Source organism: Kryptolebias marmoratus, linkage group LG11 (genome assembly GCF_001649575.2).
Source record: "Kryptolebias marmoratus isolate JLee-2015 linkage group LG11, ASM164957v2, whole genome shotgun sequence".
NCBI lineage: Eukaryota > Metazoa > Chordata > Actinopteri > Cyprinodontiformes > Rivulidae > Kryptolebias > Kryptolebias marmoratus.
Genome location: NC_051440.1, coordinates 11,564,396 through 11,686,878, shown reverse-complemented (window position 1 = coordinate 11,686,878; position 122,483 = coordinate 11,564,396). Strand labels below are relative to the sequence as shown.

The following is a 122,483-nucleotide window of genomic DNA, read 5'->3' as shown; positions in this document are numbered from 1 at the left end:
GGGGGGAGAGGAGGGCGTTCCGATCAAAGAGGCCTAAACCTCAAATAAAACCAACAGCTGAACACACATCAGCTTGTATATTTTTTACTGTTTGTGCCTCTGTCGTTTTTATTTGTTATTGTTGTAATTATTTTGAAATTGTATCCTCTTCCTGAGCGAGTCGGGCTGAGTATGTGGCCAACGCTGCGGAAACGAGGCACGAGACACGCCTCGTGTCGTAATTAATGCGCTAATTGATGAAAGAAAGAAAGAAAGAAAGAAAGAAAGAAAGAAAGAAAGAAAGAAAGAAAGAAAGAAAGAAAGAAAGAAATTCAAACACCAAAGAACTGCGTAAAATAACTTCCATGCATGGCAATAACAAAACATTCGTAACAATACCAGTTATTCTTCTTACTGGTCACATTTAGGTAGATTTCAGTGACTTCTTTTCTCATTTATTTGTTCAAACTGTTACCTTTAAACTGTTTCCTTCAGATTTAACTAAAAACAGATGATTTAATTTGACACCGGCCGCCTTTAAGGCCTGTCTTGTTGCAGTTCAGTCCAGGTTATTTCTGCCAAGCTGGAGCCATTAGAAGTACTTAGACTTTTTTTTTTTAAGTTGCACAAGAAGCCAGTCCCCCCCTCGCCAGGCGTCAACGACCCGTCATTGATTCTGCATCGAGAAGTTCCCATTTTTTCTCATCAAGTTGTTGGAGGTGATGCTGCTCATTTGGTTCTCAAATCAACATTTGGTTAATATTTGGTTTATTATAGTTTAATAAAAAAAATCTAAACAAACAAACAAAAATGTCTGTATAATATCGGGGCTGATTCTCGGCTCTCCGGATTCTTGGACTGACCGTCATGAGAAGTTCTCCATCTGCACCTCGGCCTACATGGATCAGCGATGTGATTCTCCACAAATACCTTTAATAAGCGAGTGTTGGCAGGGAACAGAGCAGCGCTTTTAAGGCTCCAGATGACGAACTGCGTTTTTTTTTCTACCTGAAAAGGAGTCAGAGGTTATAGGGTCTTAATCCGCCCAGCAGCAGGAATCAAAGCTGTTATATTCATCCTCTAATTGCATTAATGTCATGTGTTGCGTCTCCCGCATGTTTACCAAAAAGCGCCCCCCTTTCCCTCCTCTCCTCTCGCTCTCTCTCTTTCTCTTTCTCACCCTCCCTCCCTCTCCCTCTCTCTCTCTGAGCTTGATCTCCCATTTTCTACCGGCTCCATAATAGCGCAGACTGAAGCTCGGCGCGGGCCTAAAACTTTCAGGACGTGCGTAAAGCCTGAAGGTCCTGAGCGCAGCGTGCGTCAGATCCACGGCGGGCTGGCATTTCTCCTCTTTACCCCGACAAACCTTCAGGGAGCTTTTAGCATTTGTTCGGTCTGAGGTCTCTGGAAAACATCTGATTCGTTTTTTTTTCTTTCTTTTTTATAACCAGTCCCAGATGTGTGTGCGTGTGTGTGCATGTGTGTGTGTGAGAGAGAGAGGGATTGTGTGTGTGTGTGTGTGTGTGCAGTCAGTATGAGTTTTGTCAGTGCATGAGAATTAAGAGAGGATATCTGCTGTAAAAGGGGAGGGGAAAAAAAGAAGCAACTGGAGTTGTTGGTTTTTTTTTCTATTATTAGTACCTTTTTAATTTTTTAAATTTTTTTTAGGTATGAACGCAGATACGTGCGTCTCATACTGCGACATGACATCCATGGATTCTTATTATAGTGCGTCCGCTGCGCAGGGCAGAGAGGCGAACCCGTTCAGGACTTTCCAAACCGCTGAAACCAAATACAGCCCCACGTTCATTCCGGGCAAAGGGCAGGCTTTCGGGGAGAGGTCCCGGAGTCCGTTCCAGCCGGAGTGCCAGTCACTGGATGGAGCCGAGGAGAGCACCTTCAGCAAACCCTACCAGCTCTTCATGCAGCGGCCGACCTGCAAAACTCCCCCCGAAGGCGGCAAGCTGCACCCGGACAGCGCGCACAACGGGACGCTCCTTCCCTGCTACGGTGAGTGGGGGCCACGCTGACCAGGGGGCTTCCAGGCACTTAGGTGGAAATGTGTCATTTCGGCTGCCAACCTGTCAGGCAGGGAGGGAGGGACGGGGGGACAGAAACCTGCCAGGAACTCTACAGGCATTAGTTTGGGATTTAAAAATCTAACCATATGGGAGAAATGCGTAATTTATGATAAGATCCTCACTTTTTCAACCCTCCGAGGCTGCTCTGGGCCAAGATGCAGGAACATGTTTTCAAATTAGAGCCTCTAAATTTGCAGATGCAAATGTCAGAAGTCATTTTTTAAAAAAGTGAATATAAAGGGAAAATGAGTTCCTAATTCCGATCTTGTTTCTTCGCAAAGTTGACTGCGCGCTTTATTCGTGCTTTTGTGTTTCGATCTGAGCTCGTTTGAGCTTTGGGAGATAGCTGACCACTTATACTGAAAGGCTAGCAACTATAGGTTATTATTATTATTATTATTTTTCATTTTGTTTCGGTTCCAGCCACATTTACAGATTTATCTCTGGTGGAGCCGCAGCATCGCTGGTGTTATTGGCCTTCAGCAGCAGACAGTTAGTCCTCATAAATTAAAAACAAATATAATAAAAACAATTTCAAAAACAAAACAGAACAAAAATTTCAGTCACTGATTTACAGCTCAGTATCAACAATTATTTAATTTCACTAACATCGCAAATCTTTGCGGCACATTTTCTTGCGCCACAGTCAGGCAAAAAAATAAATAAATAAATAAACAGTGTAATAAAAATTAAATCCATCTTTAATTTAGACATAACGGCACTTGCTTTTTATTTTAACATCAGCACAAGTGGTTTTGTAGGGAAATTAAGAAGAAGTGGCGCAGCTGGTTTTGAAATGAAGAATTAGGAAAAAACGCGGAACTAAAACAAAAACAAAATGGGCCGCAAAAAGCTTTACTGAGGGTCTAATGTAAAATATTAGATATATACTCCTATAATAATCCAGATCAAACTGAAGGTGAAAGCTGAATCTTTACAACTTCCGTGGACGTTTGAGTCATTTACAGAGCATCTTAATTTCGGCTTTTACTTAAGAAAAGCAACACTTTATCAAAATTATTACACAGAAGAAACAGATTAAACTGAGTATTGTTTTGACAAAAGGTAGAAAGGCCAAAAAGGCAACAATCTACAGCAACAGATGCATCAAAAGTTCGTCTTTTTCTTCAGCATCCAGACTTAGACTCCTTGGCGCCTTGCGTCCTTAATTAAACTCCAGATGTTGTTAGGCAGAAGAAGAAAGCGACTGCAATCATAAATATTAAATTCAACTCATTTTAATCCCAACTTTTAATTATTATTTTAATTTTTTTTAAAAAGTTGGAGTTTTTTTATTTTTTAAATAAAAAACATAGAGATAAAACATAAACAGATTGAAATAAAATTACATTAAATGGAAGCAGAGACGTTTGAACAGAAATGTAACAATTTACAACTAAAAATAGAGTCACATAAGGCCTGCAGGGTGAAGCCAACAAGTGACCCCCCCCCACCCCCAAAAAAAGACACAACTGGACTCAATCTTTTGTTTTCAGTCTGATCTGTCACTTCTTCTGCCTCCAACATTTTCCCGAGCCCCACTGCACTGAAAGTGAGTCGATTTGGCAAGTGCATTGACAGAATCATTTAAAACACCATCATTAAATCCAACATGCCTCCCTTGAGGAAGAGCTGTGCAATGGTTCTTGCTGAAAATGTTGCAGCCAGATGAAGGCATCGTGGCTCTGGGGAGGATGCTTTGGGCTCCTGCCAAAGCCTCAGGCGTCAACAGGGTTGTGCTGTTATGTGTGGTCCTCAACGGGAGATATATTGCTCAATACTGATGCTTCATCTCCGTCATGATGACTAAAGTCTTCTCGTGCCCAGAGGGAATTTTCTGTGGCAACTCCGGCTACAACTGTAATGCTGTTCACATGCTAATGCAACCTTTATTACTGGTGTTTTATTACATGGGAAACGGTTTGAAAAGAAAAAAGAAAATGCATATATATATGCTATATATTGATGGCGCCATACATGAACGAGTTATATACATTAATATATTAACACAACACTGAAGATGTAAATGTGCCGCAGATAGTGATTTAAAATTGTAATGTAGATCATATTTGTATCACGTTAACAATTAATTTTCAGATTTTTTTAATGCAGTGCACAAGCTGTAGAACAATGCCATTGAGGTGCAGCTGGGCACAAATTATTGGGCATAAATTTATTGTTTAACTAAAATTGGCAGTTTAGGAGTTTTTTTCCCCGTTATTGTTATATTTATGTTTTTGTGAAATGGAATAAATCCACAAACAATGGTTTTAAAGAACAAAACATCACCTCAAAGGAAGTTAAATCAACATATTTTTGCCGAGTTATGGTTCAGTGAGCAAGTCTATTTTTAAAAATATGTAAAAGAAATATTTTCGATATTTCAGAAAAGTAACAATAATTATTATTTCACCCGTTACAGGTAGCTCTTTGAATTATCTGATTTTGGAAATAGAGTTTATATTTGACCCAAATGGTAAAGAAACTGCTAGTCTGAAAGACTGAGGTCAAAGTGAATTGCTACTGTCTTAAAACAACTTAATCTCAAAAGGTTCACAGTGGTTCTTGCAAACACCGTTTCATAAACTTCTACACTGTGGTCAGTTTTGAATTATTACGTTATTTACATAGGATTTAGCACAGCAAAATCACCAGTGTTAATATAACCCTTGAGAGTTTATTCTCACTCTTTTAGGTGTTACATTTTATTTATTTATTATCCTTTATTTAACCACTGAGGTCACAGATCTCTTTTTCAAGAGAAGCCTAAAGGCAGCCTAACAACACGGACAAAATGTCAATTTTAAACCTTTCACATTTAAGGTTTTAGTTTTGATTGAATAATTGTTGGAGTAACTTTATGTCGATTTTTTTTTCTCACACTGGTTCATTATTTCATGCAGATCTGCTGTGCTTAGCCATCTAGTTCACAAATTTGCCAGACTTTTTTTTGTGTGAAAACACTGAAAGTGTTCCTTTAACACTCAAAAGAGTGAAGACATATCGGCACTCTGTCATGTTATTTTAACAATGGCAATTATTGCAAGTGCAAATAGCAGCAGAAGCGGCCAGCAGTAGCATTTCTGGCAGTAATGTCATAATTCTTCTGCTATAATAACCGTGTAATGTAAATATAATGACTGTGTAAAGAGTCGAAAAGTAATGTTTGCATGAATTCATATCAAATTATGAAGACTGGAGTTGTTCTAAGATGACAAAATCTGCTTTGGAAGTGGCTCCACTTGAATTGTATCGATTAGCTTATATTGGCTGGTCTGAGCAGACTCGCTTTCAGAGCAAATTCAGAAAACAATTTAACTGCAGTTTATGTAAATGTGAATATTTAAACCATTAGACTGCTGTCACGTTTGCATTACATGGTTAGTTTGTCAGAAATATTATAATATTCTTGCTTAATGTGCCACAGGGTGTATTGGAAGTGCAACATCTCACTATTGCTGCTCTAATTTGATCTTGCAAATACTCATAAATTTCTACGCAGCTACTGCAAAAGTGCCATTGGTGTAAAGATCTATAAAACAGTGTTTGCATGAACCGCTATACAATTTTAGAAACCAGAGTCAAGACAGCAATCCACCTTGATATTGGGGCAGCTCAGACTAGCCTTTAGCTCGTCCATCCTGTCAGACTTAAGCTCTATTCCTCCAAACGGAAGTCATTCAAAGAAGATATCTACAAAACCCCGTCACTTCAAAAAGTCTGAAACATCTCTTTAATCCATCCAGTCCGATGGGCTCTTTCAGTGCGGACACAGACAGGGCTGTCTACCTGCTCCCACAGCTCTGAATGAAATAATTGCCCCCGGAGCTGATGGAGAGCTCAGGAATGCAGGTCGGCGCTGCAGGAGAGCTCTGCATTAATGTAAGGCAGATGTACATGACGGCCTCCTATATGGTTATTATTCATACTCCCCGAACATCGGAGCTCCAGAGCTGCAGAGTCCACGAGATGACAAAGTGGGACTGGTTTACATAACCTCGTCTCAACAATACCTTGTACAAATAAGCACTGAGTCAGAAATGGACATGAAGATTGGGTAATGATTTGAGAGGCTCTGGAGACACGAGAGTGTTTCTGGGAAAACTTCATGTGTGCTGGAGCGACTGTTTACATGCAAAAACCTTCCTCAAGTGACTCTGAGTCTCATTTGGTTTTCAGCTTTAAACCTCGATCAGTAATGTTTAATGCACTTTGGAAACTGTAAAGTTTTATAAACGGAGAGGAAAAACATGCCCACACTACTTAAATTTAAGTGGAAAATGACTGAAAAGAAGAAACCAGAGCACACACACTACATGGCTGAACGCTGGCTACAACGTAACCTTTTTTGTCCTCTCACAAAACATCCACGGCAGATTATATATTCAAAAAAATACACCAATCGAGCATCAATCGCTTGACTATTAAACATGCTCTTCTCTCTCAGCAGGGACACTGAGCATCTTGTGATGTGTAAAACATTTTCTCAACACACGAAAACCAAAACACAACCTCAGAAAGTCCTGGCAGGCCTTTAAAAGGCATCCTGTCAAAATACAGTGCTGTGAGGGGACGTTAAAAGGCTTGTGGAAATGATGTCACGAGACATGCATGTGCTGATGACTAACACATTGTATGGATGTTAACAAAAGCAACGAGGACGGCACCTGTGATCGTGCCAGTGTGTGTGTGTGTGTGCGTGAACCGGAATAAATTAGAATATGTAATGAGCGAGCACTTGAAAGGGTAAATTCCTGACTGGTTAGAAAGGATTACGGGCTGTAAAGCAGCAGTTTGTTTTCTGCATTTAAAAGTTAAAAAAAAAAAACCTTCATTGGAAATAAAAGTCTTGTTTTAATCTTGTGATGTTTTTCCTCTGATCAGAAAGTAGTTTCTGTGCTCACACTTATTTTCTCTCTAGCTGTTTTCACATGCAGCAGGCTTTGGTTTCTATTTGTCCTTGCAGTTTAGGGTAAATGATCTCTACCTACGCAACATCTGCACACAAAGTAACACAAAGCAAAGTTGCTTTTTAAAAAAAAAAAAGATTTTGAACCAGCTGGATTAAATACTGACCAGTCCTTTTGATCTAGTGGCTGGCATTTTAGATTTACCTTCATATAGCTGCAGACAATCAACTGATTCTAACCTGAGCTTTTTTGGTCTTATTCATGTATTTTACATTTTTAAGGATGTACTGTATGTTTTTAAATAATTACAGCATTTTTGTCAGTAACATTTATTCTGAATGCTACCTTCCTAAATTGTTATTTTCCTTCTGACATGTACAGTATATTCACCTATAGATAGATAGATAGATAGATAGATAGATAGATAGATAGATAGATAGATAGATAGATAGATAGATAGATAGATAGATAGATAGATAGATAGATTCTCTGACAGAAAAAAAACATGTGTTTCCCATGTTTTCCACATTTGAAACACCATGTGATGACCCGTGATCTCATCAACATGCTGAAAATGGTCAAAATTCAATGTTTTATATGTGCCAGATGTTAAAATGACATGTTTTCACATGTAAAAATGTAACTTCCACATGTGAGGATTATGTGTTTTTCTGTATAAACAGATAGGGATTACTAAATAAAATACTATTTCTAAATGTCTCAAGCTCTTGTGATACAGAAAAACAAAACTTTAAAGACTGCAGCTCACTTCAGCTTCATAAAGACTTATTATCAACATTTGAACTTTCCCAAGGTCAGATGCTGATCTTGAGAAAAAAATGTGCGGCACTTCTTTTTTTTTTTTTTTGATTTCTCTTTCAGTGGTAGTCACCTTTAAGAGGTCATTGGTTTGTTGCAATCCCTTACTACAATAACACTAATTCTGTGGAATAGAATATTACTCCAAACAGGGCTTTCTGTGTGGAGTTTGCATGTTCTCCCCGTGCATGTGTGGATTTTGTGCCGGGTCTGAAAACACGAATGTTATGTTAATTGGCTGCACTAAACTCTCACAAAGTGTGGGTGAGAGCATGAATGGCTGCCTGTGTCGTTCATCTCTGTGTGGCCCTGTGATGGACTGGTGTCCTGCCCGGGGTGTGCCCTGTCTCCTGTCCAATCACTGCTGGAGACAGGCACCAGCTCCTCTAGTCTCTGAACAGGAACGTAAAGAAAGTAGAGGACAAAAACAAAGCTTGTGTTATGAATTGGTTCATTGGTGTAGATACATTACTAAAGTACAGTAAATGCAATCACAGCATTAAGATTACTCCTTTTATGTTGACTATCAAAAGCTATAGAGTGTTTGTCTGCAAGGATATGCTGTAGAACTGCATCAATATTTTCTTTTCCTCAGTTAAAGCTCTTCCTTTTTACAAAACCCCTTCATTCTGAAAGTCCTCACAGCCCAACCAGAGACATTTCTGTGCTCTCGGATATGAGACAGTGGCCTCAGGTAATACGACAGTAGTGAGGTCACGATCGTGTCAATTTCTCATGAGTTGAGGCTGAGCAGAAAGAGGGTTTTTTTTCTGTTTCTCAGGGAATCTGCATTCTTGCATGAGCCACTGGCATAGATCTTTCCTCAGGAACATCTGGGAGCCTCCCTCTGACCGAGGAAACAACATCAGGTCTTATAGACTGAGCTGTGGTGGAAAGAAATCATCTGTCTGGGAGCAAGAAGTGAATCTAAATTCATCCTCACCTGTTGACAACCAAACCTAATGGGATGCTTGCCTTAACTTACTCCATGTAAAGGGTGATACGTAGAGATCTATTGTGTCAGTTTTAAGTGTTTTTAAGAGAGCACTCTGTTTAAAAGCATTCCCTTCCCTATTTAGTGTTTAGTCGTTAGCCCTTCCCAGGTTACTAATTTATAGTGTTTTATTTTATTTGGCTTCACTTGACCCTTTCTGTCCCATTCCATAAAATCTAAGAGGGTGCCCTGTCGGTTTACAACCAGTTAAATTACACTTTGATGTTTTCTCTCTGTTTTCAGCAGTGATTAAATTGATGACCCCAGTAAACATCTGACCTCGGCTAACCGAAGCGGTCTGCAGCTTGTCACAGAGACGCTGGCAGATTACAGGATAAATCGTCGATGTTAGCTGCATTGATGAATGCTGAAAAACAAGAACCACTGTCAAAAACACATTCCTCTGAATGCCAGAAGAAAAAAAAAAATTGAGAGCCAGTGCAGAGGAATTTTGGCTCCCAAACGAAAGCAGTGTGTGATGGTTGTGTTTTCCAAAACAGCGCGCAGAAGAGACAGCTCAGCATGCGGGAAAACTCGAAAAATGTTTGTGGCAAATGAAGCCGTGTGGTTAGACAGAGACAAGATGAGTTTGGAGTAGCAGACAAAGAAAAGAGGATGATTAGTGCAGATTCCAGTCTTAAATGTGGTGATAAATGCCAGTGTGTAGATAGAGGGGGACCTTAAAGACAAAAAAAAAGTTCATCATTTGTTTTGCCAATTCTTGCATATTTAAGCTACATCAAGCAAGGTGATGAAAGCAGCAGCAAAGCTCATCATTTTAAAACCCCAACACTCACACATCTGTATTTATTGCATGTTTAAAATACCTTTTTGTCAGATTATTGTTTAGCTTTAATTCATGTAAATGTGTATAAGTTGCAAATCTTGAGGTCCACACTAAAGGGAGTTTTCCTCTGTCAGTTTTCTGCATCCCTATGAAACACAACACCTGATGAATCTGGCACATCTCAAAGTATAGCGCCAGTCAAATAATCTTTTTGCTCGAGAAGGTTTCTAACTGAATGGACAGGCCTGAAATGAAGGAAATAACCTTTAATACTTTCTATATTTCCTTCTTTAGAATAATAAGACACGCTCAACCACCCTTTATTAAAAAAATATGATGATTTCTTATCACATTTTGGTTGAAATTGTTGTAGCAACAACATTCAAGGCAATTATTATCTGGGGTTCATGTGAACAAATGTGAAGTCAAAATTGCGAACAGCCTGTGACATTTCACTTTCATTACTTTACTTTTTGCTTTACAAGGCTTGATATTGAGCAAATATTTATTTTGAATATATTTTGTAGTCATACATTTTTCCATTTGAAACAGCGTTTATAAGCCAGAGCTGAAGTGCTTTTTGTTGTCAGGTATCTTTTGAAATCCTGTAGTTTCACTGCTGCAGATTTTCACTGAGCATATTTCTTTTTCAAATTCTTTCTTAATCTTTTCTGTCATTATTCTTTAAGCCAAGATAAAGCTAGAAGAAAAAATGAATAAATGATGCAGAACATCAGAGCTTTATCAACAGATAAAAGCTAATATTTCACAGTTTTGGACAATTTCGCCCTTTACAGCGTGTTCATTGCCTTATTTATTATACTTACCATGATGTTTAATGACTTTATTTGTTCCCATACAACTTCTTTATTAGTCTTAAAGCCTGATTGCAATTAATTATTTATTATTAATGACTAGTGTCCTGTATATAAGTCATCTCACTGATAACAAGACATTAAGATAACATCCAGATGTGAAGTTTTACCTTAATAAAGTCATGTTGACACTTAACTTTTAACTATTCATAAAATTAACAGAACTCAATAAATTTCAACTTGCTGCTGTAACAACAGTAATTAGACTAATTTAGCAAAAAGCTGCAATTTACCACTGCTCTGTGTGAACCCTATGACATATTTCTGTCCTACAGATAACTGTCTGTTCTCTTAGCTTAGCTCAAAACAATTAGGTGGCAGCAAAAATTTCTAACTCTTTTCACTCTAAGCCACATTAAACTACTGAGCTGCTCAATAGTTCACATTTTTTGTACAAGTCTGACAAGATTTGATCTAATTAAAACAAATATGTTCATATCCTAAAATGTAGATGCCAGAATAAAGAATGAAAGCTAATATTAAGATGAAGAATCCTAAATATTTCCGTGCACCCTCTCGCCGTCTTCACATCCCCCCATCTGTGCGCCCATCGATGTTCTCACAGGATGTGTGCTTTGCTCAGGGGCAGAACTGTATTTTCTCTCACAGACACAAATGCCAGGCAGGAACTTGGACTTGACCCGTCTTCCTTCGCTAACATTGTAGCAATGCTCCTGCCCAGGGCTGGAATTAAAAAAAGTATTGCATGGTGCATGAGGACAGGAGGCTGGTGATGTCAGAACATCTGCTTGCATGGAGACCGTAAAAAGGTCTGACAGGTAGGCCACGATGATGTGGGGTCATGAACTCTAGCCGGGAGAGTTGTGTTGTTCCATTAGCCTCTCAGTTGGGACGAGTCTGAGCCAGAGAGCAGGGGAGGGCTGCTGCAGCTCTGAGGCAACGACTATTGACATTTCACTGAGGAACACTCCAGCCAAAGACGTCCTAGTCTATGAAAACAAACACGCATGTTGCTGACAGTCACCGCCTAGATTCATCACTCTGAAAGTATTCAGCCATCAACTTCTAAAAAACTTGTCTAGAAGATTTACAAGCGCTAGAACGTATAAAATCTATTTTCTTGGATGCTTTCAGCGAATTAAAGAGGGTTTAATCGATAGTAAGTGACAAAGTCAAATACATGCACGTGAGCAAATAATTAGTCATTCCTGAACATTTAAACTACAAGACAAATGTTGAACTAAAGTAATGCCAGTGTTGCACAAGACTCAGATCCTGTTAATGTATAGGAGGCTATCATGAGCTGGTTTCAGTCCAATTCATTTATGACGGCAGGCTCTTCGTGCCCAAAGCAGGAAAGGCAAACAGAGGCTGACCGAGCTCGCTGTTCTCCCCGGCCTGCAACCAGAGCCCCTCCGCTTATTTATTCACACGTCTGTTTGTTTATTAAAGGAGAAGGGACAGCTTTCTTCGTCTTCTCAAGGAGAAACAAACCAAAAAAAAAAAAAAAAAAATCCAGCGTGTTCTGACAGAAACAGAGTAAGTTCAGTCACTAAATTGAAGGCGACAAACACAATGCTGTTTACATCTTGGAGCAAAACTGTGAGGGCGGAGTGGCCGCCCCCATCTGCGACGCATGGCTCGAGATCGAGCAGATTTGACGTGGCTCCGGTTTCAGATTAAAAGATGTAAGGGAGAGGGCTTTGTGTGGTCGTGTCATGGGTCACACCGACTTGTAGTGACAAACCTTTCAAACAAAAAAGATATTTCCTCTCATCAGTGTATAACTTTGTCAGTCACACGCACGACCTTTGAGCCCTAAAATAAAACATTTGATGTGATGATGTATGCTTAATGTAAGTGTCGTTTTATTAAACACGCTCTCTTTAGTGAATGTGAGGAATGAGTATCTGCTGAACATTGCTTAACTAAGAGCCTTATTAGACTAGTATTACAAGTAATGCAGCTTAGAAATGGTTTAATAGTTAAATGTGATGCTTGTTTCAACAATAAAATGAACGCAGTAAGAATATGGTTTTTATCAATCACACCACAGCTTCTTCTGTTCTTTGATTAAAACAAATAACCCACTTCAACTGTATTTTGTTATAACCATAGCATTATGTCTGCAATAATGTAAAATAAAAATAACATTACATGTGATCTTATACAACAGAGAGTTGCCACCACATCAAACTTTAGTTTAATATCTGTAAAACTGACTGAGTTACAACCATTTTGAATTGGCTTGGCTCCAAAAGTTAATTGGTAGTAGATGCACATCCAATGATTTTTTTTCTGAATGTTTTAATAAACTCTGTCCAGTGGTTTATGAGATATTTTGCTAACAGACAACATTGACTCCAATTAGCTAGCATTTAGAATATGTGTTCAGTCTCAGTTACTTCCACACTAAATTTCAGCTTGATATCTGTAAAACTGACTGAGTTGTCATTTCTTTTCTTCTTTTTTTTAAAGGTTGGTTGATGATGGCATTAGTCTTGAATTGGGTCGATTCTAAAAGTTACTCAGCTGAATATTTATATCCAATGATGTATTTCTACAAGTTTCAAATAAAATTTGTCCAGTGATTCACAAGAAGCTGCATTTAACCAACAGACAGATACACACACACACAGAAATGGGCAAAATCATTATCACCTGCTGTTTGTCCTTTAGAAGCAGGCAATAGAGAGTACAATAAAAAAAACAACAACCTCACAGTGATCTATCTCCAAAAGAACTCTGTTTACTGATACCCCTTGCGCCCCTCTCCCCTTCTTTATCCCTTCCTTACAGGAAAAGACAACAGCGGTCTGACAGAGTCTGAATTGCCTCCAAGCGTCGACCCTGCTGGGATGGAAGGCAGCTACCTGAACCTAAAGGAACCCGGCGTGAAGGGGCCGAGCGAGCGCCCTGGGTCCGACCTGTCCAGCCCGCTGGACAAAAGCGAGGCTGAGAGCAACAAAGGCAAGAAGAGACGCAATCGCACAACATTCACCAGCTACCAGCTGGAGGAGCTGGAGAAAGTTTTCCAGAAGACACATTACCCAGATGTTTATGCCCGGGAGCAGCTGGCTCTGAGGACAGACTTGACAGAGGCTCGAGTTCAGGTGAGGATAAAAAAAAACAGGTTCCACCTTGGACTCTTCGTGTTCCTTTTAGCTCAGTCTCGTTGGTGAAAATATTATCTATTTATGGTTTTTGAAACATCAGAATTGGGACACACAGGAACTCTTCTATTGAAATGTTTTACTTAATTCACAAAAAAAAAAAAAAATCATGTTTTTTTATTTAAAACAATCAAATAGTTTTGTTGTTGAAACAAAACTAGCTGCACAAAAAACACACTAAATAAGCAATGACAGAAAAAAAACAAAAAAAAACAACACAAAACAATGATAAGACACAGGACTTTGGTGTCCTTGATGGTGATCCAAAAACCAAATCCACCACAGAACCTCCAAACTTCAGACGCATGTCTGTTTGCTAATTGAAAAGGATTTGTGTTTGTGCACGTTGCCAGGTTGGTTTCAAGTGACAAAAAACAGCAATGTGACTGTTTAAATGTCTCTGTTGTACTCTGTTCATTATAGTTTTTTTTCCTCTCCTCAGTGAAAGGTATTTGTATTAGCCTGAAGCGTTTAGTTTGTACAACAGTAAACATTTGTCCCTTAAGTCCTCTGCAACTCAAATGAGTAAATTGTAATGTATCACAAACTTTAGCAGCTGCTTAGATTTAGCACAGGGCTGTCAAACTCAGTTACACAGGGGGTCTAAATTTAAAAACTCGGTCCTAGCTGAGGCCAGTCTCGGCCCTCAGCTAGGACCTTAACTGAACTTAGCTTTCAAATGTAATATGATTGTCATATTGATTAAAGAAAAAAAATCTAATTCAAAAAGTCACATTATTAGACTTTATTTCATAACTGATAAACTAATAAAAATCAGTTTTCTTTTTTATGGAAATGCTGAAAACAGTAATGTTTTCAGTCTAGATTAAAAAAAAAACAAACAAATTGTGCACACATCAAAATCAAAGATGACTGAAGTATCAAAACTTCATTTTCTTTTGCTTCAAAGTTGCCTAACAGTCATGTGAAGTTTGCACTAAAGCTAGTATCTCAAGGAGCTTTGACTTTTGTTGCAAGTGTCTCGAAAAGCACCATTTTATTTTGACCCCTATTTGAGACAAATGTCCAGCTCCAAAAACCACACCAATGATCAGTAATGATTATTTAAAAACTGGTCCAAATCTGCCTAACCTCATTTCTAAAGGGAACTCCAGTAGATTAAATTATAAACGCAATTTTCTTACGATTTTGAGTCGCCAGCTGGTTTCCAACGGTCGCAGCCCAGTGAGATACTACCTTAAGTCTGCTCTGTGTTTTCAGCAAAATGAGGAACAATAGAGTCTCGATCTGTCACAAAACTGTAGCAAGAGCCGTTTCTGGCCTGAGGGCCTTTACATATGTGGCTTAGACTAAAAAATGCAGGGATAAGTAAGGGATCAGTAAATTTCATATCGTGGATTAAAATTGGTATTTTGTTACATCAAGTGTGACGATGACAATATAAACAATAAATTGCTTTTTTGTTTGATCAGACAAATGTTTAAGGTTTAGAAGCCATTACAGTCGTGTTAAAATCAGTGTAGGCTTGAAAGTGAGGAATAGTCGATGCTGTTGCTTCAGTTCACTACAGATCTTTGTCACACAGTTTATCTTTGTGACACACTTGCTGAAAGCACTGATGCTTTCATGAACGGAGTTGTTTTTAATGTCTGCACACTGATAATCACTCTGGGACCTGACAGAAAACGCTGGAAGACTTTAACACTTGGCATGTTGACAGTGATTGTTTTTGAGCAGCAGAACAACAAGACCTATTGTTCTAAAGCTCTCTTTCTTCCTGCCAGTTTTAGATGAGTGCTGGGTGGGTAAAGACTCAAGGAATACGCTGCTTTTTTGCTCTCACACGGTGCAGACTTTTGCAAGAGGTCAGAGGCCAAGGGTTTCTCTGCAGCATGACCACGTTCAAACTGCTTTACCGCATGAGTCTGGAGGCATGGAAGGAAAACACATGGAAATTCATCAAAGCTATATTTGGCATGGATATAAAAGACACTCTGAGATGCCACTTTCAATTTCCACGCGCAGTCTGAGACATAGTCAGGGACAGAGAACCTGGCCTAGTCCTTGGGGTGGTACAGTCAAATAAGTACATTCATGTAGCGTTCACGCAGACCCATCCACTCCCCAGATGAATATAATTAACTTTTTTTTTTCATCTGACAAGCACACAGCAGAGTCACTGGGAGGTTTAACCCAAACTTCTAAAATCAGGCCCCAAATATGCACGCAATCAAGACTAAACCCCACAATTTCAGCTGAAGGTCCATCGAGACAAAGTCCAGGGATGTTCAATTGTTGAACACAGAGGGGTACATGAAGCCTGGCAAGCAGTTGCAGAATCTTTTTCATCTCCAACATAACAGCAGCAGAAATGCAGACTGCAAATGTTTCCTGCCAAAGTAAAGATCCTTCAGTTTCATCCTCAGTCTGAAGTCTTTGTGAACGACGAACTGCAGCTCCCTATAATCGCATGACTTTTTCTGCCACTATTTAGTACAATTAGCTTTCACCCTTAGACTTGAACTTCACCATGCTGCTCACTTTTCCTCTTTATGGAGGAGGGGGTTGTGCGTGTGTGAGTGAAGCAGTCTATCAATTGTAGTGGACCTGGATGACAGAGATGAGGTGAGACGGCTGGACTTCAAAGCTGCTTTTGTAGCTGTAGACCCTGCCCTCCCCTCTCTCCCTCTTCCTCTTTCCCTGCCTGCTGGCTCCAGAGCATAAATAAAGCTCTATAATGGCTCTGTAAGCTGCATTTTGCTGTCAGCGTCTTTAGCAATTACTGTATCGCCGCCAAGCACTTTGAGCTCCAAGAGCACTGAGCCACCTTCTCCGCAGATGTCTGCTAAACAATATAAACAAGAGTAGTTAGTGTTTGCAGTCAATACATGTCTTTCTCCTGGGTATTTGTACAGGATGTACCACTGCAGTTCATAAGGCTAAGTGTAAAAATTAGAAATCTGCATTTGCAAAATCTCCAGTGGCCTTCATTTTTCAAAAAATCCAACAATGGAAAAGTTAAATGTTAGGAAATAGAAGACACTAAGCAAAGAAGAGGACACATCTGACGTCATAATGTTTCTGAATTATCTGTCTTCCTAAGTATTTGGCTCGGGTCACAGTCCGACTGCTGTTCAAAGGAAAAGCTACAAGAGCAAACCCTCAGTGAAACACGACACACTCTGGAGTCACAAATCAATGTGGTGGGAATACATGTTGTCAGACTTTGGGTGCTTAAACCAATGCCAGTATTCAACGGTCCAGGTTAAAAAGCTGCATTTGTTACTGGGTTGCTTTTGAAATGGCTATGTAATGTGGTGTGTCTGTGTTTTCTGCGTGTGTGTGTGTGTACGCCTGGTCTGCGGCTCTCGTCTGCACGCTTCCAAAAGGTCACAGAGGTTAGCCACGGAAAGCCGAGGGCTTAGGCGTCAGGAAATTAAACATGAAATGAAAACAAGCCCCAGTTTGAACATTCTCCCATCTCACTTTCCAATATCCCCACTTCCCTTTGCTGACTTAAAAGGGAGGTGGGAGGAGAGTGACATGGAGAAAGAGGTCGGCGTATGAGGGGGTGGGGGTGGAGAGGGACAGAAGATGATGAGCTTCAGGAGAGAAGTGGGAGTAGGGGAATAAGATCTAGATAAGGAAAGACCCATTTGTCACGACTGAGATGACCACTCAGTAACTAATAAAGTTTAGTTTTAAAATACCAACACCTGAGACATTCAAATGGCTGCCGAGGGCAACATTTATGATGTAGTGTATTCTTTTTATCAAAGTAGACGAAGGCAATATTAACAGTTGACTTAAAGACTTGTTAAGTAACATAACTTAAGCAGGAAATTGACATTTCTAGCTACAATTTGTCATTGTCTAATGAAAATGAGGCATAGATTTGAACTACTACTTAAGGTAGTTATATAAAATGTGTTTTTCAAGGATCCTCAAAAGCACTTGTTATTGAAATCAGTGGTGTTAGTTAAACTGTCTTACATGCAAAGAACAAGCGGATATGCTGACCTCTGACAAATAAAACAATGTTCTAACCTACTCCTCACTAAATATGAATTTATAGACAGATTGTGTTCTTAAAGGGATAGTTTAGATCGTCTGAAGTGAGGTTTTGTAAGAAAGTTATGAACAATTAATATCATATCTATTGTAGAAGCTGTTTGAACGGTCTCAGTTTGAATCAAAAGGTTTAATTTTGACCGGACTGTGGAGCTAAGGGCTAGTCCCAGGAAAGCCTGTAGCAAAACCAATTACTGACATCTTTAAACTACTCCAATTTCAAACATTTCAAAGTGGTACATGCAAATTTTATTATTCAACCTATTACACAGCCCTCAGTCCTACATTATGTTGTTATTTACACTGAATTCTGTGGTTCAGTGTAAATGCCAATAGTGCCAGCAGCAGCTAGCTTTAGCACATTGGATATAGTTTAGAGCACTTCCAGCAGGATTATCGTAATATTTCTGCCAGAATAAAGTCAAAAATACACAGGAAATGCTGTGATGTAGTGCATCATCTGAAGCATGTCAATTAACCCCACTGAAACATACAGGATGTGTCAAACTGAAGTAACAACACAAATCAACTTGAAAATAGTAGCTTAACATTTTTTATTTCCTACTACAAAAGCCAACTTTTTAAGCTGTGGATCTTCAGGCAATATCTTTTCCCATTGTCTTTTAAATGCAAGATTTTAGGTCGTATATCTCTGGATATTTCTGGATATAACCTCAAAACCTAACAGTTTCTAATCCATTTTTAAACTTTTGATATAAAACAGCTCTACAACTAAACAAACAACAACAAAAAAAACTGCTGATAAAAGCATAAAAGAAGAGCCTGGAAGTCCAAGCAGTGAGCGAGTACATAGAAATGTCTTTTTTCAAGACTCCATAGGGCCTTTTGAAAAAAATCAAAATTCATTTAAATACTTTTTTAATTTGCATGACGCCGGTATGGGCGTCATAATTGAAAATAATGGATGGATAACTTGATGCACGTCATACACTTCCTGTGTGTTTGGTCCTTATATTTTATTGCAAAACTGACAGCATTGTAAAGGTTCATAAAGTATCACGATTAGAGTTAATCAGCTTTGGAACAGGCTTTGCTTAAACTCACAGTCAGGTCAGAAATAAACCCTATCTTTCCAAACTCCATTCAAAAGTTATTTGTACCATCTAAGATATTGTTCAGAACAATTTTACCGAATCTCCCTTCAGAAAATTTAAACTGTCCTTTTAATGGTTACAGCTGGGTGTGTTACCGCTCAGAAGGTTGATTTATTGATTTAGATAAAAGTATGTGGTCAGTGCTTAAATTTAAATACAACTGAGCATCCTCCATATGTCCAGTCAGGGCCTTTTTGCGTGTGGTTTATGCTTAGAAACCTGAAAAGTAATGAGCTCATGTAACATAAGTTCCACCAAAAGAAAAATATGAAAACCTTAAGCAATAATAGACCCCCTAAATCCTCTGAGGGAGCAGAATGTGGACTCAGAGCCCTGCTTCAAACATATGACATAATTCAAAGAGCAGCAACCCTTCACCTTGACATTGGGGTTTAGTAATAACCTCAGATATCAGCTTACACTTTTGCAAGGAGAAGCTGTTCTTTAATCTCACCAGCTGACCGAGAAATGTTCGAGTCAGACATCTCTTTACGTCAGCTTCTCATAAAGAAGAAGTTACATGTTAAAGAAAGTTATAGGACAAGGAAATGTCTCAAATCTTTAGTGTTGAGATAATAAAAACTGGCCTTTTGTATTCCAGTCTTTCTCCATCAGAAAAACTAACATTTTGAATACCAGCATTGAGGTTTTTTTTTTTTTTACATGTTTTTGCAACACAGTTGGATTCTAAATCTTGTCTAAGAGAAATGATGACAGTGAGAGAAACCAGGGTGGCAAATCAAGAGAGTGACTGAAGGGAAACTGCATGTCAGGGATTGTGAAAACCACAAGCTGATTGGGCTGGGAATCAACCCACAGTCTGAGTTCAAGCCCCCTTGTTGAAGGGGGATCACGCTCTCTAGTCTCTTTGAAGAAGTTTCTCTCTCGGGAAGAGAGGATTCAGACAACCAACAAATAGATACAGAAGAGACAAATAAACATGTAGCGACTCCCATCACCCCCCTTATTCTTTTCTACTTTTCCAATGAGAAGTGAAAAAGTTCTCTGGAAAAAAAAAATCAAGAAATACTTTGTTGTGTTTTTTTTCAAAGTCATATAAAACTGTGATGTTTAGTAGGTAATAGTGCATTCTTTTTTAATGCTTTTCATTTACTTTGCATTTTGATTCTGTTAACAACTAAGCTGTTCTAGTTATACTTCACTGCACATCCAAATATTATTGCATGGGTATCAGACTAAAAGAAATAAACAAACATTAATTCAGTCATTTAGCACCTTTTTATTGCCCGCCACTGAAAGACAGAAGGCAGGTGATAATGTTTTTTCTTGAGTCTGCATGCGTGTGTGTTTGTTTGTTGTGTAAGCAAAATTTCTCATAAAAAAACATTGGATGCATTTTAATGAAATTCCCAGTAAGTAATCACTGGGTGCCTGTCTACAACTCATTAACTTTTGCAATCAGCTTGATTTAAGATGGCTGCTGCAGCTAACACAAAAAAGGCAACAACTCAGTCAGTTTCACAGATATTGAGCTACAATTTGATGGGGTAGTAGCTGAGAGTCATTGCCAACACATAATGTTAACAGATCTTGCAATATTGCATAATGCAGCTCATAACAATATTTTAAAGGTTTAACCAGAAAGACTACAACTCAGTTAATTCTCAGCACTGATCTTAGTCCAAAACTCTGGCATAAAAAGTGGTGGGTGATATGGATCCTTCAAATAATGCTTTTAATTAAATATGAAAATTAAATTATTAAATATTAATTATTACTGAGTCTACAGCCTTCACAGAATCTGTTCAAACATAAAATGTGCAACTTTGAAATGCTGCTCTACAGTATTATTTGTAGATGGCAAAGAGGACCCGACACTGAGAAGGAGAATTAAGCAGCGAAAGATGATGAATCAATTTTATTCAAAACAAAATGCTGCAATTTGAGTAGCCTACCAAACAGCAATTCAAACTACTTTAAACCCAGGCAGAGAAACTTATGAAGAGGTTCTGACAAGTAGCAACTGACACCCTGGGACCATAGATACCAAGAAGCTAAATGACAGATACAGATACAGATACATATCAGGTGTGATAAATATAAAACTGGACCAGGAATGCAGGAAGTGAAAAGCACAAGAACGTGTGAAGGGGTAACAAATTAACTTCACAGTTAAGACTTGCAAAATATAAAGCATGGAAATAAAAGTTAACATCAAAACCAGACTAAGATTTTAGAAAACCCCCATCATCATGAAAAACCCCCCATAAAGACTTCACAGACCACGATATATGCTGTGGAGGCAAATCATCATTATTATAAAGTTCAGATTTAGGTGTAAAGAGCCATTGAGAAAATCTCATGCTATATATATATATATATGTGTGTGTGTGTGTATGTGTGTGTTTTATGTTGGGAAAAACCTTAATGTTATGTAAGTCATGTCTCATGCAGCCATCTTTACCTGAACCCCCAGTGAGAAGAGAACACATCTAAATGGGACTTTTCCTGGTCGAATTGAAAACATAAAAAACCCACAAAAAAGCAAAACTTATTGTTATCTGGTAATGTCAGGCTGTCTAAGCTATGATCTTTTTTCAAACTAAATTAGTTTCTTCCCACCACAGAACCTTACCAAGCAGTTTCTAAACTAAAATGACCCAACAGAGACTAAAAACAGATATGACAAGAACCGAAAAAAAACTTTAAGAATAGGGCAAGAAAATACTGTCTCCATTGGACTCAAAGGTCTCTGTTTTTATGGTCTTTTGGTACTGCTGCTCTGCCGGTTTTTCTTCTACCCCATCTGTCAACCGCTGGTTTGTGGTCTACCGTTTGGAAGTCTTAAACACTGATAATTTAGGTTTTGGAGGCAGAAGTGATGTGCAAAGGAACTGATTTACAACAACAACAACAAAAAGTGCATCTCTTGGGTTGCAGACAATGCAATCCCCTATCACTAAATTTAACATTAAAAGATATTTAACATAGTATAATTTAAAATTCAGCCTTTATACAGTTAAAAAGAGAAATTAGCTGATAAGACCAGAATCATACTATGTAAGGGACAGTAAAATTAATCTTTTTTTTAGTTTAAGTTGGGTATTTAAATACAAAGGTGTATGGATTTACTGTAGAAATCCTCTATTCATCGAAGAATTTCAGGGGTAGCATTTTTTTCTTAGCACTATGTGCAGATTTGGTTGTCTTTTTAAATTCAAAGAGCAACCATGGCCCAAATTTTTATCAAGTGGGAAGAAGAACTATGGCTTCTAAGGAATAAAAAGCAGTTGTAGCTTTCAGCTGTTTAATCTACCAAGTCTATGAATTCATTTACAGTAAAGAGTAAAAATGTCAAATTATTATTTACACACACTCTGAACATAAACATAAATAATAATTAAAATAAATATATGTCAGAATTTAGAAACTGTATAAAATACAGTAGACAGAAATAACAACATGTGGAGAATCTTGGGTTTATTTATAGCACGTTGCCTCCATTTCAGGAATTCTCTGAGTCTGTGTAATTTTCTGCTCAGACCACACTTTTATTCATCGCCCCCGCCCCCCCCTTCAGCCACGCTTTCTTTGATTTAAGGAGAAGTGAGCAGAGGAGTCTGCACTTGGTCAGTCAGCAGGTTACTGAAAGCACAGACTCTTAAAAGCTGCCTGGTTTCTGCTTCGTCGATGACTGACAACAAACCTGCAACCGGTGCTTAAAAAAACAACCCAGGGATAAAAACACGTTTGTTAATCCTCACGTGCCATCTTGGTTAAAGGTTCAGCACTTGTTTCATGGCTTCAACCCGAAGGATTCCCCGCAGTATCCCGCTGTGCTGACATGTGGGAGAGAGCACACCTCTCTGAGAGTGATTTATGAACAGCTGTGGGCCCAGATGTGGATCTGTCGACGCTGGCAGGGTGAAGGGAGGCAGATGCCCGAGTATCAAAGGAAGGAGCTGAAACGTTCTGGACCAGGGGAGTCGCATCAATAGCTCAGTGTGGGCGGCACTTTAAAGACACGTCAAGTCTTACAACTATCGGGCCTGGACTTTCATGTGTGGCAGAATTTATTCCCTTCACTCATTCTATGTGCTTCAGTTTCTTACTTTGACTTACTGAGCAAACGATGACACCATTTTTTTTATTCTTTTCTTAATTTCCTTTGTCTTACTTTGTGTTGCTCTTGATGTGAGAGTTTGGCAGAGTTATGACATCTCCTCCTGATGGGCTGTTTTCCTCTCAGGTGTGGTTCCAGAATCGCAGAGCCAAGTGGAGGAAGAGAGAGCGCTTCGGTCAGATGCAACAGGTCCGCACACACTTCTCGACTGCTTACGAGTTGCCCCTACTCACTCGGCCTGAAAATTATGCACAGGTAACGAAAATCAGTGGCCTTTCAGTCATTGTGCATTGGAGGTGCTTGTCATATGAGGCATATATGATTTTAATGACAAAATCAAGATAAAGATGATTAAACCTGCAAAAACCTATGCATCAAAAACAATTTGTCATCTTTAATAAACCGGCTGACAAAAGGTGCTAATTTGTGCATCTAGCAGTTACAAACCTAACATATCATTTATTTAGTGTCATGTTTTGAAGTCAGATGAAGATTTTAAATTTAAACTCTGTTTTCAAATGTTTTTTACCATAATTAAGGAAAATACTAACTAACAAGACTTGAATTGATTTGAATTCATATTTTAGGTCTTTTCATCTGAATAAAAAAAGGAAAAAAGAAAATTGTGACTACATTATTACGATAATATTAGCAAGCTCTATGGAGTAACTCTAACAGTTACCGATATTGCTCCTAACTCATGAAGGAGTTCAGGACTCGACTTTATGTGAATAACGACCACTGTAAAGTTAAAGTGAAAGATCTGAGTGGCAATTTTCTGTGGGGTTATTTGCCCTTTTTGTTCAAATCTTTTCATATTGTCATTTTTAAAAAAACTTATGTTAAATAAAACCAGTTATAGTCAATAATATCTTACCTGTTGTAAAAAGACCTTTGAGCAATCTCAGTTTAGAAAAAAAGTTTAAGTTTGACCAAATTCACGAGCTAACGGCTAGTCGGAGTGAGGCCAAGACCAAATTGCTGCTGTGTTAAAAATAATTTCTGACTCACAAAGGTCATAGTGGTTTATGCAAACACTATTTTATAAACCTTTATATTTTGTAGGCTCCATTTTTGAGATTGGAGCCTATTTGTTACCTCTTCAATCTGGTCAGAATAACTCGATTTTTACAAACTGTTGTAATTCAAAGCGCTATCTACAATAGGCAAGATACTAATTGTTTATAACCTTTCCACAGAACCCCCACTTCATAAGATCTGAACTATCTGATGTTCTTCTTCAGATCCAGAACCCTTCATGGATTGGGAGCAGCAGCGGAGCGTCTCCGGTGCCAGGCTGCGTTGTGCCATGTGATTCAGTTCCCTCCTGCATGCCCCCTCACCCTCACGGCCCTGGCGGTGTCTCTGACTTCCTGGGTGTGCCCAGTCCAGGGAGCAGCCACATGGGACAGACACACATGGGTAGCCTGTTTGGGGGTGCTGGGATTGGTGGGGGAATCAATGGCTACGACCTCAATGTGGATCCAGACCGCAAGTCTTCCAGCATAGCCGCGCTGCGCATGAAGGCCAAGGAACACAGCGCAGCCATCTCCTGGGCTACATGATGTCCCATCGCAGGCTCCATCCTGCCTCCATATAGGGCCAGCAGCCATCAGCAAGCACTGAGGGGGGTGGAGGATAGGAAGGGGAGGAGGGGAATCTGAAAGCACTAATAATAATAATAATGCAGGTCACATGAATAGACTGTGGAGATGAGAGAGCCTGTAACAGCAGCCAACACGAAAAGACAAATGTGACAATCAGAATCAGCAGATGCTGAAAGTAAGAAAAATGCAGAGATGTTGCTTCCATCCTCTATTCCTTGATCTCTCAGGTCTCACTGAAATATGGAGTTTACGTCCCAAACAAATCAAGTTGCCTTCATACTGGTAAGAAGTTCAGAAAAACAAAAAATGGTTTTAACATCAGTTCATCATAACAGAATATATAGGTTCTGTGGCAAAACCCAACATGTCACAATGTATCTAAGATTCACATTACTTTTCTCCTTTTTCATATTTTTATTATATCTATTCTGCCATATTCATGTAATGTATGCGCCTGCCACTTTCACCCCTTCTCTCATACTGTATAAATTAGTTTAGGTGCATTTTTAAACAAGCTTTGCATTTTGTAAGCTGTCTAACAACACATCCACTCACTGTGAGCAATCCCAGATGCCTACAAAGAGCTTAGAGTTTATTTTCTGTCACTTTCTATTGCAAACTACATCTGTGACAGAAAGCAATAATTTTGTCCCAGCCTGTTCAGGGTAGTTTACGTCTCTGCAAAAAAAAAAAAAAAAAAAAAACGTCATGAAGCTAATCAAGCACAAACAGATATGGTGTGTCGGTTCAGTCAGGGTAGCAGGCAGGCAGTAATTTTAAAGCATCTTGTCATTTCCCCCTCCCATGTCTGCGCCTGCAGGTTCCCCCTGCTCGGCTCAGGGTTCAGGTTACAGGAAACAGGGTCTCCACTGGCAGACGTGATGCTGCAAAACACAGCAGCAACCTTCAACACCAGCTTACCGTGCCAGCTTCAATCAGCAAGCAGCAGGAAGAGACAAACTTAATTAGCATCAATGTGAGCTGTCCTTCATCACGCTAAATCACAGCTTGCATAGTGAGAACCGACTGCACACACGCTGACATGCTTGTTTCACTGCTGATTGGTCAAAAACGTGCATGGAATATTTGTCTTGTTCTTAAAATCTGCCACAGACTGCAGGCTGAATCAGTGGCCCTTCTGTAATAGTCGGCAAATGTGATGATGATTTTAGAGCCAAACTGCAGGAGTTCAGTGAGCAGTGACTGCAGGAGTATCTGTGTTTTTTAGCACGGCTGCAGAGCTGGATGGTCACCAGTTTGGGGCCAAAGACACGTTTAGTGTTTTGGCTGATATAACTGAATCCCTTTATCCCTTATCTATACACCTACACCTTGGCCCTTAAATCAAAGTTGCAAATCTAACTATATAAACTATTCTGTTGCAACACAAGACTCTCCTTCAAGAAGCTCATATTTCCTTTTCCTTTTAAATAAACAAATCCAAACAAATCTATGTCTGTAAGGTGGCAAATAAATCTACTATGGATGTCAAGTCTGCAACAGACTTCCAGTTGCAATTTTTCTATTTGTTAGGAAAGAACAACAATAATACCAGGCAATGATATACGTCAAACTGGACATTGCAGTGGTTGGTGTGATAATAAAACTAACTTTAATAGAGAAGTGTAACACCGTTTTCTCTATTTTATATGCTTCTTAATGATAACTGACAACTATCTCAAACATAATGCCTCCAAACACGTCACAGTAATCATTACAGTGGTTTTTAAGCCAGTAAAAACTATTTTAACATACTAAAATAGATAGATTTGTAAGGTAGTTTTTGTTTTTGTTTTTGCAAATGCAGCTCAATTCCTTTTGTTTTGAAGTGTTCCCCCAAAAATCTAACTTTTAACAGGTTAACACCTTTGCCTTAATTTTACATCCCAAAAATAATGTGATGTTGTTTCCTCCTATAGAGTGAACATACAAAATGTAGGAGAAAGGATAGGAGCCTATGCCAACTATTTTTTATTTAACATTGTTGTCTGATAGAAAAAAAACACACGCTTTGCATCTATAATTGACACATTTCTCGAAATCCAAAGATATCCAGCTTCTTGCAATGGAAAGAATTACATAAAGAGGATTTTGTTTTTCCTGGAAAGTTTAATTAAAGTGAATAGCTGTTCCTAAATATAGCGGTTGACTGGTTTTCTGTTTAGCCATTCTGGCAGGTTTTTAGCTTCAAGAGTTCCCACAGTCAGACAGCCAGACACAGTCAGAGTGTTCACAGTCGAAGCTCTCAGTGAATTAAGCAACAGGATGATTGACACTCGTAGTGTTTATGTATTCTACACACAGACTTCACTGGCTGCACACAAACAAATGTCAGCAAACGAAAGGAACAGGAAAAAAAAACCCATCTTGAAGGCTTCATATCCAAATCATTACCATAAAAATTGAAGATAAAAACAGAATACGGACTTTACTTGTGACTAACTTTCTACTTTGTCACACTGACTGAGTTTTATCCTTCCTCAGTGCTCTTCTCCTCTGCAGCTCCATCTATGTTGATACTACTGAAATTAATCAATTCAAGTTTATATTGTCATTGTGTCAATATAAATATTGATGATATTGTTATTTTGCTTGTATATATGGTTTGCTTCTCTGTCAAATAATGGACTTCCAGAGATAAACCGATGAAGTATTACATTAGGTAATAATGCCAAAAATGTATAGTGTTGTTTGTTATTCTAAAAGGACTCTTACCAAGAAAATAATAGATTCTTTTTATGGCTTTAAGCAGCTTTTCTGTATATTAACCAAGTATTTTTTACTTCTGATGGTGCCAAATAATACAAGACGTTATTGCACTGGCAGAGCTTTTTGACATTTCCTGGGACAATCGTCTCTTTTATTTTTTAGCTCCAGTTGTCAGGATCTGTTTCCTGAACCCGTCCACATTTAGTCTCATGAATTGCATCACAGAGGTGTCCTCAGGTGCTGGACTTTGTGCGGAACGAACGATTTGCTGGTGGTCATGAGTTGAGTTTTGAAATAAATGGATCTCAAAATGGGTCTGGATCGTGTCTTTATTTAAAAAGGTCAAACGTTTTTCAATCTCATTTGGACAAATCGAACTTTAGCAAAAAACCTTGAATCTGTGCGACTGATGGGTTAATTGAATCAGATAAATCAGCATGTGTTTTATTAAATTCAAAAATGTTTAATATTATTTTTACATCAAACTGACTTTCTTCACAAGTAGTCCCTGTTTACAGTGAAAGCATTCAATCAAAAAAGTTTTGTTTTTTTTTTGTTTTAGCTTTAAACGTTTGTTTGCAAGGTTTGTGTCTAAAAGGGAACTTAATAAATTAAAAAGGGGATACTACAGGAATTGGTAAACACATTTTCCAAGGAAGGAAAATGGCAAAATAGAGGTCCAATTTTTTGATACAACAAGCAAGAAATCTTCTTTTGATTTAAAATTAAACTGCGTCATCAAAGCTTTGGTATTTCAGTAATCTTTTTTTCTTTTCTTGCTTTCTTTTTCTTATCAGTTTCTTTTTCTTCTTCTTGATCCTCATCAGATCTGATGGTTCTCTCAACCTTAAATATCTGAATCCAGCTTTGATGTCGTTTTATATTTTATTTAGGACTAATTTAACTATATCAGTGATAAAATTTACAGCTCTGAATGAAAATGACACCTCTTGAGAAAACCTAGGAACCAAAACTTGTACACCTCAAAACACTGAGTGATGTAATACTCATTCCTGTAAGTGCATTTTCTATCCTTATATTTAGTTTTTTAAACCTTTTTTTGTTGTTGACGTTGTAGCTATTATCAGATAAAAGCCTAAAATACCTACCTAACTTTGTTTCTATTTAAGTCTTAAACAGTGTTTAGTTTAGTAACTGAATAAAAAAAAAATAGAATAACATTGAATAGAATGAGGGCTGGAAGAAAAGGGAAACAATTTTCAATTATGAAACAAGTACAAAACTGAAGATTATGTTAATGTGTAAATTACGATACATCTTGTTGTTCTGACTTGTCTGACGCACAACTCCAAGCTTTTTGGGTCTGCAATAAATATAAGCTTTCACCTGAATTAATGTAAAAAAATTATTTAAATGGTGTAAGTTACAACTCTAAAATGTTATCAATGTGTGTTTTTGACAATAAAAATCTGTCTCAAAGAAATAGTGTTCATAAATATTTAACAAATAATCAATCTGTAAAGTCAAATTTCATGTTAGATTTTGATTAGTAAGAAAATGTTTTAATAATTTGTTATCACTAACTGCTGAGGCACAGTAATAATACAATAATCCTATGTTTGTGTTGGTTTGTTTGTAAGGCTGTTGGCAAAATATCTCATGACACAGTTGACAACTTTAAATAAAAGTTCAAGAAAGTTATGAATGTATATTAACGACTGATTCACTTTTGGAGTCAGCCTGATTCAACACTGGTGCCACAACTAATCAACCTTAGCAAACACAAAAATCTAAAATTGGCTGTAAAATCAGCCAGTTTTACAGATATTAAGCTCAAGTTTGGTGTGTTAATAACTGACCTCCGTCCCACACACTTGCTCATACATCAAGCAGATAGAATAAAAGCTTCATTGAAAACTTTGGCAGTAGCTGTTCATGTCAACCCTGTCTGTCTGTTAACAAAATAACTCTTGAACCACACGACAAGTTTTAATGAAAATCTCAGCAAGTAATCAATGGACATACATTTACAACTGGTTGACTTTTGGAGTCAACCTGATTCAAGATGGCTGCGAAAGAAAAGCCACAAATAAGTGCATATTAAGTAATAAATTTTACAGATATGTTCTAAAACTTGGTGTGTTAGTAGCTGAGAGTCATTCCCAACACTTAGTCTGAATGCTAACAGATCATGTGAGATCTCACGTGAGATTTATTTTCGAAATCTGGCATAAAAAGCAACATGCATTATAGCACTCCTTCAAGGAATGGAAAAATAAAGCACAGTAAAGGTCAAAAAGGACTCCTACTTGAAAAGACATCCCTGCCCCTGCCCTTCAGTGCTCTTAATTATGTCAAAAACCCAGCTAGATGATAAACAAACACAACCAGAGAGGAAGAAGAGCAGCCCTCTGCGCCCTGGGCAGCTCTCATTAAACCTAATGGGTCACGCTGCTCCAGCCAGGCTCCACTGACACCCCTAATGGATGCCTGCATGGTTAAAGGACCATGAAGACCATTAGGGCACTTCAAAGTTCACCCCTCTAGATTAAGGCCCTGTTGATATGGCAAAGAGGGGACAGATCCAATTCCTCATTCACTCCCTTATTTTTCCATCACTTGACCTGTCAGTGAGTCTGCTCTTTAAACAAGTAGATGCCTGAGCTGCTTGTTAAGGGCCATCGTTAGCAAGACCAAGGCTGTAAATTTGCTCTTATATCAGATTTCAGCAAAAATGCCGTATCGGTCATGTTTTAGAGCAGGCGTTTTTAGCTTACAGTGTCAAGCGATCCCTGTAAAATAAAAGCTGCTGCTGCTTAACCAGTAAATCAAATGTTTCCACACACTTTGGACCAATAAAAAGACTGTAAAAGGACTGGAGCCAAACGCAAAATGAGACACATCCTGACAAGGATTAAAAAAATCTCGATGTGCTTTTTTTTGGCCAATGAGACATCCAAAGAGGAGCAGTCTCCTGTTTTGATCTTCAGCACAGAAGAAGAAAGGAGCACATCATAGATCACTTTGCCCAGAGAACGTCCTTCATCGCAAGCCCAGATTACCAGTAGACAATTCAGACTTAGCTTTAGCTTTTGACACACATAAGAAACCAATTACCCAGGGCATGAATAATGAATGATCCTAAAGTGGGGATGCGTGTTTCTGCAAAAGGATCTGCGAAACGATGAGGATCTAAAAGAGTGAGCAAAGCACAGAAGGTTGATGTCTGGAATTTAAAAACATATAAATAATTGTACTGGATGTTTAATTTAAAAAATAAGGACAAAACTAAAGACTAAACAAACAGAAGTAAACAAAAATTAAAGTGTAACATGTTCTTATTTGAAAGTTTTCATTTTTGTGTTTCCAGTAAGAAACAAGTGTATAAAAGGAACATGACTGAGAGGGAAGATTGGCTCAGTCAGTCTTTGCATTTATATTGATTTATTTTATTCTCTTTTCAGTGGAAATCACATTTATTTATTTTAAATCAGAGTGATACCAAATGAAAAAAATATAAATTAAAATTAAGTGTTTAAGACTTTCTCTTCCTAACTCAGTGCTCAGATTTGTTTTATGTCAATAAATATTAGAAACAAAGGTTTCCAACTTCTGGGTAACAGTACAATTTGTGAACTATCACTGCCAAACAACCAGCAATTTACAGTATATGCAGTGTATGGCATAAAAAGATGGCCATGATCATATAATTCAATGACAAATGATGGGTTGATGTTTTAGCATATTTGGCAGCATTCTGCTCTTTTCCATCAGCAGCACACTGATTTTGAGGCATGCAGGTATGCATGACATCCCTTCACTCATAACTAACATAAGATTTATGTACAACCTTAAGCAGACTGTTGCCATTAAGCTTTATTTGTACACAAGAGCAATCCTCCAATCATCACCCACTGTGCAAAGCTAGAATCAAACCTAAATGTTTCTATCTCCTTTTTCTCAAAGTACTACAATTTTTGTGAGTTGTTTGAATTTCACTTAATCAAAATGTCATAGTGATAAAGCACAATAATTTCCTTTCTAACCATGAATGACTTCTCTTTATTGCAGTCAGTTTCAGTGGATTAAAAGAGAGTGTATAGTATGCAGCACTTAGTACACACCAAATCGTTAAAAAAAGCAGTTCAGATAGTTGGCTCCCTTATTCAGACACTCACTGAATGGGAATAACCAAACCCTGCATGACAAAAAGTAAAAACTTAAAGTATCAGAACAACCAGCCTGATATTGTGTCATAGTGTTGTGTTGTACATTTCTGCTCCAATCACCCCAGGCTTCTCTGTCAGTGATTTTCTCTGCGTTTTGCTTCATTTAATAAAGATTACTATAAAGAACTGCTGTTTAAGTTGATGGCTTTTTACACGGTCTGTTGGTGTATTCAATGACGAATGAGAAATCAGACTTTACAGCTTCCACTCTGTGGAAAGTTTGTTTCTTAACAAAGCTCTACAAATCTGAGCAGCTCAGTGCTACTTTCAAACCAAGGAGTTGTATTTTTTTTGTTTGTTTTTTGGAGGTTTTGACTTCATGGGCAAAATCGAGCTATTCTTTTACAAAACATCCTCTGTAAATCAAACCCACGACGAGTCAGTTAGAGCAAGCATCCTCAAAGTCGCAGATAGCTTTTGTTGTTCATGTGCTGCCAGTCTAAGTTTTCTTTTCTCATCAGCTGACAGCGGTCACCCTACAGCTAAAGGCCTGCCAGCTGTCTGACAAGCATCTCTGTGGTGTGTTACCATGGAAACAACCTCAGGAACTAATAAAAGTTTAGCCTCGCCAATAAAACTTTAGTTTATTACCGTGTGGAAATGTCTGGTGTGGCTTCTTGACATGCTAGCATAAACAGACATAAAGAGGAACACGCACAGGAGGAGTAAAATGGTCTATGTAACCAAAGACTTACTGGGTCAAATAGGTCCCCTTTGATTATCATAAAGTCTCTGTAATGTTTCATATTTACTGAGTATATGTGCTGTTAGGACTGATGTGCAGGCCAGGAGTTAACATGAGGCAAGTCTGACTGCTGCTTCCATCTTAACCCTCTTCCAAGTTAGTCCAGCCTGTGTTTTTAACCTCTCAAACTTATTTTACTCAAGAGAGGCCTTTTTTCCACCCCTCAACAATATGCTTCCAATCATGAATCTTGTGAATATGGGGATGGTGTCGTACCCCTCTGATTTATAGCAAGCCCAGCCCTGTTTGGTGCATTCACACATGAAGGCCTCCTGCAGCAGAGCTCAGAGGTCAGACATGCGGAACAGCTGACCTCTTGTGGACACTTGTGCTCCGCGTCACTTTAAAAATGACTGACAGGCGGAGACGTCGGCGAAGGTCGCAGCGGGAGAAAAGCGGCAATAAGCACTGCGTTAGCCTCCAGCTGCGAGGAAACTTTGAAACACAGCCACACAGGGTGCACAGATATAAAATGACTCAGAAAACAGCCCCTATCTCTTGGCCTATGATTGGTCACTTTACATAACTTTTTGTCAGTGTTTGCAGTTTGTGGTCTTTTCACACGAGATTGCTTGTATTATCTAGTTATATTTATCAGCTAGATTCGAGTCCTGCGGACTGAAAACAAATGCTCCACAAGTGAGTCACAAGGCACAAGAGATTTCAGCGGGGTTGTTATGCCTGAGAAACAGCTCATCCCTGCAGACTATAGTTTCTGGCCTTCCCAGCTCACTTCCTGGATCAGTTTGGGTCACCACACTGTGCGTCACAAAAGCCACTGGATCTGTGGGACAATTCATGTGTCCTATACCACAAAAAGATGCCAGTTAATGTGAGCTGCAGCTTTATTTGGCTCCTTGTTTTCCCTACACGTATATTAAACTGGGCTATTAAATGTGACTTTTAGAGGTTCACATTTTCATATTTGGGTTTTGTGGTTTTGTTGCAGCAGATGTGAATCATCTGCTCCCCCCCTCCATTAAGGTTTTTGCTGAACGGCCCTGAGAGGCCTTCTCCTCACCGGACCTGACACCTTTCACACTGAATAAACACAACACGGAGAAGAAACCTAAGTTTTCTGTCGGAAAGTAGGTTATTACAAGCAGGAAAAAAGGACTCTAATTCCCTTAAGAGGATAACCACTCATAAATCATTAAGCAATGAAAGTTTCTTCTCCAAACAGAGAGCTTAAACAAACCGAACCCCCTGCACCTCTCATCTCCGCCATCCATCACTGCTTCTTTCGTTTTCCTAGAGGGACTTTTTATGAGATGCCTTTAGGACAAAATGGCACAAGGGCAAAGAAGTAAAAACTAAAACTTTATTCCTTTGTATTGTCTTTGTGCCAAAAAGGAAAATTATATGTACACTATCTCCTCAAGGAGGAGTGGGAAGACTACAGATCCAAGCCAGTTAACTCATAGCATATTGAGAACAAAAGAGTATTTTCAAATGCACATCTTTTGGGGTTTCTTCTTCTTCTGTTTGGATGTGTTAGCCGAGAGAGAATCCAAAAAGGCAAATGTGCTGAAGGGAGTTTTACCACAAACTGTCAACATACATCAAATGCTCTAGGAAAAAAATAAATGGATTTCTGTATCCTTTATCTGCTGAATAAAAGCAGTCTGTAACGGGCTGAGTGTTTTTGTCAGGTTGCCGTACAATTTCAGCTGTTTTCTGTTTAATGAAATGGACCAAAATATAAATTTATGCTTTGTCATAGAGAGAGAATACCATCATTGTTACCAAATAACTGTCACAGCAAAATGTTTAATGCTGACAGAAAGACTGGCCTTCACAAGCTGTGTTAACACGTAATGATGGTATTATTACCTGAGTGTGCCGCAGACGGTAAACCTTCAGGATCAGGAGCTGCTCGTATTCAACACCTGCACCAACTTCAAGTTAAAGGGAAGAAAGAAAGAACATAAACATAGATCGTTAAGGTTGTTTATGTTAAAATCAGCAGGTCGATCATAAAATGTATTAAGTTTGCGTTTTAGGCCTCATGGTTATTATCAGTTTTTATAGACAGTTTAGAATTACTGAAAGGTTTTAGAAATTTAAGCAAAATCAAATTTACTTAGCAAGTTTTCACTTTTAGGTGAGAAATCCTTATGAACTTTTGTCACAGCTTCTACAGAAAAATCCCTTCTTGAGTAAATTTAAAAACCTTAACAGGCTAACTTTTGTTGGAGCGCTGCTGCCCTCGTGTGGAGGTTTTACACACTGACTGTGCTGAACTTACCATCTGACATGTAAAAGGAAAAACACAAAAGATTTCGTGATTGTTTAGCAAATTTTGAACACTTAAAAATCAAATGACAAAATGCATAAAGGGAGAACATCAAGTAACACACAGGTAATAAATGTATGAATTTGCTGTATTTTATGTCATCATTTTTGACGCATTGTATAAAATTACATGTTTTGTTTTGTTCAAAGTGACTGCAATGAGCTTCACTAAATACAAACAGCAGGGAAACTAAAAAAGTTGGCTTTTTTGTTTACCTTACTTTCAGTTTCAAACTGGATTTATAGAATAGCAAGCTTATTTTAAAGAATAATAACCACATGTTTAACAGTTTCAACAGTTTCAGCCTCGGTTGGAGATCTGATTAGAACAAACAAGCAGATACGTTCATAAAATACCTGACAAAGGGGATAAAATGAAGGTGCAGCTTATGAAACTTGTACAGTTTATTAAAGAAAACAACTTTGTTTTTGCTTTAAACACTGAAAAAACCTAAATATACAACTGTTGTTTTTCTTTCTTGACCAAAAAAAAACTAAATTAAATTAAATTAAAGGAAGGAGAAAAAAAATATTTCCCTGTCAATAGTTTGGGAAAGTATTGGCAAAGAGAATAAAGTGTTGAACAGCTCGGTTTATTGATGTATTCGTACCTTTTAGCTTCTGTCCAGTGAGGTGAGTAGGATCTTCATCAGTTTCTGGAGAGGAACTCATTAGGGACATGTTGCGCTCTCAGATGGCGTCTTCATTCTTGATAAGACTTTATTGAACTCTCAAGCATTCGTGAGTTCATGACAAGAAATCATTACCTACATTTGATACATAAATAAAGTAGATACAAAAGCAGTATTTCAATTTTGAAAAGCACGAGTAACTTTTTGCTTTCTAGTGTCCAAATCCCTGTGTGTAAAATCTTCATCTACAAAGCTGTTATACTGAACCACAATTAAATACACAAAAATGAAGCCTGATTAATCAAAAGCACCTCATAGCTATTTAAGAACACTGGTGGTCACTTGCTGGCACATGTAAAAAAAAGTAATGTTTTACTGCTGAAACATTAATAATAGATGACACCTGTTGGTTTTTGCCTTGGTGTTTCTTGGGGTCAGAAAAATTTCATAAACAGGCTGCTTCAACTCTTTATGAGATGTTTTAAACCCATGTTCAGTATAGTTTATATGAACGATGCCCCTGAATATGGATGATGAAGAATAGCTGGTAACATTGTAAACATAAAGACACTTTAAAGTAGTGGTTCCCAAACATGGTCCTCCAGAAACACTATCCTCCATGTTTTAGTTGTTTTCCTGCAAGATTTGAATGAATGAGTGATTAACAGCTTCTGCAGGGATGAAGACCTGCTGAAAGGCAGGGAAACAATGAAAACATGCAGGATAGTGTTCCTCAAGGACCAGGGTTGGGAATCCCTGCTCTAAGGTTGCTGAAAATTGAGATCACATCCCAAAAACTAGTGTGTTGTCGCACACCTGTTCCTTCCATAGGCCACCTGTCCTTTGCATCACAGCTGGAGAGTCTAAGCACAGATGGGGGGCTTTCCTCATACATATGGAAAAGCACCTTAGAGAACCAGGATTACAATGTAATCCACAATTGATTCTGTAGACATGTAGACACAAAAGAAAATGTGTCCCATTAGGCCTATAAACATCAATAAACTATGTTTTTTAATGAACTGCTTTGAGATTCGTGTGTGTGTTCAGCATCAAAACTGGATGAAAACAAAAGAACATAAAAGAGCAACTGATGCGTAGGGGCGCACTTTTTTTTTGGTCAGATAAAAATCACGATGAATGTAAAAAAGATGAATGTTGGGTTTAGTCCCTACAGGAAAGCAGAGACATGAAAGATTGATCATCTGTGAGGACAGGAGTGTAAATGGTGTTCGGGGGGGATGACATTTACACACAAAGACACACGCCTCCTTCAGGAAAGAGCAGCTGACAAAAAAAATAAAGTCTCTGGAGAACAGTGGGATAATTATGATACATGCAAAAAAAGATATACATAAATGTATTGAGACAAAAAACATTTGGAGCATTAGTATGAACACTCAGTTCTGCTTTGGCTCCTTTACATGAATTGTTGTGCAGATCAAAAATATGAGGCTATATTTTCGTCTGGATCACTCTTGCAGGATCTAGTCTTATGGTGTTCAACTAAACAAAAATTGGCTTAAATGTCCAATATTATCATCTTGTATTAATTAAAAAACTTATACGGCCATTTAAATGTAAAAACTAACAATATAATTACATTATTGAAGTTCTTGTTCCTTTTTTTTAATCTGCCAAAGCACTTTTTTTCAGCGCTCTCTGCCATAGATCAATTTCCACAGGCTTTTTAAAGTCATACATTTCTTTGTTCTCATTACGTTCACACTTTCCATCTTTTCTCACAAGAAGAAAGAAAAATCGATCCACAAAGGCAATCAAGGGGGAATTGATTTTGTTGCGATGTCAGTATGAGCCGAATGTGGACACTATTGGCATTTATTATTCTCTGGCTCATCAACAAATGCCACCACCCATCTTTTGTGTTTCAATGCTTCAAATGTCAAGAGGGTGTAGCAGAGAGGGGAATGATTTGATAAAGAAAAGCACTTGTCTTTCACGTCACTTCTGATAAATGGCTTTGTTTTGCAAGGTGATTTTGACCTCGAAAAAGACATTTTCTTGGCTTTTTGTGTTAAACTTTAAATGTAAATAATGTAAATAAATATTAAGCAGATCAAATCTCGGAAGATATTTTGCTTAAATCATGCTATAAGGTGTCATCAGTCCTTATAAGGATCAATAAAGACAAAAACAAAAGAACAACAGTCATTTAAAATGTCATTTATGTCACAATCTTTTCAAAAATCTAATACAAATGCTTACATGTCACCACCTAAAACCACTTTTTTTAAACCACAGATGCAATAAACAATCACCATACAAAGAGAAAAGGAATTGCTGCTTTCGAGCTTGCAGGGGGGGGGGATCATGGAGGTCGCTCACACGCTCTCAAATACACATTTATAAAGAGTGTACACACACACATACACACACACACACAGAAAGAGCTTACATATTACAGCATTTGAGAGGTGTGCCAGTAAAAAACAAATGGCTTGTGGAGGGAGTTACTTACAGTATACAGTAAGGGAACAGGTTACCTGCCAGAGTTTACATAAAACACACTTTTTCTTTTTCTTTTTTTTTTTTTTTTTTTTTACACAGTTAAGCCAACTTTATATAAATATTCTTCATCCAAAGGTCAGTGCAGTGCCTTCTGCTCAGCGGCTCACGTTATACCCAGTCTGTGATAGACCTGGTCCACTAAATTGTTGTTTCCACTTTGCACACAAATCGTTTTTTTTTTTACATCAGCTTCGTCTCAGATCTCAGACAGTATCAATGATTTGTGTGTATGTCTCTTTTTATTTATTTTTTATTTTTTTGCCACTCTGTAACCTCAAAAGTCCAGCTGTGAAGTACAAGAGTTAGCTTTTTTTTAAACCAATTACACAATAAAAAAAGGAGATCCACAAATCTACAAATGTCCATTTTTTTCCCTCCTGAATTCCCTTTTTTTAAGAAGAAGAAAAAAAAAAAGTTCCCAAATGGAGCACTCCTACTGGATTCCCCTGAAGAGACACATCGCAAAGACCATAGCAAAAAGCTGGAGGAAAGAACACAGACATGAAAGTTAGAAAATTAAATTACCGACTCCCAAAAAGACTGAAAAATCTAATATTTAATTAAATAAAACCAGAGTTACTACCTAGTTATTCTGTTATTTTATCTTCACTTTTTACTTCCAAACTATCTGTTTTTATTAGCATACCATGTCTCCTTCATACATGTGTACACGATATTTAAAAACAACATTAAAAAGTTGTTTGTGTGAATATGGACTTTAAAAGTTAATTTGTCTTGTGATAAAATGAAAGTCCAGCTCTTTTGAAATGGAGTTCTGTAGAAAGGTCACGAACAATTAACATCTTACCTGCTGCAGACAGCTCTTTGAATGACCTCAGTTTGGAGAAACAGAGTTAAATTCTGACCAGACTGAAGAGCTAAAGGCTAGTCCAAGTGGGACCAAAACCAAAGTGGATTGTTGCTGTCTTTAAAATCCGACTAGCTGTTAGCTAACAAATTTGGTCCGAAATAAACCTTAGAACTATCTACAACACGTAAGATAAGATCTGTTAATAACATTTCAAAAGAACCCCCAAAACAGACAATATTTAAGTACATTTGTAATAAAACACATACTTGTGCGCTTTTAAATTGCAACTGCAACCACATTTTAAGAGAAAGGTGAAATAAATAAGTAGAAGGTGCACTTGTAATTCTAAGCTTCACCAGCAGATGGCAATCTTGCCCTTCAAACAGAATCTGTATAGCACTAATATTTGCAGGTAGATATGCTCTTTGGCTTAAGCAAATTTGCACATTTCTGAAATTAATATTCAGATCCCTGGAGAGACAAGAAAGCAGGCAACATATTTTAAAGCTCCATCATACCTCGATTGTTAGCACCACAATAGCCAGGGCTCCAGCTACGTAGATGTACAGCTCAAAGTAGTCGACGACTGCAGAGTAACAGCCCTGTGGACACAAAGATGACACGCTCAGCCGAGAATCAATAGGCCATAAATTTGCACAATTACAGAGATAGTTAAAGTAACATAACAGCTTCAATTGAGCGAGGCTTGGAACAAAGGCCCGGCTGAGTGAGTGGGAAGCGGGGCCTGCAGCCTCACAGCCTTTTAATGAGAGCTCTTTGTGTGAATGAACAGAGAGAGAGAGAGGAGCACACTCTGGATATCTCCTCGTTGTTCTAATAACATGAAAAAAAAACAACAGGTGGCAAGAGAAGAGTGCTGTTACAAGAGTGCTATCAGTGTAATTACACTCCAGGCTTGCTTTGCACACACGGATTTGGATGTGCAGTTTCTGCGAAGCGCATCTAATTTTTCACCTATTTATGTCTGTAAAATGCTTTATTTTTGAGCACACGTGTGCTTCTTAAAAACCTCATTATAGCCATGTACGCACACACACACACACACACACACATGCAAAAGCTGCCATCTCCGAGCGGCGCCACGCGGCAAGATGATCTGCCATGACGCCCGAAACACAGAAGAAGCACTAACAAGCCGTGGCAGAGTCAGCCAGTCCAGGAACGCATTTATCTACTGTTTTCGGCTCTAATTAAGCCTGGAGGTGGTTTAGAAGGAGGGCAAATGGAAGAGGTTGACCTGGCAGATGTCAGGAGTTACCTTGTTATTTCGGAACATCATATTGCCTGATAAGCAGTGCTCCTGGCTGGTATAGACCAGCTCCCCGCTCTGACTGGCACGCTGGCAGCAGGCTTCTGGCACCACATGATTCTGGTTGATGAGCCTGAACAGGCTGTCCTTAAAATCCTCTGGGCTGTTCACTCCACAGCAGTCAAACTGAAAGGAGGACAGAACAGGAGAGAAAAAAAAGATGTTTTTGTTGCTGAGTGCGTATTTGTGCAGTGACCTGTGGTCATCTGAGTTGCATGCACTAAAACCAGCATGAGCACTGACCTAAATATCAAGAATTTGTTTATAAAAATAAACATCCTGACACTTAGCTCTAAGGCTTTGTGTTCCTGGAGACTGTCAGCGGACGATGAGTGGTAAAAGCTACCATGTTTAAGCCCTCTGCTTGTGTGCTTACTGTAGTCATGATGGCATTCCATGTGGTGGTGAAGACATCGCTGTTGTTGTAGCCCTGATAACGCCTCTTCAGCTCCTTGGTGAAGTACTCTCTGGTCAGCTAAACCAAGAAAGAGTAAAACCAGAGGTTAGTGTCACTTGAGACATGCCAGTGATTTCAAAAACATCACTAGACTCAGGGGAAGGGTGCTCTTTTCAAAGCCAAAATTAAAATCATAGACAACTGGCATTAAAGGAATTATTCAGACATACTTAAGTAGAGTTCTGTATGAACAGTTAATATTTTACCTGTTGTAGGTAAATCTCTGAATGATATCGGTTTAGAAAATTGAAATTTAATCCTGACCAGATTGACTAACCTTCAGCTTGTTAAAGTAGGACCATGGAAACTACAATCTCAAAGATTTCACAGCGGTTCATGCAAAGACTATTTTATAAACCTTTACACTGTCGTTAATTTCCCATAAGGATGTTATTCTGCAGAAATATTATAATATTCCTGTTCAAAGTGCCTCAGGCAACACCGCTGTTCTACAGCTTGCTGCTCCTGGTCCTATTTGCCCTTGTAAATAACCATAAAAGTCTATGTAAATAATCTTTGTAATGTGAAAAGGATGGGAGTGTGAAGGTTTATAAAACAGCATTTGCATGAACCGCTATGAAATCTTTGAGACAAGAGCTGCTTTAAGATGGCAGTGATCCACGTTGATCTTGGTCTCACTCAAACTAGCTGATATCTCATCAATCTGCTCGGAATTAATCTATTTTTGCAAAATGAGCTCATTCACAGAGCTAATCTAAAACAGGTAAAATGTTAATTGTTCATAACCTTTCCACAGAATCTCACTCCAAAACAATTGAACTAATCCTCTAGGCTTCAAAATATTTTGCTTTTAAATTTTTTGCCACTTTTTATACCAAAATAACATCAATTCTGGCAACATCTAGAATTTTTAGTGCATTTTTTTTATTTTTTGTGATAATAAACTATTTATTTTTATTTAATTGCTTTTAATTACAGCTTTCTAGTCTTTAAATAAAACCTTCACCCTGTACAGTTAGTTTGGGCTAATTAAACAATATCCAAATACTGTTATATAGATTTTTGAAGACTTTTTGTATAAATAGACAGTCTATTTTCATTTTGTACTCTTGTCGTACACAGACAAAGCGCAATAAAAAGCTACATCCTCTGGTAATATTTATTTAAACTATAGTGGATCATCATCTTTGTAGCAAAAGCGTTAAAAGCTTTCTAAAGAGAGCCGTGAGAAATCTCATAAACCGTTAAAAAATGATGTAACAGGAAGCAACACCACTTGGGACAAGAATAGAAGTTTAGGGATGAAAGTGAGTTCCTCCGCAGTTTACTACTTTGTGCTTGAAGTGATTTACGACTACATTTGTTGTTATTCTGAGGGTACGCTGTTGTTTGTCGAGGAGCGTCAAGGATGATAATACATTTTGAGGAATAAGAAGCATTCAGGTAATAAAAGAGATGACACCTCATTGTATTGTTTGTTTTTGCCCCATTTTTAAAAATAATCTATTCAGATACATTACAAGAATTCAGGTACAGTCATTAAAAAATGACTAAAGAAATATACAAGCATAAACTAGAAAAAAGCATTCTTTAAAGTAATAAACAGTTTGAAAGTAAGTTAAGTGTGAGGTTTAACCTCCAGCCCTGACACATCCATCAAACGTGGCGTGGATGCAGACGCAACTTACATGCTCCCTGAATATGAAGGCCAGGATGGCAGCAGCCAGCTCCGCTAAGAAGATGAGGAGGATGAGCATGAAGAACTGCAGTCAGACAAAAGAAGAAAAAGAAAAAGTTTGACAGAGTATGTCAAGGTGGGTGAGTCTCAGAAAAAGTGCATGTCAGGCTAAAAAAAATGAAAAAATAAAAAATAAAAAACAGAAAAAAAAAAAATCCCACACTGCCTGGACCCACTTCACTCAGTATTAAATATGCATGAGGTTCGAAGGCAACCTGAAAGGCATTTTGCTCTTCTTCTTTTTCTTCGTGGCAGTCCAAAACACTGACAGGGAAAATAATCAACACATGCACACAAACAAGTCCAGCAACATAAAATATTTGTCAATTTCGCCAGCGGACTCACAAAGAGGAGCAGACACTTGTTTTCGCGGATGGCTCCACAGCAGCCCAGGAAGCCCAGAAGGAAGAGCATCCCTCCCATTCCCAGGATGATGTACACGCCAGTGAAAAGTAACGGGTTGGCTGCTACGATTTCCCTGAACCCTGTGGGGTCCACCAGCACCCATACCCCCACTCCCAGGAGGAAGGAGCCCCCCAGCTGACGGAGAAAAGAAAAAAAGGTCACATCACAGACAGAAAAGAAACTCTAAAACACATTCAACTGGACATAATGCAACTGAAACATTCTTTTTCATTATTATCATCCGCTGCTGAAGGCAAAGGCAAAGTAATAATGGTTTTGCTTGTGCCTTGTGTGAATGAGTGTGTTTTTTGTCTCTGTTAGCAATATATCTCATGAATCACTGAATTAATTTTAATGAAACTTTCAGAAAGTAATCATTGGGTTGACATCTACAGTTAGAGTTATAACAATTCAAGATGGCCGCCACAGCTAATTGACTTTAGTGTACACAAGAATGGCTACAACTCGTTGAATTTTACACACATTGAGATCTGGTGTGGTCGTAGCTGACAGTCATTCAAAACACGTAATCTGAGCACTAAAAATATCACATGAGATTGAGCATAATGTTATTTTAGTTTTCCACCAAAATGGCTATAACTTTGTCATTTTCATGATAAAACGATCTTGGTTTAAATCTCTGGCATGAAAGGAAGGCCTTTAATAATAGTAATGAAAACATCTGACAGGTTGAATGGACAATTAAATGTGAAAGAAAAGACCAACAGAGCCATAACAATGCCTTTGTGGGGGTTTGGGTGGAGATATTCACCCTGCTTCAACCCCCCACCCACCAACCAACCAACCTGCCAACCAAAATCAGTCTTGCAGTTTCAATCTCTCTCCCATCCTCCCTTTTCACTCAAATCCTATCTGCCACCACCATGGAGGGACTCATGTGATTAAGAAAACTGGATATGAAGGTAGGGGGAAGATATCCAAGCCTCCAACACTTCCATCTCAATCCTCCTCTTCTTGTCACATGGGGGGGGGGGGGGGGGGGGGCGCCNGGGACTCAAATGAAAAGGAAATGGGACCAGAGGAGAACAGGTAGGCATTTTGACACCTTTCAGGTTTTAGAACCCGAGTGTGAAATGCTAACCACTAAGCTCATTCTTTGCTCTGCTGCTTGCATTATGAGCCCAGCCTTGAACAACCACATCTGAGTGGAGTCTCTAAATGGTTTGGTTGTGCCTAATAAAGCTGAAAAAAAGACAAACCTCCTTTACTCAGACCCCCGCCCCCCACACCTCCCTTCGAGGCTTCCGACTAACAGGATTACCCTTGATTGTCTTATCAGGACTGATAAACTCAGGTGCCAGTCACAAACTCCATATGCCCCAGAGTGCCTCAGATGTGTGTCAGCACGCTAAAATTTAATCAAAAGAAAATTTGATAGAATCAAGATTGCCTCATGTAATGAAATGCAAATGTGGGTCCATTAGTCAGCTGGGCTGGGCTTGGATGGGCTGGGAGAGGGAAGAAGCCCATTTTAACTCATTACACTAACTTCAGGGGTAGCCAGATTACGTGTCTGACAAAGAGCTGAAAAATACTCACAAAGATGAGAAAATTGAAGACAAACATGAGGTACTTGATGCAGCTGAGGCAGTCCCCCTCCATGGTTGTCCCTCGAGCTGAAGCCTCTCCCTGCCCCTGAAAGAAAAAAACAAACATAAACATGTCACATAAATCCTGCTACACGCTGACAGTATTCCCATTTTGCTGCATACTATTTATACATTAGGATAACAGTGCACAATATTACTGTGAAAGGACCTGCACACATTTTTAATGAGTTCTGCCTGGAAATCTTACACAGCACACAGACAGACATCTTAACTCAGTGGCTCCAAACAAGTTATAAGCTTTAACACAATTTACTACCACTTGTTTTGTTCCATATATAAATACCAACTAAGCAATTTGCTGCTCCAGACGAGTCGTGTCCCTGGGTTCAGTACGACCTGTCTATCTTTGAACATTTTAAGGACATAAGTCCTGACTGAGTTTCCTTATGCATTATCCGACAGGGGATGACCTTTAGACTGAAGCTTCTTCTTGTTAATGTAATGAAAGACGAGAGCCCCCCGCTCCCATCATCTGACCCTCTACCTGACAGAAACACATTTACTTGATGAAGGTCTATCCTCAAAGCACTCGAAGATAATGAGGAACACCTCTACCGCATTAGAACATGTCTCAGTATCCATGACCCTGTACAAATATGAAGTTGTAACTAAAATAGATAGGACATGCTCTGTGAAAATAAAATAAAACAAGATTGGAAGGATGTGAAATCATGTTTTCAAGTGAAAACCGTATGAAGGTAAGACGTAGCTGAGAAATAAAATGAGGTGGGGTTTTTTTGTGTGTGGTTTTGTTGCCAGTAAAACACTCTTTGACTGGTTTATCTCTGTGTTGAATCATCTACTCTTGAATCATCATTTTTTGGTGTAAGATTTCAGCTGTTCAGCAGTTTCAGGTAAACTTCACTTCTTTTATTTATTCTTAAAAGCAACTAATGTTTTTAGCCATTCACTGATTTGGACAGCAAGCAGATCAGTCTAGCACCCAGATTATTATTGCCTGCCGCCATAGAAGGTGGAAAATAATGACATCACCTCTGTCTGTGATTGTTTATTTGTCTGTTAGCAAAATATCTCAGGAACCCCTGAATAGATTTTAATGAAACTCTCAGAAAGTAATAACTAAGTGATTACCTTTTCGAGACAACCCATTTCAAGATGGCCACCACAACTTATCAACCATAACACACATAAATTTGACAACAACTCAGCCAATTTTATAGATATTAGGCTAAAAGTTTGCGTGGTAGTAGCTGAGAGTCATCCTCATTACCTACTCCTAGCAGTACCAGGTCTAGTGAGATCTTCGTTCAAAACGTTGGCATGTAAGACAGCAGGCGATATGCATTCCTTCCAGGAATGCTAGTTTAGTTTTACTACGGAATCATGTTCCTGTAATACATGCTGCATGTGATTTGTCCCGCTGAAATGAACAAGGTTCTGTTTGAAATAGTTGTTGCTTAACTGGCAGCACATGTTGCTCCAAACACCATATATGCCGTTCTGCATTAATAATGGACTCACAGATGTGCAAACATCCCCTGTGCACCCCCTACCATATCATCACAAATGCTGGCATTTGAACTGAGAACTACGTCCTTCTATTAAAGCCCAAAGGATACGTTAGCAATGAATTTCAATTTTCTGATTCAAACAGAAGGTTCAAAACACAATATTCCCACAAGCCCAGAGGAAGAGGCAGAGGTTTTGCATCTCGTTTATATATGTTTGTTTCTTTGCATTGCAGAGTGTTAATTTGCATTTATGGCAGCAACAACCAGCTGTGTTCACTGACAATGGGTTCAGAAGCCCTTGAGTTCTTAAAATTGTGTCTGATTTTAAAAAAGTGCAAACTCAGAGCCCAACCCTGTAGACTGGTTTCATTCAGAAACGTAATTTATAAACTGTTTAAGTATCTGCCTTCATGCAGTCAGTTTCAAAGAGTGCTACACATTTGTGAGCTACAACTCCTAACTAGCTTCTTTTTATAATCAGTCAGGTTAGAGACCGGCTGCTGTTTAATTTAATTTGGAGTAAAATGTACGTAAAGTGTTTTTTTTCTCCTCATGGTTTAACACGGTTTCTCCAGTCTTTTCATCCACTCATCCATCGTTTTTAAAAGTGAACATTTACCAACCACTGATACATGAATTCAAAAGCTACCTAATGGAAAAACCATTTTTTTGTTTTTGAAATCTACCATAAATTTGCATATTTTAAGAGTATCTGGCTGCAAAATGCTACCATGCAGTAGATTTACCGTTTATAAATCATTACAATTTGTGTTTTTGTCATTGCACTGTTTCAGTGTGCATTTTAGGCAAATTATACAACATACTATGCATCACAAAGCTTTTGTTGAAGCAAACTTAACCTTTCCAGCTGCAAACAATCCAGTTTTTTCCCCTCAGGGAGGCCAGAAACTGTCTAAGGATTTGTTTCTTTATATGCAGCAAACACAGAAGTGGAAACAATCTGTAGGGCAACTATAACTGCAGTGCCACTGAAGGAAAGAAATTAATTATTTGGCAAAAATGAACCAGCGCTCCCTGCTTTGTACCACTGATTATTAATTTGCTTCTTCATAGAGGTAGCGAGGACTAAGACTCGGTAGCACGCAGAATAAAAAGTGATTTCTCATCGGAAATGTAAACAGGTGGAACAACGACACACTGATCACCTCTAAACTGGGAAAAGAAAGCCTTCTTTTAATTTGTTGTGTGCCAGACATGCATACAATGTAATCTTATAATAACTGGGCAGTCGTGCCACTCCTTAATGGGCTCCTCGGGGTAATCTCTCTGCCTCTCCGGGGCAACGATGAACCCTGGGTTATGATCAATGCCAGGTCTGATTCCTGTTCATTTTCAAAACAGCTCTGCTGTCACTCAGATGTGACTCCACTTTGACCCTTTCATCCTTTTTTTCTGCACACAGCCGACTCAGGTGAACACAGGCTTTGCAGAACTGCTGCCTGACACAAACACTATTTAGGAGCTCCTTGGGTTATTCACTAAAGGAGAATAGAAACTGTTTGACTAATTAAATCAGAACAAAAGCTTTATCTTTGGCTCATCTCTTATTTTACCACTGAATGCTTGCATAGGTTTATTTTTTTAATTCTGCTTCTAATCATGATGTGTTGTGAGTTCCAGAGAAAGCGTTTTTTTTTGTCATGTGAGCTGTTTTAAGTTACTGTAAGAATGAAATTGAGTAATACTAAAGATACAAAGACTGTCTTTGTCTGCAGTGAGAATAGTTGAACAAATAATAAGAGCTATTACTTTTCTTTTCTCTTTTCATACCATGACCGAGGAGAGTGATTTAGAGCGATGGTAATTTCTGTAAATCATAATGATATGCTTAGGTATTGATTACCCTCAGAGAGGTTCTCTGAGAGCTAACAACCACCTCATTGCCTGGGATGGATTTTAATTAATGCCGCCTTTTCCGGGGCCTAACTGAAAGGCCTAATGAGGTCACAGTAGGTTTTAATTGAGATTTGCATAAATTAACGTCTTGCAGAAAGCAGCATAAATGGGCTGTTCTCATCCTGACAGCTCCCCACTGTCAATCCTGAGCCCCTAAGAGCATGCATCGTATTTCATGGAGCGTGTGCGCCGGCTGGAGAAGCCCTCAAAACGGAGTTCACTTCTTATAACCCCAAACGAAATGTCTGATCTCTTTTCCAGCCTTGCTTTTTTTCCTTTTCTTTTTTTTTGCTCAGCACTTTCATCTCAGGGTCAAACCAGCTGTCAGATGTGAAACCAATTTCCTTTTGTGCATTAAAATTCATTGCTTAAGAATCACATGGGTTGTACTGTACTTGCCTAGCTAGGCTCCAAATAACAAGGTGCAAACCGGCCCTGTATAAATCAAACTGCCACAGAAGAAAGTGCAGAGTAAACAAACTGGTCTTTCCCATGACTCCCATGGGACTGCGGGTCCTCATCGATCACAGCCCAGCCGTAGAGATCAGACCACTGAGACTGAGTATTCTGCAGAGTTTATCTCGACTACGGTAACATAGTTTACACCCCAGGTACCACAACCTTGCAGTAACTTACACACAGCACTGCTAGATTTAAAGCAGATCCTCCTCCTTGGGTGAGGTTGTGTTTGTATAGACTGACAAAAAAGCAGACATTAAAATCAAGCATCACATAAAGCAACACCACAGATGAGACTGCACAAGTGTTTTCTTAAAGGGAAACACTGTATGTCACTGATATGACAGTTTAACTGGCAGTCTTTGCCCTGGGGTATCCTGTAAAAGCTAACTCCATCTGCATCTGCTGCGTCTTCTACCAGCATCATTAAACACCACATGCCTCTGAGATCCCTTTGTTTATTCTTAGTGATCCCCAACCAGCTCAGGCTGCAGAGCTTAGTGCGGCAGAGTTTGATAGTGGATTAATGAGAGCCAAGAACCCAAATCAACTTTATTATACAGACAGAAGTCAGAGCTGTGTAATGAGGACAGACCCACCCGACCTACATTTTTCTCAGTGTGAGAACAAGGAATTCTGAAACATGGCTACAAGCCTTTTTCGAATGCTTAATGTAAACAAGAGGGCCCGGTTTGCTTTGCATCTACATGATCAGCCATTATGGTTGTGTCAACTCACTCCAATCGAAAGACTAACGGTCTAGCATGTCTTGAAGGAATGCATATCATCCTCTGCCTTTAATGCTAATGTTTCAGATTACGATAATTTTATGCTGACAAATGACAGTGGTGTAGTTATTTTGGTCAAACCTTGAAAATAAGAGTATGCGCAGTCTCATGTGATATTGCAATCTCTGGTGTGATCTGTAAGACTTTGGACTATGTGTTGTGAATGACTCTGAACTGCTAGATTTTAGCTCAACATCTGTAAAACTCATTGAATATAAGTGTTGTTTAGGATAAGGTTGATTATTTGTGGCGGCCATTTTAAATTGGGTTGACTCTAAAAGTTATTTAGTTGCAGATGTAAACCCAATACTGCCTCATTGAGTTTTAGTGAAATTGTAGTGCTGTAGTGTATGAAATATTTTGCTAACAGACAAACAGGGTTGGCAAAAGTTTTTAAGCAAAAATGTTACTCAGTGTGGAGTGCTCAAAGTATGTGCTATGGAACTATCCTCAACCACTACCACACTAAAACTGAGATTAATATATGTAAAATTGGCTGATTTGTAGTCATTTTTGTGTTTTTTAGGATCAATTAACTGTGAACTGGATTGACAAGAAAAGTTAACCAGTTTTAGATCTACAGTATATCCACTGATTACTTATGGAAAGTTTCATAAAAATCCATCCAGTGGTTTACAAGCCGTTTCACTAACAAACGGACGATTACAATAGTTAATTGTAAATTTTAATCACAGAGCTTGTGCTTGGGGGTCAGTCTCATCTACTACCACACCAAACCTTAGCTCAAAATATGTAAAAACTACTGAATTATATACATTTTATGTTTGCTAGGATCGCATTGCTGTCGCTTGAATCAGGATGACTTCAAAAGGTAATCATTTGTATACGTTATCCCAGTGATTACTTTCTGAAAGTTTTCATTAAAATCAAGACACCCACACAGGCATGGGAAAAAACATTATTGCGCCCTCCCCCCACTGCTTTTGGTGGTTAACGATAAAGAGAAAGTTAAAGATCTAAAGAAAAAGACCTTCATGTATAAATAGCACATCCTTGTAGGTTCCCCCTGAAACTGTCACTTTCTGTACGATTAATGAAGTGCATCCATATGCCCCTGTTCCACTAACCACCCCCTGGACTAATAGATCACAACAACAAGGACACTTTGTCTGTTCCTCGCCAAACCGTCGCCACCCTCCACCATCCACACAATCAGCCGGTTCACTTCATCATGAGCATGGGCCCGCATAACAAATAATCATTACCACCGAAAGCCTCTTGAAATTGTAAGAGGTGAATCTTGACCTGTTTAAATATCATCGACCCTCTAAACGATCACCTGTAATTGAACCCTGGGGGATGGTTCCTCAGGTCCCAGCCTTTCCCATGTAGCTGGAGCAGGTGTTTGCCTCTCCATAGCTCAGCACACTTTAATATCCTCTGACAATGACACTAAGGGACCACACGCACATGCCGCATCACCCTTTATCTCAATTAAAAACCCATTTTCATATTTCTCTTTGACTTCCTAAATCAGCCACAGTCAAGTAAACACCCTCCGAAATCCTCTAGTAACGAATTGGGTCCCCTTGGGGTGCACCATGTCCCTTAATGAACCTCCAATTAGAGGAGAATGAGCCCAGGGCTGTGCTGTCACACTGTGAAGCTTTGAACTGTAGTGAATGCAGAGCAGCTATAGGTTTGGATATTCGGAGAAGGCGTAGGGTTTCCAAACAAGGAACAACTGCAGAGAGAAAGTGTACTGAAGGAGCTCAAAGGCAACCTAGTAAAAGAACGTGTGGGTGGGAGTGGGCAGAGCTGATGCACTAATAGGTTATAAAGTTCAGGAAACTGCTAACATTTTGCAAAAGTCCTAACCTTGGTTAAATGCTTAGGTGGGCAACTATAAAAAGTTTATCCACAGGTAAGCACAGCCAAATGAGATTTTACAATTTGAATAACATAAACTAAAAGAAATCTAATGGCTCTAATAACAAAACTAAAACTTGCAAAACCACCACCAATTAACGATTGGACTCAACTCTGTGTGTCTCTAAAATATCTCAAGAACTACCAGATAGGTTTAATGAAATTCTCAGAAAGTCATCATTGGACATTAATCTACAACTGATTAACTATTAAAGTCAACCTAATTCAAGATGGCTGCAACAACTAACCAACATTAGCAGACACAAAAATGGCAATAACTCAATCAATATTACAGATATTGAACTGGTGTGGGTGTAGTTAAGAGTCACTCCCAACATGTACTCTGAGCACGAAGAAATTGCACAAGAACATTGTTTAAATGTTGACATTAACTGTTGGAGACAGCCCTGTCCGTTACCAAAATAATTCATGAAACACTGAACAGATTATAAAAACACCCTAAGAAAATAATCACTGGAGATACATCTACAACTGATTAACATTTCGATTCAACCCAATTCAAGATGGCCACCACAGCTAATCATTCTTTAAAAAGGAATAAAAGAGTTATAATGCAGCAATTTTTACAGATATTGAGCTGAAATTTGATGCGGTACAACTGCAGAGTCCTCCCTGAACAGATCTTGTGAGATCTCGCAATATTGAGTGCATTAACGCCTGATGTTATTTTCAAGGTTTGACCAAAAAAAGGTAAAACACCATTATTTATAAAAATAAGATGAACTTAGTTTAAAAATCTGGCATGACGAATGCTAGGCCTTTAATTATTTAATTCAATCACTCATATGATTGTGCTGTAAATCCAAAGGAGTCTCTGTCTGAGCCTAAGAGTTCCTGACCCATTCACTTCGGATAGTTATTGTATTCATCCCAGAGGGCAGAAATCGTCTGACCAGGCAGCTGATGCACTCCTGAACAACAGGGTGATTAATCAGGGAAAACTCCCACAACGAACAAATGCACAGTCAGAAACAGGCGGACCATGTGTTGTCGACATCGCTGCAGGCCACATTCCTGACATCCCAACTGGGCACACATCCAGCTGTTAGCTCAGTGCTGACTGTTGTTAGGACTCCCACAGCTAAATTGATTCCCCAGCTCCTGAGGTTAAAAAGATTGGGTAAGCAAAAGGAGCATTGATAACTTCTTGATATTTAACTTCAGTGGAAGAGATAAGCTGAATTTGGCCTCTATTGAACATTTGAACAGTCTTTATTTAATTGTTTCACCACCTTTATCTGGCTAAGTGAGAATACAAACTGGCTGCATGGGGAAGGATCAATACCCAGCCCAAGCATAGGGCCAATGATGCATTGATCCCCCGCAGTTCCAGCTCTTAGTCTGCTGGTTGTCTGGCAGCGAGAGCATGTGATAGCAGCACACAATGAACACATAAACACTTCTGCACGGCTGCTGGGACTTTTCCCACATGGTGCTCTGGAGGATGAGACATCCCCTTTGGGGATTTCCACAAAAATGAGGTATAACTCAATTCAAACTGATATGCTTCATAATTACACAGCAGGGGGAATTATTTGCCTGCACATCTTAGTCTGCCTTCTTGTATTTTTGTGCTTTTAGCAGGATATTCCACAAGATTTTGAAATATAGGTTTATTTTTTTTTTACTTTTTTTTAACAGTCACTAATTTAATCAACTCTACAATCAAGAATACGTCAAGAAATGAAGCAAAAATTATAATAATAAATAATACAAAAGATTTGATTTTTGATCTCTAAGAAAACTCAAAGATGCCGTAGTAAAACAAGCAAAAAGTGTTATAACAAGAAGATGAAAAATGTATACATAAAATAAAAAAAGCATTTTTTGAAGGAATGCATATCACCCACCACCTTGCACGTCTAAGTTTTAAACAAAAGTCTTGTGTTCTGTTAGCAATCAAAGTATGTGATGAAGATAAGTCTCAGCCAGTACCACACCAAATTCAAAGTTATAACCATTTCTTCTGGAAGCTAAGATTGATTAGCAGTGACAGCCAATAGAAAGTGGAATTGCATTGGATAAGCAAATCTGAAGAGATGAGCTTTAAGGGAAGTTAGAAAGCTGAGGAAAGATTTCCAGAGTTGGGTTGGTGACCTGGGGTGGGTTGTGTCTGGAAATGTTTAAGGTTTAAAAAGTGAGAATGGCTTAAAATGGATGATGTTAATTTAGTTACTGGTGTGTTAGTCCATACCAAAGAAATTAAAAAAAGAAGAATTTCATGAAATACAGTGTCAAAAGCAACACTCAGATTGAGAAGGATGGGTGTGATGAGAAAACCCCTGAGTGGGTTGCTGCATGCAAGTTGTGACCTTCAGTTATGTCAGCACTATAAAGAAAAAAAAAAGAAACTTGCTTATGAAGAAAATGATTAAAAATTATATTTTTTGTTATCGTAAAGCAGATTAAGTACTATTCTTATAACATTTTCAAACAAACTGCACATTGATATGCAGTTGATAAAATTACTATTTGACATGTTTTTAAAAACACTGTTGAGTTGTCCTATTTATAGTAGAGAGCGCCTCAGCAGAAGGAACAATAGTCTTTTACTTTTAGTGGATTAAACAAAGAAGGTTGTTTCAAAGCAAGAATGCACACAAGACTAAAATAAACATATTTATAAAAAAACAAATAGCCTTTATTTTCTTTTGGCTTAAATGCAGATTTTTGTCTAATCTAAAGGCTTGTCTTTTGATTCACGCTAAAACCCTTCTCAGCCTCCATAAACCCTGGTCTCTACGGTAACCTGGACAATGGTGACAGTGGCCTTTGTCTGCAGAGGAGTGTTTGGCATCTTCACTTTGCACCAGTTCCTGTTAGAAAACAAAGGGGAGCACAGACGGGCACTTTACGACAGGAGGGGAGACAGTGTTTGGCCAGCCATTTGTCTATTGAACAAACCCTTACACTCCGGTCAAACGACCATATGTTAGTTTGGATAAATCTGGCTCCCCTGTGTAGAAAGCCTGAAAGCTGTTTCATCACTTACTGAAGGCTTCATGTTGTGCACACATGCACAAACCTTCGTACACAAGCTGAAGGTTTGACACAAACAGTGTAACAGTTTAAAACACGATAGAAGAATCAGGACATAGCCTTGTCTGTTTAACGTTTTGTATAATTATGTGCTATACTGGTAATCTGTTGGGTCTAAACTCCTCTTTAACCTCTCAATTTATACATGTCTGATCCTCAGACATGTCCAGAATGCTAATGTTACAAATGTCAGCACAAATCAGTGACTAAGAAAGACCAGTATGAGCCTGCTGTGATGGTGAAAGGACAAAAACCTGTCTGTCTGTTTGTAGGACTGGCCCCGTCCACCCGCTCTCGCTCCAGCACTCTGCCTCCTGTCGACGGTAACAATGGCTTTGCGCCCGTGCTGTCAGCATCTTACTGAAAAGAGTCTGTCAACAAGCTCTTTATGCTGTGACTCTCACTGATTTAACATGCGTGTGCTGAGGTAGAAACCCCTCATGGCAGCCGCTGTACCTCACTGCAGGAAACCAAAGGGAGTAGGAGTGCTTTACGCACAACTATAAGTTGAAGATGAAAGTTGTATGTGCAATGTTTGAAGATGAAACACTCCCATACCATGCGTATCTCTTTGTTGCTCGTCTTTGCTCAGGTGAAGGTGATGACTCTTCTTGGTTTTCTCTCCTCTCCTGTGTTCATGAGCTGTTGGACAGAAGCACAGAAGAAGAAAACATGCGTCAGAATTAAGCCTAATGGGACAAATAAACAGAAAAAGCACCTGCAAACAGAAGGAAAGGTGGCACATTTGTCTTAGTAAGAGACATAAATATGAGTAGAATAAAAATGGGAGCATAAAAAAAACATGCATACGCAAAAATTAAATTCGAGGACACTTAAAACGACAGAGCTTGCATTTATTATTTATGAATCACTCACTCCCAGAAGCGCATTAATAAAAGACTGCTAAAGTGTTTTATCTGTGAATATTTCACTTCTCAGCTGTAAGCAAAATTAACAAAAACAAAACAAAAAAACATCCTATTTAATAGTACCAGACAAATGTTGCATCTGAGTAAAATTTTATTATCTGCTTCCAGGTATTAGAATATATGGAGCTTCTCCAAAGGTTAATTGTCCATTATTAGAAAACCCAACACACCACGTTTTCCTCACAGAGCTCCTGACTTGACCTTGAGGAGCGTCTGAACTCATACATTATTCACTGAAACTAGAAAACCTCACCTTTTTTTTTTTAAGCACACATTGCTGACTTTAACTGTCAATGGAAGAAATGTCTCCAACCAAGTGTGTCTAATGAGCATAAAGGCTTTAAACTTTTTTTTTTTCCTGTCACTAAATTGCTTCGCCACAACTGTCTCCCAGCTGAAAATAACGATATAGCAATGAGCGCCAATTAAACTGCAGCTACTCCAGCCTCTGTGTGGAAAAATAGTCAGCAGCACAATTTTGACTGACTGCACTTTGGAGCCAGTTTCAAAGCGCTGGCACTGACAAGCCTGCACCAAATACGGGAGGGAGCTGTCTCCCAAGACATGAGCAGCACGCAGTTCTCGCAGAAGGGGTATTCTCTGAGAAGGACTGAGGATGGAGAATATCCCCTGGAGTATTATGGCTGATAGAGCCAGCAACATCATCCCGTTGACACACCATATTGCCAGCAGACATCACATTCAGCAGGACACAAAACCCAAGTGACAGTGGCAGCGACACATCCTCCCACATACAGAATGTGGGACTCTGATTGCATCTGGAAAAAGGCAATCAAAGCCCAAGTGAGGAAAAGGGAGATATCTTTGAATTGGAGAGATGCACCTGGATGATACACCATGCTATCATGCAAGCTCGAAAATAGCCACAATAACAGCGGCACCGGGAGCCAAAAGATGAGCGCCTGCTGAAAGAGTCATTTACAAAATATTCACCATATGGCTTAGCTAACATACCCCCAGGCAGAACAAAGCAGTAATCCTTTTTCCCATTTTGTTTCAGAATATTACAAAAGCAGCAGATGAGTAAGTAATTGCCATTATGATGGTTTGTAACAGGACTGAGCAGCCGAGTGCTCTGGATTTTACCCTGGAGCCTGTTGCAGAGGTAGTCTCTGTTGAACCCCTGTTTAGAGAGCTATTAGCCGGTGGAGAGCAACAGTGTTGAGGGTCTGCATTATTTTTCCGGTTTCCATGGAAACGCTTTCATAGGAAAGTGGAGCACCAATGGGATGCGGGAACCTCATTGAATCGGTTATGGGGGTGCGGATAGAGATCGCCGCAGACGGCTGAGAAAGCACAACAATGGGATGAAGCCACAAGGGGGGAGCGAGAGCGACCAGAAAGGCCAGACCACTGAGGGCCCAACAAAGCAGGCGACGAAGGAACATGAGAGGAAAAGCTTCCTCCTTATGAAGAAAAAAAAAATCACTCAATTTATAATTGACATTTAGGTTCATGAGGATGTGGGCAATTTAAACATCAAGGCCGAGGGTAATTGAATAACCTCTGCTGATATTTCAGGTTCTGACGATAATCTTGCATCATCAGTATCTATCCTTTTTTTTTTTGTTAAGCAGCAGCAACTTCCATCAGAATATCTGCTTATTTCATTCCCCGTAATTCAATTCACAACTGAGAGAGCAGAGGAAACGAAAAAGACCACACTCCAATTATAGCGTTAATCTTTCCATTGTTGAACTTCTCCAGTTCTTGAGTTTGACAATGGCTACTTTTGTTAAAAAGTTACATTTTGGGGGTAGAAATCAAATTTAGTGGTTTTTTTAGTTATCAAGGCAGCACAAAGTCATAATGTGAGATATTATTTTGTCCCAAATACAAGCTTTGTGCTTGTGTCCAATCACTAACAGCTCAGCACAATTAGCTTCAAACACCAGGAGCTACAGGTTTCTGGTATGACATCAGGCAACAACTGCAGCTCCTCAAGAGCTTTGTTTTTGAGCTTGATGGAAATAAAAACATGTTTTATTCTTTTCAAAGAACCAAACAGTGTTAACAGAAAAATTCCCAGATGAGTTGGTCAGACTAATATAACCGTAACAAAAACAGCAAAACATATTTAAACAATAACACAGTATGTCATACTTAAGGTAAGATTCAGGAGACCTGGAAAGAGAATTTGTGTATTGAGTTAGCTGATACAATGGAAGACAGAAGTTTAATTGATGATCCAATCCTGTTCTGGTAATAGCAGACAGATTCAGCTCAAGGTGGTTTATTGTTGACATTATTCAAAAAGCAGGCTGTATAAGATTTATCTGTCTGTCGCACTAATGAGTCAGGTGTCTGTCATCGGGGGGCACATTGTCCCCGTTTTCTAGCCCTGTCATTCTCCTCCTGGATTTTGGTCAAGGATAATTCACTGGTATTCTAAAGATTATGAAAGAATTTTTCATCCAGAAGCTCAGCTGTATGTACTTGGTCCAAAATATTTGGCTGTTCACAGTCTGCAGCACACTTTCCAAAATCTGTCACCAGCTATGGGGATCATCCTCGCTAAGACTCCTATTACAAGAATGGAAATTTTCAGTTTCTCCATTATTTTTTTTTCTAAAGTGAATGTTGAACGCAATCGCAAGTATTCAGTTAGTTTATTTTTTCAGGGCGAGCAGCCAATTATTCTTATTTCAAAGATGTATTTTTGTGAATGTTGTTTCTACCCTTTCATTGACTGTGGCGATTCACCCAAATAGACACTGTTACCTTTAGATGTAATTGGAAAACGCACTGAATGAATGCGGTTGTTTGGAGTGCAGCCAAGCCTACAAAGCGTGCACCATTAGAGGTAGCCATTCATGTTTTCCTTTGGTCCCCTTTAATGCTGCTGATCAAGCGTTAAACTTTGACTGAAATGGCAAAGGTCAGAGAACAGCAGGTAATTTGGTCCGTGACGCTTCCTCTGGAGACAGGAAGTGGAGAAGCAAACAAGCAGGAAGTGACAGATCTTTCATCAACCTTTAACAGCTGTGCCCGACATCAGCTTCTCCACCGGTGTTCACAAAAACAAACCTCTTGACTTTCTGTGGACACATTAATAGAAATAACGACCTCTGAGTCCTTTTGCACCTTGAATCAACGCTTTTTAAACATGTTTCATAAAAATGTGGACCTAGGGATGTCATTTCTCCCTGCTGATCACTGACCAGCCTCAGGCTGTCCGTATACATCATGAAAAAAGAAAAAAAAAGGTGCTTGCCAGCAGTTATATATCTCCGGATGACCGCCTTAATGAGGCCAATGCTGAAGCAGAATTATCGTCTAACTCCATCTGGATTTATCGATCTAACAGCGTTAGTCAACCGTAAAAGATAAAGATAAACCACCATGATGGAGAAACAATCCCCAACCTGATCAAAGGCCAGCACACAGCTAATCGCTCATTCTTTCCTCTCTGGCGACTGCTTTCTTTGTTCTCAGGACTACAGTAGCTCCTTCAGGAGGTTACAAAACAGTCGGAAGAGTGTTCATGCAAGTGGGGTGCAGAATTATACCAGCTAAAAGATGGAGGCTGGACTCATTAGGCAGTCTCCTGTTTTCTCAGCGTTAATCATTTTGGACTAAATGGAAACCTGATGAGAATGCAGCCCCTGAAAATGTGTTCTGAGATTGCCATTTTGATGCAAATCAAAGACGACACCAGGTCGACCTCTTTTGAGGCAAACATTAGCCAGGCCTTGTGTCTGGCTGGCAGGTTTCTCAGGCAGCACCTTGTGTGTCTCATCAAAAGCACGGCCTTACTCAGAGCCTTTCACAACATGTGCAGCCTGCTTCGATAATTACACAACACCGACTTCTCTCCTGCTACAACGTGATGAAGGACGACAACTGAGTTACTTGTTGTTATTTTCTTTAAAGCCTGCATGTCTGCTTCAACCAGCTGCCTCACGCAACACCACACCTTCGCCCTATACTTCCCAGGCCCCGCAAGGCTCGCCTCGCGTCTCAGAAGAGCTAAGGCGCCTAGGGGGCATCAAAATGCCGCTTTGAAGTGAAGCGATTAAAGAGGAAAGACCTGTCGAATTGGGATGATGGGGCTCTAAGGTTGAGAGAGGAGGAGGATCAGTGTGAGGGACAGGAAAGGCTGTGAATGCCGAGCACTCAGGACTCATGGGACACAATTAAGAGCAACACACACACAGCAAGGATATCAGCAGCACAGCCTTCCAAGCCATTACTACGCACACAGAGGGGGCTGTTAAACCTAGTTTGTTCCCCAACCCCCCCACCCACACGCCCTGCAAGCTGTCAAACAGCCACATTTCCATCCAAGTCAAATCCTAAAGCCAATGAAGACTGAGGGATATTTAGCAAAGACTTCTGGGAGCTTCAACGTAGACTGGGGAGATACAAAGAGGAAGTTTGCTCTGTCTTCCCAAAGGGTGTTTTTCTCACAAAAACATGTCAACTGCACAGAAGACAACAAAACAGATTTGCAATCAGTTAAAATTAGCACACAGAGAAGAGAGTTAGAGAAAGTGATAGCTCTAACTCTCATCTGCCGCCAAATGGCGAAGGTGGACGATCAGGTTTTTGCATGTGTATGTGTGTGTGTGTCTGTTTCCAAAATAAATAATTACCACTAGATAAGTTTTAATGAAACTTTCAGAAAGTAATCACTGGATCTACCTGTACAGCTGACTAACTTTAGGAGGCAATGTAATTCAAGATGACCACAGCTAACCAACATAAGAAAACACAAACATGGCTACGACTCAGTCAGTTTTACAAACATTGACCTAAAATTTAAACTGGTAGGAGCTGGCAGTCATTTTCAACACAGATCATCACACCAAGATGATCTTCTTCTTTTTTTTTATCAAAAGGATCCTAGTTTAAAAATGACCTGAACGGGGTGGGCAATATACATTCTTTCAAGGAATGCTAGGTTTTTAATAATTATTTTAGCTCCTGATTGTTTTGTCGATATTTATGCTACTGCTTGAATCAAAATTAGCTAATTTTGCAGCATTTATATTAAAAATTATATATCTTGATAAGGTACAATATGTCATAGATTGTTTTTAATTTAAAGCAATGAAAAATATTAAATCTTTCTTCAATAATTGGTCTAATTATTTAGCCAGGTTAGGCTACAAGTTCAGTTTATTATATCGCTTGTAGGACAAGTCATGAGCATTTGTGACCACTTTCCACAAAGATACAACTATTAGATGGTAACAGATTGTAAATCAAACGGCACGTGGTTCCCTATGAGACGTGTGTACGTGGAGTTATGGGGCCACAGCTATCCTGCAAGTCAAACCAGCCACAAAAACACGTGTTAAGAAAAACATCTGGTAACAATTTTAAGGCCTCATTTAAATTTTACTAAAATACCACTGAGCAGGATGGTTTCCTGAATAGTTGCTGAAATCAGATTCTGCTGCAAAAGAGACCAGAGCTGTGATTACTTTCAAAATGTACTTAGAGAAAAATAATAAAACTGTCCTTCACCTAAAACATTGGCTGTAACTGTAACATGTCACCTAATGGGCCACGTCCCTGACCCTCCTGTGAGACTAAAACTTTTGAAGTTCTTCAGTGAGCCGACAATCTGGTAAACATCTTACAGTTAAAATACACAAGAAATGAAAACGGATCATTAGTGTAATTCTAACAGATGCAACCTAGATTTTTGTAATTGAAACCAATAAAAGGTCTTGAGTTTGAACTCCTCCACAAACAAAACTCTTTCTCTGAAACGTTTACACAATCCACAGCCTGCAACAAGCTTTCTTTTATTTGTTTTTCTTTGCCGTATTTAATTTGCATATACTAAATGTTCACTTTTAACCACACAGAACAACAAACAGTAGAACTATTATCTGTTCAAAATCTAATTCCTGATACAAATAAATGTAGCATTCCTTAAAATATCATCACCCTCCACTTTGCTCGTCAAAGTTTCTAACAAAAGCAAGATCTGTCAGTGCTTGGGGTATATGATGTGGATGACTCTCAGCTACTACCACACTAAAGAGTACCTCAATATCTGTAAAAATAACTGCAGTATAGCCAATTTTGTGTTTGATACGGTTAGTTGGCTGTGGCAGCCATCTTGAATCAAGTCAACTCCAAAAGTTAACGAACTGTAGATGTACATCCAAAGATTACTTTCTAAGAGTTTCAATAAAATTTGCCAACTGGTTCATGAGATATTTTGCTAACAGACAGGCAAACACACAGACACCTAGATAAAAATATCACAATTTTGTCTGCAATTTAAAAGCTGCAAGACCAGGAGAGCCATATTTACCCCATAAACAGCAGATTTTGCATCTTTAAAAGTCCTTTGGGGGAAACCGTTTAGGTCTTTTGTTATTCATCTTGTTAAATTTATAATAAAAACATCTGCAAAAACTGGCAAAAAGCATTAGTTTCATGAAACGGATGGATTATTACAAGATTTACAAGCTAATAATCACAAGAGAATCCATGTTGTCTGTTCTCCAAACTGATATGTCGATGCCAAAACACAAATGTTTGGACCACTCAGCATCTTGCCCTGACAGCGAAGTAAGGATTTTAAATTTGTTGATAGTAAACAATGTTCCAGTTAATTAATTCCCTCCACTTCCGTCTGTCCTAAAGTGGCCAAACTCTTTTTTTTTTTTTTGCTCTAACTGTAAAAAGAAGTGCGGCAGCTAAAAGTGCACTAAAATTATGGGAGCCAATACTGTATTTGTTTGTAATAAAGACATCCAAACTTTGCCGGACTTTGTACGGACGTCCTGCAACTTAACAGTAATTCCGTTCTAGTGAAAACCTTAAATGCGAGCTCCATCACTGGAATAACAACCGGTACAAAAATAGTACACGTAGTGCTTCCAAATCAATATTCTAACAGGATGGGAGAAGTTTCCTCTGCAGAGAAGTGTCTGTCTCTGTGGGTTTTACCTGCGGGCTGCACAGGAGCAGCAGGCCATCTGTCCCACTGGGTTACAGTAGCCAGAAGCCCAACATCTGGGTTGTTTCCTCAGCACAAAGACTCCACACTGGGACCTCCTCATAAAACCTGCACAGTTTCTAAAGGGGCCTAAAAATCCCAGAGAATCAACGATTGGTGTCAGCCCGATTGGGGATTCTTTTAACAAGCAGCAGGTAACGGGTTGTGACCCAACATCACAGGAAAACCGAAGCAGAGAAGCAGCTCTTGCTTTTTGTCTCTCGTGCTGGCAAAACGTGGCTGCACTAATAGCCGAGCAGCTCTAAAAATGTGTTACAGCAAGAGGGGAGAGATAAAATGGGTCTAACACTTGTGCGGCGTGTAAAAGGATGTGAAGCAGGGGAAAGACGAAATCTGGACACAGGGAAAAAGTCTAAACCACACAGAGATGAACTCTGCAAACTCCAAGACCTCAGGATACACTCCTTTCCTCACCATTAAGCTCCAATTTCCAGACTGGACAAAGAGTTGAAAGATTTTCTTTGGGGAGATATCCTGCTTTCGGTTAGTCCCGAGAGCAAGCCAGGATGAGGCAGAAATGTGGAGGGAAAAAAAGGTTTGGAGGGGGGGGGGGTTAATCTAGTGAAAATGCAAGGAGTAGTTGAAGAAACATTTGTTCAAACAGCCAAGTGAGCCGCAAGCACGGAGAAGTCAGGAGAAACTGAGGCTTAGCTCAACTCAGAAAGCACTCAGAGAAAGAAGATTTAATCTGCGGAGCTTAAAACGTATTAGCTCGATGTAAACAGTCAGTGTTGGTTCTGAGAGAGTTCCCGTCCACAGATCAGCTGCCTGGAAAAACAATACATAAAACATCAGGGGTTAAACTGGGATTTGCCATATGGGGTGCTCTGTGGTTCCAGGTTTGTGTTTGTGTGCACAGATTGCAAAACGTGACATCATCTGACAAACTAAATAAAACACAGTGACGGCTGACGGTGTGCAAAGTTAACTAAAATAACTTTCTGTGAGAGCACCCTTTTGTTTAGCTCTACCCAGTTTAAAAGTTGTATTGTTTAAAAAAAGGGAAGAGTAATCATATAAATATATCAACAGAGAAGGTTTTAATGGTCAGATAAATAAAAAAATATAAATATATATAATAATGTCACAAAACAGACATCCACTTTCTATTGATTTCTGTTACTTTTCATACTTTTTAAATTGTAGTCCTCTTCAAAACACTAGAACAAACAAACAAAAAATTAGAAAAGGTAATAAAAAAAGTATAATTCAATGTATGAATGTTTATTGCCCACCACCTTGCATGCCAGTGTTTTTAACAAAGATGTCATTTGATCCAATAGCGCTTGGAGTACATGTTGAGGATGACTGTCAGCTACTCCTAGACCAGATTTTAGCTCAATATCTGTAGTATCGGATGGGTTTTAGTCATTTTTGTGGCTGCTAAGGTCGAGTATGTGTGGTGGTCAATGTTAATCAGTTGTAGGTGATCCAATGATTACAGTCTGAGAGTTTCTATGAAACGTGACCACTGGTTTATGGGATGTTTTGCTAACAAACAGAAAAATGAACAGTATTATATTCTCGCCCACCTTTCATGACAGCAGACAGTAAATAGCAAAGAGAAAATCCTTTTAGCACTTGTTTATTGCATTTTGACACAAGACTTATTACTTTACTAATTTCTACATTTGAACTTTAGAAGAATATATCTTTTTAAAAAGTAAAAATGAAATTTAACAATATAAATATAGTTTCATATTTCTACCACAGACGAGAGAAAAAAAAACACTCTTATTTGTGCTCAAACCATCAATGCCGTGACAATACAGAGATTTTATTAAGGTAGCTTTCTTTGCAGTTTGTCTTGAAGTGAAATCAGGCTGGAAATTGCAAATGTAGCAGTGGTTTCATGATCATCAGTGATTTTGTCACAATGACCCAGAGAAAATTACTTGGAGGCAGAACTATCAATGGTTGCATGTTTATCTGTGAAGATAATGTCTGCTCTTTATGTAATCTTGTGTCCTGAGTTTGCCTAACAAAGAACTAGGGAAATATAAGGATATGATGCTACTCTGAGAAAAAGAGATCCAGATTACCAGACTGTCCGAATAATAATATAAAAAACCAACACTAGTTAGCTTAATTTAAACAGTAATCCTGAGAAACCTGCTTTAAATCCTGCAATTTGTTCTGAACTTTGGAAACTGGGTTCTGTGAAAGGTTGCAACCGATTAGTATCTTATAGATAGTTCTTTGAATGACGTCAGGTTGTAGAAATGATTATTTACATACAATTCTGTGGTTATTTGTTAGCACAAATCGCAGCGGCAGCAGCTAGCTGTAGCACTTACAGTACAGCCTGGGACACCTCTGGCAGGAAAACTGTATTATTTATGACAGAATGCAAAATTGATGACGGTGGAAAATACTTCTAAAATAGCAATCGCTTGAACAGATGTAAAATTTTTGAGACTAGAGTTGCTCTAAAATGGCAGCAATCCACTTTGGTCCTGGCGCTGATCAGACTAGCCATTAGCTCATCAGTATGGTCAGAATTCAACTGTTTCTCCAAATTGAGAGACCTATCTAACCCAGGTATAATTGTTCATAATATTTCACAAAATGATACAGTAACTTGAAAGTTAAGTTACTGTATCATTATGTGAAGTTTAATCTTTGCATGGTCTGTAATCCTAATCTTTGTTTTTTTTCTGAGCACCAGCATTTTAAAAGTAGTTTCCAAGGAGAAGACAAACACATGGTCACATGTAACTGTTTAGAGAATGATGTAATGACCACAAAGCTGAAGCAATCCTGGTAAAATGAAATCCCCATCTGTCCTGTAGGTGACAGCAAAGCAAACACAGACCCTCTGAGGGGCTCATCATGTTCCTGATCATTGTGCAGTGAAGATGAGGCTCCTAACACCAATCCTTCACAGGGAAATCTTTCTTTCTTTAACCTAAAAAGCTCTTGCTTTCAGAAGAATAATAACTACTATATTACATGTGTTCACAGTGGAAAAAAAGTTAAATACTAAATTGAAAGATACAAATAAAAAGGATTACTGCTGGTTTATAATAAAACAGTGGTTAAACTGGATATGGGTTGTCAAAGTCTTGTTGTCATAGAAACTAACAACAAAAAAAAGAAACACTTTTTGATGAAATGCTCTCAAGGCAGCATACTCCAGCACCCTGAGCTTTCCTGCCAAAGAAAGTGCTATGTGGACACGCAGCTGTATTTTTCCTCCCTACCTTTACATCCAGCCGTCACTCAGCTGTCTGTCTGCATGACATGGATTCACTGTCAGTGTCTATAAAACCACCGTATGAAGGTCCACAGAGGTGTGAATATGTTCTTATGGGTTTTAGAACATAAATACTTTGACTCAGCCTGGATAACAGGCTCTATTTCTGTCATTTTCTGCTGTTAAACATGACTTAAATTGTGCAACGTATTTCATAACATGCGGCACCTGAGTACATTTTAGGTGTTGTGTTTAGGAGCAGTCGTAAAATTGGGGTTTTGTATGTTTTTAAAGCCAGCCAAAGCATTCAGTATATGCAAAGTTATGTGTACCATAATGTGAAAGCATATGTAAAACCCGCAGGAAATATAAAACATCACTAGTGAAGAGAAAATCGGCAAAACAAATATTTAAAGCCCAGGCTACAATGCTCACAAAACAGAAACTACAGAATTGTGGGAATCAAGACACTAAGGTTAACTGGTCACACTGAAACCTTTCCTCCCTGAGAATATTGTGCCTCCAGTCCTGAGCTGTGGGAAAGGGAGTATATGCAATTACATCACATTGATTTATGGGAGCGAGAGGAAAGATGGGGAGAGGATGAAAACCGAGCTGCTTGGAGAGGCTCCAAAATGAAGTCCCTGAAGAAACACAAGTCAATAGATTTTAGACCACAAAACATGATGGATCTGAGGCAATCGTATGGTCAGAGTCACATGGGTAATATGGCGAGGTCAAACTTATTTAAGTTGATGGGCTTTAAAATGCTACAGGACAACAGCAGCCATGCTTGCAGCGCAGAGGCTTGGAGTTCATGGAGCTCCTGCAGATGACAAGTTCTGAAAAGCAACACCACCACCGAAGACTTACTCTCAGCTGTCTCAACTGAGAGAAGTGACGGATGTTATCTTGCTTTAGCAGATGCTTCTGATGCTGACTTTTATACTAATTGGGGCGGTGATGAAATTGTAAGCAATGCCCTAAGGCTTTCACAGCAGCTTTATTGGAGATCCATATCTCCATCAGCTCCAGTTGTTCTAAAGTTATAAAGAAACAATCTATCTAGTGCTCTGCTTCTGCAACAGGACCACAGGATGACCGCAGCTGGGTTATTATCGCCCGCCGCCATGAAAAGCAGGCGGTAATGTAATTGCCTCTGAGTGTGTTCATTCGTCTGTCTGTTAGCAAATTATCTCGTGAACCAGCAAACGTATTTTAATAATACTCTCAGAAATTAATCACTGGATGTTCATCTACAGCTGATTACTTTTTGGAGTCGGTACAATTTAAGATGGCCTTCACAGCTAATCAATGTTAGTAAACATTAAAAAAATTGCTACAATTCAGTTAATTTTATAAATATCAAGCTAATTCTTGGTGTGGTAGTACCTGAGAGTCTTTTCTGTCACATATTCTGAGCACAAATAGATCATGTAGGGTCTCTCAATATCACACGCCATCGCCCCCATGTTTAGGAGTTCACTGAAGCGGCTATAGCTTTAATTCTTTTCAAATAGGATGATCTTAGTTTAAAATCCTGGCATGAAAGGCAGTAGATTTTATGCATTCCTCCAGGGGATGCTCGGCCTTCATTTTTATGATAAAATAGATTACAAATCCAAGTCAATGTATTTTTTAGACTGTGTAAAAATACATTTAAAAAGCTACAACAAATCCAGTAGTCCAGTTGGTGTTTATGAGAAAGATAAACTGTTACTCATTAAATTCCTCTCCAAATGGTGAAGATGTAAACAAAGCAGAAAAGGAGTACAAATTACATCCGGTTTCACGAGCAGAAGAGCTGCAGTCAGAGATAATACATCTTTTTCCTAGCTGGAAATCTCCAGCTGTCAGCAAACTCTCAGGCTTCTTGGAAGAACAACAGACCAAAAGCAACAGAAGAAGTCCACAGAAAAGGAGAGCAGGCCAAATACTTGAAGTGGGTGTTTTAAAAGCTCACAGCGTCAGACTGCGGTTGCTCTGGATGTGGAGAATGCATGGAAGTTTAACAAGATATGTTTTGGGGTCTGAAAAGGGCAGACATCTGTTTCTCATTTTTTCAAAGAAAAAAACTCAATTTTTCAGAAAGACCTGCAAAGATAAGAAAAAGTGATTTTCATAATTGCCCCAAACACTGGCTTCCTCCGCCTACATTGCTCCGTTTGTGCAGGAGATTATGTCCAATTACTGACGAAACGTAAAGCACATTAACAAAAGTTACATTTCATTTTGGCATCTTCTTATAACAGTAGCTTGGAGCCACAAGTGCAAGAGGTGGATGATTGATTAATGTGTTGTGAGGCCAAAACAACCTCTGCGCAGTCAGGAGTTTAAAAAAAAAAAAAAAACACCCTCGAAATTACTTTGGCTTCAACACCAGAGCTGAAACATTTCATATGGGATCCTCTCCTGCCAAGTTTTATCTGGAAACATAATCTGGACCTGTTACTCCCGGGTGTACGGTTTGGGAGAATTGCCTGAGCTGTCTGTTTTGTCCTCAAACACCTCTGAGCATCACAGCCAGGTGGTCAGGATCACCCCGGACCACTTTGATGCCCACTGGGTGAGAAATCGGCACTAGGTGGGGCTGAAATTATTCTTTCAGAGTGACCGCTTATTTTACCCACTGTTTTCTTTTCAGTCAGAAATCTCTGCCAAACACACACAAGGGTAATCTGTGGTTCTTACAGCATGGAAAATTGGACCCAATTACATTTTCATTACTTATCAAACTCCTTTAATAAACATCAAATGGTTACGTTTCCTATGCAGTGGATTTTCTTTTCCCTGCAAGCTTCAAAGAAAAGGGGACGCAGCAGCAATTTCCAGATTAAGGAGAAAAGGAATTAGACTTTACTGTTTGACGGTGATTACCCTATTATTAACTGTGAAGAAAATAACTCTTTAACCCAAAAAAGAAAGCTTTATCTATTTTTGCTGCCCGCTTCTTAGAAAACGCCATTTTTCCGAGGAATACCTTGAGGAAGTTTCCAAAGTGAGTGTGTGAAATACGCAGCACATTCCTTCCACACTAGTGGCACGGTTTGCTTGTGGCTGTAACACTCCAGCTGGCACTGACCGACTGTTTGCCCAAAGGACCGAGTTTGTGTTTTAGTGCAGCGACCCACGAATGCCGTCTACAGTGCAGCGCTTTTAAAACACAAGAAGGTTAAAAATTTCATAAGCCTGCATGAAAAAAGCATGAAGCGGCGGGCCAATCTGTCTCTGCCGTCTAATTGTTTTCTTTTTAAGGAGTGGAAAGGAACTAGAACATTGATAACTCCTAAGTTGTAAAAAAGGCAAAGTCTATTAATAAATCAGACTATTCAGACAAAAAAAAAACATTTAAAAGCATGTTCATCCTTGAAATATGAGTGAAATCACTGGAGGATTTGTTTCTGGAGCAACCTCAACTGGCTTTATGGTGACACTGTAAGCAGCTGTCGAGCACCAGGGGCATAGCCTCAAAATTATATCATAATATCTCAAGGAGATATGCAAATACGATATTTATGATGAGTAAGAAAAAAACCAACGGTGTGAAATTTTACCTTTACTGCAATAGCAAACACATTGCAAAGCTAAATGCAAAAAGTCCAAGCATGTTGGTTTGTGGTTTCCCTTGAAATTGTTGGTTAAAGTATAACCATATAACAAAAAATTATTAATAAAGATTGCACACCACTGTGAATGACTGGCAATAATGTCACTAACTTTGTATGTGTTTGTTTATCTGTCTGTCAGCAAAATAAGCCTGTGGATAAATTTTATTGAAACAAAATTATTATGGAAAAGAATGTTGTGGTGCAGTCCTGTTCAGCAGCTTTCTATTCTTAACCACAGGCTGTTTAATACTTTGTGTTTAATAAAAAAGACACATTTCTGGACCTTTTATGTGCACAACACTTTGGACAAAAATATTTTTTACTGGACTTGACTTAAAGCTCGTATGTCACTGCGATGAGACTGTTGGCGACAAAATGCATTTGCAAGGGAGTTTCCAAAATGTCTCAAAAACTATCTCAGGGGTTCTCAATTTCCTTGCAAGAGTTGCAGGGTCTCACGCTTGTGTGGCTGGAATATGAAACATGTTCGAAAAATTTGCGAAATAAATATTTTCTCAAAATCTTCAGAGCTGCCGCAGGTGTCTGGAACCCGTTTCACACCCCTCTCAATTTAGTTTCTGTAATTCTAGAGCTAGATCTGTATTTTTCTGTTGATATGTATGCAAACCCCTGGTAAATTGTGGCCAAATTGTTGCCAAAAGTTTATGCAAACGTGTCCTTTAGTGCGATTCCAAGTGAAAATTTGCATACTGTATTATTTCTCATAATTTTGTGTCTCCAAAAAGTCTCCAACAGCCAAATCTCAGTGAGACACTACCCTAAAAGCACAACCAGATCTTACTCTCAAGATGTGCTTTAACCTCAGGTGAGTCAACGTTATTGCTGAGTAATACACATCTGTAGAGAGATTTTAAATATAAACATAACACAGCTGAGACAAACGCCCACACTGTTACCAGTTTATAAGCATTAGCGGCCCTCACTTCCTGCTTTTTAACAAGCTGAAGTCAAATCCAAGCACAGAAGCTTGTGATCCTAGCAGGAGAGTGATCATTAACCGCCCCTTCCCCCAAGTTTCCCCAGGTAGAAGCTGCAGCCCGCTGCGGATTTTCCTTTTTAATCAAACTCTGATCCGTTCCTCTAAACTTGTGGAGGCTGACGAGGAGCCCATATGTCTAATAGACCCGCGGCTGGTCTCACCCAGTGGGAGGGACCAGAAATTTGTTGTTACCCCACAGGAACGGCAGGGAGCTGTGCTGTGGACGAGGTGTGTGGGCTACAAAGGAAGCAGAAAGCACAGCCGCCTCTGTGTTAGAAAAATGCAGAGAGTTTCTTTTAAATAGGCAACTCAACTTATATATCACATGTGAATACAAATGCACATAAATTAGCTTGCAAAAAAAAAAAGAGAACAAGAGAATACAATTAGCCCAATTACATCTGCTTAGGTTTAAAATATTCACTTTTAACTAACATTTCTGCTGAGCCTAGCTTTTTTTTTTCTGTGCCATGTATGTAGAGCAGATTTCAGCATGTATGAAATACTGTAAATGTAAAACAAACCCACGTACAGTTGAGTTTTTCTCTGGTGGCTGCAGTCTATATGTAGGAGGTCGCCGTGCATGTTTGTGCAAGTAATAAAAGCTTGTATGGGTGTTATTGCCTGAAGCATTTAAGTGTTATTAACTGCCCTGCATACAAGCACAACTCATGTTGGAAATAAATCTCCTAAAGGCACTCTGTCATTTAGCTACAGTGGAGAAGTGGAACCAAGGAAACAAAGATTTGTCATAAGCGTGAAGCGACCATCCTTTCTGTGTCTACAAATCTGATGCGACTCCCCCACCGTTACTCACACCACAGCCTAATGTTTGCAGGAGAACGAGTTAATGAGTGAACATCAAGCTCCAACTTGCATTTAATTTGTTCACAATCGTAATGACTTCATTATCTGGGTAACCATTAATAAAACCGCTGTCCATACCCACAATAATGTTTGCACTCCAAATTACCAAATTAATTTGTGACAAGAGCAAGTGCATTTGGATTTGTGAGCAACAATTATCACATCGCATTATGCTGCGCAGACCATCATCAGTGAATAAAAAATAAACAGGATATTTACAGGAGGTCAGATCCCATGCAGGCAAAGGAAATAAAAAGAGAGTGCTCAACCTGTAATTGAATGAGGCACAATAAAAAAAAAGCCTCTGATGACTAAAAGGGGAACTTTTGTATGGTATAATATATAATTTTATTGTAGAAAGGTGAATGGAAGGAGTAGGAGCAGAGAGAAGGACAAACAGGAGAGCTAGGACAGAGTTGCAGCTGAGGCAATAGTAAAATTAAAAGACCAGAAGCTGGGACAGTCCCATTTCATCTGAAAAATGCCTGTCAGGAGATGAGAGAACCATTAGGCCAATGAGTCACAGGGAGAGGCTGTAAAAAAAAAGATCTGAACTGAGAGCAGCTCACATTAACATTGCGAAAATAACAACCTAAGAACCGTGCAACAGTGGCTCCAAATAAGGCGCTGTGATTTTATTGGGCAGAGGTGGACACATGCAGAAAAAAGTGCAATTGTTCTTTGAACCTCTGATCAGTAAAGAAACTAACCATAACAGAATATTAAAGTTCTGATTTTTGGATCCACCATAAAAATTACAACAAATCACCAAGAATCCAGTTCTTGCTTTGCTTTATCTTGCTGATCACTCCAAAACTAAAGCTGGTTAAATTTACAGTAATATACACTACATTTAGACAAAAAACAAACAAAAAAACAACAACTGAAAATTGATGGACTGTCAAGGAATACAGGAATAATATACCACCGATTACCATATTCAGTGTTAATGTGTCAGCTTCAGCTCTCCTGTTTGATTTCAGCAGCAAAATGTTTCAAACAACAATGGAGCTGAAATTAAAGCCTGTGATTGACATTTGTGAAACAGAAATTATAAAGAAGAGACCCACCGCTTAAAGAAATAGCTGACAGATTTCCTAAAGAAATATTTAAAAAAAATCCAGATTGCAGAAACATTCAGTTGCACTGATGCAAGCTCATTGTTTCTTCTAGCAGAGCACAAAAAAAGGAAATATTGTCCTGATTAAATATGGAGGAGAAGGGTTTCATGCATAGGATTACCCACGAACATGTGCATTTAGTTATGAGCGCGGCAGTCTCAGCAGTATATGGCGCTCAGAGCGCCATATACTGCTGATTACATCGTCAATGCTCTGCACATGCATACTACAACAGTGAAGGAAAAAAAGGGGTTTTCAACCCATTTTCAAGGTTTTTACGATCAGGTGACCATTAAAATCTCAGTTAATGATTATCTCCATTCATTTAGATAAGAACATCATGTTCACCCAAATAAATCCCTGAGGTGTTTCAAAAAGGCTGCCGAAGGACAAGACCCCCACCCCCCACCCCCGGAAGACTTTGCTCGTTTCCAGTTTTTAAACAGAGATGGGTCCTCTAACCATGGATGTAGTCTGTTTACGCTGAAAAATACAGACAAATAACGTTATTCATGATGCAGCATGCACTTTCTCTTTTCATTGATTCATAGTCAGTTCCTCCATTTGGGTTGATAAATAAGCCTTGTGATGATGGAAAACAACTAGTTTATTCAAAGAAATACACAAGAACAGAGTCTCTAATAGAGTCACATAAACTAAAGGTCCAGTGTTAGGCTGTGACTGTGGAAAACAAAATCACCACTACAAGACAAAGAGAAACGTTTCTCTCTGGTGCTATTTGGTTTGTCTCCTCCAGCTCAGTGTTTCAACTCTGAACTTAAAGGGGATAATCTGGTCATTTCTGAAGTGACATTCTGCCAAATAGTTATCAATAGTTAACACCAGCTGTGACACGAGCCATAGAGCACAGAGTTTGGAGAAAAGGGCAGACGTCTTCATCTTGGCGAGGCTATTGGCTCACCAGAAAAAGGGCTCGTAGTTTATCATTTTTCAGGCTTATAGAACAACTCCTTCTCAAGATCGACATAAGAGTGTGAAAAAATGCTATGTTAGCTAAAATTATACCTCCACACTTTTTGCACGGCACCTTTTGTTCAGTTTGTTTTCTCAACCGAACAATGTTTGTGTTACCTTGCGAAGGATGTCCAACAGTGTCAATGTCCCGGCTGATAAAGTACTGACTTTTAATTTGACGGAACATCACTTCAAAAACTACTGGACGACGTGTTGTAATCTTCACCAGAAAACAGACAAAAAAGAAAATATATAATTCTAACCCTTTTTTTTTATACGTATAAAAGAAAAAGTCAAAAACCGTTTGGCGTTCTGCGCCATGTTTTGTACTGAGCTCTCTCTGGCTGCAAAGTGCTTAAACTTCAGCACCATTCAGTGCATCAGAGCTCCTTCGCCGCTCTCTCTGAAGCCAGGTAGATAATCTCACCACACGTTGGAGCCGTGTCACATATCGAGACAGCTGGCCATCTTAAGCCTCTCTCTGAGCTTTGAATACATCTGGGGGGGGGGTGAAAAGAGTGCTAGGTGATGGAGAAAACCTCCGGCAAAAAGCTCAGGGATTTACAGAGCGCACTCACTCTGAGTAATGACCTCAGCTTTTAATGGATACCTGTGTAAAATAGTTTATTAGTTCTGAGAGAAGAAAAAATAAATGCAAAGAGGAGATGGCTACGGGGAACATGGTGAGATGTGGCTGAGCGTAGCCTCATCTTAAAAGCCCAGATATAAGCCTATTGGAGGGGTCCGCTATCTCCCGAGCCCAGCTTGTCAAATACATACCTTTTACCTCATTACCTGCTCAGCACTGCCATTATTGAAGGAAAAGGAGCAAACGCAAGATAAGCACAAAGAATTCTTGGGGGGGAGAGCACAAAAACAGGCGTCCTGCTTCCTCCTGATAAAAAAAGGAAGCGGGGGCCCCTCGGCTTCCTGCTCTCGGTGAACTCTGGAGCTGCCAGCTGCCCCAGGTTTAGGTCACTCTCTGCTTCCTGGCTCATATGGAGACACGCAAGGGACAAAAGGAATGCAGGAAAGTGTGAATAATGTGTGCGTTTATGATTTACAAAACTAAAGGTTATTCTAAAACTTGACTTGGTTAAACAGGTTGTTTTCTAGAAGCCCACAGTAAGACGTGTTGCAACCATTTTAGCATTTATAAACATTATGCAAACAGTTATTAACGTTATAAATCATGTGTAAGTGGCCCTTATAGGTTTGCAGTGTGTTAACTATTGCTACAAGGTCTTCTTAATAACTACTAATCTATCATCAGGACTGGAAAAAACGCTCACAGATGAAACTATTCTTATAGCTTGCCGCCGAAGGCTAAACGGCGGTAATGTTTTGGGCCCAAGACCGCAAAAAATCTCATGAACCACTGGATGGATTTTAATGAATCTTACAGATATTGAGCTAAAATTTAGTGTGTGAGTAGCTGAGACTCATCCCCAACTTATACTCTGAGCGCTAACTGATTAAGAGCAGATCTCGCTCAAAGCTTTGCCATTAACTATTTGAGTCAACTCTGTTTGTCTGTAAGCAAAATATCACATGAACCACTGGACAGATTTTAATGAAACTTTCAGAAATTATTCATTGGATTTCCATCTACAACTGATTAACGTTTGGAGTCAACTCAATTCAAGGTGGCTGCTACAGCTAATCAAATTAGCAAACACAAAAATGGCTATAACTCAGTCAAATTTACTAATATTGAGCTGAGGTTTGATGTGGTAGTAGATGAGAGTCATTCTCAGCACATACTCTGAGCGTTACCACATCTTGCAAGATCTTGCAGTTTCGCACAAGACCGCACATACCGTCATTTACAAAGTTTGACCAAAATGGCTTTGACTCCATCCTTTTTCATTATAAAATGAGCTTAGTTCAAAACTCTGGCATGATAAATGGTGGGAGATGTGCATTTCTTCAAGGAATGCTAGGCCTCTTATTTACAATGTTAATTCCATGAAAACAAACTTTTAGCTGTGTCGTAACGTGTTACATTCTGTCCCTGCGCTTGTACAGTTCAAGTAAACATCTGCTGCCATTAGAGGAACAGAGTAAAAGGGATGTATGACATGTGATCAGTCACATCACGCTTTAATCACATTCCTCAGAGTAAATAGAAACTAATTCTTTGTGCTTTCTTGTCCTGAGACACGAGAATGACGGCTGCATGCAGGAGCTCTGTGGTGGCTCAGCAAGAGGAAGTTATTTAAACAGAAAAATAACAAACCATTTTTCCCCTCCTTTATATCCAGCTTCGTCTGAATCCTTTGACCCTTTGATCCAAATTCATAAAGTCTAATGAGTTTCTCCTGGTCAAAAAGTCTTCCTGAAATTCTTAAAATTAGTGTATTTGTTAATGATTTCCATTCAAGTACTTCATAAAAGATGTATCCACAGAGACCTTTAACCCTTAATGAAGTTGCTCAAGTGAGAAAGAATTAGACGTCGAAAGCTCTAAGAGACTTTGTTTTTTTGTTTTGTTTTTTTAGGCACAAGATAAAATGTCTGACAGAGAAAAGATTCAGGAGAAATATTCTTCAAACGCTGAATGACAGTGAGTTAATGAAACCCTACAGATACGATCGTGCAGGGATAATGTTTGCGGTCGATCTCATTTGAGATGCGCTCACATCTCCCACCCAACACAATAGCGCTCCAACACCAGCAATGAAAATGATCGCAGCACAAATTTATTCTAAAACTTGATGAAAGCAACAGAGAAGCACAAACGATTCTTCTGTCAAAATGGATTTAAAGTTTGTCAGCTGGTAGCAGGACCGCTCGCTCCTGGAGCCCTGTTTTTCAAATATTATAAAGGCTACATTTGAAATAACAGAAATATTTTTTGTCTTAAACACTATAGATATAAAGGATTAGACATGCTTTAACTGGAAGGAAATTCTAGGACTAGTTTTCTTCATTTCACTGTACATTTTGTGCCCATATTCAGAGAGAATTATATAGTTTCCTTCTAAATAAACAATTTATTTTGTCTCTTTATGCACCAATAATCGAATCCCGGTGATTGACCAATTCAACACTCAGAAATAGAATTTCAACTCTGGCAAGAGACCACACCTTAGCTATTAAAATCCATAGGCAATCAAAATTCCATTTTTTTTTTCCTGGTTTGTGAACACACCACAGCTAAGCAGCTAATTAACAGTGCATATTCGGTGTACAAGTTTCAACTGAATGAATTAGACTCAAAGTTATTTTTTCTGATATCTGTGCGGTATAAGAGACTATATTTCAAGCTGTCATTTAAACTGGTGACATATTCAATTTTAAGGTGTGCGAGAAAAATTAGAGTTTTCAGGTGCTATCAGGAAGGAACTGTGTGATTTGTTCTCAGATGGGGTTTTTCTGGACAACTACCTCAGTCCAAAAACCAGAAGGAATATTATTTATCACTGATGTGGTCGTAGCTGACAGTCATCTTTATCGTCTACACCAAACGCTGACACATTTTGTGAAATTCCATATTAGATGCATGACATCATTTTCATTGCCAGGCTTTTCATATTGTTTGCAGATTTCCGGTGACAAACAGAAGAAAGCCATGCAGTCTGGTGCCGTTTTGGAGAAAACGTAAAAGTTTTTATGTATAATTCTAAGTGAGAAGGCAGGATCAGCTAAAATTGGAATCGGCAGATCGGAGCTTTACAGAAATAAGAATCGGCCTTGAAAATTGGTGCACGTTTATTTGTTAGAGCAACTTGAAGCGATGCAGTTTATTGTCACTTTAAGCCTGCCTTTATTGCACTTACTCTCAATCAATACATCACATTTTTTCTGCAAGCTACAATACAAAAATGTAGAAGCTTAAACTTATTTTAGTGACACAAAAGTGTTTTTTATTTCAAAAGGTAGGGCAGTCTAACTCTAATCTAGTCTCAGTTTTATATTCATTTTAGAATGATTTGTGCTCTTCATATGTTGATATTTAAAGTAGTTTGGTCTAAATGTAGACGACATTTACCTGAAGATCCTCACATCTAAATGAGTGGCTACAGGTAGACTCAAACACAGACGGGTATGATTTATACCCACATTGCAGCAAAAATATATCCAGTTTTAGCACCAGACCAGTTGCAAAGCCAAAAGCAGCACTGACGTGTCATAACAACGTCCATTTCGTGGCTTTTAAACAGCTGGTGAAAAATACACATTTCTGAGAGTAAATAATTTCTGTCAGCTGAAAGGCAAATTTCATTTTCTCATGTCTCCCAACAACAAAGATGCTGAACCCATTACAGGCCGGGGCGTGTGCATCACACACATTAAATGAAGAGTCCTCTAGCAATCTAAAAAAAAAAAAAGAAGCGATTTTCTCATTGAGCCAAAAGATGCTCCATTTAGTTCCAGGCTCTCTACGGACCACTGCTGCCGTAGCGGGGCTGATTCTGGGGGAAAGCGAGCGAAGAGCGATGACCCTGCCTCGTTCCCCCCTCCCCATATGTCCCCTTGCTGCTCTGGAGCCATCGATATGGATACAGACGTGCTCTGCAAGGTGGATGAGGGAGGAACCCATGGGGTGGAGAAGATGAGGAAAAAGGACGGGGACAGGAGGAAGAAGGAATAACAGATGAGATGATAGGAGAAAGGAGGAATCAGGGATGTAAATGACTGGACGAAACACGGAGCCACCTCATTCTGCAATGCACGTCAGCTGATATTAGGGAAGAAGCAGTGAAAAGTGCGAATATGAGAGAAAAGCGGAGGGCAGAGACAGAAATCGGAGGCGTCCAACCATGTGGAACCACACTGACTGATTAATCTCAGGTATTTAATGAGTGATGCTCTGCCAAGCCAGGCGGCATTCAGTCAGTCACCTTGTTTCAAACTGCAACAATTCACACATTTCTGTCTCTGCCAAGGCTTGGATGACACAGGAGGGCAGAAGCCATCACGCTTCCTTTAGGTAAACATTAGAAAAAAAGCAATATATGAATGAAGACACAATTAAAATCACACCCAGTGTTTTGTGTGTGTGTACAAGTAGAAAAATCATACATTAGTGCTGCTGTAACCTTTATTCCATGCATAAATTCCCTTGCAGGTTTACAAAGCCTGTTGTTCACAGATGTGTTTAGCCTGAATCCATCACTGAACAAAAAAAAAAAAAACTATTTCCATTTCCCAATATTCATGTGAATCAAGCAGAGAGGAGAGAACGGCTTCAGGCGGAGTTTAGTCATCCGTGTTGGCAGCTGCTCCAAACACATCAATACTACTGTTTCTTTCTTTCTTTCCTAATATGTTTTTTCTTCTATGACAAGGCAACTGTTTCCCCGCAACAAGGTGAACAAACAGATCCCTGTTTTCAGTTTCTGCGCTCCTCTCTCCCCGTCTGTCTCTTTACCAAAACTTCCTTTCATTTGATTTGAGGGTAGAAATAATGATGTTTGAGGGAAATAAAGAGCAGAAACCGAGGATGCAGCGGTTTGGAGGCTGAGCTCATCAGCAGAGAAGCTAATTTGTCACTCTGTCTAAATGGACTGGGTGTGATTTGATTCTCCTCTTTTCTGGCTGAACCTGGGGGAGATGGAGGACTGGCAGGAACTTCAACTCGGAGCACCCTCACCTGGACACTGATGTGTTGTTAATGGGTCCCTTGGAGACCATCTCCTGGGGGCAAAAAGGGATTAGCATCGGATTCCCGTTAAAGTGTCTGAGTTCAAACTTTTTACTCGCGATCTGCACTTCTCTGCTGATTTGAGCTGCAAACTTCTCACCATAACATTTTAACCCTGACCCGGTTGGACTCTTGGGACCTCTGTGAAATAACGCAGCGTCCTCAGAATGTCCTCCTTTCTCCATTATATTCGCTCCAGTGGAGATCTGACAAGACACAGGCAAGTCTGGGGTGTTTTTTTTTTCTTTTTAGATGATGCATCCCTTCTGATTAACACAAACTGACAGTGAATTCCTGCCCTACAGCAAAAGGTAGTTCTGTCAGAGACAGACGTCCATCTGGTTCCGTCTCAGCAGAGACAGACTCCACGGTTTTAGCTGAGTCCACCCCCACCCCCCGTGGGAAGGGTGCCAGCTTGGAGTCTGCTATCAGGGATGTAAACCACCATTAAAAAATTAAAAGAAATAAAATAAAAGTCTTCATAAAGCAATAAATGAAAAATCCACAAGATTTTTACATTTTTGCGCATAAAAAGGAGGAATAAAAATGGGAATAACGACCTGATTTGAGTTTTAAGCATAATAAACAATCAGCAGAAGGCATTTTTACCTAATTCTTTCACTTTCAGGACTTTTTTTGTTTTGTGTTTCACTGGGGGAGAGAAGGCAACTTGCTCCAACAAAGTAGCGATTGCGCACAAACACCCCAAAACAAACACGCGCCGTGGTGTAAATAAAGAGCCCATTCAACGTCTCACACCCGAAAACATGCAGATTACTTCAACTGTATTCATTCATCCTTCATTTCAGCACACAACATTTAAGTTAGAGACACTTCTCCAAAGCAGAGAGTCGTTTCTTACCTCACAAGCCGAAACCTCTGTCTCTGATCAGCTCCTTCTGTTTTCTTCTTTCCTCACAGAAATTGTCCCTAAAGCAGCTTATTGAGGAGCCTGGTGCGTTCAGGTTCCGCTCAGCTGGGATGTTCACCGGACTGAATCGTGCCCCGGCTGATAAAATCCACAGCTCCGGGATCTGCGGTCCCGGTTCAGGCGAGCCTGCAGAGTCTGAGGCTGAGGCTGGTGCGCAAACACTTCGGTGAACTCACAGAAAGAAAGCTGAAAGCTGAGAGGCTCATCCCGCAGCCTGCTCTGCTCCGGAGGGCGGAGACTCTCCGGCGACATAAAAAAAAACAAAAAACAAACACGCCTCTGGTTCCTCCTCCGGTCTCACTTCTGGACCCCGTCTCAGCAGAACTCTCTCTCAGATCCGGTTCTGCGGCAGCCAGTCCATTGGTTCCTTGGTTTAAATAGGAAACATGTTTGTCAGCAGTCGCATATTTGTTTCGGTGTTAAAACTGGCTCTGAAAATGGAAGAATGTTAAGTTTTTGATGGTAACACAGGTTGGGATTTTTAAAGGCCACAGTCCAGATAGGTGGTCCCCAAATGGTGGGCCGCAGCCCAGATCTAGTCCCAAATGAACTCTTAGCTGGACTCCGGTTTGTTGTTAAATTGAAATAGAATGTTGTTGGGTTTTTTTTTTTTACTTGTGCACATTTACTATAATTTATTTTAAGCAACACAGCTTTTCTAGATTCTACCACAGTGGTGTCCACTCCTGGTCCTGTAGGGGCCACTGTCCTGAATGTTTTAGATGTTTCTCTGCTTTGGCGCAACTGATTATAAAGATAGAGGGATTAACAGGCTTCTGCAGAACTTGAAGGCCTGCTGAAGAGCAGGGAAACAACTAAAACATGCAGGATAGTGGCCCCTCCAGGACCAGGATTGGACACCACGGACACCTTGTTCCTGCCTGTAGTGAGAGCGAAGCCGCCAGTCTGCAAAGGTACCAGCTTGATAAAACAACACTACGAGTAACCACGAGACATTCAGGCTGGAGGATGGACTCGTATGTGTTTCTTTTTGAGTTCAAAACCCATCTGCTCGTTCAGAAACAAAGACGATCACTCCCAATTAAACAAAAATATCTGAGCCATCACTAAAACTGTGCGCACAGAAAATCCGCTCACTGACTGTTCAGCAACAAAACATGATAACATGAATAGATATTTTAAACGAGTCATGCTGGATAGTTAACATATAAATCCTTAAAACTCAAGAAGGGTTCATTACTACCTTCAGGCTGAAGGAAGTTTTCTAAATTTGCCCACAATCCAGCCACGTTCTAGTAGGTCTTGTAGGTCACAGAGAGCATAACGGGCCCATCATCCAGCGTGAGGGGATCAATCAATGTGAAAGAAAATAACAGGATTTTTTTTAGATTGTTTTAATATCCTCTGTTAATTGATTTTGGAAGTCGTGACAATGTTTTATGCTGCAAAAAATGATGAAAGTGATTACCATATTGACTGACTCCAAGGTAAGAAAAAAAAAAAAGAGTTCCTTTGAAGATCAAGGAATGCACTAATAAACCTCGAGTGTGGTGGTGGTGCCGAGGGCTTAGTGCAGCGTTTCATCTGCAGAGTGCCACATATAAGGAGACTTGTGTACCAATATCTGTTCCTGTCCTTGAAGCAAATAAAGAAATGAACAAACACTTGTTGTAAAACCATTTAAGTACATTAAAGCACCTATAGTTGTTCAAACAGAAAATTCCCTATGAATGGCTTTTTTTTTTAAGGAAACATTTTATGGGTTCAGTGATTAGAGCTGTCGCCTCCAAGCAGGAAGGTTTCAGGTTGAAAACCCAGCTGCAACCTCTCTGTCTGGAGTTTTCACGCTCTCCCTGTGCGTATGTCGGGGTTTCTCCAGTTTCTTCCCACAGACCAAAACTGTGAGGTTAATTAACAGCTCTAAACTGTCACTAGGTGTGACTGAGAGCGAGAACGGTTGTTTGCCTCGCGTGTCTGTACGTGATCCTGTGATGGACTGGCGACATCTCCGGGGCGTACCCCGAGCTCAGCCCAGCGACGGCTGGAGATAGGCACCAGCTCCCCCATGACCCTGCACGGAAAAGCAGATAAAGAAGATGAATGGACAGATGGACACGTAGTTTACGAGGATACATTGTTAGTGCTGTTTCCATGCAGCGAGGTCACTGGTTTGACTCCCAGCTGAGGCCTTTCTGCATGGAGTTCTCTGTGGTAATGTGTTGGTTTTCTCTACGTACTCTGAATTCCCCTCACAGTCCAAAAACACCCATGTTAGGTTAATTGGCTACTCTAAATGATCACTACACATGTATCAGCTTGAATGGATGATCTACATTACCATAACCTAAAGTATTGTTTATTGTTACCTGGAACAATTCAGGCCATCCAACTATGAAATGATGAAGAAATAAATTTCAAAAAATGTAAAAAAGTACAATTTATTTTCATAAGCTAATAATTACAGACATTTGTAGACATAAATTGTGCTTCTTTTTTTATTTCTAGGGATGTAAATAAAGATAAACCTTTCAGTTCACGTTAATAAACCCCACAGAGCTCAAGATGTGTCCTTCACTGATCTACCATTTTGCTGAATCCACTTTAAACATTTACATCCTGTACTGGAGAGAGGGCCAATATTTACTTCTGTAAGAGTGCACTTCCTTTATATCCCCAGCACAAACAAATATATAAGTGTCTCCATGTAATCAAGGAAAAGAAGACATTTATCCTCTGTCCATGGAAACTAGTTATGCTTTGATTAAATTACAAAAACTTTTACATATTTTGTCACAGTAATTCAGATAAACTAATAATTGGGATTAATGGCTGCAGTCTGATATGTTAAAGTGCAGTTTGGAGATTACTTTTTTCATGTAACTCTTTAGAAACACTAAAAATGTACATCATAACTTTTATTTTTAAGCTTTTTTTTCAGGAAGGGTAATTGGGAGGGACAATTAACACAAATGAGAAAAAAATATTGTGAAAATGTCACGCAACACAAAACACGTGCATGTACCCTTTGACATATCATCTGTGTGAAAGTAACACTTCATTGCTTCTGTTGTCTCCATCTTCAGCTAAGAAGGAACTTTCAGATTTGGCAGCTGATAGTTCTTGTTTGTCCCCTGTTAATTATTCATGCTGTGCGCCTGTCTGCCCAGCCAGAAAACAAGAGAAGAGCTTTTTGTTCCACGTTTGGAGTGGGCTTGAAGTGTTTTCTCTCCCTCTGTGCTCCTCGTGCCACAAAAATCTACTACAGATGGAGAGCGAGATAAGAGCTCCAGAGACTGATCTTTTTGCCTTCTCCTCTGAGGTCGTGACACTGACATTCTCACCGGCATACGTGATACTTTCAACCCCCCCCAGTCTTGTTGTGTTTTCGCCTAATCCCTTTCTCATTGGCCCCCAGAAAATCGGCACAACTTAAAGTAAGCTTCTGAGGACAAGAAAACGAAACGACAGAGAAAGGAAAAAGCAAATCTGGGCAAAGATTACTTTAAAGATAACTTTGCAAATTTCGCCAGGATTCGGATGTAGGGTCTCCGTCGGAGTGAAGAGAAGCGTCACAGGAATGTCTTGGCAGCAGAAGGAACAGCTGTGAGGTATTTTCTCTTTGGCTCTTTTCAGGAGACTTAAGAGTGTTAAAAAAAAAGGCTGAGGTGACTAAAACAGACCCCCCCCCCCTTCTTTGAGCGCTCACATGGATCTCTCTTGGGAGGAGTCCTTACACAGTGAAGAAAATATTTATTTATCATAGATAATCAGTGATTAATCAGTAAAAATCCTGGTGCTGGGGGACGAGCCCAACTCCAAAATCAATTTACAGTCTCATGTTTTGACATTTTAGTGATGGTTCTCACCCCAGTTTACTTTCAGATGCCTTCTAAACTGCAAACCAAATTAGTGCACAATGAAAATATATCAAATGTTAAAACAAAGCTAAAAACTAAAGACTAAAATTAATAGGTGCAACAAAACAGTGGAGAAGTGTGTGTGTGTGTGTGTGTGTGTGTGTGTGTGTGTGTGTTGGACAAAAAGACTTCAATATTTCATGAGTAAACATGGCACAGCAAAAAAAACAAAAAAAATCAGACAACTAAATGGCTGGTGCAGGTTGTCTCTTTGTAAAATCCAGGTATTGATCTGACAATAAAAGGCCAGTGCTGGTAACAGAGAGGTCAGTGACGGGAAATAAGAGGGTGTCTATTTATTTGACTCAAATTGTAGATCATTATTCTATTTTAGTGAATTCTAAACCCAGTTATTATCTCGGCTGGTTGGACGCACGCCAAAGCTGCTAACTCCATGGTTTAATCACTTGATGTTTTTTTTTCTTTTGTCTTTGCAGCCAGCTCCAAATTTGTGTTTGAGATTTGACTTTTCTACAAAAAAAATAACAATAAAATAAAAAAAATCAATCTTTGCAGGAATGCATATCACCCTCTGCCTTTCATGTCAGACTTTTAAACCAAGATCATTTTATCTTCAAACCAATGGTGTTTTAGCCTTTTTGGTCAAATCTTGACCAAAACAATAGATCTAGGCTGGATCTCATGATAGCCAAAAAGTTTCTTAAACAAACATCTTGTAAGCTCTTAAAGTGTATATAGTTAATGATTCTCAGCCACTACTAATCCCAAAAAAATGACTGAGTTATTGCCATGTCTTTTCTAAAGGAGATTAGCTGTGGCAGCCATTTTGAATTGGGTTGACTCATAAAGTTAATCAGTTGTAGATGTGCATCCAATGATTACTTTCTGAGAGTTTCATTATAACTTATCCACTGGTTCGTGAGATATTTTGCTAACAGACAAATAAACACATGCATGTACACAAGCAATTGCAGCATCACCCCTTGTCTTTCAGGAATGGGTGATAATAATAATTTATTTGTACAAATAAAAATGTTTTAAAGCCAGATGTGTCACAGAAAGAAATACATTTCTTCTCATCCCACCAACTCCTCAACCATTTTAGAGGAGCAACTGTTTGTGTTTGCAAATCATGGAAGGATTTTATGACTTAGTTTGAAAGATTATTTGTATGAAAAAACATTTAAAGAGTTATCCTTCTTCAAAAAAGTAATAAAACCCAGAAGCTACATCTCAGACTAAAGGTCTCAGCAGGTTAAATGTTGAAGTTTATGACAGTACAGTCTGAAAAACACTGAACAAGTACGGTTTGTATGAAAGGGCTGCCAGGACAAAGCCTCTTCTCTTTAAAAAAAAAAAAAAGAAAAGACAGTGACAGCTCTGCTGAGGTTTGCAAAGTTACGTCTGAACAAACCACAAGACTCGTGGAAAAATGTCCAGATGCCAAAACTCAACAGCATATCAGCACAGGCACCTCATTCCAGCTGTCAAACACGGTGGTGGAGGCGCGATGATAGGGGCACCTGGACACCTTGCAGTCGTTAGGCCAGAAGTACTGTAGAGACAAATGTGATGCCATCTGTCCGACAGCTGAAGCTCGGTCCAAATACAGTCAGAAAACAGGACAAAGAGAAGTCTTTGTCCTGTGTGTGTGTGTGTGTGTGTGTGTGTGTGTTGCAGTGTGTGAAGACACACAGCAACAACTGGGTTTGACTAAAAAAGAAAAAGTCAAGGTGACCACAAAGTACAGATCTCAGCTGGAGCTGTGAATAAATAAATATTCTAAAACATTAGTAAAGAGAGGCAATTTTGTAAAGAAAACTGTGACTCCAAACCTCCACAACACTAAATAAGACTAAAAAAGATATAAGATAATTACTTTTAAGTTATTGCTATTAAAGTCGTTGTACAAGTTTTTTTAATCAGTAAGTTATTATAGATTTTTCCATACTTTTAATTTTGAGTTCATGTGTAAAAGTTATATTCAAAAATAAACTTAGTTACTGTTAAGGTAAAAAACAATATTTAATGATGTACTCCTGTAACCTTTAAGAATGTGTTTATCTGTTTTAAGTAATCTGTATTGACTTAGAGAGAAGTATCGTCTGTATTTCTCAGGACCTTGTTGGTCAAGGTCTTAGAGGCCATGAGGCTGGTTTAAACTGGATTCTGTCTCAGGTTTTGTCTTTAGTGGAGCTTTCCACGTTTTTTTTTACTTTGTTAGTTGGAGCACTTAGAATCTGTTGAAGAATATGTTTGCTCTATTTTGTCGACAAGTGTAATAAACTTTTACTCTTAAGATTCTCAGTTTGAGCCTGGATTTTTTTTTGGGGGGGGGGACAGAGAGGTCAGGGATTGATCATCCTAGAATAACCTTCCAGCCTCCAATTCTCAACGTAGATTTCGGAGAGGGGAGGACTGACCTCAAAAGTCCTCAATCACTACTGCTGGGACCCAACGAACTTAAGATTCCAAACTAATCAGGTAAGACCTCTTTTGAGTAAAACAAGCAAGCCTAAAAGGAATAAAAGGTAATTGGTAAGTTATACTGTGGTGCTGGAGGGAACTGGTTGACACTGTTTGACTTGAAACTGTGATTTGAGTCCTATGGAGGGAAAGACCAGCTCGGGTTCTCCAGGAAAAGGTCAGCCGACCTCAGGGATCTTCCTCTCACCACCACCGACCTGCCTGGTGTCCCCCTACTTCTCTGCTGCTGCACAACTGCTGAGGTACTTCATGGTGAAACATCATCCTGCAGGCCTGACTTTGCTTTGACATCAGCTTCTTGTCTCGGTCAGAGAAGGCAGAAGATATGCAGCACAGACTGTGGAGCTGCAACTCTAAGGAACAAAAAGAAAAAAGAAGGTGCTCTCTAAGCAACGAGAGACGAGAACAGTCTTTTTTGGACAAACAGCAGAGAACTGTATCTGAGCGGGCATCCAGTTTCTAGAGGTGTCGAGGCCGACTGGACACTCTGGGGTCAGCGACAGCACAAAAATGGTAAAACTTAAATAGTACGGGTACTAAATAGTAGGTGACTCTCAGCCAAAAGTATACACACCTTATCACAACAATGCTGATGCTTACTTCCTTAACTTCAGAAGCTGATGGCAGATTGCTTGTTTTCAAGTTCCACAAAGGAAACCACTGGTCTGGTTCTCCAAAGGTCAGAGGTGGCAATGTGCACCTTTTGATTTCACTAATATCCAATGACCTCCTCACCACAGTCCGCTGGTCCAGTGGTACATCTGCTCTATTTCTTTACATTTTCTTCATGCTACTTATTTTTATTGTCTTGCTCCCTCCCACCCTTTGGGATATCCCAATTCTATAAATACTTTGTGTGACTGAGTAGGGAGGTGACTTGACAGAAAGAAAAAAAAAAGGTAAATTCTTGAGATGTGTTTGCTTCTTTTCTGATGTTTTGTTGAGGCTGATAAATTCTTTTTGTTTGGTTGCTGAAGGTAATAACTGCATGGGTCACAAATGTCCAGTTTCTTTATTCCCCTTCATGGACCAAGGAACATCGTGGAAACTACAACACAAACACTTTCATTAACCCCAACAGATCTGCAGTTACAGCTGAGCATGCATCACTTCTTCTGCAAATTTCTTGGCCTGGTGTTGCCTCGAGTTGTGTTTATTATATAGCTCTTTTAACTCAAGCTCAAGCTTTTCAATCACATCCATCATGTCAAATAAGTCATTTTTGGAGAACTTATATTTCAGCCATATCCGAGCTTCTCCTACTTTAATTTTTCCCGTTTCTCATAGATTAATTAGAACTTTCTTCCTTTTTGAGACAATTCTTGTTCTTTCAGCTCATGCTATTTTGGTGTGAGACATCTGTCACCAGTGGATTTCCATGTGTCATCTGTATTTAATACAAATGTGGTAAATCTTTTAAAAAGGTGCTTAGATTTTTTATTTTTTTGTATTATCTTCCAAGTGTCTTACTCCCAAAAATATCACGTTGTCTGTGATTGACTCAGAGGCTTAGTCAATATAATATTTTCCAGAGGCAGAGATAAATAAGTAAACCTGGAGTCCAAACTTTGAGTAATGTTTGAGGTTTTACAGATTATGTGACAATATAGTTTGAGAAAATGCTTCTATTTGTTGCTTTATTGTGCAGTGGGCTGTGTGGTCGTCTTGTTTTTCATTTATACAAGCTGTGGGCAACAAAATGTCCATATTGCTCATTGTTCGTGTTCCTCGCACAGGAAACACACAAACACACACTCGCAGGCAAACGGTGAGCGCTTACAGAATGCTCCTCATGCGCTCATTCTTCTGGCACATTAACCTCTTTAATTCAATTTGCACTATCAGCGCTTCATTTTCACACGCATAGCTTCATACCACATGCTAGCTCATTAAAGGGGCCACGGTCATGCCTCACAAGTTTTCACACAGTGGCTCTTATTGTTGTGGACACACACACACACACACACACACACACACTGAAGTGTAATGGTCTGTAGACATTTCTCAAGCAACAGCACAGGAATAATTCAATATAAAGCCTGTTGCAATGATCCCATCCTAAACTGGTTTGGTTTTTATTTTGATTTTGGTGTAAATATTTTATCACAGCAGAAAATGAAAAAAAATTTCTGTATGGGTTGTATGTTTGTCTATAGTAACTTGTTTTAAGAAAAATGTTAATAAAGTGATAACACGTTTGGCCAACCTCTTCCACCAAACCAGCTTTGGTGCTTCTGAGTCTTTATTTTACTTTTCATCAAAACTTTACTGGATTGATCGTTCTTCATCATTCCAAATGGTATTTTCTCATTGGTTGTGTTTTGATGTTGGTGGAGAGCAGAGTCCAACCTTAACCCAACTATAAAGACTCAAGAATGTTATATGACTTTCTTCTTTAAAAGCCATATTTTCTCATATTTTCTGTAGGAATTATGAACGACTCATTGAGTGAACAAAGACTGCACCAATGAGGTTTAAGTTTCTATTAAAAAAAGGCAATTAAAAAGTGATTTGGCAACTTAGAAAAAAAAACATCCGAGCTCACAGATGGGTGATCAGTTACAAAGAACCCATAATTTGGTTTTCATGACTTGTTTACTTTTGAATTTTCTTCTAATTACGCGAACAAACAAAACAAAGCTGCAATGGACCTGCTCCCAACTGCGCAGTTTGTCTCCCATCAATTTGATTCACATAAAATCCTCAAGACACACAGAGACGTACACGAGAGCTCAAATAGACTGTGAACGCATCCTCGCAGCCTCAATCTGTCATGGGACATCAGCCAGCGCCCAGGGGAGGTGTGCCATGCGCCCTGCCCCTCCATGGCTCCGGGACAGGGAAACAGGAGGTGTAGACGGGGACGACTCATCTCCTGGAAGCCCTTCTAGGGCAACGTAACACATATTTAGCGACACTCTCTCTGAATAGACTTGCCGTCCTTAATCTTCCATTGTACGATTGTGTCATAATCCCATTTTCCAGACTTGACTTCGACATGTTCTTGTCTTGAGGGGAAACTTTTGGAACAGTTTTTATGATATTTTGGCTTCTCCTATGTAATCAGTGGCAAACCTTTGAATGGCTTTGCTCAGACGCCATTAAAATCATCGTGTTTTTGCACGAAACGACGTGTGAATTCATGCGGCTCCATCTGGCTTCCTGAGGCCGCCTGCATCTGTCCTGTAAACTAGGAAGGTGATGCAGTGTGTATGATCATTTCACTCTAAAGCCAGAAGCTAAGAAATCATCTTTACTCAAAAACACCCTCATCTTAACAAGTCCATGGTAAGTGTACCTGTCGGTAACCTAGCAACAAGCCCCCGGGGTTGTTTAGAGGAGTAATTTGACAAATCCGTGGGAAGATTTAGCACGCTAAATCAGGCATTAGAAAGCTTTTAGAGGTATCCTTGAGTCTTTATGCACTGAGGTTGTTTTAGATAGCGTTTGCGTTGCTGTTTCCAAGCGCATTCCTTTAAATAATAAAAGAATAAACATCTGTGGGCAATCTAGTGTTAGGCCTTACTGCACTTTAATAATTACAGATGTCAACATGCTGTAGCTTCGTGACAGGAGCCTGAGGATATGAGGGAGGGAGAGCAGGAGGGAACGTGGAGGAGGAGAGCTGTGTGCCAATTCATCCAGGGATTTTATTGACCTCCTCTTTCAGGAACCCGCGCAGCAGAAACATCTGCATGGTCTAAACATAACCCAGAGGAACACACTGCGCATCAAGGCAGCAGGGTGAGAGGACATAAAAAGAGTAAAGATGGAAATGAGGAATAGGTGGTCCTGAATCTGCCTCTCCACCAGCCCTTTGGCCCCTTTCTGACTGCAGAACCAACTCAGCGGTGCCTCGCAGTGATAGGCCAAGCGTGGCTCGACTCCCTCCATCTACTGTACATCCAGAGTTCCCAGGAGGATGAACTCGCTGATGAATGGAGGAAAGTAGGCCAGGCAACCCACCGCGGCATCCCCTCCTCCTTCTCCTCCAGAAATTTGGTTCACCGGGAGGGAAAAAAACCCCACTCCATTTGTATGTCATTCCAAATGTTACTATTCCTTACTTTCACAAAGGACTTTTGATTTTTGCACTTCCTCTGGATGTCTGTAACTCATTCTGTGCTCTGATAAGTTTACTAATGAGCTTTTTTGTCCGAGAACCACCCGGTTTCATTGCGCAGCTTTAGGTATGGAGCTCCAAATGGTATTTGTCTCATCTAGATTCATTTTCTTGTCAGGGAATGTAGGAGGATGGAACAAGAAAAGAGTTTTAATTTTTAATCATATGTTTACTAAGGCTTTTGGGCCCCAAACAGAACAGAATATTTTTGAGGTTGTTAAACTCATTAATAAATACAATAAACTCAGGACTTGAAGTTCATTAAACATTTGTTTAGTCACCCACGTGTTTTGCTTTATCTACATCTTCTGTGAAAAAAAGGAGCGGGGGGAGGTAAATTAGGAAAAGTAAATAAAATCCATTCATGCTGTGCTGTGAGTGCTTTTGTTCCAGTGATGTTCACACTTTCAGACTGGTGTAATTCCTTTTTAGAGTTTGTTTCTCATATGTTCTCACAGGATGTCTTTTTAGAGTCAACCCAATTCAAGATGGCCACCACAACAAACACAAAAATGGTTACAACTCATTCCTTTTTTTACAGACACTAAGCTTAAATCTAGTGTGGTAGTGGCTGAGAGTCATTCTCATCACATACTTTGATGGCTAACAGACCGCTGAGATTTTTGTGTAAAACTGACTTGCAATGCAGCGGGCGATATGCAATCATTTCAAGTCATACTAAGTTTTTCACTTTTTCTGTTTTGCCCTTTTTGTGATTAATTTGTTGCCATCAGCTCAGTCAAATTTTCAACTAAGTAAGCATGGTTCAAATAATTTATGCATAGTGTCATCTTCAGCAGATATGTGCTTTTTGCTTTTTACATACAGGTCCATCAGCATGGCTGGACTTCTTTTAAAAAACCTTTCTTGGTTAGTTAATAACTGGAGTTTTGTGCTCACACTGTTTTTATTTTCCTTGTGTTATTTTTCTTGTGTTATTTTCCTGCGAGCATTGGTTGTCTTCTTGTGTTTGAACCCCAACTATGACATGAAAATTAATCAGGTCAATTTAGGAAACTGTTGCCGAATGGTGCTTGACTATTTCATGTAAAGCATCTGAGGAGGGGAACAAAAATGGTGTAACAAGCAGCCTAATGGGGTAATAATAATTTCTTTATTTATTTGGATTACATTTCACCTATTAGAAATTGGATTCAATTTAAAATACATAGATTCTCTTTTACAATGGCTATCAGTGACTACAAATTATTATAAAAATGTAAACAAAAGCAAAAGTAAGTAAACAAATGACAGTCTATGTTAGTGTAGTTGCTGTATGATCATTTTCATCAAGTCTGGAACAGTCTGACTTTAAACTGGGAAGCTGTAGGATGATGTGGTCACAGCAGTGTCATGGTTGTCACTGGTGTTTTTTACTCCAGCAATAAGAAGAACCTGTAGACTATAATTAATGTGGAAACTAGTAAAAGCATTTAAATTTGACATCACCACTAGCTTCTTTCTTAATGTCCTGTGAATCCGTAATGACGTTCCCAGAGTTTGTTTTGAATCTTCTACCCTTCACTCAGCAGCATTTTTACAGATGTCAGACTAATTTCTTCTTGCCTCTTTACAGTATTCAGAGTACTTGTATTCACAAATGAGGTGTGGATGCAGCTTGAAATCAACTCCAGTGGCATCCAATCTCTTGAATCAACTTTAGCGATGTTTTCCTGCCAACTTCTGCTTGGATACCAGCACTTCCTTAGCAACTGCACGACCAGCGGCTGTATGTGTGTGCATTAAATGCTGACAGGAGCTGCAGGGCTCAGCTGTTGATGGAACACAGTTATCCTTTTTCTCATTACTGTCTGTTCTATGTGAGATTTACCGGGACACGGGGAAACCTTCAGAGAATATACGCATGTGTTTGCACAGCATGACCAAGAGAGAGAGCATGCCTGCTGCTTAGAAACACCTGTCTACTATACTCTGCACAGAAATTTGAGCAAACAAACTGATGATTCCCCCCCCCCCTCCTTCCATACTTCACACTCCAGATGTCATCAGATATGTCTGTAAACACAGCTCCCTGAGAGAAACTGCTCAGACATGTTCAAAGTGCAAGAATTCACATGCATAATTTCTTTTGAGATCATAAAACACAAATTAGACGTTTCTCTCACGTCAGTGCTGTTTGCTGCTGTGCTTCTACATGCAGAGAAACTGACTGACATTTCATACAAGGGGTGCCCAAATTCAGTGTATTCTAATAAAAAGACAAAGCATAAAAATGAACCTCTGATTTGGTTCCCTTCCTGCCTGTACAGATATAAATCAAATTAAAACCTTTGTGAAGAGAAAAGGTTGTTTTATGCCTAATGAGACAGCTTGACATTACATGTTTTATTCCGATGTCTCTCTTCCCCAAGCTGCAGTGCCCATTCAGTTAATGACGGCTATAAAACTAAAAATGTCAATGAAACCTAAAATGTCAGCAGAGATCTTAAGAGAAGAACACAATTGTCTCCTCTGCCCAGAGAGGACTAAGCATCAATAAAAGTCCTGCTCACAAAACATTGGATTTTAGATCATTGTATTGGTTGGTTAAGCCTTATAAATGCAAATTAAAACAGAAACATAGTTTAACCAGACTGTGATGAATTTATTTTAATAATAAATACGTGACAGTCTGTATGGGAAGCTTCACAAAGAGATAAACCTCACCAACAGTTAGCACAGCTGGGGGTCATTATATTACAGTGTCTGTTCACAGTTTGTTTCCACCGCCTTCACAAGGCCAATAACTCTGTAAAGGGTGGATCATGGAAAAATGTGTTTTGTAAACTCAGGACCACCAGGTGAAATAAAATAAGCAGAACTACTTTCCATCTGCAGGGTCAGAGGTGGACATGTTGGTTTCTGAACTCCTGCTTCTAAAGAACAAATTAAATATGATGTATAGGTGAAGCCTCACTGTCTGAAAAATGAAGCCAATGCCAAAGTGGCTTAAACTTGCATTCTTTCAATAAATAATAACAATAAGTTGTTTTTCTTTCCAAAACAAAGATTATTTTTTATCAGTATACAAGAAAATAATTTTAGTTGTATCTCATTTTAAAACTCAATTTGTTTCCTAAGCAAATCAACTCTGGTTTGATTCTGCTGGACTGTATGATTTACTAATAGTGGAATTGGAATTATTATAAAGCAAGATAAGGCTATCTTGACAAAACGTCATAATTTTCAGTTAAATAGATCTACCTCTTGATAGTGATATCTGGACCCAGCAAATCAAATCATTAATGTGGAACTAAAACCTTTATAAACAAGAGTCCATTTACTGGAATGTTTGTTTGTTTGTTCTTTCCCCACAAAAGCAGTTATAGTAGCTGCACACCATTTGCAGTCCGTGTGACAAAGAGGCTAGCCAGGTGGTTTACAGCCTTGTATCAGATTGGGGATCAGCCAAATACCCCCCTCAGATTCAGCGGCTAAACCGGCTAAACCAGCTAAACCGCACAACTGATGTAAACAAAACAAAGTTGTTTCACTTCTAAGATCCAAATGAGATAAATAAATTCATAGAGTCAACTGAAAATGATGAATTGCAGGCTCTGTGTTAAACAGCAGTTGTTTTTCCTTGATATTTTTTTTTTGTCTCTGTTGCACATTTATGTTATCAGCTGTTAAAGGACTCCATAAATGTAGATTGTTCTGATCATTCCTGAGTTAGGGTAACACCTCCTCCCACTGGTAAACTTTTTACCCACCATTTAAGAAGAGGCTCCTTCCTTCCACACTTGTCATCACAGTTTTAGACTAAAATCAATTTATGTTGAGAAATGATGGAGTTGGAGCTGTAACCTGTTTTTTTTCCAGGTTTGACCAAAAACCTATGTGAGATGTCACACTTGGAGTATTTGTTTGAAATGACTCTCAGCTTCTACCACATTAAAGTTTTGCTCACTGTCTGTACAATTGACTTAAGTGGTGTTGGCTAAATTAGATTACTGTGGCAGCCATCTTGAATTGAATTGACTCCAAAAGGTAATTAGTTGAAGATGATTACTTTCTGAAAGTTTCCTTATAATCTGTCCAGTGATCCATCACATATTTTAATATACAAATAGGGTTCACTCCAATTATTCAATGGCAAAATTTTAACAAAGATCTGTCAGAGCTCAGACTATGGGTTGGGGATCAGTGTCAGCTACTACCACAATTTTGGGTTATTGCCATTTTTGTTTTTCTTAAGGTCAGCTGGCTGTGGTGGCCATCTTGAATCAGGTTGACTCTGAAAGTGAAGATGTACATCAAATGATTACCTTCTGCAGGTTTTCTTCAGAATTTGCCCAGTGGTTCATGAGATATTTTGGTAAACACTTGCACAGCGATGGGGATGTTTAGAAGCTGTTTAAAATGTCTGTGTAGGTCAACATTACTTGGATAATAATACATCCTTATTTCTCCTTTTAAATAAATCAGACACAGAAGATGTGTTGCTATCAATAAATCCACACCAGCATGTCATCAATAAACTCAGAACATTTGAAAAAAAAAAAACTCGTGAGTGAAGTATGAGTATAACATCTGAATAGAAGAAATAAAAATAAAAAACTTGTCACAGTCATTAGTATGCAACTTTAACCCTATTAGTAAAATATTATGGAGAAATTCTGTTCATTTTTTGCATTCCTGTCAAATCAGCTTGATCCAGTTCCCTATTTGGTGCCGGAAGCCAAATATTTCCAGAAGAGGTGAAAACAAGGTGAAGACAAGAGAGGCTGAACATTTAACCTCGAAACGTCATCAGTAGTCAAAGCCCACCGTTGACGTGAGCTGAGAAATAGTTTGGTATCGCAAGACCCAACTGTTGCATCATCAAAGAATAAAAGACCAACGTATCACGTACAGGACACGAGATGGAGGGTTTTATGAAAAAGGGAAGCAGGAAGGGAATAAAAAATGGGAAGCGTCATTCAATTTTCCTTTCTTGTCAAAAGTTAGCAGGTGGTTTCTGGGGAAACGCACGACTGCTGAGTTTCATACAAAAGCTCAATTTCAAATCACAAATCCACGAACCGCAGTCTATCGGGGGAGAATTGAGGCTTTGTCAGTAGGTAGTGTAAATATTCGTAATATAAGAAAGGGATCCATTTCTTTGATGTGATGCTCGTACTCCCCTTAGGATGAGCGTTCAGCACGCTCAGACGGAAACATGAAACTTTAGCGTGAGAGGACGATTCGGGAGAATGCTGCGCACGTCGAAAAGTGTCTGTCAGCTTTCTTTTATTTGAACTTTACAGGGAGACTCGTTGGAAATCAGTTCCACTCCCTCACCTTCCATCAGCAGCTTCCAACTCAGCTGCTTTCCATCCGTTTAGAAAACTCTTATCCTGACGGAAAGTGCCTTGTTAATTTCTTCAAACAATGCAGACGTTTGGCGCCGCAGGGCCTTGTTTAATAATGAATGTATTTTCCTGTCTCCTTGAGGGGATGTGACAAAGTGCGCAGTGCTGATAAACTAGAAAGAAATTACAGTGTGTTTTCTTTTAGGACAACAATAGTTTAATGACACTATTCACATGTCAAACCAAGACCGAAATGAAATGTTGTTACTGAAATGTGTGTTTGTGTAACATTTAACGTAAAAGGTTGTAAAGATACTGTGAGTTATAGTTCGCATGAGAAGAGTTCAAGGGAAAGACTTGCTTGTAATGAATCTGCTGTTTAACAAAAGGGGTTTTGGGGTTTCAGAGCTAATCAGAATGTTTAAGATGTGAGAATGTTGTAAAACATTGTGGAGATTAAATAATGAACAGCAGCTAAATGCAGGAGCGGTTTGATGTCTTTGTGACGAACTTGTTCTTAAAATACAAACAATAAAACGAAACCCAGAGTGTAGAAGTTTGCTCTAAAGTTGTAATTTAAATCTTTCAAAGAAGTGTTCGGTGTGAAGGTTATGAGGATTTAGGCTGCAGAAACAGACTTCAGTTCTGATCAGACTTTTGAATTAACTAATCGACGACCAAATGGATCGCTGTGGGCTTAAAACAACTCCAAGATTGTCAGTTTTGGATTACACATTTATTTACAAAGGTATTATGGTTATTTACAACTGTAAAAAGCAACAGCAGCAGCTAGATGTAGCACTTCTGGTGCAGCCTGGGGCACTCCAGCAGCAATGTCATTTTTGGCTGGTGTAACTGTGTTCAGTGAAACTGACTGCAGCGTAAGGATTTATAAACCAGCGTTCACATGAAACAAAATGAAATGTTTGGAGCGCGGAGTTGTTTTCAGAAGGCAGAGATCCACTTTGATCTTGGCTCCACACACTGGCTGTTTGTTAGAAGTCGATCCGGACAAAATTAAACTCTTTTGGTCGTTCAAAGAGCTGCGGAAAATCATATTTGTTCATAACCTTTCTCTGCAGACAGGGCCTCAGACTTCTCTGTCTGACATTTGAACTAAACTCCTTGTATCTTTGGATTTGTTTGTCCAATAAAATGCTTCAAAGAAGACCGAGGATTCCTTGTAAAATCATTTCTGTCTTTAAATAAATCTGGCAACCACATCTGTTGTTACTTTACTGTAAATTACACCATTTTTACTTTACCACCATAGCTTTTAAGGTGCAGCCACAGCAGCCTGTAATCACTGTAAATTAAAATATTTCAATTAAATTCTGTCAATTATCTACAGTTGCACTGTATTTATTCTTTTTTTTTTTACTGAAAACCATTTAGATTTGTGTGTTTATGTTGTTTAAAAGGTTTTTTTAAATTATGATTTAACATAAACAGATTTACAGCGTATGCATTATTTATAATAATAACTTATTGTAAACAAATAACATTTCTGAGCTGGGAACTTTACAGTCCCGTCCAACAATCATAACATACTGTGTCATACATTGTCAACATTCAGTAAAAAAAATGTTTTCCGTAAAAATATGGTACCCACAGCAGCTGATATTTTACCACAAATTCCGCCATTTTTTTTAACAGTGAATGTACCTTCTAATTAGTAAATTGTACCATCAGAAAGACACAGCTTATATTCAATAACACTGAGTAAAACAAATAAACAAAACTGAGTGAAACACGATGAACAGAAAAATCTCTGACCATCCTCCTGAACCTGCCTCTAATGGTTGTTTAAATATTATACTGACTTTATAAGGGCATTTAAATTAATCATTTTGAAAATGGTAGATTGCGACACAGGGATGAGAGGCAAGTTATCTTTTACACAAAAGCTATTGAAAAAAAAATGAGGAAGGCGCGCAAATGAAAAATAAAAGGGGTGATTTTTCTTCCGTCCCTGCAGATTCAACGGGCTCCACTCCTATAATTTAATCTGCTGCCAATCTAAGCCCGCTGCGGAAGCCTCTGTGATGCAGTTTTACCAGAAAGAGTTATAGATTTGAAAGAGTCTCGAGAGAAAGCGGGTCGACATAAGAGGAGGTGTAAGTTGGATAACAAAGCCGGAGAGAAAACAGAGTAACTAGGCGACTTGTGAGAAAACCCGGCAGCACGGGAGCCAATAAAATATAGATCTAACACATCGCGCTAAGGTGACAGGGTGGCCTTGTAGCGCAAGAATGTCTTTCATTAAACACTAAGAGAAAGCACAAAGAGAAGTAAATACTGTAAACTGGATTGCACTCTTTTAATGAAAAAATTGCCTTCCTATTCTTTCTCTGCTTTCCCACACCCACGTGGTGATAATGTAAGGAGTGCATATTTAAATCTAGAGTCACATACAGAAGAGCCCTTTGAAAGGTTTAAAAATGACTGCAGCAGGACACAAAATAGCCATAAAAATCATTACAAAAAGGTCCTAAATGACCACAAATACATGCAAAATGATCACAGAGAAGTAAAATGTCATGAAAGGCATAAAAACTTCCATAAATGGTGTAAAATTAGCATGAAGAGACAGAAAACACCATGAAGTCATAATACATTACCACAGTAAGATGCAAAATGGCCACAAAAGGGACCCAAATTATAAGAAAAGAGCAGACTACAAAGAAGTGTAAATGACCACAAAGTGTGGCTATTAAATAAACACTCAAAAGAAGAAATAATCACCAAGAGGGGGATTTCAAAATTATTAAATAGACATAAAACTACCACAAAGAAACTTAAAACACATCTGTGTTAAGTGTCCCTTTGATTGGTTAAAAGACCTCACAAGACTGATTATGTTTTATTGCCTCTTATATCATTTAAACTGTATTTATTATCAGAGAGTTTGCCCGTTTCATTCAGCAGCAGGACAAAGAATATTTTGGTCAGAGGTTCATAGACCCGGAGAAGATGTAGTTACTTGTTCGGTTTGACTTCAAACCCTTAAAGCAATAGTTCAGATCTTCTGAAGTGGGGTTCTGTGAAACTGTTCTTCTTTTTCTATCATCTGTTTCCTTTTCAGGGGTTGTCACAGTGATTCATCCTCCTCCATCTAACTCTGTCTTCTGTGTCCTCTGTCCTCAGTCCAACTACCTCCATGTCCTCTCTAACTGCATCCATATATCTCCTCTTTGTCTTTTTCCTGGCAGCTGCGTCTCTAACATCCTTCTACCAATATCCAATGTCCAAACCATCTCAGTCTGGCCTCTCTAACTGTATCTCCCAGTCCTTCAGCCTGTGCTGTACCTCTGATGACCTCATTCCTAATCCTGTCCATCCTCGTCTCTCCCAAGGAGAACCTGAACATTTTCAGCTCTGCCACTTCCAGCTCTGTCTCCTGTCTTTTTGTCCATCCCACTGTCTCCAAACCATACAACATAGCTGCTCTCACCACTGTCTTGCAAACATTTCCTTTGACCTTTGCTGCCACTTTTCTCCATCCACTCCTTCCTGCCTGGGCTCTCTTTTTTACCTCTTTACCTCCCCGTTCTCCTGAACAGTTAAGTACTTGAAGTCCTGCACCTCTGTGACCTCTGCTCCTTGTAGCCTCACTGCTCCACCTGCCTCCCTCTCATTCACACACAGGTTCTCTGTCTTTCTACGGCCGACTTTCATTCCTCGTCTTTGACGTGCACCCCTCCACCTCCCCAGGTTCTCCTCCACCTGTTCCCTGTTCTCACCACAGATCACAATGTGCAAACATCATAAGTTTTGTGAAATAGTGGAACAATTAATATCTTACCTGTTGTAGATAGCTTTTAATAGCAGTTCATGTGAATATTACTTTGTTAACTTTTACACCACCATCAATTTAGCATTATGTGGTGATACAAAATTGTTATATTTAATGGTTATTTGTTTACAGTCTTATGCCAGGTCATATTGCTTTTTAAGTGAAATGGCTCTCCACTTATGACAAAACTGATGTTTTTACTCTTTTTGCTGCTAAGCTTGTTTAAAAGCTGTGGACTGACAATCTTAGGTTCGACAGATTCTGCTGCTTGAAACAGCCTAATTCCAAGGATGTTTCTGCTTGACATTTCTTTTTAATAAACTGTTAAAAACCAACTAGCTGGTTATTCCTTTCTTTCTTATCGTTTTGCCAAGACAATTCCTACAGGAAGTACCCCAGGCTGCACCAGAAGTGTTACAGCTGCTAAATAACCATGTAATGTAAAAACTGACAGTGATGGAAAGGTTTGCAAAATAGTATTCACGTGAACTTCTGTAAAACTTTTGAGACTGAAGTCAGTTTAAGACAACAGCAGTCCACTTTGCTCTTGGGCCTGCTGTGACTGGCCAGTAACTTGTCAATTTGGTCAGAATTACACGTTATTTTTCCAAACTGAGATAGCTAAAAGAAATTGCTACTTTACAGCAGGTAGCATATTAACTGTTCATCACTTTTTCGCCACTTCAGAATATCTGAACAGTTGCTTTAATCATCATAGACAGAAATAGCAACATATTCAAAATAAACAACAAGAAAAAAAAATTACAGAACACAAAAACAGACTAATGTTTGAAATCCTGAGCAGCACTGAAAACGAGAGTTAGATTTAAACATAATGCAGAGCATAACAAGAGCCCAGGGTTCATTGTACATTAAATCCAGCATTATTATTCGTACACAGCGCGGTGCTTTTGCATCCACACATGAGCACATGATCACAAATGTCTGACACAGACCACTTCATCAGCTCATGCCTCTGCTCACCACAGGCCACTGGCTCTCCTCCACCGTGAAAATATCTCCCAAACCACATAAATATTTATGTCCATTAATAGTAAAGAGTCGGCACGAGTGGATGCATAATGCCCCGTGCTGGTCTTATTTTCGAGGGAGATGCACTCCGACTGCCACGACGTCTCTGTCACCATGACAACGGAGTTCAGCGCACCAGCCAGGCAGGACTTGGCCTCGTCAGTCTGCTCAGAAAAAAAAAAAAAAAAGTAGCAGGGTTCTGGTATAAAAGGGGGAAAACAATGTGCACAATGTGGAGAGCGCTCCACGCAGCAGAAACATGAATATTAATGTTAATTTGCAGCTACTTCAACATCTCAAGGACATGTGTTTCAGAGGCAACACACTTTGAAAATGCCGCAGCGCTGATGTCAAAAAGTGAACGTGCACGTGACTGGACGATCTCCAACCTTTTGCAGAGGTTGTAACATCACAGCAGGAGCCACGCCGAATACTTTGACCATATAAAGATGTGGATGCTTACGAGGACAGCAGATGTGAGGAATTACAGGCTAATACATTTACATTCCACAGTGTGCGCCTGAGCCAAAGTCTTAACAAGGAGCTGGAGTTTCATTGTTCTTGCGCTCTCAGATAAGCGCTGAAATGATCACTTCAACCATCTCCATCACTTTCTTTCAGACACAAACACAATGCTGTCGCTGCTCTGAGTTTTATCCTGTCAGAGCCTTAAACCTAATAGGTCCAGGGGACGTGATTTCTCTTTGCACTGACACCTCCTCTATGGGCACATAGAGATGGAAGATTAAAGGAGAACAAAGGGAGTTTCTCTCCAGCTACAGTTGGCGGTTGATGCACAAATAAAAGACAGGAAACACCAATAAAGCTGAGGCGTCTGTCAGAAAACAGAAGCGGAGGGTTATTAGACTGTGTGTTGAACACGGTCGCTCCATGAGAGATCAGGAGGTCACACAGCAGGAGAGATCTGCTTCGGCTTACAGGCTGTGCGCTTTCAAAGTAGCAGCTTTGTCTTCCAGACTCAGACACTTGAAGTTCCTCTGCAAAGATTAACAATACCGTTTGCCTATTGTATGAATAAAAGACTTAATATATTCTACCAGGAGACAGAGCTAAGGGGATGGTGAGGTGATGGGTTTTATTGTGTAGTAATGCTGAGAGAGCACCTCTTTTATATAACGAGTGGATCCCTGGAGTTGGTTATAAACTCTCCTAATTTAAATCCCAGAAAGAAAAAAAAACTCCTAATGAAGCAGAGTCAAAACAAATCTATTTATTTATAGCTTTTTAAAGCCCCTTCTTTGAAACCCAATGAGTATTACAAGCAATTTAAATGTTAATCATTGTCTGAACACAAAGACCTCCTTTAGCCTGTTTTTATTTCCACCCCAGCCCTGCTAAAAATGCAATTACATGTCAATGTGTCACAAAACACCAGAGTTTTTCTTTGTTCTTTAAACTGGGTCATTTATGAATAATGGTGATGCATGTTTGGGTATTTCTCTAAAGTGATATTTGACTGGTAGGAAAATGTGGCTTTCATACTGATGAAATTTCAGTTTAAATTTTGAAATGTGTCAAATACATACGCAGAGTCGTGGAGTGGAGGGTGTCTGGTTTTTGAACATACAAGTCTCGTCTCTGCTTTCTGCAGATGATGTGGTTCTGAGCTCCATCATAAGGGTGGAGCTCAGAGTGTCACCGGGGACAGGGATGTCTGAGTTTCCCTCCTGGACCTGTTGCCTCTGTGACCTGATCATGGATGAGCAGAAGAAAATGAACGGATGGATGGATGGATAGACAAATACACTGGTCATGTTGCTTTCAAAACATTGTGCAGTGAGCAGTTACCAACAATAATGGAAAATAAAATAAAATTTACTTATTGCAGTAGTGTGCATGAACCAAAAAAAGTTCAGTCTTGACTCGCTCAGAGGCAGAACATCTTCCAACTTGAAGGTTAAGAAAGCTGGCAGTGGGAGGACCTTCAGGGGTTTGATTCCTAAATAAGGGTCTTTAAAACTAAGTTTTATTGGTTGACATTTTTAAAAATATATATTTTCAACAGAAGAATGCTTATTGTATGCACACCATGTTTTTAGATATAATCTTTGTGACAAGTTACATGAACAATGCTAAAGATCTCTAGAAAAAACAATTGTTTTTGACTCCTCCATGGTAAAATAAAAGTTTCTAGAACGGTGAAGTGCATTATAATTTAGTGGCAGCATAAACTATTAAACTAAAAGAAATGTGGTTGTAGTTAGAAATTTCTCTTGCACATTAACAACCAAAAGCAGTGCTGTGGGTTTGATAACTTTAAAAGAAGTTATATTCAGATCTATAGTAGAACATATCAGATTTCTCCATGTTTAACCACCAATTCAAACCTTTATATAGACTCAGTCAGAAGGTCAGAAATTACTTCAAACTGAACTTTAGAAAATTAAATAAATGTGATTTCTCTTGTTGAAAATAAAATTAGATGTAATTCAGATTGTGTATTTGGTCTTGAGAGACAGTGAAATCAAGATTAATATATAAAAAGAAAGAAAAAACGATTTGAACCTAATGAGCCAACTACGTTCCAAACAAAATGCTGTTTTTTAACTTGTGTACTTGTGTGCGAGCATATGATCTTTTTTTTATGAACACATTCTTGTTTCTCAGTCTGAATGTACAACAACTCCTATCATGCTGTAAGTTAACATACAGCATGGGAGACTTTATTCAAATATACAGACAAAGTCATGTAATTCTTGCTATTAGTTGTAAGATTGTGTAATTTGCAACATCTTTTAAAGAATTTACAATCATCACCGCTGGAAAGCATCCTTTAACCACCTGAATTTCCATAAATATTAGAAACAATGCTATAAGTTCAGCTTGCAGTCCTTATTTTTCCCTGTTCAGTGTGAGTGGGAGTATAGGAGATGGAGTGGTACCATGTGGAGACAAACCAGACAACGCACCACCAACACCCACGCCCTCCTACCCGCTGGCTTTTAGTGTCCAAGAAAAATCTGGGTGCCGAGAGACAAAGATAGGCAAGTGGGGTTTGTTTTTTTGTTTTAGATTGAATGGTGGGTGCTGTGCCTGAGGTCAGTGAGACAGCAAAATCCAGGACAGTAACACACACTCATATAAATACATGCAAACACAAGCACACACACACACACACGCCACTCACTGTAATACAGGCTATCAAGTGGGCCTGACCTAGAAAGGCTGTCTGCACGAAGGCTTCTCAACAAGCTGAAACAGTCTGACAGGCTCAAAACACTCCAAACACCCCGCCCCCCACTCAGCTCACTGTTTAAAAGCCTGGATTAACTCACAAACAAGATTTAAACAAAGTGCACTCAAACAGAAAAATCATAGCTGAAAAAGAAGTCCTCTTCAACCTTAAATGAGATTTATAGATAAGTCCGAGCTGAAAGATGGAAAACAGACACTCTGAAAGTGCTGTATGTGAGGTTGTCAGCAGAAGAAATAATTAGTTCCAGCATGTTTGTGACTACTTTCTGTGAGTCTGTGCAAACTGCATGGCAAGCCATGGAAACCACAACTACCTGCAGCGAACGACATGGATACTTCTCCTTTTTTCCTCCTATGTTTTTCTTCTCTTCCTCTGGAGTGCAGAGGGCGACTGTCAGAGTCTTAGGGGCCATCTCAAGTGCATCAGCAGAGGAGGAGGCGGGGCGGATGTTGAGGCAGGAGAATGTTATGAAGGTGAAGAGGGCGAAAGTCCCCTCGTAGCAGGCGTATGCACATGGTTAGCAGGCAAGGACATGCCAGGGGGGGGCGGCCTGTCACAATTGGCTCTGGTCCCTGCACCCTGACTTTCTGCTTACATTTACGGTCTCGCCTTAGAGGCTTGTTCCGCCTTTATCATTCCACAAGGCTTTAGGGTTTTCGCTGCTGACTTGTGCCAAACATGTGCGGTGACAGAGCCGGAGCTCATCACAAATCCTGAAACCAGTGCTGTTCTCTGTCTGGATTATTGTTTCTTTTTTTTTTTTTTTGTTGTTGTTGTTGTTGTTGTTTTTTTCCGCCCCACTTCCCTCCTGACTCCCTGCTCCTCTCATCTGCTAATGCCTCTATCAGTTCTCCACTTTCAACGTGACAGTGGAGGACAGGTGAGCTCTAATCCAAGACAGATGAGCTACAAAAACACGAGCTTCCATCGCCGATTGTTTCCCCATTAACAGAGAGGCCTCTCCAATCACAGAGCAGACGTCTGAGGTTTAATAGCACCGCTGCATATTTCAACAAAGCAGACGAGACAGTCAAACTCCACTATCTATGAGTTAAACTAACATCCAGGGATGTTGCTTCTTTCCTGTCTGCACACAGTTTTGGGTTATATCTGTCTGTACCTGTCTGTTTACATCCTTCTCCTTTTTTATGATTAGCTTTGGGTTTTCATTGCTGGTTTTATTTGACCTCATATGGATGCAGTCTTGCTTGCAAACATGACCAACAACTAGAGCGAGAGTCCAGACTCTGTCCTCTCTGTCATGTTGAGTTTAGACTGAGGCTTTCATTCAGGACCTTCTGATTCTTGCTCACTGCTGAGGCAGAGAGACATCCCGTCCCTATGGGGGCAACTGATGTCCCATCTTGTCACTTTTACTTTTGCGTTTAGAGACCACATAGCAAAAGGGCAAACAAGTGCAGACTGTAGTGCCGATGAGGCGGGAAATAAAAGGGAAAAATGAACTGGACAGCTAATAGAAGGACGGAGACACTTGAGGTTTCACAATATATACACAACAAAACTGCTCCATAAATCAAGAAATGAAATCCTGTGAAGTTTAATTTCTCTTATTTTGGAAAGAATACACAGGTATGTGAGAGCAGATGTTGTACAAACAGGAAGGTGTTTTAAATGAATATGAAACTAGGCCTAAAAGCATCAAGATGCAACAAAACAATGAAGCTGGATAATAAATTTAAAAATATTAAATATGAGATCCAATTCAAGTCAGGTTTATTTATAAAGCACTTCCATGTGATGTCTGGTTTTCCTTGTGTCTTCGCAAACATTGGATTTTGTAAGTTTTTGTTGTGTTTTTTCTTTTGTTGTTGTTGTTGTTGTTGTTGCTGCCACGTCAGCCTTTTGTTTTCCTCCTTGTTAATAAATTAGTTTTTCTTGGCGCTCTGTCTCAGTCTGCATTTGGGTTCAAACTATCCACCATCCACCCAACTTGACAACGAGTACTATACAGAACAATAAATAAGTCACACAAAAACAGCAGTTACACGACAAAACAAAAATAAGACTAACCAAAGATTCATTGCAAATTCAGTGCATAGATGATACCTAGTTGAAAAACTAAAGACATAGCACTTGTTGAAGAAACGTGCTGGGAGTTTCAAATTAAGATCATGTGATGTTGAGAAATGGGTTATATGGCAGCTGTTTTGGGCAAACCTTGAAAATAAGGTAATGCACAATCTCATCCTGAGATGTGACACTCAGAATATGTGTTGTGAATGACTCTCAGCTACTACCACATCAGACTTTAGCTCAGTATCTGTAAAATTCACTGAGTTACAGCCATTTTTGTGTTGGCTATTGTCAATTAGATGTGGTACACACACACACAGGCAAAACCATCATTGTCTGTATTTGTCTTTCTGCTCTGCGTGATAATTAACTAAACTTCCACTTATTCTGCAAATCTTGGTGATGCAGATGCTGCTCAGGTGATAAAGCAGGTTGTTTAGCACTTGCTAGCTTTGAACTCTGACCTTTCCACAAGCTGGGGTCTGCTTTGTTATCACTGATGTATCTGTGGGTGGGGAAGTATACAACATTTTTAACTGCTAATATTAAAGGGGGATCATTTCTAAAAGAATTTACTTGTTGGGTTTGCAGAATTTTAAAATGATGTAAATACAATCATGAAGTTCCTGTCATTTGTACAAGGTTCAAATCAAGTCAAATTAGACTTCAAATGCTGAACGTGAACATTTTCAATTTTGTTCACCTTAAAAGGATTGGTCCCTGATTTCTCCTTGAGCAGACTTTAAAAGCACAGGTAGTTGCACATAAAAGAAATACTGAGTGCTGCCATGGGTTTGTCATTTGACAAAATCCTTTTGCTCATAAATCAAACTTGTTTTTCACCCGATCCGTCTCTGGAGAAGCTGGGAGAAAGCCCGTGGCAGCAAGAAATGTAAAAAGGTCGTTCATGCACATCGTAACAGGTGTCACGCTGCAGAGCCAAATATAACCACGGCACCTTCTCATTCACTCGCTGTCTTACACTCTGTCTTCTTCTCCCGTGTTCCCCCCCATCATCCACCCACCTTCAGCTCGCAGCAGAGAGGACGATACGTGCAGACAGCAAAAGTTCAAACAGCAGCAAGATGTAGGAGGTGAGGAAAAAACATTTAGAAAGCAAGAGGGAGAGCAAAAAAAAGAAACTTTTCCCTCTAACTGTGACTCCTCATTTCTCACAGGACACATCTAAGTTAATAACACCAGTAAGAGAGAGCGTGGTGCAGCAGGAGCACAAGCTCAGGATTGTACAATAACACGCTCAGTAGCGAGCCCCACATGAATCAAAATGACAAAGGCAATCTGGCAACAAATTCTCTCACGCTGGCTTTAAGCTGTTCAGCTCTCTGGAAGACTGGATGCAGCAGAGTGCAGGCGGGGGAAACGAGTGAGCGAAATTTAAGAAATAAAACTCAAATTACTCAGGTGAGCAGCCGCTGTAACTCCACCTCCCTGCGGTGGAGTTAATCACATCCTGGTTTACTGGACCAGTCTTCCTCCTAGTAATGCAGGCTTTCACTTTATGTGCGTTTGAACGGGTTTCATAAAGACCTCTGGGCAGAGAGAGGAAAGTCAGGTGTGTTTTTGCTGATCGCTGCAACTAATCTAGGAGGTGAACAAAAATGCTACCTAGTAAGTGGTATTGCTGCACTACAATAGCAAACTCTGCAACACCATCACCTCTGGAACAAATTGCTTACTAGCTGTGCTTCTATTTATACCACTCAACCCTGAAATAAGGATCACTCTGGGTAAAGTTATAGCACACTGTTCTTTTAGGAGAACCTACGTTTTAACAATGGTACAGAGCCCACCAGGTGCCAGGGGTTAGAAAGTTAGAAAGTCATGGTGCCTAAACCACTATTTTTTCCATCATATTGTTCCTACAATTTAAATACAATTAATAAGATAGAGAGACAAGACTGGGGTTTTTTTGTTTTGTTTTGTTTTGCTTTGTTGCCCCTTCCAGTCGCATGAAGACCAGAGCAACGTTCCCGCTTCTACCTGTTGCTCTGAGCCATTATTCAACTGTGTACAATGGTCAAGGGGAGAAATTCCTCTGAACTTTATGCTTAACTTAAACTAACTTTATGCTCTTTATGCTTGTTCAAACAAAAACAAAACAAAACAAACAAAAAAAAAAGAACGCCTCAGTTGGTTGTACAATTCTGGTGGACATAGTCAGTCATGGTGTGTCTACCAGAGGATCAACACCCATCTTTCTTTTTAAGGTAACCCTGTTTTTAAAACAAACGTTTGTAACAAGCTACAAGATATAGCATGTTAGCAGGTGAAGCATAAAACCTACTGCAGGCTCATTAAGGAGGCTAATAACCCAACTGATTAAGTAACATCAGGCTATAATTTTAAGTAAACTCAATAGTATTGAATCTATTGTCTACAAAGTCACATTAGTGATTTAAAACTATGTTTAGTTTAATTTCAACAGTAAAAATAAAAGCATGCTATTGTTACTGAGGCAAAATATGGACTTAATTAATAGTAGGTTGATGGTAATAACAATATGGCTGACTTATTCATGACAGTTAACACTGAAACATCCTTATATGAAAGAAAACCTACATCTGAGATGATTTTCAGGCTAGTTTTAGAGCAACATGGAAAGTCTTTCTACAGAGAATTGAGCTGGAAGCAGAATATAAAAACATGATGTGGGATGGCAGCCATAGAGGAAAGAAAGGGTTAAGTTCTTCATTTAGCCTGAGCTCAGGTGCAGTTGGTCTTACCTCCATGCTGAGGAGACCTTTAACAGCCTTAAGATGGAAAACTCACTATCCACAACAACCTTTAAAATACAGCGTCTCCCCCCCCCCCTCGTCCCATCATCCCCCGTCTGTCTGTCTGGTAAGGCCTCATAAAACCTTTCACTGGTCTCACGTGAACCTTTCGTCCAGTGCTGCAGTGATTGACTGAACCCTTAAAACCCAGGGCCGTGACTTTCAGCTGTGTAACTTTAAAGGGTAAAGTGGTTCACTGCCTCTGAGATGAGCTCATCTTTTCCAGCAAACATTAAGTGGGCCCAAACCAACGGAAACAAAGGCTGAAGTCTTGCAAAGAAATTTCAAATCCGCTTCTAGAGAAAGGATTTAAAACGCACAGTGAATTTTGCAGATTCCCTGGAGAGTTTTTGATTGGTTTTAAGGTACAAGAATCTCACAGGTTGGGTTGGCTTTGAAAACAGTTCCTACAGAAGCACATCAGTCCTCATGGCAAAATGTAGCAAATCAAATGTTTTAACTTGTGCAGCTTTTTCCTTTAAATTCGTTTTTGGTGTTTTCCATTAGGTTTAAACTTTCTTCTCTTTTCTTTCACGCCTTTATTATTTCAGACAAACCTAAAGTTTGGTTTTTAATTGACCAGCACTAGAAATGTGGCTTGCAGAAGCACGACAAATAAAGGCAGAAGGACACATTTCTAATATTAGACAATAGGCACAAAGAAATAATGGAACAAAACATGACTTTGTAAGAAAAATAACTTTGTAGCTCAGGTGACAAAGCAGTTAGCTGGGTAGGTGTGGTTTGAACTCCATGTCAATCAGAACATCTGACTGGGCATCAACTAGATGTAAGAAACATTTCTCAATTTCAGTAAAATACTGTGAATTTCATCAACAGGAACACAAAAAAATGACAAAGTTCAAGATATCTAGAAAAATCTGGAGATGGGAGAAAAGGCTAGGGACCAGTTCTGAAGGGCAGGTGTGTTTGTGCAGCTCTGTGGAAATGACTGCACGGGTTCAGGAACACTTCCAAATTCACTGTGGCTGCACAGTTTCTTCCACAAAAGCAAAGTAAAACATACAGCACAGAGAAACAGCTCATAAACCACATCGTAAAATGCTGCTTTCTACTCTGGCACTACAGGGTCATTTGTTAGACTGGGGTGATGTGTGAAACCTTGTTTCCTGAATCAAAATCTGGCATTTCTGTATGAAAAACATAAACACCTTAACTTCTGATTCAAAGAACCTTTGGCCTTAGTATTAGTGCGCAGCTCTATCCATCCATCCATTTTCTGGTAAGGTCGCAAATCCATCTCAGGGCCACATAGAACGAAATGAGACCAACTGCACAACTCTAAAGCAGCCATTTATAACGTCACGGGGTGCATAAATACAACTGGTGTGTGTAACATGCACATCTGGCACCATCAGAGCTGAGTAACATATACAGGTTTGCATACATCAGCTGATGTCATCCAGATGACTCTCTTGTTCAGGGTACGTTTTGTTTATTTGAGCAAGAGAATGTCAAACCACATTGTGCACAGATTATGAAAGGATGGCAGGCAGGTCCAGCTTCTGAGCTGGTCTGTTTGCAGTCCAGACTTGTAACACGCTGAGCATATTTGCTGCAAAACAAAACAAGAGAAGACAACATCATACATCCTGAAATACTGAGCAGCTTAACTCTGAGCAGGAGAACTTTAATGAGCACGGGCAATGAGGAGGTCCTTCTCATTGCCCAAAAGCTGAGAGTTGAACTGTTCTAATATGATGATGGACAGCTGTGAAAAGGTGAACGAGAGACTAAATGATGCTACATTACAAATGTAATCATATTGTTTATATTGTGACCCCAATCTGCAGCCATGTGGCCCGGAAAGAAGCCGTGCTCAGTGACTTCCCTCTGAGTTTTCCTTGTGGTTTAGAAATGTTGTTTCCCCTCAGCTGGTGGAGGATGCATGAAGTGACTGGAGTTCAAATGCAGGATGCATTGGTCCGTCCCACAGTCTGAACTCTGCTGGCCCTCTCTTGGTCACAGCCAACAAAAACAAGGGTTTGCCTTATAGAGACCATTAGCAACAGCTTTTTTTCTTTACACACCGGCACAGTTCAGCTCAATTAAAACCATTTAGTCTGACTACAAACAGCTTCAGACCCCTGCCTAATGCAAACAATCACAATTTCAATTGTTTTCACCTTTAAGGAGTCTCTTTCTTTTACTCGTTTTATCCCCCTTAAGCACATATACATACACATACACAAACAAAATCTAATGCAGACCCACAAGCATTACTTCAACTTTCTTCTGAAGTACTCTTAAGCCAGCCCTCACACAAGAAAAAAAAAAATTCTGTTATACATAATTTGAACAAAAAAAAAACACTAGTTGCATCTTTAGTTTTATTTGTGATGAATGTGAGCACATGTATCCTCAAGATGGATGGATTAACAGAGCTGAGCGCCTGAAATGTTCTCCCCATGAACTCATTTCTTTTTCTTACTGAGCTAAAACATCTGGGTTCTTCTGAGGAATGTTGCACAGAGTCCTAAGATGGATCTTGTAAGGCCTACAGTTGGATGGGAAAATTTACATAAGAGTTCTGTAGCTAAGGTCTGTTCTGGATAAATCTGTTGAAGGGCAGCACCTATAATAGTGAGTGACGTTCTGCTTAAAAGGTAAACAAACCAACAGCAGTGGCCCGTTCGTCATTACTGCTGGTAATGTGGCCCAGCTGCCTGCTTTTTACGTAACACCATTGCCGTGTGTGTGTGTGTTTGTGTGTGTCTCTGCCTTAGCAGGTTGCTCATCCCACTTGAAAATCTTCAGGGAGAAAAAAAAAAAAAAAAAGAGAGAGAGAGAGAGAGAGAGAGAGAGAGAGAGAGAGAGGGAGAAATCCACGGTGTTGAAGGTGAAACCTCTTAACCGTGCTCTTTACAGAATTTGGTCGAAAACAGTCAGGCTCCCTGCTGTCGGGGTCTAGTGAAAACACGGTGCTTGGCGAGGAAGAGACAAGCCGAGAGAAGGAAACTGAGAAAAAGAGCAAAACACGAGGCGGGGAGGGAGGGGGTTCAGGAGGAGGACGACACAGACAGCCACAGCAGGGGGGCATGCTGTTCTCCATATTAGACTGTCAATGAATCTCATTAACATGGCTTCTCTAATCAGCAGCCGCGGATGTTCCACTGAAGGCCATCCACTCTGCTCCTTTCCTCTCAGCTTGATTCCGCCAATGCATAAATCTACTGTTACTTCTAAAGGGTTTGAATTAAACTCTTTGAGCTTTCCGTTTCCATTATGTCCAGTGGGCTTTCTGTTCATGTGAAGCACAGCGGGCTGCCATGTTAAAGATATCTACTATGCCCTTGTCACATCATGACAGGCTTGTTTTCCATCATTTCCACTCAGTAAGCAGTGGAAATAAATGAGCGCTCAAGCTGAAAACTTCTTTTTTTTTTCCAAATGAGAGCTTACGAGATAAAAAACAGGCAAATTAATTCCAAAACTTGATCGTGTAATGCTCAAGAGCCCCCCCCCAAAAAAATGTGAATTTATTCATGGTGTCCTTTACATTTCAGTGATTCCTATTAAAAGATGAAAAAAAAGGATAATTGGATATCTAAAATGAATATACAAAAAAAGATGTCAGTGGTTAGAAGAAAATAAGAGTTTGGATCTTTGTATTGGATTTTGGTTTTGTTTATTTGCTGGGTTTGTTATGTTTTAGTGTGAATTCAGGCAGTTTTAACTATTCAGCTGAGTTATGTTCTTGCTGTAGTCATACAGCCGGATGCCCTCAGCAGTCTTTATTTTCAGCTCCTCACATACCACCTGCATTTCATTCGCAGCATACCTGTAATCATCCATTTCTGGATACTTTACAGAGCCTGTCCAGTGACATCATTGGGAATGGTTATTCCTCCGCATTAGATGGCAAAAAGATCACAGTGTAACGTGTGCAGGGGCTTGCATTTCACATAGCGTGAGCACACACAAGTTGGCCATATTATTCTATGGCAAAAATCATTGTGGAGCGATTTTCTAAATATGCAAAACGTTTAGAAAAAATGGCGAGGCTTCAATGCAATAAAGCTCAATGATTCAAGAATGATGGTGTGATGTTCCTCTGCAGTGAAGCTGACAGAAGGCTACCAACAACTCTTCTGTGTGTTGGGGAGGATGTCACTGATTTTCTCTCTATTAGCTTCCAGTGCAACTATTCAGAATGAGGTGTGCAGTCACTTTAAAAGCCCATTCCCTATATGCCATCAAACTTGCTGTAAGGCATTTATCTGAATGTTTCTGGAGTCCCTACGCATGGAGGATTGGGCATACTTTGCATATCAGGACCTCCTGTACCTATTCAGTACACAAACTCGTATTATGCAGAAAAGGAAATGAAAAGTTATCAAACTGTTGAGGCATAAAACCCAAAAGGTTCAAGGACGGCTAACATACACAGCTGTGTACCAGTACTCTGTTCCTGGCCATGGTGAGTGATTGTGTGTAGTCACACTAAGACTGTGGTTTATACTGTCTTCCTTTTTGATTGTGTATTTTCACAGACTAATACACTTTTTTCAGTTTGAATTTATAATGTAAGTAACCAACTTACTTTAGATTTTCTCTTCTAATTATTGCTACTAATTTAGACCTCAGTTTTGGGTTATTTCTCAGAAAAAAATGGCAGGATTAGTTTGCTTTTTGACTGTTTGTGCAGCATATTGCCTAGCACAAATAAAACTGCGGATTGTAAAAGGAATTTTCATAAGATTCACACAAGACTTCTAAGTAACAACAAAGAAAGCTTGCTGTCCAACGTTATGGATAAATGATTCTTTAACATAAGCTGCATGGCTTCCGTACGCCTTGATTTCCTTCAGGTATTTGTTAGTTTTCATGTGGCTCCATTTTGTGTCTTGGATCCCTGCCATTGTAGTTAATAAAATGTATTGTTTGCTCCTGAACTCGCCTGCATTTGGGTCCTATCATCAATTCTTCACGACAAAAGGGGCCCATCGGAAATCTGTTTGCTTGTAAAACAGTAAGGTGTGGCCCCGTAAGGAGGTGTTCCTTTTCCTGTGCTTTTTCTTAATGAGACCTGCTGGTATCCGGGAAAAATGAGCTGGAGATCCCTCACAGTGCAGTTGATAATTGACTGTCCTCTGAGAAATTTGCGTGGCGTGAGATGAAACGGGGAAGATTAGGGGCTGGAGCCAAAGAGACGTGCCTGAGACATTCCCCACAACACACATGTTCATTCTTTAATCATGACCGAGTCCTGCCAGGATTGGGAGATCTGAATTCCAAAGGCTGTTCACCATCAAAAGGAACCCAGACTCTTATATTGTATCTTTCCAGCATCTGACAGAGTGATTAGTGGAAGCTACAGAAGCTTCTCTACCCTAAAACCCCAAACCCAAACACCCTCATCCAATTCATACTGCAAGTCTCTTCCCTTACGTATGTCCTCTGAAATAAGCTTGACTTTACATGCAACAGTTCTGACACGCGTCTCCAGGTCCACAATGACAAACTATCTGTCCTCCAACTCCTCTCCTCACCCCCCAGCGATTCGAAGCAGCGGTCCCCGTTTTGTGAGCTCTCAGGGAGTTTTCCTGGCACTATATGTGCAGATAGGATAAATAAATCACACACAGACCCTCCAGAGAGCCAAGAAACCGACTGGAACGGGCAACAGGGAATAGGAAAGACATCTGGTGAAGGCACTGTAGTCTTTTCTGGTGAGGGGAAAATGACTTGTGGCGGGAGGTTATTAGACGACAGTGAATTCTGGAGGTGAATGAGAGGGATCTTCTTAGGCTGATAAATATAATGAAGGAATTTACTGAGCAAGTGTGTACAGAAGCTTCCACAGCTCTACGTACTTCGTCCTACAGATGGTCAAAACTGCTGGGTGATGGGTGAGGAGCGTCCTGGACAGGTCATCAGTTCCTACAGGGACAACTGAGAGATGGCTAATTCTGAGTTACAAATTGGTAAGTCTTTCATCTGTGGGAGAAATATGAAGCAGCTGGAGGAAAAAAAACACACACGTTATGTCTCTCTATCTTTTCAGGGACCTTCCATTGACTTCCATTCATTTCTACACCCTAACTACAGCCTAACCTGACCCTTACCCTAACCATTACCAGTACATAGCTAACCCTAAACCAAATCTAAACTCAATTCACACCTTAGTCCTAAACCTAACCCCTAACCCAAAAACATCATTTCTCCTCGTGGGGACCAGGCTTTGGTCCCCACAAGGAGCAGTTGGTCCTCACAAGGTAATATATGTTAGGAAAATTGTCCCCACAATGTATCAAATACATGGCCCCACACACACACACACACACACACAGGGAAAACAAAAGCAAACTCAACACAGAATCCTACCAGCGGGTTTGAGTCAGAAGACAGCGCTCACCAATTCATCACCTAGCTGCAGGATCACCGAATTAAAACATGCTGCAATGAACTAACTAGTACATAGGAAGTTTTACACTTTGGCATATTTATGTAACTAAATGAAGTGACTCACATGTTAGAGCACAACACTGAAAAGAGAATATCTGACATTCCTTACAGTGTTTATTTAATTTAAAATAACCCGTTCAACCTCAGATCAAAAGAAATACCAAAACAACTTTTTCAATTTTGACTCTAACGTGTGAGAAAATGCATGCCCTTCAGAGCAATGCATTTTAAAAACATGTGCACAGAAGCGTGTTAACCACCGTGTTGAATCCTCTATTGGTTCATATAGAATTTCATCTTCTGTGCTGTTCGGGGTCTTTTTTCATTTTAAAAAGCTTCCAGTAGGAGACAGGTGAGGATTGCACGTCAGTTTAACACTTGGGGTGTTTTATGACAGAAAAAATGCTCTGCTGAACGTACAGAAAGTGGTTTGGTATTGTTTAGAAAAGAGCAAGAAAATGGTTTTCATTTGTAGCACATCTACGTATAAATATTCATTAAATGCATAATCATATTTGTAGGTCTTATACATTTTGTTGTCATGAAACTGCATATTTTAAAACATTTTGAAACCACATTTATATGTACAGTGACTATCAACAGGAGGCGATCTACAAACAAAACACTTTCAAAATAAATGCATGTTTATTCAAGTTTAATTAGATTACTTTTTCTTCTTTTTTAATTCATGTTCTGTTTATATTTCTGCAGTGACTGATATGTCAAAATTAATTTGTCCCACATAAAAAGTACTTTAGACTCAGAACAAACAGAACTAAAGTACGTTGTGTACCTTTTCTAGGACAATAACACTTAGAATATTTTTCAGAAAATTATAAATTATATAATTTAATTGTATGAAATCTTAACATTAAATATTCGGCTGCAGCAGTGCTGTTTGTGTTCATCCAGATACAACTATTGGCTGTAAAACTAGGTCTGTAGTGCATTTTGAGAAGCACAAATTTGAACACAAAGGAAAAACTAATCACAGAACTATAAACTGAAATGCATACTGTGAGTAAAAACTACTTCTAATTCTTGACAACATATTTCTGCAGTGCTCCTGTTAGCAACAAACCCTGGAGGTTTTCAGTTTCACTTGTGTGTGAACTCTTATGTGTCTTCAGGACATTTTCTAATGTTCACATCTAAAGTGTTCTGTGTGGCTCCCCGTGTGTGTTTTAGGAGTCATCCAAACCACCGCTTCATTTCCTGTGTGGATTCTCATACGTCTGTTTAAAGTTGTCTTACGGCTAAATCTTTGTTCACGAACATCACAACCAAATGGTTTCTCCCCTGTGTGGATTATCATGTGTCTGTTTAGAGTTGCTTTTTTGATAACTCTTTTGCCCCAGTTGTCACATCTAAAAGATGTCAGCATTCTCTGAACCTTCCTGCAGGACTGTACTATTTTTTTTTTTCCCACTTTCACACATTTCTCATTTGTCTGTTAGAAAAATATCTAATTAACTGGGTAAGGAAGCATTTTTATATTCATATATATAATATATACATCTACAGATGAATAATTTTTGGAGTTAAGTCAATTCTGCTAGTGGCTGCTACAGTAAATTGACCTTAGCAAACCCAAAAGTTTAATTTCAAAACTTTGTTAAATTTTAAAAAATAATAAAAAATAAATTAATTTATATAATCACCTCCGTATTCATACCTATTCCAACAACACTTGAAACTGAAACTCCTGAGGTGTTTCAAGCACTGTGATTTGAGTCTACTTGGGAAATTAAATTGATTAAATTGATTGGACGTGATTTGTAAAAAGGCACACTCCTCTACAGAAGGCCTCCTAGTTGACAATGCAAGCAAAGACCAAGCAATGAAGTCAAAGAGTCTGCCTGCAGAGCACAAAGACATGGTTGCTGCAAGAGGCAATTCTTGGAAAAGCAATAACTTTTTTTTTTTGTAACACTAAAGGTTTCCCAGGGCACAGCGCCCTTAATAATTCTCAAAAAGAAGTTTGGCACAACCAGGACTCTTCTAAGACCTGGTCACCCAGATGCATTGAGCAATCGAGAGCAATGGGCCTTTGTGAGAGAGGTGACCAAGAACCCAATGGTCGGTCTGAGTGTGGAGATGGGAGTTTCAATAAGGGCAAGCAGGGGTTTCAAACTCCAGGCCTCCAGGCTCCACTTGTCCTGGGGGTTTTAAGTTTTTCTAAACCAACACACCTGATTCAAATGGTTTAATTACCTCCTCACCAAATCATCAAGTTCTCCAGACTCGTGTCCACAAGACATTCATTTAAAGCAGGTGTTTTAAATCAAGAACACGTCTAAAACATGCAGGAGAGCGGCGCCCCGAGGAGTGGAGTTTGACACTTGTGGGTTAGAAGAAAGCCTCTCCTGTGAAGAACAAGATTCCCAGGTCTGATGAAACAAAGATTGAACTGGTTGGCCTCACTTCTAATTGTTATGTCTGGAGGAAACCAACAGTGGAGCATGGAGGCGGCAGCATCATGCTGCGGGGACTGGGAGACTGGTCATGAATGCGGAATGGAGCGAAACACAAAGATCTCCTTCATGAAAACCTGTTCCACAGTGCTCAGCACCTCTGACTGTGCCGAACATTCACCTTCCTACATGACAACGAGCCAAAGCACACAGTGAAAACAACTGAAAGTCCTTGAATAGCCAAGTCAGAGCTTGACTCGAACCCTGTAAAGCATCTCTGGAGAGACCTGAAAATGGCTCTCCGACAACTATCCAACCTGACTGAGCTTAAGAGGATTTGCAAAGAAGAAGGACAGAAAATTCTCCAGTCCAGGTGTGCAAAGCTTGTTGCATCAAACCCCCCCCAAAACCCCTCAAGGCTGGAATTGCCACCAAAAGTTGTTGAACTCAGTGAAGGGTTTGAATGTTTTCGTAAATGTGATAGTTCAGTCGAAAATATCCTTTTCTCTCTCAGTATATAATTTCAACAAATGTAGCGTCAAGATGCAACACAACTGCAAAGAGGTGAAGAGGATCTGAATACTTTCTGAACCTTTTGTTCTTCTGTTTTCAAGACATCCCGGATCAGCCCCGACTCCGAGCTGTTCTCCAAAGCTGGCGACCCCGCTCACCAGCCAGCACACGGGCTCACTCGAAAGCTTTGGTTTTGTCTGAAATTCACTTACATTTGCACACGCTTGCCGTCGCATTTGTATTCCGTACACAAGCGCGGCTGTGAAAGCCGGAACAGTTGATCCAGTATCAACCCTGGTCCCAGTAGGTTAGCCAGCAAAGATCCTATTAAACACTGTAACCACTGCTGCAGCTGGTATGGGGGGGGGACGACACAGACTCCGTCTGCTGTGGTCAGCTTGGGCTCAGAGCCAGCAGTGCTATCTTAAGGGCAGAGCTTTTTTTTTTTTTTTATTGGTGTAAAAAAGCACATGAGTTCAAAACAGAGAGAAGAAGAGGAAAAAAAAAAGTAAAAAAGGGGAGGGATGGAGGACCGAGAACAGCCATCCGCAACAAATGCTCCAAGGCTTTTGTATCAGGGTGACAGGTGCATTATCATAGGTTAATGAGAAGCCTAGTGCTGCCTGTAGCTGCAACTGGGGGGGAGGGGGGGGAGGGGGGGGGCAAAGCCTCCACTGCCTCCTCCATCAATCAGATCAGACACACGCCCTCACTCCAGAGCACAAACACATAGGTAGGTACAGAGCGCCAAAACATGCAGCACAGAGTCACATCCAAACAGCCCCTGCACTGAGTGCAGCTCGTTATGGCTTGTGGAGTACAGTGATGGAACAATATTATGGCTGTAATTTGGTGCGGGAGATTACGGAGTGATTATGAGGTATTTATGGACACAATGAGAGATAATTAGCTCTTCAAGCACAGCCCTCAGGTGTGATCATCACACCGTGTTATCCGTACGGCAGCCTGAGATCTCCGAGTTGAAAACGGCGTCGGATGTATTCAGATCTTTCCCTCGGAGAGCCTAAAAACATTTTTTTTTTTTACCTCCTTAGTTTGAAATCTTATTATGAATAACATTAATACAGCACACTATCCTCTCCTCAGCCAAGCAGCTTTTCACCTCAGAGATTTCTGGTTTTCTGTTCTGTATGTTTTCCCTCCCCTCAGGTTTAAAATCACTGGTGCCGAAAAAAAAAAGAGATTATTCTCAATTTGCTTTTCCTTTTATTGCCAGGGACGTGCCGCTGAGAGTGAAATGTGATCAAACCCCTCCTACACCATAAGGATTTTGAGAATCATATCAGGTAACAGGAATGTTTAGAGGGCTGATGTTTACAATAAAACAGATTTTCAGGAGCTTAACAATTAAAACGAGATGCAAATACTCGTTGAGCAAAAAGGCTGGTTTGGAACTCAAAACTGTTTACGATCAGGACTGAATCTGTAATCAGATTTAAATGAAGTCATAAAGAGAAACATTATCACTGGTTTGAAGTAATTTGATTTTATGGCTGGATCAACTCGGGACGAATGATTTTTATTGGCCATTGTGGAGATGAAATGATTATAAAAAAGACTGAAAAGTACAGAAAATGGTAGTTTGATTTAATAGTAAATAAGGTTTAGTTTTTTCTTGTTGATCCAACACAAACATTTAACTAATAAAAAGTTGATTTGACTATAAAGTGATTGTTGAAAAGTCCTCTAATGAAGAATGATATGTGTTATTGCAGAGACAAAACATGAGTTGTGCATTAAAATTTTATTTCAATGCAAGCAGATATTGAGCAGAAATTTTGTGTGGTAGTATTTGAGAGTCAGTCACAACAAATATTCTGATTGCAACACAATGTGCAGCATTTTTGCCTAAAACCTTGGCATTCACTGTTTGACTCAATCCTATTTGTTAGCAAAATATCTCATGAACCACTGGACAGATTTCAATGAAACTCTCAGAAAGTAATCACTGGGTGTTCATCTTAAACTGTTTAACATTTGGAGTCAACCCAATTCAAAATGGCCTCCACAGCTAACGGACATTACATTACAGAAAGAGGTCTATAACTCAGTAGATTTTGCAGATATTGAGCTAAATTTTGGTGTGGTAGTAGCTGAGAGTCAATCACAACACATGCTCTGAGTGCAAGCGGATCACACGAGATGCTGCAGCGTCGCACGAGATTGCTCACGATGTTGTTTTCGAGGTTTGACCAAAATGGCTCCGACTTTGTCATTTTTTCAACAATAGATGAGTTTAATTGAAAACTTAATGGATGGTGTGCATTCATTCATGTTCTCACTGCATGTGGGTTATTGTTCTGTTCCGGGGGGCGGCTGGTAGCAACACAGTCTGAGAGGACAGTCTCAGCCTGAAAGAACTACTGACGTCCTAGACGAGCTTCTAAGACCCCCCCTGAAATCATTTTCAGAGGAGAGCTCGTGTCCTAATAAAAGCAGTCTGAAAACGAAGGTCTGCTGCGCGTGACGCTAAATCCACGTGAGCGTTCGTTTCGTGCACGAGCAGGATTTGAAACGTGCCAAGAATGTGCTCAGAGTTGGAGAAACATCGCCTCAAAAGTGCGTGTTTCTCTGATTGCGGAGGCTCTCAGGCCGTTTGTGGGGCAGATGGCTGTTTCTTTTTTTATTTTATTTTAAGTCCGTCACTCCTCACTTGTTTCTCCCATACTAACCTCCTCCCACCTCCCACCTCCATCTCGCTGAACTCCAGTGGAAAACGTATGTTGTCCCTCCCCCCCCTAGACTCTGCTGATGCTCCCTTGTGTTTGGCCAGCCCCTGGAGCCGTGCCACAGCGATTTCAGCAGCTTTTATTCCCCAGGGGCCAAAGGGGCCACGTGCAGAGGAGAGAGCTCTTCCCTTATCGAGGTGGATTTGCCCACAAGGGGGGGGGGGAGTACAGAAATAAAAAAAAGAAAAGAAAAAAAAAAAGAGCTGAGGCGAGAGAAAGGAGGGAGGATCTGAGTGGGAGTCAGTCCATCATTCTTCTAGACTCTCCGAGCCGCTGGGCAGGAAATGAGGCGGAGGACACCCACTGACCTGGAGCCACTTGCCGCCTCTCTGCCTATCTCCGAAACAATTTGAGGCGCTAATGGAACTAGACTGATCCTCTTCCCGGCTCGCGCAGAGGCGCTGTGACTCACACTGCTCATTTCTGATTAGAGCTCCCGAGGCTTTAAAAGTAATCTGCACCAGACTCCGGGTGGACCCCGGCCTCTTATGTCATTATACATCTCTGTCGGCCAGATACGGGGAGTGCGCGCGCCTTGTTTTTTTCTTTTTTCTGCGAGATGGCTGAGAGAGATGGCAAACAGGAAGGACAGGCGAGGGAGGAGAAGGATGGGGGTGGGGGAGTCTGCAGGTGGAGGTGGTGGGTGCTGACTGGATGAGTCCACAGCACAGTGGACAGGATGCTGGGAACTGGGGAGCTGGGGGTGGGGTTGCAGCTGCAGAGAGTTGTCCATCATCATCTGGTGGTAGTCAAAGGACAGGGTTCATAAAATTCAATCAAAATTCTTCAAGTGGTTCATTAGATATTTTGCTAACAGGCAGGCAGGGCTGACACCGACAGGTAATGCCTAAACTTCGACGCAAACATCTCACACAACCAGTTGCACTTGATGTATGTGTCATGAATGACTCAGCTACAACCACACCAAATTTTGGCGCAACGTTTGTCAAGTTGACTGAATCATAGCCGTTCTCGTGTTTTCTGAGATCAGTTGACTGTGGCAGCCATCTTCAATTGGGTTGGCTCTAAAAGTTAATAATTTGTAGTCGTACATCCATCGATTATTTCCTGAAAGTACCATTGAGGTCCATCCAGGGGTTCAGGAGATATTTTGCTAACAGACAGACGGCGTTCACTCCAAATAGTTAACGTTTTAAACGAAGCTCCTGTGCAATCTGTGAGCGCCCAGAATATATGTTGGGAATCTGTCTCGGCTACTACCACACCAGATATAAACAGTAACAGAAGTAATATCCTAAGGATTAATCTTATTTACAGATCAGGATTGATTGTAGCCGGTATAAATACACACTCCACATCAACACAGAGGTGTTACAGATTTCCATTTTGAACTTTCCCAGAACAAACAAATCTTCATGATCCACTTTCCGTCTTTGAACCCCTCCCAGTTATTTGGTGCTCATTGGACACCAAAGCCAACATCTTTCATTCTTTTATTACATTTGGCCTCACTTCCTCTGCCTCAACCTCACCCTGACAGATGTGTCAGTCGTGTCAGAAGAGCGTCCTTCCTCGTTGTGTTTGACACCCCCCCGACACCTTGTTTGTGTATCTGTGTCCAGATGAACCCAGGAGCATCATCAGCAGCAGCAGCAGCAGCAAACAGATCTCCTGCCACAGATCAGTCACTCAAACAGGAGCAGGTATGGCAAGCCATTTGTATATTTATTCAAAACCCTTTTGGATTTTGCGTTTGCTAAGGCTGATCAGCTGTGGGCTCCAGAGGTTAACCATTTGTTGTTGCACGTCCAAGCACCTTGCCTTTCAAGGCGCTTCACATTAAAACCCAAACCCAGGCCTGAACATTTCAGCGTGCAGGAAGAGGGAACACAGACGTCACTCCGAATGAGAACACACGGAGTGATGCCACTGAACTCTGCTGAGTAACTTCAAATCAGGCTCCAGAGAGGAACTAAGCTCTTCTCTTCGCACCATGGAGATATTAGTGGATTAGAGAGGCACGTCTCTGTGAGTAAGCCGTGTAAGTGCTGTTTAGGTTAAAAGCGGCGGACTGTGGTGCAATACTGTGTTTTTGTCTGCATGACATCACGAGACTCATGTTCTTTTAAAAATCCCACGCTCGGGAGTTTGATGAAGGGGGGCATTTCTATAGTTACAGCAGAAAAATAATCTTACACAAGCAGATATATGGATATGGTATAGGGAGCTCTTTGTTCTGTCGAGCCACAGAGAGCATCAGCGTGAATTAACAAAAGGCACAAAATTCATTATTCACTTTAGAGGTATAGAAATGAAAAGGTAGTGAACAGACTGATTTCTTTATATGAATCATGTCTGTCACTACAGCTGCAACGTCCATAAATTTTATATATATTTATTTATTTAGGACAACATGGTGATAGGGAATCTTTTTTCCGTCTCTTAACATTCAATCATTTTTTTAAAATTAATTTACCCCAAAAGCCTTTCAGCAAATGGCTGCAAAGAAAATCAAACAGGGATATACTGCCATCTTCTGGCCACTTTGGGTACTACACGTGTAAGGAGCGTGAGAAAGTTGGGAATTAAATTAGTCAAAAGTTTTTTTATTTTTGTAATTAAAGTTTATTTATAGTTTTCAGTAACAAAAAACAAAAAATAGCATTGAATATTTCTAAACATGACTTTTACGTCCACATTTCTTCAACCAAACATCATTTGTATACAAAATATTTTAAAAAGAATGAAATGTCTTCACTTAAAAAAAACAACAAAAAAAAGTCAAGTTAATTTAATGTAGAAAGTTTCAGGTCAATAAAAAGAAAACGGACCATAACTTTGATAATTGGCAATTTCCTCCTTGGACGCATATGATTTAAAAACTCCTGGGAGAAGGAATAAAAGAAATTAAAAAAAAAAAAGCAAGAAAAGGCCACTACAGGCCACATAAAAAGTGCAATCCACTCACTAAATTACCCCGAAACGCAGCTATAGGTGTGTCTGAAATGTAGTGGAAGGAGTAAGATAATGAGACGAGGAAATATTTCTTAAAAGAGGTAAGAATTAGCTGGTTGAGGGTT

The 122,483-nt window shown here is 39.6% G+C and overlaps 3 protein-coding genes across 5 annotated transcripts in view; 1 reads left to right on the top strand and 2 right to left on the bottom strand.

Annotated features, from left to right (window-relative positions):
• Positions 1 to 1,224: 1,224 nt before the first annotated feature.
• alx4b (ALX homeobox 4b) lies at positions 1,225 to 27,440 on the top strand. 3 transcript variants are annotated; one of them, XM_037978202.1, is made up of 4 exons: positions 1,225 to 1,989; positions 13,206 to 13,519; positions 22,937 to 22,999; positions 24,055 to 27,440. In XM_037978202.1, exons 1-4 carry the CDS (start codon positions 1,650 to 1,652, stop codon positions 24,373 to 24,375), a joined length of 1,038 nt encoding a protein of 345 aa, XP_037834130.1. In that variant the 5' UTR covers positions 1,225 to 1,649; the 3' UTR covers positions 24,376 to 27,440. The 3 variants fall into 3 exon arrangements, with proteins under 3 accessions (XP_037834130.1, XP_037834129.1, XP_017261073.1); XM_037978201.1 differs by having other exon boundaries at positions 22,937 to 23,065; positions 24,010 to 27,440; XM_017405584.3 differs by having other exon boundaries at positions 1,229 to 1,989; positions 22,937 to 23,065.
• Positions 27,441 to 37,156: 9,716 nt separating this feature from the next.
• Positions 37,157 to 78,942, bottom strand: tspan18b (tetraspanin 18b). The gene is made up of 9 exons (XM_017405641.3): positions 78,651 to 78,942; positions 53,995 to 54,078; positions 43,780 to 43,875; positions 42,160 to 42,354; positions 41,765 to 41,839; positions 40,035 to 40,133; positions 39,608 to 39,784; positions 38,847 to 38,930; positions 37,157 to 37,998 (listed from the first exon to the last, which is right to left on the bottom strand). Exons 2-9 carry the CDS (start codon positions 53,995 to 53,997, stop codon positions 37,951 to 37,953), a joined length of 777 nt encoding a protein of 258 aa, XP_017261130.1. The 5' UTR covers positions 53,998 to 54,078; positions 78,651 to 78,942; the 3' UTR covers positions 37,157 to 37,950.
• A 43,062-nt stretch (positions 78,943 to 122,004) lies between these two features.
• The window catches only part of cd82b (CD82 molecule b), a 21,154-nt gene continuing 20,675 nt past the window's right edge, over positions 122,005 to 122,483 (bottom strand). Inside the window, exon 9 of the mRNA XM_017406198.3 lies at positions 122,005 to 122,483. This exon is cut by the window's right edge and continues 1,868 nt beyond it. The gene's annotated coding sequence lies outside the window, so the exon portion shown is untranslated.

What these genes read in the sequence shown, in the direction of transcription:
- alx4b (XM_037978201.1), top strand. Translation starts at nt 1,650, where the DNA reads ATGAACGCAGATACGTGCGTCTCATACTGCGACATGACATCCATGGAT. An exon ending in GACGCTCCTTCCCTGCTACG is followed by an intron (nt 1,990 to 13,205) that starts GTGAGTGGGGGC and finishes CCTTCCTTACAG; the next exon opens with GAAAAGACAACAGCGGTCTG. An exon ending in TGACAGAGGCTCGAGTTCAG is followed by an intron (nt 13,520 to 22,936) that starts GTGAGGATAAAA and finishes TTTTCCTCTCAG; the next exon opens with GTGTGGTTCCAGAATCGCAG.
- tspan18b (XM_017405641.3), bottom strand. An exon ending in TCTTCAATTTTCTCATCTTT is followed by an intron (nt 42,355 to 43,779) that starts GTGAGTATTTTT and finishes TTTCTCCGTCAG; the next exon opens with CTGGGGGGCTCCTTCCTCCT. An exon ending in GGAATGCCATCATGACTACA is followed by an intron (nt 39,785 to 40,034) that starts GTAAGCACACAA and finishes TCCTCCTTTCAG; the next exon opens with TTTGACTGCTGTGGAGTGAA.